Source organism: Furipterus horrens, unplaced genomic scaffold, assembly GCF_987537825.1.
Source record: "Furipterus horrens unplaced genomic scaffold, mFurHor1.1.pri manual_scaffold_5, whole genome shotgun sequence".
NCBI classification, from domain to species: domain Eukaryota; kingdom Metazoa; phylum Chordata; class Mammalia; order Chiroptera; family Furipteridae; genus Furipterus; species Furipterus horrens.
Genome location: NW_028327175.1, coordinates 14182485 through 14326663, shown reverse-complemented (window position 1 = coordinate 14326663; position 144179 = coordinate 14182485). Strand labels below are relative to the sequence as shown.

The 144179-nt window shown below is 39.0% G+C and overlaps 1 protein-coding gene across 1 annotated transcript; it reads left to right on the top strand.

Annotated features, from left to right (window-relative positions):
- The first annotated feature begins 83476 nt into the window (after window positions 1–83476).
- Window positions 83477–143020, top strand: CDH6 (cadherin 6). The gene is made up of 12 exons (XM_090276204.1): window positions 83477–83668; window positions 88823–89180; window positions 110987–111281; window positions 114265–114384; window positions 116325–116492; window positions 118660–118847; window positions 120726–120979; window positions 126924–127060; window positions 129563–129684; window positions 130920–131037; window positions 131170–131421; window positions 136993–143020. Exons 2-12 carry the CDS (start codon window positions 88953–88955, stop codon window positions 137481–137483), a joined length of 2373 nt encoding a protein of 790 aa, XP_090132330.1. The 5' UTR covers window positions 83477–83668; window positions 88823–88952; the 3' UTR covers window positions 137484–143020.
- Window positions 143021–144179: the final 1159 nt, after the last annotated feature.

Here is a 144179-nt window from a genome sequence, read left to right as displayed (position 1 = left end):
TTCCAAAAATGCAGTTTCAAATAAGTTTTTATAAAACTTAGATGAAGACTGGATATATTTGTAATTAAATGCACAAATAACAAATGAAACTACTATCTTTAAGCACACAATAGAACATTCATGCACTTATCCAAAACTCTCATGGACAAACAGTCACAGATAAAATATACCCCCCCCCAAAAAAATCAAGAGCATATAACATCGTACAATTTCTTTGTCTAATTTCATGTGTATCATCAGTGATTTAAAATGAGAAACCCTTTTAAGAAGAACCATCAATTTACTTCTGAACCACTATATCAGCTTATCAGATTTTCCCCTTTTCCAATGACATCTCAAAGGGCTGAGCTGACTGAGAAGAGGCAGGCTTTGTCGCTTCCTTCTCCTTTCACCTAAACAAAGATAGTAAACATTAAATGTAAAGATATTAAATATAAATATTAAAATGAGCATAAAATGAAATTAAAAGGGCTGAGTTGTGGCGATCAGACAGGGAACTGGAAGATTACAATGTGTATAAATGACTCATGGACATGGACAACGGGGAGGGATATGATTATGGGAGAAGGGATGGGCCGGGTGGAGGGGAGCAATGGGGGAAAAAATGGGACAACTGTAATTGAAAAACCAAAAAATAAAAGAAATTATATAAATAAATAAATAATAAAATTTTAAAAAAGGGCTGAGTTGTGGCGATCAGGCAGAGGACTGGAAGATTACAACCACCCAGTTCTGGGAGTGGTGGGAGCATTAGCAGACTAACTGGGTATTGTTGTAGCAGTAGACAATACCTATTCTTCAATCCCATCCCCTCATGGTCACTGTTTGGGGCCAATCACTCCAGGAAAACTACCCCAATGTTGTTGTTGGCAGCTGTCCGTCTCGAGAGACGATGGTGTAGCTTCTTAAGAGTCTATCTGTACCGCCGAGAATGGCTGTGCAGTCCGACTCGGGAGTGACACTGTATCTGTCTCCTCCCGTGTTGAATCGACATCTTGCAATGACACTGGAGTGTCCTCTCCAGTGAAGCTGAAGCTACAGAGCCTCGAGAGACGATGGTGTAGCTTCTTAAGAGTCTATCTGCACCGCCGAGAATGGCTGTGCAGTCCGACTCGGGAGTGACACGGTATCTGTCTCCTCCCGTGTTGAATCGACATCTTGCGATGACGCTGGAGTGTCCTCTCCAGTGAAGCTGAAGCTACAGAGCCTGGGCAGGATGATATGGAGGGTCTGCTGTTGCCCATGCAGCAGACCCCACCCCAATGTATTATATGACAAAATAAATCTGCCTTTTTCTTCATACACACACACAAAAAGATTATATTTTGAAAAACAGACAGGAGAGCGGCAGAAACCTTACCCTCATCTTCTATGACATGTACTTCCTCACACCCACATAATGCTACAGGCTTCTCGACTCACCAGTTGCAACTTGGGTCATATCTATATCTAAGAATAGAAAGTGTCACCAAAACCATTTTAAACTAATCTGATACCTTGAACCTTATTAAGTATATTGAGTTCAAGTCATCATACTTAAATATTTGGGTTTGTATCCAACTAACTGTTTGCTGGCTGTGTGACCTCGTATAAGTTATTTAATCTCTTGTAGGTACACATTCCTCATCTGTAATACGAGACGAATACTGACCTGAGAAAGTCGTTGTGGGGAATCAAACAGGTAGTCATAAAGTATTGACTGTAATTTCCAGTGCATAATAGGCATTTGATAGATGGTGTGATTGTTGACATTCAAAAATGGGAAGTTTCAAGCTTTCTGAAGATTTTATAGTCTTGTTTTTAAGTTAGAGGCAACTAGACTATAACTATAAGCTTTTAAAAACCAACAGCTCAGCAATTAGGAATCTTTATCCCATCCCCAGATTCTGGTTCTAGTACTTGAAGGTAAACACTTGTTTCTGAATCCATTCTGTTGAAGTTCAACTGCAGATTCTTGGTCAGGGTTCAACCTTTCTGAGTTTGCCTGCCCTGCCTAAAAACAGGAAGTCTATTAACATTTGCATTCTCTACTGAAGAGAACTGTAAAAATACACAAAGTAATGGTGATAACAAAGCCTTTTATCATCTAGAAAGGTTGCTATAACATAGGTGACTGCCAACAGACAGCAATATAGGTAGTGGATGTGTCCATTTCAATGGATGTGAGTAACTGGGTTCAAAGCTCCACTCCGCTACAGGCCAGCAGGGTGCCAGGCACTCTAATGGAACTCTCCTAAATCACCACTTACTGTTGAGTGTGATAAAGTGACAGTTGTTGAGAAAATCAAAAGAATATTAAACAAAAGCTTTTAATACATTGCCCAGCACATAGTAAGTGTTTAATAAATGCTAGCTACTCAAATTGCTTTTAAACATCAGTATGTAGTATTGACCTTTTTCAGTTACAAAACAATGAGTTCCCTTTCAACTTGGCAATTAGAAACTTCTTATTGTGCTGCTTTAGTTTCTGAAATTTTTCAAAATGTCCTTTAAATGTATTCATATGCATTTTTAAAATATCATGGCTTGTGATACCTTTCCAAAAGACTTGTCTTGATGATTCTTAATGGGCTTAGTGAAATCTACATGGCAATGTTCAAGGAGGTACATAATTATACTTATAAAGACTTGACTGGTCATAGAAATAGTAATAATCGTTTTCCCCAAATCCTCAGATTTTACAAAAAAGTACAAGTTCACATAACAGTTTAATACTAATTAATAAAAAGGCATTTTAAAATATTCAGTGTCTCAAGAAAAATCAGTTTTCCCTGCGGTTGTTCTTCAAGACCGTTATTCCATATTAGAAATGGGAAGAAAGTTTCAATAGAAAGCCCTAGCCTCTGTCCCCCTAGTGGCTAAAAACAAAATAACAACATAAAGAAAAGACCAGAATAATTACTGGAGTAGAAAACTATTTCAAAGCCTTCATTTTCAGACAAATAGACTAAGGTCAAGAGACAAGACATTGGTCAAGAATACACAACTTTTCAATAAGCCACCAGTGTATTAGAATATTTTTTTGATATTTTAAATATGATATCTGGAAAATTACCCCAAAATATACTTAACTAAGGTACTTTTAACAATTAATTTTCTTATCAATTAATATTCAACAGCTTTTTTTCAAGTTTTCACTTTTCTTCTAGGTGACATAATATGGTTTCCCAGGGGTGGCAAGAAGACTAGCTGTGACCAAAAATTTTACTTGTATCCTCTATGGAGGATTTCTTTCTGAGGAACATGACTGTCTGGCCCTGAGGGTCCAGCCATGAACAAAGATAGCTCTCCATGAAAACACCAGTAAGAGTCACATGTCTTTACAGATGGCCAAGGGCTCACAATGAATAACAAATAGAGGTCAGGAAGTAAGTTAAATACAGATTTTTCTCAACTTTGGGGTTCCTACAGAGAGGAAACGAATGGAAGTCAGCATGGGTTGAGTACAGACATGGCAGAAAACTAGATTTCCTTGATTTGAGAGGTAATTCACTTGGTTTTTCAGTAAGCTTTCTGTTGGCCCCAAAATTTAACCAAAGCGCTTAATGTTTTGTTGGGACCCAAATGCAGTAGAGAATTGAAACAATTATCTAGCTATCTTGAGGGAAATAATAAAAGAGATGGTAATATAACATCCAAAACACATTTATCTCAAAATCAGAAATTTTGGACTATGGCAGGTTTTGTTTTTTACATCACTGCATTGAGATTTCGCAGTAAATTTCATAAATCTGCAAGCCTCTATATAGTGACTAAGAGTACAGGAACTCACATCAAAGTGAATCTCAGCTTTGACTGATACCAAAATGTAACCTTGAAAAAATTAATTACTGTACCTCCCATTCCTCAGTTTCCTCATCTGTGAAAATAATAATAATAATAATAAATAATAATACCTAGCACATTGGTTGTCAGATGGATTGAATGAAATAATACATGTAAAGAACAAGTAATGGCACATTGTATACAGTCAGTAAATTGTGTATCATTTTCTGTGAGCCTCAGAGAAAACAAGGATAAACAGTAAATGAAAATAGCTTCAGACTGAGAAATGAAGAGACATGAACAGTCCAGTCTTGCCCTCTAATGAGATGTGTGACTTTAGAAGAAGCGTGTAACCTGTGTGACCTTTATTCCTCATTTACAAAAATAAGATAGTTGGATCAGAATTCAAGAATCTCAAGTTTGACAAAGATGTGAAAGATCATTCAATCCCAAATCTGATGCTTGAGTTCATTTATAACAAGTGTTTGTCTAGTCTGTGATTGAAGGCCTTCAAGGATGGGACTCTTCTCTATTCTTTTATCTTGAACAGCACTAATAGCTTGAAAATTCTTCCATATGTTGAGCTGAAATCTACCATCTGCATGTCATCAGATCTAAGAAGCCGATGGTAGTAAGTTACACCATTAGTTTATGTGTCACTAAGAAAGAGACACTGCCAATATAACATGACATGGTGCTTTCTTATCATGTCAAAAGTAAGAGGCATCAAAATTTCAGAGATGTTAAAATATAAAAATATGGGTGGCTCAGAATCAAAGAAACGCAATATCGTTCAGTGGCTTTACCAGCTGATAGTAATTGAAGCTTCTATCACATTAAAAGCAAGTCTGATTTTCTTCCATAGACAGTTCCTCAAGTATCTGAAGAGTGTTCGTGACCAACTTGAACCTTCTTTTTTCTAGTCTTATTGCCTTTAGTTCATAAGCATGATCTTATATCTATGAACAATCTCCAGTTTCTGTCTGCTGAATCCATTATAGTTTATCTGAATCTCTATTTATTTATACATATAAGCCCCAGCAATTTCTTAAGCACCAGGGGATGAAATGATGCCGCAACAGATAAATGCTTTACCTTCAATAATTCAATGGATGTGCAGTCTTGTAGATGAAAAAGAACATGTAAACAGTGCAGTCCAGCTGAAGTACTACCAGTATTTTACAAAGAGCAGTGGAAACACACAAGAAGGGGCAAAAAAAGAAAAGGGAATTTAAGTGCACTACCTAAAGAGAAGCAGAGGGCTCTAGGTGGGGTCTGGTTTCTTTTAAAGAGAACACTTATACCTATACAAAGAATAATCTTTTTCTTTCCTCTTTCTCGTCTTCCTCTTTATCTTCTTTCTGACAAAACTTGTGAAATTTTTATGCTCTTGCAATCTATGAAATCCCAAAATATCTTTGAACATATGCCATGATATTGTCTTTCCCATTCTAACCTGCCACTGTTGCCATCGAGTGCTTCTATAACTGGGAGAAGGTTTAGTGAAAGAAGGGACATAGTTTTCCCTCTGGCTGCAAGTGTAGGATTTTCTGTTTATTCTAGTCTCTTTCTGTTTACTACAGCTTAAATACAGACCTGTTATTTAAAAGAATATACTGATACATTGCATATCATCCCAATGTACTGTTTTTTCTAAACATGGACATGTCTCTTCATTGACATAGTACAGTCTACCAAACTTGAGTTGTACATGTCTAATCAGGCAGTTAGATTCCACCACAAAGCAGTAAATAAAATATAAAAAGAATTCTGCAAGAAAATGAAGTCCACTCTGCCTACCCTGAAATGTTCAGAGTACTAAAATGTCCTGTGTAGGTCAATAACATTTTGCTGCTGTGCATTTATCTCATTTTAAAATCTCCTGGCTATTGTAATCTACCTATAGTGATGAGTCAAGTATAATGATCAGGAGAGAATTGTCTTAATGCATCCTGGGATCCAACCCATTTTTAAATACAGTATTGGAAACTCTCCCAAGATTAGAGAACATGAAGTTTGTGTGGATTTATTTTAGCTTGTATTGAGATGTCTGTGGCTCTCACAAAATGGGAATTCCACAGAGATTTCCTATCTCCTTTGTTTCAGTTCAATAGTATCCAGAGTGGTTAAACCTCTTTTCTCCCTTAACCACTGGTGTGTGTGTGTGTGTGTGTGTGTGTGTGTGTGTGTGTGTGTGTGTGTGTGTGTGTGAAATTACATATGCACACACATAGGACAGAGGTGGGAAACAGGCCTGTGCTCTTCAATGGACTCTTTCCACTTGTGCACATCTATGATGATTAAGTAATAAGCATTGTAATGTCTGTACTTTTTCTACAGCAACACATTCAGCATAAGTTTTAGATGGAAGATTTGGACTGGCTGAATTAAAACCATCCATGACAAGATTCTCAATTAAACACGTGATTTTGAAAGTGAACTTTTTTCTTCTAATCAAGAATAATTGTTGATGATCATGAAAATGTTTTTATCAGATAATCATTGCATACAGATGTGTATTATTGAAAAGAAAGTCAGAGAACTTGCAATTATTTATTTATATGCATCCCCATTATAAGGATAAGATAGCCTCTTAATCATTTGAAGAGAGATTTAGTGGAAGTTGAAAAATCCCTCATCAAAATTAATATCCTTAGTAATGGTCTATGAAGATTTCTTTTCTTTTTTTTTTTTTTTAATTGAAACCTTGCAAGCTGAAATAGGAGAAAAGTACAAGTACTTTTTACTGAAGCATACAAAATAATGAAGTAGCCTAAAAACTGGTGAGATGCTTCTGCTCTACCAAATTACTACCCAAAATAACAGGGTATGGAGATCAGCATACTCTCTGAAATGTCTCCTCAGGTCACAAAGACACTCCCTAGCTGCCGCCCCTCATTTTGGTCCTAGGGGACCCAGCATGTAGGTAACCATGCTGCCTCCTCCTGTCCCCAGCCCCAGCTTCCGCCCCAGCTAACTAGTGCAGGGGTACACCTGACCGACTAAAGCTCCTTTCCAAGAAATTGGCAGTGTAGCAGAAAAAGAATGCCTCTGCCCCTTCTCCACTGACAAGCTCTGGAATTGTGGGAGATGCTATTCTGCCCTGTGAACTGAGGCACAGAGGAGGCAGGGATGAGAGAGACAAGACAGAAGCAGGAGCCCAGTCAGGAGAAGAAAGTAGCAGTGCAGGTAGAGTGTTGGTGGCTTCTGGGTGTCTGCTTCCAGGCCCTTCTGGAGGTCCTGCCGAATTCCCTGGTGGTTCATGAGAAGACCCTACATGATGATAGCCACTAGAACCCCGTACTTGTTTAACTCTCTCAGTTAGCTTCTGTCACTGGCCAGCATGTTTTGGGTGCCAAAGAATGACCTGAAACAGTACTTACATGACACCAGGTAACCTTGTAACGTTAGTAATGCTCAGTTCTTTATCTCCAAAATGAGGATAAAATAGTTCTGGATATTTACATCAGTTGTGTAAGCAAAAATAATTATTGTTACTAAAAATCCTCAAAAATCATGCAAAAGCACTTTTTTTACTATAAAACTTCAATCCTTAAAAAATGTTTACATAAGGCAAAACTTTTTTTTAAGTGCTGTCCTTTATGTAATTTAATGTTGCCACTCGAACTGTTCAGAAGCAAATTGTTTATCAATTCTTAGCAAAAGCTAGTTGTTTTAATCACCTTTGAGATATGGCTTAATGGGGCTTGAAGAATAGTATATTGCAAGCAAATAAGAGATTTCCGTTGTGAGATATTAACTTTTTCAACAGGTAGAACATCAACTTCACTATTATCCACTTTTACCAAAAATAAATCAGTCAATCTTACATATCTTTCTGTAAGAGTAGTCTTAAAGTGTGACATTTTATTGGCATACTTTATAATTATATAATTATACCTACATACGTGCACCCACCCCTGCATACAATTTACCAGTAACATCTCTGCCTCTTCCGTTTACCAGGTGTATGGTGGTGTACATGTTACTTAACCTACCCATCTCTTCATCAGTGTGTTCCCTCTGTCCTAGTGGGGGGAATCACAGCACTTGTTGAAAGAAGAATTAAATAAAATTATGAAAGTCCTTTGTAAGTAGTAAAGGACTGTACAAACATAAGGAGCTAGTGTTTCCAATTAAACATATAAGAAATTCATAATCTGAGGAATGGACTGTGGATAAAAAGCAGCTTTCTTCTGCCTACTCTGTCTCCATAAGAGTTTAAAGAGCTGCATGAAAAAATGATCAGCCTTTTTCATAAGTTGGTGACAATTCTTCATTAGGGGAAAATCTTTTCAGGAAAGAAACTCAAAAGTCTTTCCATCTTCCATGTGTGGAACATCTGCACTAAAACCATTCCATGCACACTTCTTTGAAGCGCTGACTGCCTAGAGGAAATACTTTGATTTGGGCTTTATTTAAATGCTTGAACTTCTATTGGAGAAACAAAAGATTTTCTAGCAAAAGCGCAGTTGGGAAGGAGACCAACCTCCAACCAATTTAACCACTCAGAAGCCAGAGTGGTTCAGAGCACCATGCAATGGCAATCTTGCAGAGAACTTACAACATACATGAACAGCTGGTTGGGGATGCTGCTGACCCCGGGTGCAATCACTGTGGTAATTAGATTTAATTTTCCTAATCCAACAGAGCCTGGCTCCGTCAAGTCTACATCTCCTATGCAGAAAACCATTACTCTCATTTAATAATCCTTTGACATGCTTAAGATTTTTGCAGCTGAGTTCCCTAATATTAGAAATGACTTTGATTTGTGACTGTAAATATAACTATTCGATCTTTGGAGGTTATCCTACTTCAGGAACTTTCCTGAAAGATCCTAAACCGGTTCAGTAGACCTTGAACATCATTATTCGCCCCATCTCTACAAGTCTTTTGTATCCTTGTATTAAGTCACTTAGAAAGATGGAATCAGCCATAAGTCATGGTGCGCCTGAAAGCTTTGGGTTTCACGTGTTTCTCCAAACCCCGGGAAGCATGGCTTCATGCTACAACATCCTGTGGTTACTCACTCTGAAAGAGTAACGAAGATCATAGGACTATGAAAAAACCTGGCTTCCTGTGAGCAGAAGGAAAGGCGCGTCTGAGCCTCTGTCTGCTTGCGTCTGGAGAGCGCCTGTTTACGTTGTAAAGAAAAGCCATCGTCCTGGTATCTCAGGAGACCGGGTTTGTTTTAGACGTGTGCATGTCCTGCGTGCTATAACACGACGCGGGCCAGCTGAGAGTGGAGGAGGTACTGTCCCTGGGAATGGCAACTGCGCCGTCGGTAAAAAAGAACAACAGACCCTTGCCTGCTGTTAGCACAGGGCGCATTTTGATAGTATAAAGGAGAGAGCGGTCACATAAGTTCCGAGTATGTCTTAAGCCCCCCCACTCCCACCCCCCCAAAAAAAGAACGAAAGAGAAAGGGAAGCCTGGACTAAGGGAGTGTTACAGGCAGCGAATTGCTCAGGACTTCAGACACAGGGAGTCATTCTGTCAAGGGGAGGGGGCGGGTGGGGGCAGGCACTGGGCCTCTCTAACAAAGTCCTCCTCTCTTTGCTCCCTCCCACTTCATTCACTTGCAAATCAGTGTGTGCCCACAAGAGCCAGCTCTCCGGAGTCCGTAACCTTCCCATCCCAAGAGCTGCAGTTGCAGCCGCTGCAGCGAGGACCGCAGAACCGGGGCGCGCAGCGGCGGCGGCAGAAGCAACCTGGGCGGGTCACAGGGTCTCCCCGGGCGCAGCAAGGCGAGCAAAGGTGGGTTCAGTCTCTGTCGGTAGCAGGGGTGGCTGTGCGTGGCTTTTCTGTTTTTTTTTTTTTTTTTTAATTCTATAGCTTTGATGGAAGCCAATCAGAGAGCCCTCTCCACCGGGTGGGTGCCGCGCGCCCGGAGTTGGGAGGGATGCTCAGCCTGCCAGCCCGGGTCGGGGCGGGCGCGCGGGTCGGGGAGCGCGGGCGGCGCTGCTGCAGCTGCCCAGGACGGGCGCTGCTTCCCGGGGAGCCTGAGCGCCGCTCCTCTGCCTTCTGGTAAGACCGATCCGCCTGGGGCTGGGTGGGGGCGCGTGTAACGGGCGCGGGGAAGAACGCGCTGCCTTTCTCTCTGCGGGCAGAGGCTTCCAGGGGGGCGCCGGGGTTTGCAAAGTTGGCTGGTCGATTACCAAGGGCGCTGGTGCGTGCAGGACCCGCGGAGCCGTTTGCGGCTTGATTTATTGCCACCTGCCCACATCGCAAGGGTCTATGCAGGACTGCTTTGGCTGAGTTACATTTCTTAGCTTTGGAGCAGGGCAGAAAACCAGGTAGCTTGAAAACTCCTGAATGCCTTCAATAAGGAAAACTTAAGCCAAAGAGATGATTTGGCCCAGAGAAGGAGCTAAAGAAAACGGTTAGCTCGCTCGCTCTTTCGGGGCAATGCCTGCCGGCTCGCTTAGGACCGAAATGCTTAGGTTGCAAGGAAAGTCCAACATTGGACTCCGAAAATGGAGCACACTGCCCAGGGATAAGTCATGTGGGAAACGCAGCTCGCTCGTGCTCTCACGGCTGGCCAGGCACAGATCTGGGGTAGAACGCCTCCCCGGACTGGCTGAAGAGAAGACCGAGTGCGCCTGGGGTTAGGTGTCCGACGCAGGAAAAGTGGAGCCCTCACTGTGTGTGTTAATCCAGAAATTTTTTTTAAAGCAGACGTTGCAACGGTGTGCACTGCAGCAGTTGCAGAGCTGGGATTACTTCTGTAGTTAGATATTCTTCTGCCAAGAGTTATCGGAGATTTTAAGATCCGAGATGCTGGCGAGGTCAGCGTGGTGCTGAGAAGTGTAGTCACTGCTGCAATAAAATGCATATTTTATGGGGAGTTATTTGCAGGTCTCCGTTAGTGCAAGGGGCTGTTCTCCTGAGTTAACTACTGAGAACGTTGAAGAACCAAGAAGTTTAATCCTCTGGAATAGCCACATATTTCTCTCTCTCTCCTCTCTCTCTCTCTCTTTCTCTCTCTCTCTCTCTCTCTCTCTCTCTCTCTCTGTCTCCACCCCCCTTTTGTAAAGACATTTTAATTAAGATATTCACATAAAGAGGTGTATCGGCCGTGTCTTGTCCAACCTTCACTTTCACTTACTGCAGCACGTAATGTGGGAAAGAAGAGGTTTTTCTGGCGAAAACGTTTCTGGAGTGGCTGCTGTGCGCATACAATGTATGGCTGCCCTGGAGGGGTGCACATGCCAAATACGTGCTTTCTGGGTGTTTATCATCCAGCAGGTGCACACTCCTCCCTGGGCTGGACAAGGAACAGAAGGAATGTATCTAGTTGATGCACAACTCTTCTGAGAATGAATAACATATATGCTCATTCAAATGGGGGGCAAGGATTGCTTATTTCCTTTCTTTTCTTGCGGATGCCTTTACCTGAAAAGGAAATCCTTTGGGATTGTACTCTGAGGGGGGAAAAAAATCTCTTTCAGTTTAGCTTGAGCACCATCCTTTGTGTGACAGCACTCGCGTGGTTCTATATCTGCGACTTTAGAGAGCAGGAAGACAGGTTGTGGGAAGGAAGGGGCTGTGATCAAGCAGATGTCTTTATTGTGTCATAAGGAGGAGGTGAAGTTTATGCCAGAGGCCAGATTTTCAATGCAGAGCTTCAAAACTTAAAAGAAACCCAGTCATTTACTGGAAAATACCATCACACAAGATTGTATCTCACCCACTTTTGGTCTTTGTCGTGTTCAACTTAAATAGGTATTGGGGGGAAATAAAAGGCAGATCTTTTTCCACCTGTTTTGATGGTTCACGGCATGCTTTGGAAGCAGAGGAAGTAACTGATTTCTTCAGAAAAAAAAGCTTGAGAGGCAGCAGCACATTTCTGAAGGAAAATGACAATGGTTTAGTTCTACTGTACTTGTCTACTATTATCTTTCCCTGCCATTATAAGTGACAGGCTGGTGTCTCTATAGGGACTCTTAGTCCCTTTACTCTCTGGCTTTTACATCAATTTATCGCAATTACATTTCTTAATGCTAACTCTGCAAAGATAATATATAGAAACAAAATCACTTTCTACCAAGTTGCCTAGTATCAGAAAACATGTACTTTATCTCTTCCACCCACCACTTCCATCAGCTTTGCAAGTAAAAACTTACTCCGAGGCACTCTTCCTTTGTACAAAAAAAAAAAAAAAAAAAAATCCATCTTGAAAAATACTGCTTTGAGATACATGAAACAGCTAAAATTTCTAGAAAGCACAACTACAGTTCCAGGACATCAAATGGCACTTCTTTCTTGCAACTGCATCAATGAGTTGGAACAACGAGTTCTGAATATCTAATTAGAGCTAATTGAGTGCTTGTCCCACATAGGGATAAAAGAGATGAAATATGACAAATATTCTGAATAAAACCATATCCCTTCCTAAGGAAGTGAACCTGAAACAAGTGCTCCCCCCTTCTGGCCCTGACTTGCTTTGCAGTCACGAATGCCAGTTAACTGAGGCAACTTCCTCTTGACGGACGGAAACTTTTTTTAGTTGGAAGGGACCTCTACTGGGTTTCTCCATGCGTTTCTCCCTGTACTTCAGTGGCACCATGAACTTTGTTATCTAAGGTAATAAGTACATAACAGCTTTTTCTTCACGGACATGTAAGTATTCTCCAAATACTGGCTTGACGTTTGAGCCAGGTGAAAACCATTATCATTGGTATCAATTGTGTAGTTCCTCTAATTTAAGGAACGCAGGAGTATCTGCACAGTTTTCTGGGTATCCAGACTTTTGGTAAGCTTTTGACGATTCCAAATAAAAGCAGTGGGCGATTAACAAGGAATTCACTACCATCCCTACGATTTTCTTTATTTCTGACTTTCCCATGACTGTACTTCCTTTATTTAAATTTACCCAATAACAATAATGGCATTATAGCTATAACTAAGCAAGTAGCACCTAAAAGACCCCCACCAAGTAAGAAATATTTTCAGAAAAAAAATTTCATTAACCTTTCAGAGATCCATGAGCACTCACAAGTTATACAGAACTAGAGGCTTCCGATTCAAAGACGTCCTCATTCAAATAAGCATATATTTAAAAGTGCAAAAGATGTTCAGATGCATATGTCACCCATATTCTGGGAGGTGTTTTTCTTTTATTTCTCTCTTTGATGTATCACAGCACATGTTAGGTAACCTACTTCTTAAAAAACTCTGAAACTTAAAGTCAGATAAGTTCTATGGGACTGAGTCAGCCTCTTCTGCTGACAGTCTGCAGGTTTCAAGCCCCAATTTAAAAATCTCTTCTAAAGTTTGAAATGTGTTCCAAATGAGATAACATCCACAGAAGCCAGCTGCCGTATGCTGCTTGCTTAATCACAGCAGCCCATTCTGTGGGGTCCATCGGAATGAGGGTCTTGCTTGTAAAAGTAACGAGCGGGGCCTCTGTCTGAATTGCCTTTTTTAATAGTGTTTCAGTCTCGCTGGTTGTCTACAGAGCTTACCTTATTTGCTTCACAAAAAGGTGAAAATGTAGATAATCAAACCTTCTCTGGTTTATTTTTTCTGAATAATGATTCTAAATGCAAAGAGTCAAGGACATCATGCTAATAGGGAAATTGCTGAAAAAAGTTACAACACACACAGAGCCCCCAATTGTCACACTGCTCCAACAGAATTAGAGGAGAAATATAGCAATACAAGACTTGAGTTGGTTTTATTCTCTTCACTCTTTTATTTCCTCTTTTCCCCCTTCATGGGGATTTTTATTCTATTCTGAAGACAGATGAGAGGTGGAGGCACCTTTCTGAATCTGAACAGTAATATTTTTGTTTGAGCTTTCCTCTTATGAAGATTAACTGGCCTACATTTTTTTAATTTTTTATTCCTAGGACTGCTCCCCTTCTTCAAAGCAGTCATATGGGAAACTTCAGGTTCTCCCTAATTAACTATAGAGCCAAATGTATAGTTTTCATAACCTCATCATTCACAAAGCGAGAAGATAAGGTAAGAGGGGAAGAGTACAAATAACCCTTCCAAAAGGTGGCGCGTCTTCATTTACTACAAAAGTAAATGGAGGAAAGCCCTTTAAGCCAAAATGGTTGGGGTCAGAGTGGGCCAGATATAGCCAGTACTCTAACTGTTCAAGACTGAACTACCCAAGAAATTTTAACTCTTCCAACAAAGAAAAGTTACTGAAGAATGAATGCTCTGAGCACACATGCATAAATGTAGAGCAGACACATATGAAGAGGGTACTATGTTCCTGTTCCCCATATATTATTAGAAATTATTTTACCCTGTTTTTATCTGTTTAATATCTTTACACTAACAGTGTTGGGTGCTCATTTCCTCTATTAATCAGGTCAACTTGCTGAGATTTATAAGAGGAAGAGTTTAACTAAAGCCAGAATGTTACTATTGAACTTGATGTGCAGTATACATGGGCGGCATGGGTCCCAAGTTTTTCCTGCAGTAAGCAATCCTCTCATGTAGAAGAGAACAAGTTATGAAGATGAGGAATGTAAGGCCAGACACCACAGATTATGATTTATCTTCATATTTTGTCACTGGAAAGAGCACTGTGATTTTCTCTTTCTACAACTTCCCAAACTGGTAGATCACCCAAAAGATGTTCAGGAGACCTAATAAGTTATAGGAATGAAAACCATCAAGAAAAACTTAAATTGAAGTGTCCAAATGGCAAAATGAAAAGAGATAAGGAGTTGAATTTTTACGTAAGAGGGCAACATAAGCATAGAAATAGGATCAAAACTGCCATTTTTGCCCAGGTTTCATTTTCTACTTTTTATAAATACTCTTGCTATTAAATACAACTTTATAAACATAATTACATTGCTAACATGTTTATAAACATTACACTTCTCTACCACAGAATGAAAATTTGAAAATTATCCTCAAAAGAAAATGGCCATCTAAAAGGAAATGACCCTTCATGGATCATAAAATAACCAGAAGAGTATGTTTTTTGAAAAAGTGATCTGAACTCTCATGAGAATCAAAGAAACAGATTTTATTAGTACTTTGAATAATATCAACTCCTTTTGTTCTATTATCCTTATTGTTCTGCAAGCTGAATGGATATACTTTGTCTTTTTAACACCTGCAATCCAAAGTCTACAACAGCAATATAGGCCAAATATGTCACCCATCTGAATCCTCTATGTAATATATTATAATGACAGACTGAACTAGCAAGACATCCAACTTCACCTGATAATAAAAAAATAGTGACCAGTGGGCTCAGAATTTTTATATATCCAAATAATTATGATTATAATTACAAAGCACATGCTAATAAATTAACCTTTACTGAGCTTTTCTACATGTCACACACTGTTCTAAATATTTTATGGGCATTCAATAGAATAATAATTACTCAGTAGGTCAAAGGAAAATGTTATACTTGTATCCTCTCTATAGAGCTCTTTTTATTTATTTATTTATTTATTTTGGTTTGAATTTCCAAGGAATTTCTGTTTGAGTCCAGCACGTAATGAATGTGCTCTTAACTAACACTTGTGATCTCTTAAAAGCAGAAGTGCGACTCTCTCTGAGAAATACAAAGCATCAGAGGGCATGGGAGTGATTGGATCATTTTGACCAGAGCAATGCAGATTTTAAGGCCGAGGAAATGTCTGTAGGTTATTCATTTTTGAAAACCCATTTAAAAGTATGCACTGGAGTTTGTAATTGTGGTAAAAAGGATTGTGTGGGCCATTTGTCTGAGCATAATAATGGTACTTTTATAAGAGAATAAATTATTTTCGCCTGCCTTCAGAGAGAGCCTCGTGCTGGAGGGGCTACTTCACGAAGGCAGCTGAGAGTGACAGCTATTCATTTCATTGACAAGGGGCATCCCAGCCTCACACCACTCTGACGTCATCTGTGCTCTCTCAATGCATCAGCATATTCACTGCGTATGTAGCTTTGGGGACTGGGTAGAGCTGAGTGAAATTGTGTTTATTTCCATCCTTACCTGATGGGTAAAAATAATTCTTTTCTTCTTTTAGAACCACAATTTTGTTATTTCATTACCATCATAGTTCAGTATTTGTTCTGAATTATTTCTTTACCAAGTAAAATTTCACCAAAAAAATAAAAGGAAGGAAGGAGGGAGTGGGGGGGGAGAGGGAAGGAGGAAGGGAGGGAGGGCAGACATCCTCTTAATACAATATTATATATGGTTGACATTGATGAGCCATTTTCATTAAACTCTATTCTTTCTATTACCACCATTCAAAAAGTCATATCATTAGCTCAAGGACAGTTAGAAAATTAGAAGTATAACCAGAGAACGTGAGACACAGGTAAGAGCTTGGAGATCATTTTACCCAGTTCCCGCCCTCTACATGTGAGAAAACTGATGACCAGAGAGAGGAAGTAACCTGTCCATGGATACATTTTGTTCTTTCATCTCTGTCTGTCTTTTCTATGACTTAGCTTCTAGTTATTGAGTGTTACTACTTTTTACCATCTCCACTTAATTCTGACATTAAAAATTAAAGAAGAAATTTAAATCTACAATATTGTTATTTGTAAATATGCTATGAAGGAGCACACATGGAAACTTATGGAGAAAGTAAAAATATAGGCTTCTTTAGGAATTTCATGTGTTCATACCATTTCGTAAAGCTCTTGTTGCAAAGAAGAATTGTAATCGTCCTTTGAAATTTTGACCAGTACTTGTGGACACATGATAAAATTTAGGTTTTTAGGTTTTTGTTTTATTGGTAATGACCTGATGACAGTTTTCAGTAAGCTTTATCTAAATCAGTGATTACCCAGGCTAGTCAAACTCATGTGTCCATCTTTGAAAAAACAAAACAGTTTACTGGTGAGTGGTCAGATATGAAAATGATGACAACCTATTCCATGTTTCACAAATCTCAATTTATTCCATTTAAAGACTCAAACAGTGTCCTTCCCACTTCTTTGGAGGTAAAATGTCAATTCTTTCAAGAAAGGGTATGGATTGACTATGTTGCTTTTTTCCTTAGCAAAATTGAAATCTGGCAAGCAACCCAATGTCAACCTCCCCTCTTAAAAACAAAACAAACAAACAAACAAAAAAACTGTCAACGTTCCATAACATCCAAAAGTCTGAGGACCACTGAGTTAGATAATGAGTCACTTAATGATGAAAAATTATTGGCCTGATTCTTCTCCTCCTTATTTGGATGAATAAAATGTAAAGGTTAATTGCGATGTTATAAAAACAGCCAAAAAGTCAAACTAAAGTCATTCAATCAAAAGATATCTTTAGATCTCCTAATTAAACCTTACAGATAGTACTACTACTATGTTTTTAATACTAATACGATTTTTGCCTACACTGACAGCTCCTGTAAGAATGTGCTTAGCCAACCTCAAGGCCAGAATGTGTCATAAAAAAAAAAAAACAACAAATTTGCCCACTTAGTTACATAGTGGATTATTCAGTAAAAATCAAAAAGTTTTAAATTTACATATATCTAATTTGATCAGTTAAAGAAAACTCAACTTAGCTTAGCCATATACATTGTAAAAGCAATGTTTGTATTTTTTCCTAAAAGTGATGTTTATGTAACTGTGGAAAAGTTTTTGAAGGCGTTGATTTGATATTAAGGTATGCATTTTAACTTCAAAAAGCAATTGCCTTCTAGCATATTGTATAGATTTCAGTCATAAAAAATTAGCTTATATTTTTAGCTACAAAGCTTAAACCTCCTTTGCAGGATTAAAAAATAGAGTTTCATTAATCTACTACCACCCATTTTATAAAATGTTTGGAACTACACAATTTCACATTCAAGTATAAAATTCTAAGCTCTTCTTAGCAACAGGTTTTAATTTAACACAGATCAAAACGATGTGGTCAGACTAACTAATCGCCAATGCAAAATGATAAAATCCACCCAGCCTGTTATATTACTGCTGAATCCTAAATTGAACCAAGACAAACTACTGTATCTCCCAGCAATTACTCTGAAATTAAACTACTTGTCTAAAAGTATCTAGCTGGGATTTTGTCAGTGTTTCATAAAGAATTAGTTCTATGAGGGAGGCCTTATAAAGATATCAGTGCCACAGTTTCCTTTTCTGACTCATATCTCCCTCTTTATCAAAAAATAGATGTTTGGTGCAGATCTTAATTAAGATAGCAGAATACAAGGGTCACTTACTGACTAGTGTCATCAAGAGGAGGTCATCCCAAAACTCCAGACCCAGAAAGTATCAGCTCTGCAATAATTTTTGCATTTAATGTATGTTCACCTGCAGGTGACATGTCAAATATGAGTCCCATATTTTAAATGTTTTTCTCATATATTTCCTTTTCTTTCTTAAGTTTCCCTTTAATTATCAGATGTCATGTTCCACAATATCTTTCCAAATAGTATCATGGTTTGTTTTTCTTAAAAATGCACCCCGCCCCTTGAATTTGAAAGTGTACGTACTTTGTGTTCTAAAGAAACAACGAAATTGAAGAGGTGACCACAATAAAGGAAAGGACACTGTAAAATATCTAGAGGTCATATGAATAACCACTTTCTGGAAGAGAATGCTAAATAGGGCAGTTAATGTATTTAAAATATGAGTGGAGAGCTACATAAGAGGAAAATGCTCTCAAGCAACTAAGTTTAATGTGATGCAGTGAAAGATTTTTATGTGGTGGACAAAGAGAGGAGGAATAATTGAAACCCTATGCTGGATTAATTGGGCACTGAAGAACCAGAAGTTCGCTTTGCACCCTGGGTGTTCTGAACATTAATAGGGCACATGTTTGCTTCCTAATTTGTCACTAAATTAAAATGAATTTTTATATGGCCTGTTTTTTTTTCTTTTTTCTCTGTATAACCATCTTTTCATCTTGGCTGGTTAGAGAAACCAATCCCAGGAAACGAGAGCCAAACTTCCCCTGCTTCGTAATTAGAAATATGCACTAGCATCCGTGAGGTTAAGAAGACTTTAAAGCAAGGAGTGAAATTTGGGCTTCATGTTAAACTCAACAATTCAAAGAAGCACCCGCAAAGCTCAAGCTGCTCAGAAGATGTGCTAGTCAAGTACTTCCCACTTCAGGTTTTACCTAATTGACAAATATTCCTAAAAATGGTGCAAAGAACTCTGGAGAGTTCCTTCTTTGATTTCCTGCACACAAAAAGCTTGGGTGACATTAGATGCCTTATGAAGTAGATAAATCCAGGTTGGGAAGAAAATGGATTAAAAGTACCACTTCTCCATCTCCAGGTCACAGTTTTAAGGTAAAGGCATCCCAGTGTAAGCACATAGTGAGGGCTCAATAAATGCTTCCTGGGTGAAACTCTCATACAAGCTGCCAATGATTCTCTTAAATAAATATTTTTCCAATGTATTTCTTTTTCTAGTTCATTCATACCAGTGAAAAAATATAATTTTTCTATCCCATGCTAATAACTTTTCATAATTCTGATGCCTTTAAAGGGAGCCAGTTTCAAAGGAAGCCTTATCAATGGTGTCCTGAGAGCTATAGAAACAAAGCACGTAAATACAGCTGCCCAGCTTTCAAAATCGGGCCTCCAAGACCTCTTTTTCCTCCAGGCAGACTTTTTATTAAACTTGGTATTAAACAATGTTGCCCAGAGCCTGATTAACAATTTATGCCTTCCCAAGCAGATTAGCAGAAGTCTGTCATTTTGATTTTCTAGTTCTTAATTTGTGTTTGGAAACAGGATGTGCTTCTGAGTTTACACTTTCAATATATCTTATTTTTCAGAATTCAATTATTGTTCTTTCTGAGGCTGTTTTCTCTTACAGTTTTAGTATCCATGTATGTTACTACATATTTTCTATGATAAATAAAGCAATCATTTTTTTGTTTTTTGCTAAGTGAGTTTTTCAACGTTCATTTCAATAATCCTATATTTCTTTTCAAGATATTTTAAATCTGTTACTTGAGCAAAAATAAGAAAGATTATCGGTAAAACTGAGTAGGATAATAATAAAAGCTAACACAGAGAACACTTTAGTCTTTCAGGCACTATTCTAAGTGTTTTACATGAACTTAATGTTTACAACAATGCTTTGAAGTAAATACTGTCAATCTTCCCACTTTTAAAGACAAAACTGGAGGCAGCACAGTTAAGCAACTTGCCCAAGGTCACACAGCTAATACTTGTCAGGGCTAAAATTAAACCTTGGCAGTCTTCACAGCCCAATCTCTTAACTATTAAACTCTTGTGTATTTATTATATATATATATATGTGTGTGTGTGTGTGTGTGTGTATGTGTATTCAAATAGATAATAGATTCAAATGTATGTCAAATCAATGGTATAGAAGATATATATACACAATATGTGTATTGTATATGTTTCTCAAGACTAAAAAAAATAATTAAACAGAAAACACTTTTTCTGTTTACACTTTTCTTTTCATTCCTTCATGAATTTATCTGTATTTTTACATAACAAGTTCAATCAATTAATGATAGCCCAAAGCCTCACAAAAGGCTTTCAGCTTTAGGTCTGACTCTTTGCTTTAATTTGAGTCAATCTTGCAATCACTTACTGTTGATCTCAAGGGGAACCTGGCAAGAGAGTCTGAAGGTTCAGATTCATCATTCATTAATTTATTCATTCTATAATATTTATTGAGGGCCTCCTGTGCCCAGTGCTGGGAAGACAACGGATGACAAGTCAAACATATACTTACAATTGGGGAAAAATAATTAGATTTTTTTTCTCATAAGTTATAGGAGATAAATGCCAAATAGACTAAAAATTTATGAGTACAAAATTAAACTGTGACTTTAGTCCACAATTAGATAAATATATGTTTACAATTTTTGGATAGTAATGGACTTTCTAAGCACAAAGCCAGAATTTGAAAACAAAGTGAAGGAAGTCAACATCATTAGAATGCCTGCTCTATTAATAGTGGGCCCATAGTACTAGCTTTGTATATAATAAATAGGACATTAAGAGTTGATTATACTTGGCCTTATCCCCATACTTACATTGCACAGGAATACAGAAATTAGCCTTTAACTTCAGGTTACATTGTGATATGTAGAGTGTCCATTCATTTTCAGGTTTGGCTTTTGATCTCCTGCCTCAGCTTAAAATAAAAATAAAATAAAATAAAAACACTATATCCATCTTCACTACCAAAAGTTTATTAAGAGTTTTAGCTTTGATGATATGCCCCAAAATATTTTCATAGTTTTTCTTTCACTAATTTCCCCCAATGAGTCTGCCATATAGCATACAGCTTTACATATACTGATCAGTAGAAATATATTTCAGCAAGAAACCTTTTCATACAAGAAGACTCGTTGAAACTTGGGGTTTAGACAGCAGGATTTCAATTCAATAACTATTTAATGAACACTTTTGTGCAAGGCATTGTTGTGTTGGGTACCATGGATACCACCATGCTTAGAAGTCATGTCGTTACAATATGTAGTTAGTATTAAATATGACTGTTAGGAACTGACATTTTAGAAATTTATTCAATGGATAAACAGAAATTCTATCAGGACTGAGTTTTTTAGTCATGAAATAGATTAGGATCTACTATTGCTAAACCTAGAGTTTAATGTGTTGACACTGAAACTTGGTACTAATATTCAGCTGTCCTGGTTGCTTCTCTCTGGTCTTCCAACTCATCTTCACCAGGCCAAATGTCATTGCATCTTCAGGAAAGAGGTCAAGAATTTGTTTCTCCGGGAAGCTTTCCCTGACCTCCACTAACCTGTCCTGCTCTTACCTTAGAGTTCTCACTGCACGAACCTGTGAGACTTTAATTAACTTCAATACAACTGTAAATACATCTTTCCAAAAGTTTAGGTCTCAGCTATCACACAGGATGCATCTAGAGAACTAGGCCTCTAGGGTAAGGCATAGCACTGTTTTTTGTTTGTTTGTTTGTTTTTAATCCTCACCTGAAGATATGTTTATTAATTTGAGAGAGAGAGAGGAAGAGAGAGGAAGGGAGGGAGGGAGAGACAGAGAGAAAAGCATTGATCTGAGAGACAAATATTGATTGGTTGCTTCCAATACACACCCAAACTAGTAATCAAACCCTCAGCCTAGGTGTGTGTCCTGACAAGGAATCAAACTTGCCACTTTTTGGTGTACAGAATGGTGCTCCAACCAAGGGCAAGACATAGCACTGCTTTTGACAACTGGGAAGGACCCATTAGATGCCTGTTAAAAGAACAAGTGGAGAGTTCCCATTTTAAAATTCTAGACTATATTTATATTCTTTTACCTTATTTACATTGGATCTTAATTTTCTTGTAATCTGATTTCCTTTGAACACATTGTGGAAATCCACTTAAGAAAGTTGGTGCCAGCCTTCTAGATGCCCGACCCAAGAGGTATACCCAACAGAAGGGTGCTATGCACCGATGACCTCGGTTACTTTGGCCAAACATCTGAAATAGGGTTACAGACCCTATAACTGGTGGGTCTCCTAATATAACACTTGAATTTTTTATTTGGGATTTTTTAAATCTAAAAGTTGACATTTCTTTGGTCACTCCACTCAACAGCATAGAATTATTTACAGTTTTTATTTATACATAAAGGTTGGAAACTGAAGTTGTATATTTTCTCTCTTTGGTGTAGACTAGTATGATAAACCTTGATTATCTTTTGGTTTATTATGTATCCTATAATTTATTATACACTTCTATGTACATGTTTTATGATCAAAATCATTTTCCCTTAAATTCCTACTCTGGAAGTGCTTCTTGAGGTTCTCTAGGGAGTCTAACACCAGATTCTGCATACCTTGTTATAACCTTGAACATGGCTGTAGAAAATAGACTGAATTAAATTTAACTGATTGTGTAGTCCTGTTTCATTCCTTAAGTGGCAGTCAATGAATGTAATAGGATGTTCACAAATATTGTTTGGCAATGAAATATGCAGTTCAACCCATCTCTGAGTATGCCAGCTGTTTTGTAAGGTTGTGAAATGAAGTGGAGATGTTTAAGTGACATTTTTTATACTTCCCCTATTTATGTGTTGTCCATCAGCCTGAAGTCAAAGGTACATAGAGAATTTTAACCTTACTGATCAATAGAAGTTAGCTTATTTTACATAAGCAGACTTCCTGGACTAAAATTGGTGTCATGGTACATTCTGGAAATGTTCCCTATTGCATCTCACCACTATGGGAAATTGTAACTTGCAAGGAAAAGGAGTAGAAACTATAATCTCAGAAATATTAGAAATGTGATTCCCAGCATTGTTTTTCTGCCTCTGCACCATTTTTTTGATTAACACTTTCAATCAGTAACATCTCTCATTAACCCAAGTAATCTAACTGTGTAGGAACCATCCTCTCCCGCACTTCACAGCCCCAACTTTAGAATAATAAGTAGAGAATTAAAGGACTTTCTGAAGTGGTTAAGCTAGTAGGGGTAAAGGAGAAGCCAATAAGTAAGCCTATTAACAGAGGAAAGGCAATCAGGAAAGCAAGCTATAGCAATTCATGGTCAACACCCTAAAGATCTGATTGCTTCTTACTCTTTCTCACTAAGTATTTTCAGCTTTTGTATTAAGATGCTTTGAGCTATGAGTAAGACAAAAATCCCATTTCCAACTAGGTTAAGGAATAAATAAAATTGTATTTTACAGAAAAGAAAACCAATAGAAAAACAGGCTCAAGTGACCCATTGTCATATCTCCAAAGCAGGTTCTTTTTGTCCAGCAATTGGAAGAACATCCGGGGCAAAGCTGAAATCTCTGAGAGTTCATTCATTACGTATATTACAGTATTCTCATTTGCCCTCCACCCTTGGGCTTGTGCTGGACCACTAGCTGACTGCCAGCCACGCTCCTGCAGCTTAGCATGGGAGCCCCACCCCCTGCTGTTCACTGTGCCCCCACTCACTGTGCCCACTCTCCCATGGGGGTTCCATCTCTTCTATATTATGCATAGACAAAGCCGGCTACTAGCCAAAATATGACATCAATGCTTATGGAACTGCGAGTGCACTGTGTGTGCGAATTTAACTTTTATCTCTAAGCAGCCCTCCCCTAGGCATCCGGGGTGAGGGAACCTGACACTCTATTGTCCTCACACCCACAAACGAGTGTGACAAAAACTCAGGCAGGGTCTTTCTGTTTCTCCATCATGCTACCTTTAGTGTCAACGTTGTTTAACCAGTGTTCCTCCTCAGTCTTTAGGATGGTTGCCAGTGGCATGTGGGGCTACAGACTTCCCTATTCTTGTCCAGCAGAACAGAGAGAATAAACTCGCTCACAATTATGGATGAGGGTAGTGCCTTTCAGTCTCCCTGAGCCAGCTCAGATCATGTGAACATTTTTAATACATCATTAATTGCTGAGAAATCCCGTATGCTCATTGGCTTTTTAGACTAAAAAGATTCATTCTTGAGGTCAGCTTCCCCTGATTTGTGTGTGTGTGTGTGTGTGTGTGTGTGTGTGTGTGTGTGTGTGTGTGTGTGTGTGTGTCTGTTTGGGGGAAGGAAGATACCTGGACAAAACAAAGATTCTATTAGGAAGAAAAGTGAAAAAGGGATGCTGGGCAGTCAACTAACACTGTCTCCCACAGTTTAGTCTCTTAGAGTCAATATTGCTCTAAATGAAAATCTAAGTATCATATAACTGAGAGATTCAAATGGGAATCAGTTTAATAAACGATGGCTTTAGAGGTAATAGATAACAAGACCAAAGCTCACCTATTCCATCGAGTGAGGGTTACCTGCACAATGGCAGCTAGAGCAATGCTGAACCATTTGAATGACCTTTGTTTCTATCTTTTATTTTACTCTGTGTGTGAAGTGGGTTTCTGGTGTGTTTGTTTTGGGAATAGACTGACTAGAAATACATCACTGTCCAAAAAGAAAACATTTTTTTTCATCCAGGGATTTGAGGCTTAACTAGCTGGAAGGAAAATATAATTTCATTTTGTTCTCACAGTCTCATTTAGAAAATAACCTTAAAAGATTCAAAGGACACTATGCCATGTGAGCACTTTCCTTGCTCTTGGGGCCTGGGCTTGGGCTTTAACTTATCTAGCATGTTCTGAAGTATTTCTTAAGCAACATTTTTGCCTTTAGCAATGTCCTAACTGCTGGAGCTTTAAGAAAGCTTGACGAAGTGTTGTTTAAAAATAGCATCACAAACGATTTTCTTTTCTTTTTATTACTAAAAATACCTCAAATTTTTCTTTAGGAACAGTTTTTTTTCTTTTAGATTTTATTTGAAAGGCAAATAAGCTGAAATGCAGATGTTTATCTAAATCCAAGTCAAAACAGTATGAGAAACAATTATAAAATTAAAAAATGAAAATCCGATAGAGTAGTGCCACTGTTATCTGGATAATTTTAGGCAAAGTGAGATCCTGGGGTGGCTTTTTTTACAAATGCATTTATGTGGATCTGAGGTATGCCACACAACAAGATGTGCCTGCAACATCCTGTAATAAAATCTAAAATCTTAACATTTTTGTCCTAATCTTATTTCTATTCCCTCAGAGCTGACCTTGCCACAGTATGAGTTCACCTTTCTGTAAATGTTTAACTATGACAAAAATGTCTTTTTTTGGCCTAGCAATTTAGGGGCAGAATTAAGAGGCCATGACCATAAAAGTTTCCTATTTAGTTAGATGACTTGGATGTGAATCTTTGAAGAAAGGGGTCATCTAGTATCATCGAGTTCTTACACTGTCCTACTTTTGCATGACAAAGGGAGTCCCCGGTTGACTGTGTAGGTACAATGACTTTCCAGTTGTACAGGTGACCCTCTTGGCCATTTCTCTGAGTGCAGTTTCCTCTTATACAATGAAGATAATTGTAGTTTCAACTTCATACAAGTGTTCTGAGGAATAACTAAGACAATGCTAAAAAGAACTTAAGAGCAGAGTGCTGAGAACATAAGAAGCACCCCCAAAATGTTAGGTGTTTCCATTGTTGCTACTGTTGTTACTGTTATTTCTTACAAATTCTAAATCAACTTGAGGGTCTTGGCTATTTTTAACATACTGCAAGCTTTTTTTTTTTTTAATTTTACTAATTGGAATGAAGTGGAGCGTTGTTTATGTCACAAATGTAAGGTGGCACTATGGGGAAATATGCCCATAATTCTACTCACTGAAACGTGTTTTGGCTGACACAGTGAATGTGGCAAATGTGGCTTAAATTCAGAATTTTCTCAGAGCCTCTTCAGCACTGTTTCCCAGAAGAATCTGCACCCCGAGCTGGTCTCCTCATTTGGGCTTGCAAAGGTGTGAACTAAATGCAGCCAAAACGAAGTAAAGATGGTAGATGCAAATTCTGTTTAGCACTCTGCTTTCGTGGACTGTGGATATTATTCTAAACTGTTTGCTAGCCTGCCCTTGTTCCTGGGCAGTGACTGGAGAGAAAAGCAACAGATCATATCTATTGCACCAGAAGCACATGACACTCACATGAGAATGTACATGCATGCACACACACACAGAACAGCTCCACTACCAAAAACACTTCTAATCAAATGGGAGAGATGAGTTTCCAGTTCAAAATGATGATAAGAAGGTCCTGAACTCACCCCCTCGAAAACCAAACCTACAGCTACATAGGGAACACCTCCCTCCAAAATAGTGTTGACACTACTCCAGATGTCTTCCTTTTCCCCCCGTTTGCCCACCTCCACCCAGCCCTTGCCCCCGTTTCCTCTGGTCATCACCACACTGTTGTCTGTGTCTACATGACATGCTTATATTTAATTGGCCAGAAATTACATTATTTTCAACATCATAAGTTTTGAGTACAATGTTTTAGCATTAACTTAATGTATAAGAAATACATAGATTTTTCGGTATTATTCTAAATAATGTCCAAGCAAAAAGTTTACAGTCCACCATGGTAGACCTTGGATGACTGATGTGCATATACTCTGCCATTCATATTGGTATAAGTTTAGCTGACATGCTTTTGCTCTAAGGCTCTGGTTCATCCCTAAATTTATCAGTTGGGGCACTTCTGTAGCCAGCATTAGATTTCCAAGAAATCCAGTCCAGGTAGCTGTGAACCATGCATAGACAAATTCCTTTGCACAGTTATTCCCCTAACATGAGTGGAGAAAACATCAGACCTGTATGTAGGTCCTCCTGGCAGGCTTCCAACTTTAAGGTCTCCTGAAAAGAGTATATTGATCAAAAATAGACTCCTAAGACACACAGAGTCAGATGAGTCCAGTTCTCTATTTCTCTAACTCTTTAGTACACTCAATTTACATTACTAAACACAAAATTTAACATCCTAATTTTCCACTTACAAACTCAGATTTAAGTGATTTTACATTTTTTCTCTAGAAACAACCAAAGGCTACATGTATATTTAAGTATTTGAGGAAATGTATCAGATACTGCTCATGCACATTTCAGATCTCCTTGACTTCACCTGTCTCTCATTCCAGCTATTGCTGTGACCACCAATCTGAACAGGTTCAGACCCACTTCTTGCAGGTGCAATCCGACAGTCAGTCCTGTGGCATACATGCCTTGTCTTCTGCTCTGGGGCATGTCTGTTGATGCCACAGAGTGAGAAATCACACAACCCTGTTCCATGCTAAACCATATACAGACCAGCTTGCACTTCTGGATTGTATATGGTGTAGCACTTCGGCAAATGGCAGGTGAGAGCCCATGGATAAATGTTTCTCCCTTTTTTCCCCAGGAGACAAGTCCTAAAATTTCATTTCTCAGGGTTTCTAGGGTGATCCCATGAAGTGGTGGCCAACTTGATAACACTTTCCTGGTTTGGTTCTCCTTCTTTGTGGCTTTGTTGCCCTGAAATACTGCTTTCAGTAAAAATACTCCCCAGTGGAGTATTTGCAGGTAAAAAAAAACCTTGGGGGAAATACGTTACAATTCTAGAAATCAAGGCTACTGGCTGGTTGAGCTGTTTTGCTAGCCCAACTCTGTGCCCACAGACATCTCCCCTTGCAATTCCCTACTCCTTTTCTTCCAATAGTCATTCATTCATTCATTCATATTCACACATTCATTTATTCATTATTTATTTTCAGCAAGTATGGATTGCTTGACTATTATGCACTAATTAAAGCAGATACAATGATGCACATAATTGCTGTTCCCTTCACTGAGAATTTTATATCGCCAAGCACATTCTCAAAAAGAAAATGATACTTCTAGGCAAGGTGGAGGCATAGACAGACACGCTGCATCTCCCTACACAACTAAGAAGGAATACAACTACCTCAAAACTAGAGACAACCAGAATTTCCAGAAAATCAAGCTGCATGGAAGTCCAACAAACAAAGATATAAAGAAGAAATACTCATCCAGACAGGTAGAAGGGGTGGAGCCGGGGCAGAGAGGACACGGTGTGGTGGCAGCGGTGGCAGCAGCAGCGGAAAACACAGTCACACCTTTTAAAAGTTGGGAGGGACACCTGGGGAGCGCTCCCAGCACCAGATCAAACCGCACAGCTCATGTTTCCAGCGCCAGGGAAAATAGAGCCTCATTGCTTCTGACTGTGCAAACCAGTGGGGGTTGGGACTGAGGAAGAAACTGCCAGTCTCTCAGCAGAGTCCGCTTGTTTAAAGGGCCCCCACGGTCCTAGAATGTCCGCAGACCCACCCACTCTGGGAACCACAACCAGGGCAACAGCTAGAGAAGCGCCAGTCCCATGCTGAAGTGGGAGAAGTGCCTGGAAAAGAGGCAAGTGCTGAGCAAGTGGAATTGTTCCCTCCTAGACCCCTCCCCACACACCGCGCCACAGCGTGGTGAAAAGGGGCACCCTGTACTGACGAATACCTAAGGCTCCACCCCTTAGAACAAAACAGGAGTGACAGCTTAGCTAAGGCACAGAGGCAAACAAACACAGGAGCCTGTCAAGATGAGGAGACAGGGAAGTATGGTCCAAAAGGGGGAACAGATCAAGGTTCCAGTGGGAGAACTAAGTGATGAGGAGATAGCCAACCTAATAGATGAGGAGATAGCCAGCCTAACAGATGCAGAGTTCAAAACACTGGTGATAAAGATGATCACAGGCTTGACAGATACACCTGAGTAAGGCAAACACATCAGGGAAGAAGTGAAGGCTATGCTAAGTGAAATGAAGGAAAACCACACAAAACCAATGGTGGAGGGAAGAAAACCAGGTTTCAGATCAATGATTTGGAACATAAGGAAGAAAAAAAACAGTCAACCAGTACAGAATGAGGAAACAAGAATTGAAAAAAACTGAGGAGAGGCTTAGGAACCTCTGGGACAACTATAAATGTGCCAACATCTGAGTCATAGGGGTGCCAGAAGGAGAAGAGGAAGAGCAAGAAATTGAAAGCTTATGTGCAAAAATAATGAAGGAAAACTTCCCAAGTCTGGCAAAGGAAATAGACATACAGTCCAGGAAGCACAGAGAGTCCCAAACAAGCTAGATCCAAAGAGGACCACACCAAGACACTTCATGATCAAAATGCCAAAGATTCAAGATAAAGAGAGACTCTTAAAAGCAGCAAGAGAAAAGCAGAGTTACCTACAAAGTCGTGCCTATAAGATTGTCAGCTGGTTTCTCAAAAGAAACTTTGCAGGCAAGAAGGGACTTGCAAGAAGTATTCAATGTAATGAAAAGCAAGGACCTACAACCAAGACTATTCAGCAAAGCTATCATCTAGAATGGAAGTGCTTCCTAGACAAGGTAAAGCTAAAGGAGTTCATTATCACCAAACCATTATTATATGAAATGTTAAAGGGACATATTTAAGAAAAAGAAGATCAAAACTATGAACGCTAAAATGACAACAAACTCACAACTATCAACAACTGAAACTAAAAAACAAAAACAAAATCCAACTAAGCAAACCAGAATAGGAACAGAATCATAGGTATGGGGATCATTTGGAGGGTTATTAGCTGGGAGAGGGGTAGGGGAGAAATGGGGATATGGTGCAGGGATTAAGAAGCATAATCGACTGGTACAAAACAGACAGAGGGAAGTTAAGAATAATATAGGAAAAGGTGAAGCCAAAGAATTTACATGCACGACCCATGGACATGAACTAAAGGGGTAGGATTGCTGGAGGGAAGGTGGGTATTGGGAAGAGGAGAGCAAAGGGGAAATAAATTGGGACTACTGTAACAACATAATCAATAAAATATATTTTTTTTTAAAAAGGAAATGGTAGGGGACACTTTGCGTGCATTTTCCTCAACTCCAAAAACACAGATGCAAACTGCTTTGTAGGCTGGATGACAGATGATGGGAAAAGACATTAGAACCCAAACAATGAAAGTACATTACGAAGGCGGCAACATGCCCGTTGGGAAATCTCACAAATGGTACGTGTCCCATACATTCAGAGGTGGGGCAGTGTGCATTTCGCCGCAAGGATGAGAGAGTTAAAATCAGAGCTACATCTCCAGACTATACACCAGGCAACCAGCCTCTGGTGTCTCCAGCCTGTGCCTAGCTCAGCCAGAAAACTGAGGTGCTGCTCAGCTCTTGGATGAAGGGCTCTGGAGAGGAGGTGGCAGGTTGGTGGGTAAAGGAAAACAGCAGACTGGGAAGTGAAAGGAGCCCAGCCTGCTCTCTAAGCTGCTGCTTAAACAGGTGTACACAGGCCATAATTGTATGTCTTTTTAACTGCCTCTAAAAGTCCTTTTTAAAAAGCCTTTACAGAAGTAGTTCCCTCTTTTCCTGCTGTACTGTCTGTCAGTTGGCAGATGCCTCCGGGAAAGGGGGCTCGTTCTAAAAACTCTTAAATAATGTTGGTTAAAAATTACTTTTAAAGCTCTCTGCTGCGTAGCACCTTGCCCTCTTCCTCTTGCCCTCCCCAGCGTGTTCCTTTTTCCCAGCTCTGTCTGATTTGCCAATTACTTCCCTCAGAAACCTCCCTTGTTCTCTGACACCTGTGCTGACATAACATCTTGTCCTGGCAGGCAACTGCCAATTCTCATTGGAAAATTATTGCTAAGCATTTCAGCACTGGCTCACAAGAATTCCCTCCTCTGCCCACTGGTACCATAGAAATTGCCATTGTTCCTTATAATTGTGAGTGCAAGCCGTCCTCTCTATAACTGTGTACCCTGCCCCCCATACCTGCACAAGTGGGGACAGCCTGTCTTCAAAGGACCATGGCCTACCTGACCATGTCTTGAGTACAAGAAAGGTGCATGGAAGGACTAACCAAAAAAAAAAAAAAAAAACTGGGCAGCAGGCTGGGAAAAAGCCAAATGCACTGGGCAGTGTTGGTGATTTTAGAAAGAGGTCACAGGGACATGTCAAACAACTTAAACCATTCTTGTTTTTGACTTTTTTCAGAATTAAATTCTTTGGGCCATTTTTATACATCCTACAGAAAACAAAATATCATCTGCGTATTTTTAAAAGACATTAATTAAGTTTAGCTCTGACACCCAAGAGTAATGGTCCCTGACCTCCAAATAGGGATGTCAGATGAGGCTAATGCTTGTTGCACAGTCAGATCCGTGTCACATATTGAATGTAGGTCAAAGGATGATTGCTCCCTGCAGAAAACAGAAATAACCTTTCAAAGACACCATTTCATATTAGCATAGGCCCATCTGCTCAGGATCAGAGGGAAATTGTGTTGTATCTAAAGGAAATCACATTGGGAGAAAAATCACATTTTGTAGCCAAAGAAAACAATGGAATTCATTTCTGTAAGCCTTTATTTACTGATTGCCGATAAATCTTGGCCTGAAATTAATGAAAAAATGTGAGCATGTCCTCGTAAAGTTGTGGACACTCATATGAACTGCCAATTTTGTATCATTTTCTGCTATGACTCTCCTCTTGCTACTTTCAAAATGCTTAGCTTCAAAAAGTTTGAAATTTTTATGGAGAAAGCATTACAATTCATGTTAACTCATTCATGAAATCCAGTAGAAATGGATCAAGTCACACATATGAATGATTAAATTTAATTGTTTTTTATCTAGTTGCTACCATTGAAATTATAGTCCTGCTGCTGAGGAGATAGCTAACCCAATTTAGGATAAATTGGCAAAAATGAGAACTGGAAACTCTTCTATTATAGCTCTCTCTGAATATTATCTTGAATGATGTCTATCATTAACTTTAATATATTTTAACTATAATAACAATAAAAGTACTCTAGTAAGCACCAATCAACTAGTGATGCTTTATATGATAGTTTACTTTTTATTGAAAATATTTAATGAATTATTAAATTCTTAAGTACAATATCACATAGAATTAGATACTATATGTATTGAGCTATAATAACTGTTGTGGGTATGAATATTATTCAATCCATGCCTCAATATACTGTAGTTCCTATACTGGATCCCTGAAATAATGTAAAACATTTAATTTTGTTAGTGAAAAAATAAATGCCTTTAAGAATGCAGTGAAAATAATGTTTAGGTAATGGAAAATATAAAACTAAATAGCTTGGGTCAGTCCCGTTCTACTATGTAAAATAATGCTGATTGAAGCACACTGATACTCTGAAGATGTAGCCATAGGATATAAGTACTAAAGTTAGGTCAACAACAGATGCTATGTATGGTGTGCAGAAGACTCATTCTTCATTCCAAAATAGTGATGTAAATATTCCCACGTCTAATGTAAAGAGCGCTGCCACATACACATCGATTCAGTGCGGTAGTTAAGTTTAGGAGTCAGAGCCTTATCTGACTCCTCGTGTAAATCACAGCCACTTTCTCCTAGTGCCCTCCCTCTGTAAATTATCGTGAAGTGAAATGAGAGACAGAGCCTTCACACAATCCTTGGCTCACAGTAGGTACTCAATCAATCTTGGCCATTTTAATTAGTATTATTATTTTTTTATTAATGATTTTTTTATTATTGATTATCGTATGCAAGTAAAAGTGTGACTCCTGAATCCTCAAAGTCTACCTCCCTCCCCTTCCCCCAACCCCCACACACACATGAGGAAATCCGCCAGCTCCTTTCATAAAGTCAGACTTAGAGCATCCAGCTGGACAGTAAGAAAGAAGCTCCACATGGGAACCAGGAAACGGATGACCTAAAACCTGTTCAACCTGACAATGACTGACTGCACAGTAAAACGTAGTTACAAAGCAGGAGGTAGGCTTCTTGAGTTTTTCAAAATCTGGGCCCTCCTATACCGGAAGAGTAAAGAGGCCTCACATGTTTACAAGTTCTCTCAGAGAGTCTACTCTGTTACTTATATCATTCATTTACACAAAATTCTGTACGTTTTTAGAAGTTACATCTGAAATTTTTTTTGAAACTTTGGGGTTTTTCAAAAAGAAAAAAATTAAGTGAGCCCATTCCTGAGCTTAGGAAGTTTATTTGCAATCGAATGTTAGTTTTGTTGATTCAGTCGCACAAAACCAGTACAGGAAGTCTCTTGGGGAAAAAAATATGTTGTCGCTCTAATACAGAAGTGAGCAAGCTATGGCTCAGGCCAAATCCAGCCACTGCCTGTTTTGTTACGGCCTGCTAGCTGAGAACGGTTTTCTCATTTTTAACTGGTTGGTAAAAATCGGGAAAAGAATAGCATTTTATAACAATTATATAAAATTTAAATTTCAGTGCCCATGAATGAATAAAGTTTTGTCAGAACGAATCATTCATGTGTTATCTGTGGCTGCTTTCACACTATAGCAGCAGAGTCGGATAGTTGTGGCAGCCACCACGTATGGCCTGCGAAGCCTAAAATCTTCACTGTCTGGCTCTCTACAGAAAAGTCTCCCAACGCCTGCTCTAATACAGTAAGTCCTGCTACAAAAAAAATTTATTTTAACTATACAAGCATATACAACTTAGCAACAGGCTTGATCCCAAAAATTCATTTGTAAGTAAGTTGTCTGTGAACACCAAAGAATAAGTGACATTTTGATTTCTAGGCTAACCCACAAATGCTAATTGACTTTTAATTTATTTTTAACTATAGTCCTAAGAGCCTACGTTATTAAGTTTGGAAATAGGTTGCCATGTTGCAGAGAAGAGGAAGAACAGACTTCCGTAACCTCTTCCTGATTACAGGCTGTAGCTAGATCCATACAGCCCTTCTGCTGGGCGCACTCATACGCTTAGAGTCCAGAGAGTCCTTCTGTTAAGTGTTTTATATTCCTCACACTACTTAGTCAAGGGCACTTAGGGGTGCACACTAGATACTTGTTCAGTGAGATTAGATCCATTTATTAAATGTTATGTATGTTAAATGGTCAAAATGTCCTCAATTTTCCCATATAGTGCCTGTCTCTTATTATTAGGTAATTTTCATAAATTTGTATCCTTTATTTTAAAAAATGGTCACTTTAAAAGAAGCCACTATAGTGGAAAAAAATGTCATTTTAACTTTAAAATCTAGACATTTCAATTTTTTAATTGAAAATCACAGAAATATATTTTACATTGCCACCTAACAGATACATTCATATATACTTATAGAAAAGTTTTGCTGAAAAACAAAAAAGAATCTTTGTACATGCAAAGCCATCCATGTCTACTATAGTCTATTCTGTTTAATTATTTTTAAATTCTTGTAAGACTTACTAAATTAGTTTCATCACCAACTAATTGTCACAATCCATAGTTTGAAAAATCTGGACCTACAGTATTTCAAAGTAAATACCCGAGTAGTCACAAGTGAACTGAGTGAATCAGTTTTTTCAGGACTTTTAACTGAGCACCTCCTAAGTACCTGGCCCAGATACCATACCAGACACTGGGGTGTTATGATCAGCAAGACACTCCATAATCTCAAATGGCTGAATGTTCAGGGGGGAGGGGAACAAGTAAAGGGTAAGTGTTGCCCGGGTTGAACACGGCTCGGCTTAGCCAGGGTGTACAGAGGCGACAGTATCAAGTTCCCAGCAGCAAGGAAAAACTATCTCATTCCCAGACCCGGCCTTGCCTTTATTTAGCTAATATTTTAATTAACTTTGGATTTAGGACCTGGCTTCCTGTTCTGCTATTTAGATAGATCTAATCACTCCCCTAAAAATTTAAACTAGTTTTTCAGAGTAAAAATACCTTTAAGATATATTTAGCTTAAATACAGTTATAAGTTGAGTGTAAGTATAGGTGATACTGAAATTAGGCACTCAGAAGTTTGCTTAGGTAGAGAAGGCATTTGTTTTTTCTATTGCCATTAAAGTTTTTAAGTTTAATTCATTTTTATTAATTATAAATTAAATTATTTATAATTATTATTATAATATACACTTGAAATTGCAGCGCATTTATATTCATGGCAATACTGACTTGAAGTATACTTGCAATATCTTTTTGTAACCATTGCTATTTTAAGCTTAATTATAATATATTATCCAATGATGCAATTAGACGTTTTATAAGCAAGCAGGGAAATACACACACAAAAAAGTACACAATACCCAATTGTTGTATTTAAAATTGTAGCTGTAGGAAAACTGTACCTGAAAGAGGTTTATCTCACACGTCTTAAAGATTTATAGTTAATTAAAGTAAAACACGGGTAGGTAATTCCAAATGCACTGGAATTTCATCCATTTAACAAAGAACCTATTTTATTGGTATAAATTGCAGATATGAGAAAGCACAGGGCTTTCTGGTTTTAAAGAAATTATACCTGCTTCCATTTATTTTGATAGAAAACTCCTACGTGTGTGCCTCCCACTCCTCCCATCGAACTCCAGGCTCCAGGCGGGAGGTGAGCACCGGCCCCCTTGGTGTGAGCCCCCCATTCCGTGCACCAGCGTCCAGTCATGCCTGCCTCCCGGGCCTACCCAGCATCCTCCTGCTTTTTCCCTTTTCCACTTGCAGAGCCTAAGTCCAAATCACTTTTCCTTTTGCTCAAACTCCCACAGAAACTGCCCAACGTGTCTCCCTGATTTCTCTCCCCTGTGCCTATGAAATCGAGCCTCTACGCCCTGAATTACCTGTGAAATTTAAACCAGAAGGTGCCTTGGATGCTGTTCCGAAAGTGTGAGCGGTTCCCTCTGCGCCCACTGTGCTCCTTTGTACCGCCCTTTTCCTGGTGCCCTGTGCTTCAGTCACGTTTAACTCCCCACCCCCACCCCAAATGTGATGCTTAATTTTACGTGTCAGCTTGGCTGGGCCACAGCGCCCACAGAGAGAGTCAGCTGTTCCTTTGGATGTTTCTATGGAGGCGATCTTTGAATGAGATTAATTTTTAAATTGGTGGGTCTTGAATAAAGCAGATTACGCCATAATGTGGGTGGGCCTCGTCCACTCAGCAGAAGGCCTTATGAGCAAAGCCTAACACTTCATCCTCCTCCTCCAGCCCCCAGCAGAAAGGAATTCGGCCAGCAAGTAATTTTTGAACTGGAACTGGGACCCTTTCCGAATTCCTCAGCCTACAAGTCTATCCCGTCCCATTTGGGATTCACCACGCCTCCACAATTGCATGAGCCAATTCCTTTATTTTATTCTAGATAGATAGGTAGGCAGAGTGAGTTAGGCAGGCAGTCATCCTGCTGGGTCTATTTCTCTGGAGAAGTGTGACTGATACACCAAACATACCAAACCTTTTCTCCCTCAGCACCTTCAACACTTATAACTCGAGAACATCCTTTCTCACTCGACCACCTTTGCTCTTGCTGCTCTCTGTCTCTGGATCTCTCTTCCCGGGATCAGCATATAACTTCCTCCTTCATATCATTCATGTCTCAGTTCAAAGTAGCTCACCCAAATAATCCCACACATCACCTCATTTCGTTCCCTTCGTCGTCCTGAAACGATCCTGACTCACTTCTTTGCTTGGTACTTTTTGTGTCCCCTGATTGATTCCAAGTTCCAGGAGGGAAGACACCTGCTGTATCTTCCTCCCTTTTAGGTCCCCGGCTCCTAGAACAATGCCTGGGACACAGTAAGCATTCAATAAGTATTTATTGAGCAAATGAATGAACAAATTAATAAAGTACTTTTGTTACTGTTCAAATTACTTCCCAAGCACTATTTATCAAGACTCAGAATCTGTTTAGTTCAGCAGGCCATTCTCTGCCTAAAATCCTTAGAAGGAAGTAGGAAGCCAGTCAAACAGCTCATGAAAAAGTTGCAGTTCCCATTAGTTACCACACACAATTGTAGTATATAAGCCTTAAATATGAAAACTGGATACATGCTGAAAAGATCCTAAGTCCATCTCTTCTTTATCCTATGGTTTAGTCTAGTACATTTGGTTAAATCAGAACAAGAACATTATTCCTATATTGTAAGTTTCCACAATAAAAAGCAGTTTGTTATATTTCCTATGGCAAATCATCCCTATTAGCACCAAAGGGTCTTCTGAGAGTATGGACTTAGTATTAAGGTTCTCCCTCCTAAGGAGTTTATTTTTTCTTTTATTGAATTAATGAGACAATATTGTCCATATTGCCAAAATCAAAGCAAAAACTGACATTTTTAATGTGAGAACTCAGGAAGCAGGATCAACTCCAACAGATATATTCAATCCATTTAAAAGTGTTTGAATATTTTAACTTCATAAACACATTCCATCACAATCCTTGGATCTCATATTATCTCATACTGTTAATGTAGTTGATAAAAGTAAGTGTGACCAAATTCTCTCTTCATTCATTTATTCTCTCATCTATTCATTCATTTCATTATGAAACATTGCTAATCATCAGGCACTGAACTAGATGATATGTATACTGCACATTGGTGAATAAAACAGACATAGCCCTTATCCTTGAGAAGGTTACAGTGCAATAGAGGAAGGAAAACAAGGTAAGCAAATAAATAACTTAATAGATATGTCGCTTAAAAACCGTAATATGTGCTAGCAAGTCGATGGCCCTGGATGGAAGGATAGGAAATAACCGGGGAACATGCACTCTGATAGGGAAGTCATGAAAGGTCTTCTTTGAAGCAGTGATCATTTACCCCTCCAACCTGAAAGGTGGAAAGGAGGCAGCCCAGAGAAAAACTGGGCATGGGAGATACAGGTGGGTGGAGGGTACCAGGAAGAGGCAGCATGAGAAAGGACTGAGGGGCAAACATGCTTGATCCGGTTGAAGAAGTGAACGGATCTTTTTTCAGGGGTCATCCTTAAAATCTTCGGGATGTTTTCTTCCCTTCCTGGATTTTTCTTAGCCTTTAGCTAACACCTTTTGCTGTCTGGCCTGAATTCTCATCCTGTCCTGGACACAGGGATATGAGGCGGAGACATTTAAATGGAAACCTTGTCATTTTTCATGCAAATTGAATCTCTTGAACAGAATTTGATTTAATAGGTGTTCTGGTTGTTCATTATGCAAACACAGCCTGGCTGCACATTGACAAAGTCCTTTGTCAACTGCAGCAACTCAGTTTGTCCCTAGTCACTCTTAGCTCTCTGGTCAAGCATTCCAGCTCACTGCTTGAACCCTTTAGAAAGTAAACACTTCTGAGAGGATGGATTGAATCAATAGTTCTTTTCCTTACATACCAAGAGTGTTGACTGTGTAAGCCAAAGTCAGAAACCTATTACTGGTCTTGCCACATATATTTAGGTTATCTGAAATCAACCTTAATTCTATTCTGAAAGAATCAATGCATAACTTATCCAAGTCATAGAATTAAATGGAAGCAGCCTTCCAATAAAGACTTTACATTTTTGAATATATTTTTATTGACCTTTATTAAACCTCGTATGAATCACACCTGAGAAATAGCAGTCATCTAAAATCTCTGGCTCAGGGAAGGAACTGGATAGAATCAGAAAACCCAGCTTAGCACAGTGATAAAATCTGACGATATACGCCATCTTGCAGTTGGTCTATTTTGTTCCACATTGGTTTATCTGTAAAATAGAATTAATGCCATCACATATGAAAAGTGTGAGTTAACAGCTTTCAGTGGGAACATTGTTTGCTTAAAGCATTGGGGGAGGTTGCTAAGGAAAGGCCGAGTGATGAGGTAGGAAAAGCTTGGGTTGTAGAACATTATACAACAAATTATTAAACTTGCAACTTGACCATTACTAGTTAAGAGTCCTCAAGACAGATAGTTCCTCAAATTCTTTAAACTTTAATTCTCTCAAGGATAAAAATAGAGGTCAAAAGTGCTAGATTTATTGTGTGGATTATATGAGAAATTATACTCAAAACCATTGGGGATGCTTGTTCTCAAGTAGTAAGAGTTCAGTATGTTAGTTTGCCTCTCTTTTTTTACTTATTAATATTTTCCATAAAACTATGAAACACCTTTCCCATTGTATTTTTAAAAATAGGTAAGACTTCCCAATTCCTTACAAAAGAAATAAATCTTAAAATGCCCCAATAACTTTTTTTTGTATAGAATATTTGCTACTTCTAGGGATGTTTTAATATTTGAAATACCATGATCCCTCACTTATCGCGGGTATTACGTTCTAGACAGCCGCCCCCCCCCCCCCGCGATAGGTGAAAATCCGCGAAGTAGGAACCTTACATTTATTTTAGTATTTACTGTACACTACTGCAAAATCCCACGACATAGCGAAAAATCTGTGATAAATAATTAAATATAATATTTTTTAAAATCCCGCTATACAGTGAGGCCACGATAAGTGAACCGCGATATAGAGCGGGACTGCTGTATATAGCTTTTAATATATGATATACAATGACCAAACCCTGAATCAAGTGAGCATCCTTTAAAACAATTTTTCCCTACTCTAAAGATATAATCCTGCTATCTTGTAAAAGTGACTCATGTAGCTATAAAAGTTAGCCCTGCACATAAATCAGAAGGAGGAAATTAGATATAAATATTTTGTCCTTTTTTCTGTTTGTTATACATATCAAAGTTTATGCATTTTGGCCTGAGAGAGTGCTACAAAAAGTTTTTTAATTAAAAATAATTTCCAAAAAAGTACATTAAATTTGGCTTAACATGAAAGTGTTTTCTTCCAATGACTCAGACATCAGTACAATAAGAATCATCTCTTGGGTGCCAAGTTCAATGCTAATCCTTTAGTATACTTTATCTTACTTAATCCTCTCAATATTTTGAAGGTACAAATATATAAATATTTTGATTCATTGTACAGATGAGAAAATTGAGACTCAAAGAAATTAAGAAACTTATTTAAGGTGGAACAATTAGTTAATGATAGTTTCATAACCAAAATTAAAGTCTATCTATAATAATTCCACATAGCCTGTATTCATTAATTGCACATGGCAAAATAAAATTAAGACAATTTAATATATATTTAGGTCATCTTCTGTTTTTAGTATTTTATGCATTATCCTGATTAATGCCATGATCATTAGATATTTGAGAGACTATATTATCTTTCAAAGTCCTCATTTTTTGAGATGGTGAAGTCCTTCTTCCTGCTGCAGCGCCTTCGTATTTCTCTCTCTCCCTCCCTTTCTCTCTCTCTCTCTGTCTCTCTCTCTCTCTGTCACACACACACACACACACACACACACACACACACACACTCACACCCTAGCTCTTTAGCAATTTCTTCATTCCCTCCATCTATACATTGTCTTTCACTACTTGAAAAAATCACCTCATTTTCTTTTTCTTTGCCAGTTGACTTTTCTGCAAGCTCATTAATACCATCTTTGTCTTGTGACTAACGGAGATTTGTTTCAAAGCCCTTTGAAAATGAAGCAGATTTTTAGACATAGTTTCATAGTGGAGATAAAAATTGCTCTTAAGGCTTCCTTGATATATTCTCAGCTCCCTTTCTTTAACTGCTTTGCTCTCATTGGTCTGACTTAGTATTTATTTCTCCTTGAAAAATTTGTTTTCCCCAAAATTAATTATTTTGCTGCTAATAAAATGAAGATTTCAGAAAAATGAAGTTTGTAACATTGTCCCTTTTTCTGGGAATCATACTTGTGCTCTCTAATGAGAAACTTAGGAGTTGAATAAATCTAGTACTTTGTTTAAATATTTTAATGAGATTCCTATTTTTTTCTTTTCTGTAATCATTTGTAAAATGTGCAGCTCCCAGTGATTTAATTCTTTTAAAAAAATTTATATGCAGTAGAATGATTTGTCTTTTGTTAACTTCCATTAACATCATATTTTGACTCTGGTGGTATATGTTGCACTTGGATTCCTCTGGGCATCTCTGGACAAAATGCATGTTTAGCTGTGTCCATCCTAATGATTACTAATGAATGAATAAGTAAAAAATAAAAATATAGATATTTGATGTCTTTTACTTAGAAGGCTCAAGTTTGAAATACCATAAAGAACTTAAAGATGTGTTTTCCCAAATAATAATTTTTAAAGCTATACTCTATTATTGACAAATGGAGCAGTGCTGTGTAGAGAAGGACCTATCAGTGATGATGATGATGATGATAATAATAGTAGTGGTAATAAATAATAATGAAAGAACAATTAACAACATGTACTAACTGCTCCTGTGGGCCCAACATAATAACATTATCTCACTTAATCTTCCCAAGGATCTATTAGACATGTATGATTATTAACCCCACTTCACAAATGGGAGAACTTAAATGTGCAAGGTTAAGACAATTATCTAAAGTCACGTGGATAGCTGGAGGTGGAATGAAACACCAAGTGTCCAGAGTCAAGCTTTTAACCCACTAGTGTTTTTAGTCTTTACAAATGTAACAAGTAATCTCACAACATTATATTTTAGTCTAGTCCTCTGTATGGTTTAGCTCATAATTTTAAGGCAGTGGTTCTCAATGGGGGTGGGGGTGGGGTGGGGTGGGGGTGTGATTTTGCCCCCAGGGAACATATAGCAATGTCTGGAGGCACTTTTGGCTATTACAAATGGGAGGTGTTACGGCATCTAATGGGTAGAAGCCAAGGATGCTGCTAAACATCCTACAATTCACAGGACAGCCTCCACAATAAAGAATCACCTGGCCCGAAAGTCAATAGTACTGAGGTCGTGAGACTTTGTTTTAAGGAGCAGCCCAGAGAATGACTTTCTGGTTCTCATGTCTTTATATGGTTTGATTTCTGTACTAACTATTCTGTTTTGAAGCATAAATGACTTTGGGTCTTGTGTTTATAAAAGAGACTGCATAAAATAAACACAGAACGGTTACATCACCCCTTAGAGTTGTGGAGGATGTAAGTACTGTATCTTTTGGACTTGCTGATATTATTATTGCTATAGACACAATATGAGAACCCATTCTAGACATATATTAAACCAACTATGTTACATGTTCAGATATTCACAGTACTGCATAGTAGGTTTGATTTTCTCCAGATTGTGTGTAAGGAATCTGAATAGTACAGATGTTAATAACTTTCCTGAATTTTCATAGCTCACAAATAGATGGACCAAGATGCACACCCCAAATACTGACTCTGTTCATCATACCCCAAATAGAATCAGTAAGAGAAATATCAAGTCCTCAGCTCTGCCCTAATCCTTTACTGTACTGAAGTACTTTCTTTCTCCAATACAGTCAAATACTTCTCAACTAGATATAATCAAGAAGCCCGTTGGATATGAGAGTTTGTGGGGAAAAAAATTGTTTCACAAGAGAAAAACATTCTGCTACCTCATAAACATGGTATAAAATATAATGTTTACATAAGATGCACTATGAGTGGTCATCTCTTCTAATCAGGCGCAGAGAGCTTGTGCAATTTAGCTGTGCTCACACAGCAAGTTAGGGGGAGTCTGGGACCAGAGTCCATGCCCCATCTTGTGGTCCCTTCATGCTCCGTGGCACGGCGTTCCTACCTCCTTGACCTGCTCTTCCCTTTAGGGTCGCTGATGGTAGGAAAGCTGTGGATTATCGTCTTTCGTGAAACGCTTTCACAAACAAGGGATGCAAACTCATTATCGTCTTTATTTTCAGAAACTGTTTAGAATGGCAAATGTGTTGTAGAAAGTTAGTCCTTTGAAGAAGAAAGACGAGAACATGGAAATCCCACAGTCCTCATTTTATTATGCAGTCAAATCACTCTGTAAAACTAATTAAGGAGTTTGCAGTATTTTGTGCTCCTCAGAATCAAATGTGAAGAAATATGATCTCACAACTTTCATGAGAAAGTGGTGAGCCTCTTCAAACCACATAATCCCAGAGCCTGAAAATTACTCCTCCCTGGAAACGGTACCCTTTCTCCTAAGTACAGCATATTACTTGTAGATACTTTTCCTTTCAACGAAGGCTCCTCAAACTTCAAAGCTCATGATTTCTATTTAGGTCATGTGCAAACTCAGAGAAGAAGTGGAGGTTTCTTCACACCCTGTCCCACTTCACCCCCTTCTTAAACCTCACCCCATTTCCCAAACCTCTCTCATGCTCTATATTCCCTGGTGAATGTGGAAGATAATCAATTGGGATTTGAAAATGAAATATTTGAACTTCTATATTAATAATTAATAAGCAACTTATTTTTGTTTGTTTGGTACCATATACCATATACAGTGATCTCTCACTTATCGTGGGTATTACCTTCTGGACGTCCCCGTGATAAGTGAAAATTCGCAAAGTAGGAACCTTACATTTATTTTAGTATTTACTGTGCAGTACCACAAAATCCCACAATATAGCAAAAAATCTGTGATAAATAATTAAATATAATATTTTTTAAAATCCTGCGATACAGTGGGGCCGCGATAAGTGAACCGCAATATAGAGAGGGACAACTGTATTGGTACAGAAGTACATGGATATAATTAATAAATAAATATACATATTAGCAGGTTACAAGCTTTACAATTTTTGAAGGTCACTGTTCTATACGTTCTGGAACAGAAAGATTTCCTGACTCTTTCCCAAGGCTCTGGAACATGTACCTGCCGCCCCTCCTTGGCGGTGAATCAGAGCCCCGCACCCCAGCTCCTTCACCTCCCACTAAACGTCACAGGCCAGGCTGCCTACAGAACTGACATCTCCAAGGCCTTCAACCCAAACTTAATTTTTCCAAACAGGCAAGTATAGTTCCCATCCCAGCCACAAGATGTCATTGTGCTTCTCGGACAACTCCTGCCTATCAACGGCCAGGCCTCCATAATTTGCCCACCTCCTGAGTTAAGGGGTTCCAGCTGAGCCACGCAACATCTGGACAAGAAAAGCTGGAGAGCCCCAGAAAAGATCCTATATAAGCTGCCTGTTGCTGCGTAATGAATTACCACAACATAGTGGCGCAAAACAATACAATTTTTTATATTTCAGATTCATAAGTCAGAAATCTCACTGGGCCAAAATCATTGTTCAGCAGGGCTGTGTTCCTTTGGAAGACTCTAGGGGAGGATTCATTTCCTTCTGCTTGTCCACTTCCAAAGGTCACCTGCGTTCCTGGGCTCATGACCCCTCACTCTGTCTTGAAAGCCAGCAGTGCAGCATCTTCAGATCTCTGTCTCTCTGACCTGTGCTCACCATCATATTGCCTTCTCTGACCCCCTCGCCTCCCTCTTACAAAGGTACTTGTGATTGCATTTAGACCCACTCAGATAATCTCCCCATCTCCAGATCCTTAACTTAATCACATCTGCAAATTCTCTCTGCCGTGTAAGGTAACAAATTCACCAGTTCTGGGGACTGGAACGTGGACATCTTTAGAGAACCATTGTTCTGTTCACCACACATTCCCTGTGCCAGACTCAGGAATTGAATGATCTGAAGGAGTTGCATTCACCTTGACTCCAAAGTTGGAGAAATGGAAAAAAAGTATGATGCCAGGGTTAGATACACCTACACTCCTATCCTAGGTTTGCCAATTGTAAAGCTGTATGATCTTAGGCATGTTATTAAATCACTTCGTGTTTCCTTACCTGCAACCTGGAGAAAATCATACCTTATATAGGACATAAAAATACAAAAGTACGTAGCATAAAGACAGATCTTCAGTAGGTGTTCAACTAAGGTTAGATCTCCCGTTCTGATACTACAGCTGCAATCTCGTGTAACTAGCAATTGTATGGCATTTCCAAGGTTACCAACTTGCCCTAACCATGCCATCTTTCTTCATCTCCACAACAACCTGAGAACTCCACCCCATACCCAAAAATTAAGTCTAGAGACAGGTAAAGTGACTTAACTCAGTGGTAACGGAAGAAGGGGCAAAGCAAGTGTTTTGACTCCAAATCCTGCATTTTTCTGTTCTACATAGCAGACCACTTGTTCTCCACTTCTGGCCACCCTTACTGGTTAGAAATGAAATTGTGAGCAAAGTAGATTGGTATATAGGAAATGAGGCATATTGCTCATTATAATCGTGACATTTGCAGAAAAGCAAAACAGATGAGGAATTGGAGGCTCAGGAAAATATTTGCTCTCGGGAGCTGGTAGGCACTTGTAACAAGTTGTTACGGCAGCTGGGCTCTTCTGACTGGGTGGCTTGTGCCAGTTTGGAAGCTTTTGTAGGTGTCTATTTGTTTTTGTTCTTCCCAGCTGGGATTATTGTTAAGCTGCGATGTGATTATGTGACGTAAGGTGCTTTGCTCTCCATTCTTCTGGTGGGTGATTAACAAGCCCTTGACTCGGATGCTGGTGTTGCTGGTGTGATGATTAGGATTGAGGAGCGTTATCTGTTACATAATTAAAGTCTACCTCCCATATCTTTTGAACGCTGTGTTTGGGTTTAATTGCCAGTGCTGTCTCTACCACCACTGTGTCATGTCTCCACAACGGAGTCAGGGTGACAATGATCCCACTCATTACAGAATACCCTAGCTGAAAACAATCTGCTTTTTCTCTTTTGCACAGAAAGCCCCGAAATCCCAATTTAGAAGCAGTATTAGTTAAGAAGCTTGGGGCCTGTGTTTTCCTCCAAGTACTCATTCAAGGTAATGTTTAGGGTCTACATTGCAAATTAAAATATCAGCTTAATATATACGGGGAGGAAGTCCTATATGTCCCTTTCATAGCTGCTCAAAAAAGACATAGAGAACACACAACAGGGGATAGATGTTATAGAAGCAGGCAGGGCACAAGCTTGTCTGGCAGCCATTACAAACGGAGAAAAGTCTCAAAAGCCTTGGCTTATTTCCACTCACTGCTGAAGAAACAGTCTCATGTGTTTGGATGAAATTTTTATGTTAACCATCATTCAAATACATTTCCAGTCTACTTTCAAAAGAGAATACAGAAGCATTGTGCTGCCTCAACCAACATATTGTCTTGTTTCATCTTTAAGAAATCAACAGAAGGTGTTTAAGACCTTGAGGTAATGTACTTAAGAAAAACAAGAGAATACATTTATAGCCAAAGCAAAAAAGAAACAACTGCTTCATGAAAAATGGAAATGATAAAGAAAATGATTTAAAAAACCATCTGCAGCATAATCGCCATCCTGTTCTCACGTAGCACAACAAACCCATTCAGTTTACTCTAAATCAAGATAACACTGAAGGGAAAATTGAGAGGCACACAGAAGTAGCTGAAAAATATCATGCACCATCCAAGTAAAAATATTCTGTTAATTAATAAACAATTGAAATGTAAGTGAAAAGATAGACATGAGTCTTTGTGCAAAATGCCTAAAGCCATGTTAAGAGCATCAAACTTTAAAATTTAATATCTGAGTATATAAAGAATATGCTGGAAGCATGATACGGTCTTTTCAATTTACTTTCACTCGTATGATTATATTTTAATTATAGTTTTCATTTGTTGAAAGTACGTTCTAATGCAACATTTTCCTTTTCTTTGGGGGGACAGTCTCCACTGTCTCATTTTCATCTTTAGATGACTCAGCCTATAGTGATGTAAGGGCCAAATGTTCAAACTCTGTTTTAGCAATTCAGTCATGATGCAATTAGAATTAAAGTATGTACATGAAATTGATGTTTTAAGCAAACCATCATATATCTGGATAGAGGTTTAGAAATAAGAAAAGTGGCCTGGAGTCCTCCAGAAATGCATCTTCATTGGGCTTTGAGAACTTCTCCCCCGTTCTATATCCTTAATGGATGGCTGTTCCTTTGGGCCAGAATTATACTTAAAGCCATCCCAGTTCACTCTGAAACTGCGTCTGTGCATCCTTTGTAGCTCAACTATTGACAGAGAGAGATGGGGTAGAGTGTCTAGTTGTAGACGCTTCCTTAAGAAGAAAAACATTCCTGGAGGAAGCAGTGGGTGTAAGCCTACCATAATTCTATTTCTTTTTAAGTCACCCTGACTTGTTTCTCTGTTCTCCGAGGATTCTTACATACCTCCCATCCTTGACCTCTATGGCAAAGGACTTTTTCACACTTCGCAACTTAGACGTGGCCATTTAACGTCTACCTCCGGCCTCACACTGCTTTGTTTCCAGCTCTCTCATTAGAAATGGTTAATTTGACTTCTTGTCTTAAGGCAAGGAGAAAATGAGTCTTAAACAGTATTAAGCTCCCATAAATATTTCACTTTATGCTAATTCTTGTGTTTCCAGCTGAGCTGCTTGAACTTCTCAGAAAAAGTGTTTCTGTTCCTCTCAATTAAATACATAACTGGAAAACAGTAAAATAATTATCATTTTTACTACCCGGCTCTTTTTTCCCAATTTAACTCTGGACATTTTAAAATTTCCTTCTACAATGTATGTAACCCAAGCCCCGTGTCATGGGCACCTGGTCCCAGGGCTGAACTGACTGAGAAGACCTGGGCTTTGGAGAAATCTTTGAGCTCCCTCATGTGGACACATGTTTAATGCACCTTTAACCTCTAGAAAACGTTTTGGGGGCACCTTCTATCCAGGACAGAAACATTTAATTGTCCCAATCAAGACACAAAAGAGTTTTCCTCTTTAAGCTTGAAACAGTCCAAAAATAAATGCAAGTTTAAACTAGTTTTCCAAGTAAATGAATATGAGTGGCCAGTGAAGAAATATCAAGTCAGGCTTTTTGACTATTGATTTTGCCTGTGAGAATGTCATTTTGAGTTAGTAATTACAATATATTCCACTCATTTGGGTAAAATGCTAGTTGTTGAGGAAATTATAAAAGAAACACTTATATAGCAATTATACTATGTGCCAGGCACTGTGCGAAGGGCTTTGCATATATTATTAGTTCATTTAATCCTCACAGCATTCCTTCAAAGTAGGTACTTTACTAATCCCCACTATATAGGTGAGGAAACTGAGGCACTAAGAGGTTAAATAAGCTTTCAAAGGTCACAGAGCGGGCCCTGAGCAGTGTGACTCAGTTGGTTGGGCACCATCTTGAAAAGCAAAAGGCCTCTGGCTCAACTCCCACTCAGGGCACATGCCTGCATCTCTGGTTCTGTCCCCGGTTGGAGCCCTTATGAGAGGCAGCCAATCGGTGTATCTCTTTCAAATCGATGTTTCTCTCCCTCTCTCTCTCCCTCGCTTACACTCTCTCTAAAAATAAAATAAGTAAAATCTTTTTTAAAAAATCATAGAGCTGGAATATGTAGGAGCCACTGTGCAAATCTAGGCAGCCCAAAGTCCACTATATCATGCTCTTAACATGCAATGAACAACTGAATATACACATACATCCATGTGCATACAAAGACATATATACATACATACTCACACGTACATACACCCACACACATTTTAATTACCATACTGCTTACTGTGTTTTTTTATTATTACTTACTGTTACTTGTTCCAGTTTCTGATATCTCACCTCTCACTTTACATTAGTTACGCTGGCCTTGCTCTGTTGAGACCATGGGAAGTTTGCTTCCTCCATGGCCAGGCACTGCTAGGAACTGCCACCGCTTTTTTCCATGAGCAGCTTGTCATGACCCCAGTTTCTTCACAGAGGGGTCCACTTTGACCTTACACAAAATAGCCACCCCTCACTCTCTGTAGCTCCATATCCATTTATTATGCCCATTTTGTCTGCATAGGCCTTCTATCTGCACACCTCACAGTCTGTCCCCCACATTGCAAACCCCACAGGGCAGGAGTTAAATTTTTAATTCTTATGATTTTAAATAAATGGAAAATAATGATGATAGTCAATATTTCAGTGTTCTTAATAAATATTTTGACAAAATATATTATAAAGTCTGGAAATTTATAAACCTCTAGCCTCGTAACTGTATTTAAGGGTACATTTTTATTCTTCATTAATACATTAGTCTTTTCTGACGTTGTATCAAAAATGTATGACATTAGATTTTTTAATACATGCAAATATTATGCTAAAGTAATACTAGAAGAGGAGATATGTAAATGTGAAGATTTCTATACACTGGGATAAAACTCAAAAATTCTCTCTTTTTGTATTTTTTAATGGATCATGCCATGATGTCAAAGTCTTATCACATATACTGAGTGTATGTGTGTCTGCTAATTAAGTCATCTTTCAAATTTAGCGAAGCTATCACAGATTAAAAACGTTTAAGTGTCCACAGAGTAATGACACCAAAAGAAAGTTACTAAGAGCTAAGAAGCTGTTTTTCTAGTGAAGGCCATTCAGAGTCCTATAAATCTAGAAGGGAGGGGGAGGATTGTGGGGGATTACATTCCAGTCCACCACTGGGTTCCCTGGCAACTTGGCATGTCACTGTAAGTCACAGAACATCAACATTCCTTCCTTTCTGCTTCTTCACTTTACTTCTCTGTGACAACCCTCCCCCACACCCTGCCCATGTAGTCAGAGTTTATAGAGAGAAACATGTCTCCTTTTCTAGGTTCCAAGGCTTCTTTCTTCGACCTCTATTATTATAATAATGATTAACCCGACTTGCGTGTGTATGTGTATATATATACACGTATACATCTACATATCTCTGTATATACAGGCACACATATATACACACATGCATAATGCATATACAGACACACATAGGTATATATAGATCTGCACACACTCATATATACTCTTTATGTATATTTATAACTATATATATTTAGAGTTATATATCCTTTTTAAGATTTTGAAGCTATGTAAGACTTATTTTCTAGCTCCATTAGAAAGTTAGAAAAATTCCACTCTTTCAGCCTATACACTATATCAGAGCCAACAACAACAAAAGAGTAATTTTGTGAGTTGAGTGCCTTCTCTGTACCCATATATTTGGAGGAAATATTGTCCTCTGATTTCATTTTAAAGTCGACAGATTTATTGCTGTCCGCCATTACAGGACATTTAGAGTTCTCCTCTATTTGATTTCTACTGTTCACTCTTTTCCTTCTGTCTCCAGCTTGCCGTAATGACAGTGAAAACTAACTGCTCATAAGACCTCTCTTCAAGCAGCTACTGGACTAAATAGGGAAAAATAAATTTTATGCATGACCGATTGCCTAAACCCCTCATCTTAGAGAAACAAGCTTCAAATGAGTAATTTATTTATAGCAATAAAACCAAATAAAGTTTTTTGTTTTCAAGAAACAAATGAAAGACAATCTCACTTCCAAACAGATATTGTTTTCTAATCCAAAATTGAAAGTCCAAGAACTGAATATATTATAACATATGCAAGAAACTATACTTTAGTCACACTCTAGAATATTAAGATAATTTTGTAATTTAAGTTTATTATAAAATACCTGTTTTATGGTCTTTGTATTCTTTTGAACAGAAGAAGGGAATCATGGACATTCTGGGACATTAATTTACCTTATTTGCATTAACTTATGACTATTGTTTATACTAACAGTATCGATATTTGCAGTTTTATTTGCTTTTAATTACAAAGAATTTATTCTTTTTTGCCATTTATGTTTTGAACTATAGAAAACATTTGTCAGGTTTTTTCATAAGGTGCAAATGTTTAAAAATATGTAACAATTTATTATGAAATATCTATTTCATTAATGGTTTAAGTAGCCATTTATACTTTGGCAAACAATTTTTCTTGTCTATATTCAGTTGGCTAACTGTAAGTAATTTTCTTTAATCACAGGAAAATTAATGGAAAAATCTGAAGACATCACTAAATAATGATAGTACCCCCATCAATTATCTTCATTGTACTTTATAGTTTACTAAGAACCGCCTCAATCAAGATGTCTTTCAGTGAGGCACCTTGCTCAACTTTGTTTCAGTTTCTTTGGTGATGATGCATTGAAGTATCATAATATGTTCCCCTAATTAAGAAATTATGTGAACACAATGTGAATAGAGGTGATGTGCAGCAGGAAAAAAGCCCATTTTCATCTGATCTATTTAAAATCAGGGGTACACAATTCTTTTCAGGCTCGGTATGTGGCAGGGTTCATTGCCACAAACATCTTCAAATCCCCTCCAACCTCTTTAGCTCGGCTTGCTGCTTTTAATCTATTGGGACACTTTGGGGAATACAGAGGTAGGCTCTGCTTAGAAGGGATCCCCTCCTTTCTCCCCTGTCTCCTAGTGTCCTCTGTCTGAACTTGAGTGTGCTAGCTATGGACCCCTTTTGATCAGAAGAATTTGAAAATCTGGCCCCTGTTGCTGGTATTCTGCATCAATATTCGTGGCCAATGTCTGAATGGAGAAGAGGGTCCCGATGCGCTGTTCCCTCCCGCCTTTCATCACAGTTAGCGCCTTATTCGGTGTGATTCCTGATGCTTGGGAGTACTGCAGAATCAGGCTGATAAGATTGTAAAGAGGAAAATCTACCTTATTTTGGAAGGAAATCCACCTAGATTTGTATGCTAAAGACTACATATCTGTTTAGCCATCTTATACTTTCAAACCTGCGGGAAAATAGCTGCAAGATGGCATGTTTAAGAATAAATTAACCCAGTTTGTTTATTTCAACCTTGCCTTGTTCCAGAGAAAATGTAAGGCAACTGAATAGGATAAGGCAAGCATAAGGAATAATTGTTAATATATAGTTAGCGATCGGAGTCATGTCTTTTGGAAAAGAATGAATCAGGTACAGGGTTTAGGGTCTCTGTTATCAGAAGGCAAAAAGGAGCGCTCCAGAGACTCTCAAGGACATTATATGACCTGAGCAAATGTGTGTCCCCAAAAGGATGGAGGTGTCAGCAGGTGGTGACAGCCACCTGATTTCCCACACTTGATCGGCACCCCAGAATATGTGGCATAAATTGTGGACAATGCTATCAATGAGCTATTCATTTATTGTCTCAAGAGGTCATAGGTCACACTGTTGACCTCAGGTTCCAGGGCAGGCTGGAGGCAGAAAGATTCCAGTCTCTTTTTCCCATGAGGATGTTTATTCCTCCCAAATAGTAATAAATTGGGCCTCTCTCCATATTTATTCTCCAACCCTGAACTCAGCATTTTTTGTATGTTAGCCCCTGGTCAACCTTATTCATATAATTAAAAATTGACTTTCCATTCTTGATACAGAGGTAAAAGAATGGGTTTGATTTTTTTTTTTTTTTTTTTTTTTTTTTTTGCTGATACTTCTCTATGTGTGAAATATGTTTCACAGTCACAATTCTTCTCTTCCAAGCAATGTTCTCCCTCATATTTTCTCTAGGAGACAAAGCAAAATAAGCAGCAAGTTTAAATTGACTTTCGAGTCGCAAGGTACTGAATCCATTTCTGACCTCATATTGCTCATTGTGCAAATGTGAGCAGCTTATGAACCTTCTCGGAAAGCGCTGAACCTCAGCCTCTTCAACAGCCATTAGGGTGGTAACACCCGCCCTGCAGGGTTGTTGCAATCGTTAAAAATCCCAAAGATTTTTAATCACCTCTCATGATGCCTGGTCACAAAGAAGATGCTCAATAGGCATTAAGTCTTTTCTTTTCCTTGGGTTCTTCCCCTCAGTGAAAACTTGAAGGGGGGGGGGAGTATAATCTGAAATTAGAACCATCTAAGTCTTTATTCAGATATGCCTGTATTTGATGTGTTAGTAAGTGATAAATTTATTCCCCCCCCCCATGGAGGCTTCATTACATAGGCATGATTGATTCATTCATCAGCTACTGGTGATTTTTTAAATTATCTTAAATTTTACATGTAAGGATTTTTCAGTCTGGGATATAACTGTCAGATGGTGGTAGCTGGCTTTAAATTAGTTGGGTTGTACTGTATATGGTAAGTGTTCTACAAAACAACCGACTGGGAAAATTATATTGCTATTGCAGAACCCTCTGACTGAAAACTGAAACGTGCCCACTGCAAAGCACTATTTCACAGAAAGGCCATGCGTAGGAGTGGCATTTGCCCCATCCCTGTCCCCACAGCCTCCTACCCCAAAGCTGTTCTACTTGCCCCCAACCTCAAAGCAAGTGCTCTTGATTCAGGTGTAGATAGGAAGAGGTCTTCCTAAATCCTTCCTCTCTCTCCCTTTTGTTTTCATCAACATAGATCAAAGCAATACCGTTAATTGTTTGTTTACTGGCAATAAGAAAGAAGATAGTGAAAGAATCACGTGTGTCTTAAAGAGAATAAAAACTAAGTTTTGAAGTGATAACAGACATAAAAGATTTGAATCTTTGAATACATCCACAAGTTCTCTGAAGGGCTGCATTGAAGGTTTCCATCTCCTCGTTGAACAGAGTTAACTCAGGCATAAATAATTCAAACAAAAAGATTTTTTATCTTATTTTACTTTTTAAAATTACTGTCGATTTCATAGTAGTGTTTCCAAGTATTTTCATTGCCTATATGCAATATTTTAGTTACAGTAAAGATACAAAAGGCGATAGAGCTGAGCTGGCAAACTAATCAGTCTTTCATAAAATCGTTTCAATGTAAAAACATTCTAATTGAGAGAACAGTGGAATGAACTTTTAGAACAGAGCCTAGTTGCAAGTTTGAACATACTTATATTGAATAATGTTTCTCTGGGGAAAAAGTGGAATTCAGTGCTGATATCTAAAGCAGCTTTACCTTCATTAGTATGACGTAATTCCTTAGAACAGTGCTGTCCACAAGAGATATAACAAGATCCACGTATGTCATTTTAAATTTTCTCATAGCCATATTGTCAAAAGTAAAAATAAACAGGATTAGTTTTAATAATATATTTTTTAACCTAATAAATCCAAAATATTATCATTTTAACATGCGATCAATATTTTTTAAATTACTAGTGACATATAACTTTTATTGTTGTTGTTGTTGTTTTTTTGGGGGGGGTGCCAAGTCTTCATATCTGGTGTGTATTCTACTCACATCTCCCTTTGCACTAGCAACATGTCAAATGCTCAACAGACACACGTAACTTACTGCATTGGGCAGCGCAGCTCTAGAAATCTTTGCCTCTTCTCTGTGCTATGTATCTACCAGTTTTTTCTTAACCTTGTTCTTAATTGCATTGTAGGATATTCAGAAGTTAAAAGTTAGTCTGAATATTGGGTCATACATTTATTTTTCTATGAATCTTTAGAGGGAAAATGACACACTTAAGTAGCCAAATGCCCAAATACAATTTTTACTGACGACTAGAAGGATGAGGCTGGTTCATACTTTAGAAAGTAATGGGGTGTAGCCCTGGCTGATGTGGCTCAGTGGATTGAGCACTGGCCTGGAAACCGATAGGTCGAAGGTTGCATTCACGGTCAGGACACATGCCTGGGCTGTGGGCCAGGTGCCCAGTTGGGGGCATGGGAGAAGCAACCGACTGATGTTTCTCTCGTACATCAATGTTTCTCTCCCTATCTTTTTCCATCCCTTCTCCTGTCTCTAAAAAGAATAAAAAATGAAAATAAAATAATAGGGTGCATTTCCACTTACGTCATCTTTTTCAATATATTGTGGATGTGTGGTTCTAGAAATCATAACTGTTCCTCTGCAGAGCATCACCATGACAGAGGCATATTTAAATCTGCTAAAGGTGGAAATTTGAAAAAATAGAATGAGAATCATAGAATTTTATAGGTTGAAAGGCCCCTAGAGGATATCATCACCAGCCCTTTTATTTTACAGTTGAATAAACCGAGGCCTAGAGAAGTGAGAAAACTTGCCAGTGTCTACAGAATTTATTAGGAACACAGAGAGATAAGAATTAGTTTCCTGACTCCCAAGTTCAGACTTATTTTATTTGATGAGTAATGAGAATTGATTTAGTTATTGGTCACACATTTTAGGTGATTACCACATCTATGTTACTCGTCGGCAGCCGTCCATCTCGAGAGACGATGGTGTAGCTTCTTAAGAGTCTATCTGCATCACCGAGAATGGCTGTGCAGTCCGACTCGGGAGTGACACGGTATCTGTCTCCTCCCGTGTTGAATCGACATCTTGCGATGACGCTGGAGTGTCCTCTCCAGTAAAGCTGAAGCTACAGAGCCTGGGCAGGGTGATATGGAGGGTCTGCTGTTGCCCATGCAGCAGACCCCCCCTCTCTTCGCAGCTGAAGGGTCCAAGGGAAAGACGGAGTCAATACAGCTTGGCTTCAGGTGCGCCTCAGGAGTTGCCGGTGTTGACTACAACGTCAAACCGCCTTAGGGACTCCGGCTCCGGATTTTCTGTCGGGGTTTACTCCCTTAGCCTTTCCCCTGAAGAGGTATGCCGCAAGGCAGCGGAGGTTTTTTGGAGTCAGAGTTTTCCTTCTCTGATGTGCCCTGACTGGAAGATCGAACCAGCGACACTTAGCTCGCAGGCCGACGCTCAATCCACTGAGCCAAACCAGCCAGGGTTACTAATCCATACTATTTCAGGAGAAGATAATTTCTCCATTTATATTCAGAATTTTTTAAAATAAAATTTAGCCCCTCAGAAATTATCAGTGTAAACATGTGAAATGGTAGGAAAGAGTATTCCCAGAATGATATGAAACAAATATTTATAAATGAATGGTTAATAAACTCATGTTCAGAAGCAACATGAATTTAGGGTCTGTCCTCAATATAACAAAACCTGTTCCTTGCAAATGCTACTCTTCTTATCCACGTGGGACATTTAAAGGTGGCGCACATGATGGAAGTGAAAGCCCTGGCAAGGTAAAGGCACGGTAATCACTTTAAAACTCCCTTGCACAAAAGTTATATATTAGAAGAGCCACAGAGGAAGCCATAGCTCTTCGGCGCTGGGATGAAACATGCACTCCTGTTTCACCAGCCTTCACTTTATCAAGGGACAGTCTGCCCTCCCCAGTCCAGGGTGAAAAAAGCACATAATTTTAACACAGACAATCCTTCAAATAGTCTTCTAGATAAAGGAAAAGAATTTCACTGTATTTCCCTTTTTAGTCACATCAATTCGTTACCTGTGAATTTTTCTGCAGAAGGGAAAATGAATTGGACCAGCAGGTCTCAAAGTATGGACCAATGAACACTCAGTCCTCTACAACAATCGGGGGGTAAAAAGAGTGTCTGTGGACTTAGAAGTCCGTGAAATTGTGGTCTCTCGAGCTCATGAGCTCACCTCACACATTAGCATAATAAAGACTCTGAGAAGTTCTGTGTTAAAGAAAGAACTCTTCCCTTTTGTTCAATCCAGATTTACGCAAGTTATTTGATCATAGAGATTTGTTTTCTTCTGCAGCATCTATAAACATCCCATGAAACTAGATTCCAATGGAACATGCTTTAAGAAGTGCTAACATTGTGTATTTCTTTCTTCAATTTTGGGGAAAGAGATAGAAGCAACTGCAGAGTGCCAGACCGGAAGGACAGTGAGGGAACATTTCCACCAACATCCATGCCTGTGGCCTCTTGACCTTCACTTAGAGACAAAGTGTGCACACAGCCAGGTCCTCTGGTCATTCTTGGAGCAGAAAGTGTGATGCTGAGTCAATGACACCTTCACCTTATAATCCTAAGAGCAGCAGCTCCATCAATGACTTCTCCCTCCCTCTCTCGTGAAAACCTTGTTCTTCTCAGACAGCCCACTAACTACCATGAAGAAGCACAGCAATTTTGCATTTTTTTTATCCATAAATATGAATTGGTTTCTCCCACAGTTAGAAAACACATGCTAAGATTCATTCTGTTTATTCTCTGTGGTCATGTTGTAACACAGAGTGAAAACAGAAGTGCGTGACTGCCGTGTCCCTTCAAGCTGTGTATAACAGAGTCAAACAGCTTTCTGTTTCATAAAACCATTTTCTTTTTCTTCAGCTGCTACATCCTTTCATGCTGCCTTGAATCTCTCTCACCCTATTAATCTTGGGAAAGTCCCATCATGTTGGGTCGCCTTGTGTGTTCCTAATCCCAGCTAGCCCTGCCCAATGGGAAGCTCCCGGGTCCCTTCCTCAGTCTCAGTCAGGCAGCAGCGCCAGGAAGTTGGACTGGAGACAGGCTATCTCCTTCCTAGATCCTCATCACGGAGGGCAGAGAGGAGAAAGCTGGACAAAGCAAGCGTCTCTTCTCTCGCTGGTCGTGGCGTCCCTTGGCCATCAACACTGTTTGATGCAGCCAGATAAAGCTCTCAGGTGTGAACCAAGGGTGAGTTTTTCAGGCATCCAGCAAGGGTCCTCCGATGCAGTTTGCTGGTGAGAGATCTGCTTCAGCTCAACCTCTTCCAGCCTCTGTATTTGGATCTCCTCATCCAGGTCTCTTGCTGTTGCGAGTCCTCTCATACAGAAAACATCCCTCTTGGATAGATTACAGACATACAGGTCTGTGACTGAGCTCTCTTCTGAAACATGCCTTTGACCCATGAGAAAGTCACACTTTTAAGGGGTTTGTAATATGTTGGGGTCATGCTAGCTGCTATAACAGACAAACCTGAAATTTTCGGTGGTTTAGCCCAATAGACATTTACTCCTCTTTAAAGTAAAGTCCAAAGTGGGTGTCCTTGGCCAAGTGATGGTGGCCTTCTGGCATCCCAACTCCTTCTGCCTTCTAGCTCTGCCCTCCTCTACAGCCCTGGGGTGCTCAGCGTTCAGCCTCTGTGAAAAGAGAGTGCCGAAGACTGCATGGGAGGTCTTTCTAGGCTAGCCTGGAGGTAGCCTGTCATGCCTCCCTCAAAGTCTGTTGACAGACCTTGGTCACATGTTCACATCTAGCTGCCAGGCAGGCTAGAAATCATAGTCTAAGCCATGTGCCTGGGAGGAAAAGGCAAATGTGTTTCAGGAAATACATTACAGTCTCTGCCATATATTCCACTCCCCCATTAACTTTTACCATCTTCCATGGCAGTTCTAGACATCACTCAAGAGGGTCCCTGGGCTCCTCTTAGCCCCTCTTATGAAGCAGCAAACTATTTCCCCTTTGATAATCAGAGTGAATCCCACAACACAGGGACATTTTTCCCCCTTTTGAGCCAGTGGCATGAGGAACCCAATAACCAGGAGACAGTGTCAACATTCAATTAAATGGACCCACTGTCATGTCCTCTAGTGGAGGCAGTTTTCATTTGAGTCATGAGACGTTTAAATCAGCAAAGCTCAAGTCTGCGGGACTGGGAAATGAAATATTTACAAGTGAAATTCAGGTGTAATAATGAGCGCTGCCATCCCACCCCAGGAATTGTGTTTGTGCAGAAACTGCACCGTTTGTTGACTCACCAGATCAGGGCTTCCCGTAGGACAGTGACCCAGTCTCACAGTGTGGTCTCCCAACTGTTGTCCTCACTGAGTTTTTACTGGGCCAAACCACTCTTTCTTTAAGTCCAGCGGCTTCAAGGAAATAGGGTGCACAGTAAAAATGAGAAATCCCATGGCCATGCACCCAGTGCTTTGCTTATTTTCTTTTCCCCTGTGAAAAAAGTTTCTTTTTCATAGCAATGTTGAGTGGCTTGCTGTGATAGCAGATATTGCCCTGTAGGTGCATGCATGGTAGTAGCAGCAGAATCACAGTGCTCAGGGAAAGCATATCTATATCCAGGAAGCAAGGGATCTGCTAGACTCGACCTGCAACCAAGTTGCTGCCCGGTCCTCCCTACAGAATGGTTCTAATTTCTCTGGATTTTTTAGACAGTGGACCACATCTACCTGATGCCCCAGGTCACTCTCTGCTTAAGCTGTGAGGCTTTGGAAAACGTCCCAGGCAAGCGAAGTTTCCCTGATCCTAATCCATGACTGAATTTTACTACCCCTATGGAGAAAATAACCACGGTTTGTATCCCCCTCGGGCCCACTGAGAGGTGGACTTGACCAAAATTCTGTATCCCCCTGTCCTTCCAGATACCTGCATTGTGAACAGTGCATCCAGTGGTGTTTGGGCCCCAGGATTTTCCTCAGCTCAGCCAGTGTCCATATGCCTACCCCAGCACAGCTACTGAGTATAGAGTTGGAGAATGATAAACCCAGGAACTGAATCCCTACATTGGCTCCCTGTTTCCTGGAATGTGAGCATTGTAAGAGCAAGAGTCGAGTGGAAGTTAATGACAATCCCTCTCTCTAACAATGCAAACCAAGAGCAGTACCATACTAGCGGACTCTCAGAGATATGACGCAGTCCAACGTGTGAGGAATTTGAGGTCTCTCTCTCCCCTTGCACACAGCAGCTCTGCTGAATGGCTACAAGTCCCTCGGGGAAGGCTGGGTTCAGAAAGGATCAGATCTCAAAGATTCCAAACCTCTTTGTCATTCACAGGGAGTAGGTCTAGGAATTGCCTCAAGTCTTAGAATTTGCTTAGTGGCTTAATCGCTCTATGGAGTGACTCTGCTTGCCAAATCTGGAGCTTTTCAGCTCTGCAGATCAAGGAGAATCATAGCAGATTATTTATTTCAGTCCTAGGATCTCTGTGATCCATTAGCCACCACCAAAGATTTCTGCAGCTCACCCTTCCTGGCCCACCACTCTGGCCAGGGTATCTGCTGTCACATCCAGCCCACCTTGCCTCTTGAGGTCACATGCTGCAGGTTACCTCTGCCACCCTGGCAGTCTCTAGTCACTACAGCAACTAAGAAGGCCATTTCAATGGCAGCACCAGCCCACAAAGAATAACTCTTTGGCACTTTGACACAAGCCTAACCTGTAATTGTGCTCCTCCCTACCTGGTGTAACACCCTTGGAATCCGTTCCGAAACACTTTCTTCAAAATCTTGCAGCTCTTTTCATGTGAGAGCCTTCTTCTCCTGGGTCTGATTTTGTAACTGGCCCCGTGGAGCCTGCTGAGGTCTCTGCTGGATAAAGGTCTAGGGACAGTGCAGGTTGTTGGTAAGGTGGGGACATGAGAATTAACATTCCCTTGCAAAGTAACTATCCCGATTTGGGATTACTAGGCAGTCTTCAAGCAAGACTGTACCAGACTCCACAGACAAAGGAGAGGCTGCTTTTTCCAGCCAGGGAGGCACAGGGAGAGACTGAGGTTTGGGGCTACTCGGGTCATCTGAATCTTCAGTGTCTCAGAAGACTTGGGCGAAAATAGCTCTTTCCATTTCTACTTGCAGCCCTATCCTCCATAGGACTGCCACCTGAATCCCTAAGCAGACAAACCCAAATGGCAGCATCGTACTGTGCTGAGAATCGTCTTTCCCATGTGATGGCTGAGGCTTCATTGTGGGTTCAAGCTTGTCTGCTTGACACTTTCCTCCCTGAGGACGATTTCTCTCCTCGGAGGCATCATGGCATCTCACATTCACAGACTCTGGGCAGGCTGACCCTGAGAGCCTGCCGGGCACATCTAGGCCCGCTGGAATCCCAGAAGCAAACACAGCTTAAACCTGGGCCCCTGCTGCACATCTTTCAAACAAGCCACTATCTCATCTACTCTGTTCGATATAATCAAAGGCATTGCATGAAAATGTGCAAAGGAAATGTTTGCTTCAGATTTCACTTACAGGGCTGGCCCCAAGCCTATATATATCACTTTTAAAGGAAAAGTTCATGATGTGAATTGGATGCAGTTTTAAAGTTCGTTTCTTTTTATGACAGTTTCAGACTGATTTTGTGCAGACTTGTTTTTTATGGTCAAATCAAACTAAGTGCTGGATTACCTGCCAGAGAAGTTAAATGCACAGCAGTGACTTAGTGTTGGCAACATGTTCTTTTTTTTTTTTTTTTTTTTTAATTTTAGTTATCGTGGAGATTTTGCTTATGTTTTCTAACTTAATTAAGCCAGATTTATGCCCAATTTATAAAAGGCATGAAGGTCAACCTCGCTAGATGCAGGCGATCAGAGTGAGGACTTTGAGATGAGATCACTGAAGGGCTCTGTCCTGGCTAAGTGCCCATCCTCCTTCGTAAGAGACGGGCTGCTGGCTTCCAGTCCTAATCAAGGGAGACTTTGATATTAAGGGAACATCCATGGGACCACCCAGAATTATGAGACGGTTCCCTGCTGTTGGGAGAGAGAGAAGGGGACTAGTTCCTGACTCCCACCAGAGGGAGAGAGAGCAGGCAATGAAATGAGGTCTGAGAGAGGGGCTGCCTACGAGTGAGGTGACAGAGTCAGGGGCGTTCCTCCTCGCTGGGATGGGCCGGAGTTTGTCAGGATATGGATGTGTGAGTGTTTGCTGAGGACACGTGTGGGCCAACTGGGGAAGAAATGGCACCTTGAGCTCAATAGGACAGGGCTGCTTGGAGGGGCAAGGTGACCTCAGAGGGAAGCATCTCAATGTCTGGGGCTACGGAAGGAGGCCCCTTAGGCCACCCAGAAAAGAACCGCATATGCCTCGGGTAAGGGAACTAGAGGTAGGGAAACTTTGAGAAGCCCATCAAAATGCCCCAGGAGAACAAAGTCCATCTTAGTCGTATGCCCGAACCCCCCAGAAACATCAGCTTGAACCATGTGACAGACCAAGACAGAATAACAAACTATCCCACTACCTAGCCCTTCTCCCTATTAGAAACCTTACGTTGATGGAAGCAGGAAGTAAAGCTAATGAATTGGGAGCTAGGGGCCGGGAGAGAGGGAGCAGAAGAACCATAGCCCGTTCAAGCAGGAGGCAAGGTCAAGCTGAGGAGGGGGATTTTCACTGAGTCAGCTTGGCTTGGACCACTGCCCTGTGGGAATGACACCGTCTAACCGCTGCATTGAGACAGCAGTCCGTCCATGAACTCAGAGAGGCCAGACAGGGCATGGGCCTCAGGAACAAGTAGATATTACTTCCACTGAAGGAAATGTCACCAGACGGTGGGAGAAAAATGTACATTTTGAGATTTATCCTTTCTCCAGTTATAATTATAAATGAACTTTGTCCTTATTCTTCCTCTCTTTCCCTCTCTGCCTTTTCCTTCCTCTCCCCCACCTACCTGATGGCCCTTTGTCTAGAATGAAATATTAACAAGCACCATCCTACCTCCGTGACTTCCTCAGCCTGTGTGTCCCTGCTCACGGAATTAGAAGGGCTAATGGTGAGCAGGGGACCCTATGGGGATTTATTTTTTAAGTTGAGTAGTTGTTTAACCTATCACAGTGACAGAAGGTGGAGACTGATACAAACAATTGTTTTTATTATTTATATAATGGCTGGATGATCTATTCATTTATTTAACAATGATTTACTATCATCTTGGATTTTTACTTGCAAGAAGAGTTTCTAAGCCGAAGCAAAGCACCCAGGCCACCCAAAGCATTTCTTTAATCTCCCTCCTCAATGTGCGAAGGTACCCACAAGCTTCCCAGGACTGATAGGATGAGAGTCAAACTCTACTGAGCATATGCCATAATTTCTAGAACAACCCTCCTGAATCTAAGGGTATCTTAATATTCTTCTAATGGGCTACAAAATAAGAATGTGGAAGGAGCAACACAGGGTGGCATACGTGTTACTATTTAACGTCTTATTTTTCACTAGGGAATAGAAATGTGTTCTCTCTGTTCCCTACCCAATGCATCCCGTTTCTCAGCCAAATCAGCTAAAAATGTAAAATAAATAAACTAATTTAGCCTCTACAGGAGGAAAAAAAATTTTTTTAATGGGGAGGATAATGCAAAATCCACCTGCTTATGTTTTATTTTGGAGAGATGGGGTGGTCACTGAGAGAGAGCCTGGCCTATCACCTGTACAGAGGAACAAAGAAACAGAGTTTACAGAAGTCTGAGTTGTCTGGTCTTTCTCCAGTGAGCCCCAGGCTGGTTGTTATGCCCAGTGGGTGCCAGAGGCTCCAGTGTGAGGGTCACACTGGAACATCTGGTTTACAAGAAGGTTTGAGGGGCAAAAATGATTTTGGCAATAAAACAATTCAGATTTATTATTCAGTAGGATGCAAAATATGTGTGACTATTTAAAATAAAATTGAAGACTTCAATAATTTCACATATTGGGTCCTTTACTCAGGATAACGCTGCAGAGAAGTTTGAATATCAGGTAGTCATAGTATCTGTAAAGCCATTATGGAAAAGAAAAGTCACCAACTTGTCAGACTTCCACCAGAAAGAAAAAAGATATAATGAGGATAGCTACTATCTATCTCCTTATTCTGTATACCCTGTCATTCCTTCTTCCCTGAGACCCGAATATGATCATCCTCAATTAAAGATGAAAAGGCTAAAACTTTAAAAGGTTATGTAACATGCCCAAAGTCACACAAGCATATAAAACTTTCAACCTATATCTGGCTGACTCCAAAGCCCATTCTCTTAGCCAAAATGTTCCACCTACTTCCATCTAGAGGCACATTGGTTTCCCATCCCCACACTGGCTGGAGAAGATCACCTTGGACACAAAAACATCCCGGGATGCTGTGGCAGGTGGCTTGATGTCTCAGTGTGCAAATGCTATAACCATCTCTTATCAAACAGATAAAGCGCCAGCGCCCGTTCTCTGTGGTTACAAGCAGTGGGAACTGCCGTGCATGCAAACAGAAATCTGTGGAGCTATGAGAAGTGGCCATGCATTCTATTTTTAAAAACTTTTCGTGAAAACAAGTATTTTTCAGTTGGTGGGAGCATTTCAAGATATGGAAAGTTTCAAAGCACTTATAGAATTTATGACCCAAGTTTCATGACGACCCCTATCTTGTTCTCAGGAGTTTTTCAGAGTTTGAGTATGGCCGATGCTAATTTCTTCAGCAAAATTAAGGACACTGTAAAAGGGGTCTGCACCCTGTGCAGGTATAACCGGAGCAGACAGGCATAACCAGGGAAGGAGCTGTGAGGGTTCCTGCTAAAATCCTATTCTAGAGATTTTTCCAGATGGTTCAGTGTGGTTTAGTTTTTCAAAAACTAGAAGTCTATCATACATAAACAAAGGTGGCTAGCCAACATAAGGAAACTGTTTTAAAAGTTTATATTAATTATATATGTTATATTTCTCCTTTTAAGCAATTACACAACTCATTTTGGTCTAGGAGGCTTTCTTCCTAATGATATTAAAAGAAGAAAAAGATGTATTGGCATGAATACGGTATTATTTAACTGCTCAAATTAAAAGCAGACCTCAAAGCAGCCTTTCAAAGCAAGTATTTGAAATAACTTTTCCGTGAACTAAAGCTGGTTAATGACTTGAGAGAAAAAAAACACCTCTCTGTCCTTTTTCAACTCATATCCAACTACCCTAGTCCAAGGTACTCCCTGTTCATCATACATATTTTATTTTCTTCCAACTTACAAGGCCCCTTAATTTTAAAAAGAATCCCATGCTAAAGTACTTACTCAACACGATGAAAGTTATCTGCTTGTGTAATTTCTATTTCATGACAGCCTTGCTTTTTATAGTTCTTTTCATCTCTTTACTTTAAGGGCTTGTTTTAGACTATAATTATTCTTGAGACTCCGGGTTAACAGAACCATTAAATCTTATATGGGTGGATGATAAATTGGAGGCTAACAAGTTGTACTGATCTTTTTCTCAAAGTCCTTCTTGTTTGAACACAATCACCATAAAAGCAACATGAAGAAATAACCTGCCTTCCAGAAAGCAAAACATGTACACACGATTATACTGCCCCCCAAAATCTAGACAGTATGAAGGATTGTGAATTGTCTCTTGAAAATAATTCATTTCTCTTAGCCTCAGTGATTTGAAAAAAATTTTAAAGTTAGGTGTGTCATAGTTACAAATTTCACATTTGGTGGCTTTAAGGATTTCAAAAAGATCTTAGCCTTTTCCTCCATCTTTCCAATGGAAAAGCATTAATTTGGTGTTCCCTTAAAATAAAGGTAACATGGAATACAAATGATTTTTTTTCTATAACTAAAAATCCTGAAGTAAGATTCTTTTCATTTCCATTTTCAGAAATGACAATTCAGAACTTTATCCAAAATTCCAGAGCCAGCAAAATAAAGATTGTACCCAATTCCCTCTTTTTCCATGTAGCTGAGTCTGCATTTTATAGATATTTCAGTCCATACCCTTTCAAAAAAAATTTCTGGGAAACAAAAAAACTGTATTTGGTGCTGTTAATGCTGATCCTTTGCATTTTAATTAATGGTTGCCCATGACCTGGAGCACCAAGTATTGCACTTCTGGCATTATTTGCAGTTGGCTGAGATTCAATTAATTGAAAAATTTTGCTGTTGCTAAAGAAAATGTGAAGTGGAGTATTTATAACCATGGAACCTGATTTTTATTTACAGTCATCTGAAAGAAATTCTACATTAGTGACAAAGCCACAGCATCTTCTAAAGTCAGGATGTCAGAAACACTTGAGTCTCAAAGGTGCTTATAAGGTGTATATATATATATATTTTTTTTCTTCATATAGAAAAAAATGCTAATTTTACAGAAGTCTTCTGTATGGTGGAAAAAATGAAGTTACATTAAAATCCATTAATCAAAGATGGCAGTGTAGGCAGACATGGCTCACCTCTTCACAGAACCACATCAAAATTACAGCTAAAATATAGGACAACCATCACTCATAACCATCAGAGTTGATGGTTGAGTTGAATGGAAGTCTGATAACTACAGAATTAAAGAAACCACACCTATCAAGACTGGTAGGAGGGTTGCAAATGCTCACCACGTGTGGTGGGTAAAAATTGGGGCGGGGTATCTCAGGATCGAGAAGTCCCAGCCCAAAAACAGTCCCCCGAGCCCAGGGTTCCAACACCAGGAAGATAAGTCCCCACAACTTCTGGCTGCAAAAACCAGCAAGGATTGAATCAGTGAAAGAAACTGCTGGATCTCCAAGCAGTTCCTCTTAAAAAACTAACACACGGGCTCACCTACTCAGAATCACTCCCTCTGAGCTCCAGCACTGGGGTAGCAGTTTGAAAGGCACCAGTGGCATAAGGGGAGAAACTGAAGTGTCTGGCATCACGGCAAACAGAGGCCATTGTCCATTTTTAAACCCTCCACCCACAGAGCCGGCAAGCTGGTACCATAGCTGAGACTCCATCAATCTGGCTAACACTGTTTGACCTACCTTGGAGAGCCCAAGAGACTCTTCCCCACCAAATTTAACAGGCCCACCCAAGCTGCTTTTCCATATGAATGGCTGGTCTTGGCTCCTGCTTCACAACTTCCTAACTACTCTCAAACAAGCAACAGCTGTCCTCAGTGAGCCCCAGGCCCAGTACTAACAGCAGCCAGCCTAGATTTACCGTTTGGCTTTACCTGGGAATCTCCAAGCCCAGCACAAGCCCAGCCATCTCAGATTGCAGCATAAAGAATCCAGCCAGAAACAAAGGATACACTAATTGAAATAAAAAACAATTTATAGGAAACATGAGTAGAGTGGGTGAAAGCGAGAATCAAATCAATGATTTGGAGCATAAAGAAGCAAAAAACAACCAATCAGGACAACAAGAAGAAAAAAGAATCCAAAAAAAATGAGGATAATATAAGCAGCCTCTAAGACCATTACAAGAAGTCCAACATTTATATCATAAGGGTGCCAGAGGAGAAGAGAAAAGACAAGAAATTGGAAATCTATTAGAAAAAATAATGAAAGAAAGCTTCCCTAATTTGTTGAAGGAAATAGACATGCAAGTCCAGGAAACACAGAGAGTCCCAAACAAGATGGATGCAAAGAGGACCACTCCAAGAAACATCATAATTAAAATGCTGAAGATTAAAGATAAAAAGAGAACCTTAAAAGCAGCAAGAGAAAAGAAGTTAGAAAAGAACTCTCCCTAACATGAGAGTTCCCACAAGACTGTCAGCTGATTTCTCAAAAGAAACTTTGCAGGCTAGAAGGGATTTGCAAGAAGTATTTAAAGTCATGAAAAGCAGGGACATACAGCCAAGATTGCTCTACCCAGCAATAATTTAGAATCAAAGGGCAGATAAAGAGCTTCCCAGACAAGAAAAAACTAAAGCAGTTCATCACCACCAAACCGTTATTATATGAAATGTTAAAGGGACTTATTTAAGAAAAAGAAGATCAAAATTACTATGAACAATAAAATGGCAAAAAAATACATATCTATCAACAATTGAATCTAAAAAACAAACTAAACAAACAAGAAGAACAGAGACAGAATCATGGATACGGAGAGTGCTTTGATGGTTGCCTGATGGGGGAATGGGTGAAGAGCTCAGGAGATTAAGAAGTACAAGTAGGTAGTTACAGAATAGCCATGGGGATGTAAAGTACAGTATAGGAAATGGAGTAGCCAAAGAACCATGACTCAAGGACATGGACATGAACAATGGTAGGGGGTTGCCTGAGGGAGTGGGAGGTGCTGGGTAGAGGATGACAAAAAGGAAAATATTGGGACAACTGTAATCACATAATCAATAAAATATAACTTTTTTAAAAATCCATTAATCAATTGCTAATCAAATAATAATTCCTAATTCTCTAAATGGAACTATAACTGTGTTTGACAGTAGTTTATAGGTCTCAGTTATATTTTGGCTTAGTTTTAATATCCAGAGAAACTCATTTCATAATTGGTAGGTGTGCAAATATACTGGCACTTCAGTTTCTTATTTTATTAGGAAAAATACATTAGGAGATTCTATTTCCCCTGCCAGCTGAAATTACAAAGCAAGTCCATGGCATGCTGAAGTATCAAACATGCCTTTTTCTGGGTATAATATTTTCTTCTTTAAAGAAAAATAATATATAGAAGAAAAGAGGTTTTCTGTTTCTTGTTTTTCAAGTAGGCTTCCTTTGATTATATTTTGACCTAATGTTTTTTATTAGTATTAACTGACCCAAAGACTACTGATTGTTATCAGTGCTATTTGTGCACTGCATAAGATCAGCTATTGGTAAGTAATGATACCAAAAGCAATAGTGGCTAATATTTATTGCCTGTTTATGTGATAATGTGGGTATGTGTTTTACATCAAGTGTCATATTTAATTTTTATAACAAACCAGTGGGGGCTTACTTAACTCAACTGTCTCAATTGGCCTGGCCAGGCCCATCTGTGGAATTTCAACTGGGACACCCAACGGAGGCCTACTCCTAAGTCATTGTCATTTCCCAGACTTGCACAGATTGTAGCTCCATAGAGGATTTGAGAAATTTGGCAACCGGTTTCAGCAATATAGGAACAAACTGCAACAGGAATAATAGAGAATAATTTTCTTAATAATGGCAGTGATCAATGATAAAATATGTGCAATTTTCTGTCTCCAACGGATGGCAAAATTATTTTGGATTCTTTTTCTTCTGATTTTTTTTTTTCAGACAGTTACTGAAACAAGGCAAATCCCAAAAAGATTTATTTCATTTTGTTTTTCTAGCAGATTATCAACTGCTTTCCACTAGCAATCTTTCCTAACACAGGCAATTACAGTTTACATTAACAGATGGGGGAAATGGAGATTCTAAAAAGACAGATAAAATCGAAAAGTTAGCAGCATATTAAAATTAGAACTAAAAACTCAGTATCATCAAAGTTCTTGATTTTGTACACATTATGCTCTTTCCATCAAAAAATATTCTTTAAATAATCAAAAACCCCTATACTGGCCTATTGAAGAAGTTGCATCTGAACATTCTGATTTTCTAACGTGGAGTAGATGAATAGATGAAAAGTACTTGGTTCAATGACTGTAGTACGTAAAGTAACAACGCACAGTTATTTTGAAAAACGACTTCCAGTGGGCACAACCTTGCTACTGGCTATCCTTGTGTTCCGGCGCCCCGTTGTTTATAATTACACATGTGAACTGTGATGGCGCAGTCGCTAAATTAGAAATTGCACTTCTTTGACAACTGCAGTAAAACTTGACAGAAGACGAATGTGATTTTTTTGTTTCCCTTCTTCTTCTTTCACATATTTAAACGTGTATTAATTAACTTGTTCTGGCAAGTGTTTTGTAAACATTGAACAAGGGCATTTCTTTAGTGGTATAATTATAATTCCCTTTTAAAATGTTTTTCATGATATTTTATGCGCAATTGGACCCGAGTAAACAGAGGTTCTAATTAAAGTTTTTAAATGAAGGCAATCAAAATTGATAAAACATCCAGGAACCCATTCAAGCACATTGTGTTCCTCTCTGCTGTGAGTTTGATTTGGTGGTCAGTTAACATTAGCCCGAATTAGCTTCGGTGTCCCCATCTTCACGGGCCCCCTTCTGCTTCAGTCTCAGGGAACAAAACTTTCCATGTTACTGTACTCCTCCAAGTTGTTATATAACATTTACTCCGTTGCATTTATTCTAAATTATTATACCAGGATATTATAAGCAGCATCTAATTTAGGGCATGAATTCTCTGCAAATAAAGTGTTACATAGAACATATGGAATGAATGAAGCTGTCCAAATAGCAAGTGGGGCTTTGTTTTTTTGTTTGTTTGTTTGTTTTTTTCACATCATAACTTGGTGTAAAGGGTTACTTACACCTGTGTAAATAGTGCTCTACTTTTGGGTGAGAATAGCCATTGTAGCTTTCAGTGTTAACCGATCAATGTCCAACTGGATCATTATCCCTTCTGCCATATTTCCGTATATGTGTGCGTGTGCGTGTGTGTGTAGTGTGAAAGGTGAAGAGAGATAGAAGGGAGTTCATTTTGTCTGTAACACATCGATTGACTGAAGTGAAAAATATTTTAAGGGAAGCTTCAAACTCCCCATCTTTAAATTATTCATACTTTTTTCCTTTTAGTGAGACTGTAAACAATTCTAAAAAGCAAAGCTTTAAATACAAGAATTCTTAGTAATTAATAAGTGATCTACTGCCTGTCAGGATCATTGATATCTCTAATGATCTTTTTAAATTAATGGGGATTAAAACAGATTCCTCCCGATCACTTTCTTCAGACCTTTATGTTCTGTATCCTAGCTGGCCAGAGGTGGGAACAGAAACTCATTCCCTGTGGCTCCCAACTGTAGAATTGAAGCCTGTTCTCCTGAGGTAGCAACCACTTCTGCTTTTGTAAAAGTAAAAGCAAAATAAAACGTAACCTCAACTCCAGGGGAGTCTGCCCAATGCTGGGGCTTACTTAGCAATCACACTGGGCTCTCAGTATAAGCTGCCTTTCCAGCCTGGCATTTTTTATTTTAGTAATAAAGGCGATGTTTGGGTTTCCATCTAATGCTCCTTTGTTTTATTTCTTAATTTCTCTGGTGCTTGGAAGAGAAAGAGGAGTGCTGTTTATCAGGTGACTCCACTGAGACCCAAACCTTCAAGGAAACTGAAGCCCACAGTACCAAGTCGCCTGCCAACGTCTCAAGACTAATAAGTATTTATGCTGGGTTGCAAGTGGGCGAACTGGCTCTGTGCTTCTAACCACAGAGCAGTTCTGTCCCCGGGGCTCAGCACACCAGTCCTGACTTCACACGTGAGAAACGAAAGCCCAGGCACGTGGAGCAGCCTGCCCGCGAGAACACGGGAAGTGAGGGACAGAAAGTCAGACCTCAACGCCAGCTCTTCTAAATGCCACCATAGCAACTTCAGTTGTCGCTTGGCTTGCATTTATTCTACATTTCCATGCCTTCTCAAAGCAAACATTCAAAGGGACTGGACCTTTTCTTAATGATGCAGGGCCATCATTATAAATATTCATGTGCTGGATTTCCTCCAGTGCTGTGCAGTATTGATATGTCCACTCTACAGTCATTAGTCATATCATCATCAATCCGCGTGTTTAATCAGTCTTACATTCAGTCGCTCATGCATTCGTCCACACACTCACTTATTTTACAAATGTTTATCTGGTGTCACTATGTGCAGGCACGGTCCTTGGCATAGAAACATAGCACGTCGCCACTCTCCGGGGCCAGCCCCAACTCGGTCCATTCTGTCCTCGGTTCCTCCGCCCCCTCCCACTAATGTCAGCACTCCAGCCTCCAGCACTCCTTACCTCATCCTTCTAATTTGCTGAGGATTTAGAAACCTGATGATAAATCTGTTCAAATTTTGTCTGAAATGAGAGTAAATAAAACCTAGATGCTGCTTCCATGAGCAAAATACAAATGAGGTAGTGAATGTCTTGGTTAAAAAGGAGCCTCTAGATGAGCTGGATTTTATCCAAGTTCTGCCAGCCTCTAGCTGTACATCCGTGAGCATAGCACGCAGTCCCTCTAAGCCTGCGTGTCTCATCTCTGAAGTGGAGCTTTAGAAGGATGATCTGCATCTCAAAGGGTTGTTGTTTGAGATTTCCATGCTTATGGAGCATTTAGTCCATCCCCTGGCCCAGAGCAAACGTCTGTTTGCTATTCTTATTTTGCTTTTATGCTTTCTGATGACTATTTTTAGCTCTCAGAGACCTGTATTGTTGTTATATTTTTAGGGAGTTGTGAGGACTCAATTCTAAGGTCACAGCTATATTGAGCGCTTATCATGGGCAACAGCCTGGCCTGTGACTCCTCAGAGTGGGTTCAGAGGGAGAGCTCTGGAGTCTGATGTCAGCGCTAGCATCTGGCTTCATCGCATACTCATTGCATGACCTTGGACAAGTTACTCTACCTCTCTAAGCTTTAGTTTCTCATCCGCAGAAATTTTAAGAATAGTATCCACCTCCCAGGACTGTCATGAGAATTCGGGGAAAACATGCTTGTGATGTGCTTAGCACAGTGCTAGCACGTAGTAAGTTCAGGGATGGAACATAGCAAATTTAACTGGTATTATTATTTATGAGTTAGACTTCATGTCATTGATAAGAAGCGTAAACACAGCTCTACTCCCCCTAAGACTTTACACAAGCATGGGCCTTTAAAAATCATCTGTGATGTGCCAAGTTCCATAATGACTTAATGGTAAATCTAGCCATGTGATTCATTTTGCAATTTAATAAAGTTTAATCTATTTGAACTCATACTCACTAAGGTACCCCTGTCTCCTGCTGTCCCATAGCCCCCAACCAGTACTTGCAGGCTGCCCTTTCATCCACCGGTTGGAGGAAGAATAAACTCATAGAAACCATTCACACTAACTTGCAAGTGGGTTTTAACATCTTGCAGGCTTGTTCAAGCTTCTTTGCCTTAAATGGCTGTGCGTCCAAAAGAATTAACAGAGCTGCCAGAGGGCCTCACTTACAAGCAGAGAGTAACAGGAAACCAAGTCGTTCATACATTTCTGCAACTTAGACATACTGTTTGCTACAGAAATGTTTAAAATTCATGCCATGAATAGCTAATTAAAGGCATAAAATGCTTTCTCTCCTCTTTTGGCCTCATGAGCACATCTTTTGGGAAAAGACAGCATCCACAAGCCCGAAGGCCCTCAGGAGCCAGACAGTGTGGATAAAGGAATGAAGGAAGCGGGTTTAAGAAAACTACAGTGAGAGTGAGGTGGCAAATGGCAACTAATGGCAACTAAAGAGGGGGCAGCGGGGGGGGGGGGGTCGGGGGGGCAGCGAGATCAGTAGGGAAGGGCTCCTTCCACTCCAGAAACAAAAATGTCTCCAGATCTTCTGAGTTAATCCAGAAATGGTCATGTATTGATTTTGCAAAATTAGCGACTGATTTCAGTTTTTAATCTCCGAGGCAAAACAGGAAACACACAAGAGGCAGACTGGCCTTAGGATGGCCACTGTGTATCCTCTCCTAAGACGTTTTCTGACAGGTTAGGTGGTTGTGGTCAACTTACCAGCTAACACCTCACATGAATCTATTCATTTTAACCTCCTAGCCAACCTCTGAGGTAGGTACTATCAGTATCATCCCATTTTATAGATAGAGAAATTGAAGCATACATTGGTCCCCTACTTGCTCAGTCAGGGTTGGTCGGGATTGAGCTTCTAACCCTGGCCCACGAGGGCCAGAGTCTGTTCTTAACCATATATTGATACCTCGTGTCCTGATAAAAGAGTTTAGACTTTTCCCCTCATGTGGAAAAAGAATTTTGTCTATATCCTCTGATTCAGGTTTTGGGATTTTTGTCCCAAGCGAGTATTTCAAATCAACAAATATTCCTTGAGCTTCAACTACATATAAAACACCACTTTATGTGCTGTAACACATTTGACTTTATCTTCATTAATGCAATGTGTGGAATATGATTTTAGAACGAGGGTAATACTGTTGAATAGCTTCATTTGGAAATACATCAGTTTGCAAACAGATTCACAAATTATCCACAAATATAAACATTTACAAAAAAAGAAAATCAGGCATCACTTGATGGCTGTTGCCATAATGATTCATTGGCACCAGAGAAAAGCGACGTGATGAGAGATGCCAAAGCTGTTTGACACATTTCAGTGGAGTTCATTACACACACGGAACGGAACCAATTTTACTCAACAGTGACTTTGACATTTACAGAAAAAATGAAATGGAGGCTTAGAAATGAAGACTTCATGTGAAATCTCTACCAAAAATTGTAAATTAATTCTATCCTTATGTCACCGCTTCTAGAAGATCAGCCATGTTCTGTAGACTTATTTTTACCTACACCAGGTGGCAACCTATTCAAAACAAACTTTCTTAGGGGATCAAAAAATTGATCTTGAACTAACTTATTTGACTGTAAAATTCTTCTTTCATAAGAACTTATACAATATTAAAAGTTTACTTGTGGTAGACATGTCCTTTTGGCGTCACTCTAATTCATCCTGACATCACAGTTCTGTTTCTTTAATTGGCTAGGTTTTAATGGAGTAAATCCCGCCCTCACCCCATTGCTCCCAAAGATAATGTGGGACTAGAGAGATTTCAGGCTCAGAGATGGAATACAACAGGGTCAAAAGAAATGTTAAATAGTTGTAAATAACAAGCTGTTTGTACATCATTAATGAGATAACATGAGGGGAAAAAAATACCAAAACTTAATGTGGGACTTACAAGAAATATGCTAAAAGCATTGTTAATGGATTATGCCAGTGGGTTAGGATGACTTATGCATAGACAATGTTTTCAGAAATGTTTTCTGCGAGGTGGGCGGCATCATGCAAAATGCTATGCTATAGTATTTACATACAGTATTATTTATTTGAAGAAATAATTTCATAACAGATTTTAAAACATCCTCTATAGTAAATGGTTAAAGTATATTAATAATGTTGCTTTATTGAATGTTTACTGCTCTGTCAATGCCAAAGTTAAGGCTCTGTATACCAAAGAATGAATGTGCTTGGTTTAATTTTTAAGCCCAGATAACATTATAGTAATATTCCACTGATTAGAATGAATCAAAAACATTAGAACAAATGCATGCTGTCTGAATTCTACAACTTTAAAAGTAATTATAGCTTTTAATTTTAATATTTATTTTTTGTTTGTAAATGATATAATAGAATCAGTGTCTCAAAACCATATAATATCACTAGAGAAGCAATTCAATCAATAGAGAAGTTTTTAATTAGCATATTAATTATTTACAAATAAAAGGTGATTCCAAAGTACTTTAGGTAAATTGAAGATATTCTAGTTTGTCTTCTCATTTTATTTAGCTTTATGAAATATTTTTGCATTATTTTCCAAAAATCTAGGGAAAAGGATTTTATCAAAGAAAAACTTCAACCCAGCTTCTGCATTAATTATAACATATCCTAAATGTTTAGCACCTGAATTAATTAGTTCGAGGCTCCTCTTAAATGGAGTGCATTAAATAAAAATTGGATTTGATTATATACTCTTTTTTAATATTAAAGTAATTTTATTTCTGGACAATATGTATTGTGTAATAAACACTGTAGAAGGAATAAATCTGGGAAAAATTTGGTAGAGATTTGTTATTTATGTTTTCAGAAATACTCTAATTTAGTAAGATCAAGCTGAATGAGGTGAATCCAAGACAGTGTTCTTGAGAAAATATACATTAGTAGAAATTAATCTCCCCACCATTTTATTTATGTAGAATATGAGATTAACAATTTAGATAAATGTTATACTCTTTTCAGGGGTGATGTAAGTGAATGTGTTTCATAATAACAGTAGTAATAATAATAGATATTATTACTAAACATTTTTAAAACAATTATTGAGTGCTTTTTTTTGGTGTTAGGAACTTCATTAAGGCTATTTATAGTCCTCATCCTCACCACACCCTGTTAGGGTAAGTACTGTTATAATTATCACCATTTCACAGATGAAAAACTGAGGCTCAAAAAATTTAGGCGATTTGCTCCAAGTTGGATTGAAGGAACTGGAACAAGAACCCAAACTGCTCTTACTTTGCTTGAAGCCCATACTTGTAACCATTTCGTACACTGCCTCCAACATAAGAAGATTCTGGTAAGAGATGGTTATGGGACATGGAGATGAATGAATGTATTTAATACAAAAAAAAGAGAAAAAAATATTTTAATAGCTAGATGGAGTATAAAGAAAATAACGACCAAAAAAAAAAAAAACCAAGTAAGAGGCTACATAAATGATCATTAAAAAGGACTCTGCCTTCTTAACAGCTTTGATAAATTGGAAACTGTTTTTAGACATTTCTTCAATGACATCAACCTGAGTTAATAACCAATGATAGTTCCTAAACAATCCAGTTGCATTTTCATTTTTGGCTCTAGACTGGACTTCAAGAAGGCAAATGCTTTTCTTTTTAATTGTTGACACTATTACAGATGTCCCCCCATTTTCACCCCATTTTCTCCCTTCTACCTACAGCCCCCTGGCCTTCACCACATCGTTGTCTGTGTCCACGGGCTATGTACGTATGCATATGTGTACTTTGGCTTATCTCCCCCAGTCCTCCAACCCGCTCCCCTCTGAAATCTATCAGTCTGTTTCATGTGTCTGTGCTTCTGGTTTATTTTGTTTGTCATTTACTTTGTTCTTTAGATTGTACATATGAGTAAGATCATATGGTGTTTGTCTTTCTCTCATTGAGTTATTCAGCTTAGCATAATATTCTCCAGGTCCATACATGCTGTCACAAATGGTAGGAGTTCCTTTTTTTATATAGCCATAGAGAATTCCAGTGTGTAAATGTGCCACAGCTTTTTTTATTCACTTATCTACTGATGGGCACTGGGGCTGTTTCCAGACCTTGGTTATTGTAAATAATGCTGCTATGGACATAGAGGTGCATATATTATTTTTTTATTAGTGTTTTGGGGATTCTTAGGATATAAGAGGGGAAATTAAAAATGGAACTTACTTATTAAAAATTTGTGTAATTATTCTTACATGTTTAAAATTTAGTCACCTTTAAAGTACACTCTATTTGATGCAATACACCTGTAGAGACATTTTCCACTGCTCAAAACAGTTTTTGAACTCCTTGATTTTGATGCCTTTTAGTGCTTCTGCCATTTTTTTGTTTCACCTCTTCCATATTGGCAACTCATTTCCCTTTGAGGACTTTTTTCATCAGGGAAAACAAAAAAGAAGTCACTTGGGGCAAAATTGGCTGAATAGGGAGAGTCGGGCACAGGGATCATGCTGTTTTGTTGGTCAAAAACTGCTTAATGCTCAGCATGGTGTGAGTCAGCAGGTATGCTAGTAAATCACCCATCATGAAATGGGCAAAAGTGTTGAAAGAGTCTCCAAAATAAATTCACTGAAGGCAAACACAGCCTCTCACAACAACACCAGCTGGTACACTGTTACAGATGGGTTCCTAGAACACTCACCTAACAGGGGAAGCTTGTACTACAAGAAGCCCACTCTCCAGAAGATAATACTGGTTATGGGGGGGTCCCCCCTCGTATTCCCAGAAGTGGCATCTCTGAGTCAAAAGGCAGTTCCATGTTACTTTTTTGAGGTATCTCCATACTGGCTACCACTGTGGCTGCACCAGTCTACATTCCCAACAGTGCACTAGGGTTCCTTTTTCTACACATTCTCACCAGCACTTGTTGTTGATCCATCATTGGTAGCCAATCTGGCAGGTGTGAAGTGTGATATCTCATTGTGGTTTTTAGTTTGCATGTCTTTGATAACGAGTGATGTTGAGCATTTTTTTAGGAGCCTAGGCTGAGCTGCTTTGGCTCACTAAAAAATCAGAATAAAGGGGTCCTGGGACAAGCTGCTGCTGCTGCCCATTGCTCCCTGGTTGCAATCCTCATGGAGGCCCTTAGGGTTTAGGAGATTCGTGCCTCTGAAGGGGGTGGGGGAGAAAAATGAATGTGTGCTCCTGGGAGGGAGAGAGTGGGTGATGTTAAGCATTTTTTATATGTTTATTGGCCATCTGTGTATCCTCTTTGGAGAAGTGTCTATTTGGTTCTTTGCCCATTTTTTAATTGGATTATTTGTCTTTCTGGTGTAAGTAGTATAAGTTCTTCATACAGTTTGGAAATTAACCCCTTATCAGCTGTATCATTGGCAAATATATTCTCCCATATAGCAGGTTCCTTTTTCATCTTGATGGTGGTCTCTTTAGCTATGCAGAAGCTTTTTAATTTGATGTAGTGCCATTTGTTTATTTTTTCCTTTATTTCCCTAGCTCAAGGAGACATATCAGCAAAGAGGTGTCTGAAATTTTACTGCCTATATTTTCTTCTAGGATTTCATGGTTTTGAGACTTACATTTAAGTTTTTTATCCATTTTGAGTTTATCCTTGTGTATGGTATAAGTTGGTGGTCTAGTTTCATTTTTTGCATGTACCTTTCCAATTTTCTCAACACCATTTATTAAAGAGACTGTCTTTACTCCATCGTGTGCTCTTAGCTCCCTGTCAAATATTAATTGACAATAAAGATGTGGGTTGATTTCTGGGCTCTATGGTCTGTTCAATTGGTCTACATGCCTATTCTTATGACAGAATCAGGCTGTTTTAATTACAATGGCTTTGAAGTATAGTTTGATATCAGGTATTGTGATACCTCCAACTTTGTTCTTCTTTCTCAGGATTGCTGAGGCTATTTGGGGTCTTTTTTGTTTACATATAAATTTTTGGAATATTTGTTCTAGATCTATGAAATATGTCATTGGGATTTAATAGGAATTGTGTTGACTCTATAGATTGCTTTGGGTAGTATGGGCATTTTAATGATGTTAATACTTCCAATCCATGAACACAGTATATCCTTCCACTTATTTTATCTTCCTCAATTTCTTCAATGTTTATAGTTTTTGGAGTACAGGTTTTTTATCCCCTTGGTTAAATTTATTCCTAGGTACCTTATATTTTTTTGTTGCAATAGCACATGGAATTGTTTTCTTAGTTGTTGTTTCTGATAGTTTATTTAAATACCACCAATTTCTGAATATTAATTTTGTATCCTGCTACTTTGCCAAATTCGTTTATTAGATCTAGGAGGTTTTTGGTGGAATCTTTAGGGTTTTATATATATAGTGTCATGTCATCTACAAATAATGGCAGTTTTACTTCCTCCTTTCTAATTTCGATGCCTTTTACTTTTTCTTCTTGTCTAATTTCCATGACTAGGACTTCCAGTACTATGTTGAATAAGAGTGGTGAAAGTGGACACCCCTGTCTTGATCTGGATTGCAAGGGAAATGTTTTTAGTTTTTTTGCCCATTAACTATAATGTTGGCTGTAGGTTTTCATATATAGCCTTTATTATGTTGACGTATGATCCTTCTATTCCCACTTTGTTGAGAGTTTTTATCATAAATAGGTGCGGTATTTTATCAAATGTTTTTTCTGCATCTATTGATATGATCATGCGATTTTTATGTTTCATTTTATGTAATAGATTACATTTATTGATTTGCAAATATTATACCAATCTTGCATCCCTGGGATAAATCCCATTGATCATGGTGTGTGATCTTTTAAATGTATTGCTGGATCCAGTTTGCTAATATTTTGTTGAAGATTTTAACATCTCTGTTTATCAGGGACATGGCCTACAATTTATTTTTTCTTTTTATGTCTTTACCTAGTTTTAAAATTAGGATTATGTTGACCTCATAAGAAGAGCTTAAAAGTCTTTTCTCCTCTTGAATTTTTTGGAATAGTTTGAGGAGTATAGGTATTAGTTTTTCTTTGAATGTTTGGTAAAATTCACCTGTGAAGCCAACTGTCCCAGAACTTTTGTTTGCTGGGAGGTTTTTTTTATATATATATATTGTTTTAATTTCATTGGTTGTTATCAGTCTTTTCAGGTTTTGTGATTCTTTTTTGTTTGAGTTTTGGAAGGTTCTGTGTTTCTAGGAATTTGTCCCAGGTTGTCCAATGTTTTGGGCATATAGTTGTTTATAGTATTTTCTTGCAATCTTCTATATTTCTGTGATATCAGCTGTACTTCTCTCTTTTGTTTCTGATTTCATTTATTTCATTCCTCTGTTTTTTTCTTGATAAGTCTGGTTAAAGATTCATCAATCTTGTTTTTTCTTTTCAAAGTACCAGGTCTTGGTTTCATATACCTTTTCTATTGCTTTATTTTAGTCTCTATGTCATTTATTTCCACTCTGATGTTGATTATTTCCTTCCTTCCACTTACTCTGGGCTTTGTTTGTTGTTTTTCTAGTTCTTTAAGGTATAGGGTTGGATTGTTTATTTGAGATTTTTCTTACTTTTTAAGGTAGGTCTGATATGCTATAAATTTCTCTCTCGGGACTTCTTTTGCTGTGTCCCATAGATTTTGGGGTTGTTGTGTGTTCATTTTCATTTGTTTTCAGGTAATTTTTTATTTCTTCCTTGATCTCATTGGTAACCCATTCATTGTTTCATCACATGCTATTTAACCTACATGTGTTTGAATGGTTTTGAGTTTTATTTTTGTAGTTGATTTCCAGTTTCATGCCATTGTGATCCTCAAAGATGCTTGATATGACTTTAATCTTTTTGAATTTGTTAAGACTTATTTTATGTCCTAACATGTAGTCTGTCTTTGAGAATGTTCTATGTGTGCTTGAGAAGAATATATATTCTGCTGCTTTGGGATGGAATGTTCTGTAAATATCAATTAAACCAATGTGATCTAGTATGTTGTTTAAGGTCACTGTTTCCTTGTTGAGTTTTTGTCTGGATAATCTATCCATTGCTGGCAGTGGGGTGTTAAAATCCCCTACTATGATTGCATTGCTGTTAATCTCTCCCTTAAAGTCCACCAAGATTTTCTTTATATATGAGTATTTAGGTGCTCCTATATTGGGGGCATATACGTGTACAAGGCTTATATCCTCCTGTTGTATTGATCCCTTCAGTATTATGTAGTGACCTTCTTTGTCTCTTATTATAGCCATTGTTTTGAAGTCTATTTTGTCAGTTATAAGTATTGCTTCCCAAGCTATTTTTCCATTTCCATTTGCATAGACTATTTTTTCTTCCGTTTACTTTAAGCCTATGTGAATCTTTTGTTCTGAGGTGGGTCTCTTGTAGACAGCTTATATTGTATGTGGGTCATGTTTTCTTATCCATTTAGTTAGACTATGTCTTTGATTGAAGTACTTAATCCATTTACATTTAAGGTTATTATTGAAAGGTACTTACTTATTGCCATTTTTTTCTTTATGCCTATGTCCCTCTCTCTCTGCTTCTTCTTCTTCTTAAAGCAGATCTTTTAACGTTTCTTGCAATACTGGTTTGGTGATAGTGAACCCCTACAGCCTCTATTTTTTATTTATTTTTGTCTAGGAAACTCTTTATTTCACCTTCAATTTTAAATGACAGCATTTCAAGATAGAGTAGTCTTGGTTTCAGGTTCTTACTTTTCATTACTTTGAATACATCATGCCAATACCTTCTAGCCTGAAGTGTTTCTCTTGAGAAATCAACTACCACTTTTCCAGAAACTCCCTTGTAAGTAATTCACTATATCTCTCTTGCTGGCTTTAAGAGTCATTCTTTGTCTTTAAACCTTGACATTTTAATTATGATGTCCTTGGTATGGGTCTCTTTGAATTCATCTTGATTGAGACTCTCTGTGCTTCCTGAACATCTGTGATGTTTCCTTTCACCAGATTAGGGAAATTTTCTGCCATTATTTCTTCAAACAGGTTCTCTATCCTCTGCTCACATTCCTTTCCTGCTGGTATGCCTGTGATGCAAATGTTACATTTCATGTTGTCCCAAAGTTCCCTTAAACTATCTTTATTCTTTTTCTTTTTGCTCCCCTGAAGGAGAATTTGTGTGTTTTTTTCTATCTCTTCTTCCAATCTCTGATGCAATCCTCTGCTTCATCTAGCCACTTTTTATTCCTTTCGGTATATATTTTTTAAGTATATTTTATTGATTATGTTGTTACAGCTGTCCAATTTTTTTCCCTTTGCTCCCCTCTGCCCAGTAACCCCTCCTCACCAGCAACTCCACCCCCCCTTAGTTCACGTCCATGGCTTGTGCATATAAGTTCTTTGGCTTCACCCTTTCCTATATTATTCTTAACTTTCCCCCATCTATTTTGTACCAGCCAATTATGCTTCTTAATCCTGCACCATTTTCCCACTTCTCTCCCTTCCTCCCTCTCTGCTGATAACCCTCCAAATGATCCCATAACTATGATTCTGTTCCTATTCTGGTTTGCTTAGTTGGATTTTGTTTTTATTTTCTAGAATCTGTTGTTGATAGTTGTGATTTTGTTGTCATTTTACTGTTCATAGTTTTGATCTTCTTTTTCTTAAATAAGTCCCTTTAACATTTTATATAATAATGGCATGGTAATGATGAAGTCCTTTAGCTTTGCCTTGTCTAGGAAGCACTTTATCTGCCCTCCCATTCTAAATTATAGCTTTGCTGGATAAAGTAATCTTGGTGATAGGTTCTTGCTTTTCATCACATTGAATACTTCTTGCCTATCCCTTCTTGTCTACAAAGTTTCTTTTAAGAAATCAGTTGATAGTCGTATAGAGACCCCTTTGTAGGTAACTCTCTGCTTTTCTCTTGTTGCTTTTAAGATTTTGTCTTTGTTTCTAACCTTCGACATTTTAATTATGGTGTGTCTGGCTGTGGTCCTTTTTGGATCTAGCGTGTTTGGAACTCTCTGTGCTTCCTAGACTTGTACATCTATTTCCTTCACCAAATTTGGGAAGTTTTCCTTTATTATTTTTTCAGATAAGCTTTCAATTTCTTGCTCTTCCTCTTCACCTTCTAGCACCCCTATGATTCAGATGTTGTTACATTTAAAGTTGTCCCAGAGGTTCCTAAGCCTCTCTTCACTTTTTAAAATTCTTGTTTCCTCATTCTGTATTGGTTGACCGTTTTTTTTTTCTTCCTTACGTTCCAATTCATCGATTTGAACCCCAGTTTCCTTCCCTTCACCATTAGTTTTGTGTGGATTTTCCTTCATTTCACTTAGCACAGCCTTCTCTTCTTCCCTTATGTGTTTGCCATACTTAAGCATATCTGTCAAGACTGTGAGCAACTTTATCACAAGTGTTTTGAATTCTACATTTGTTAGGTTGGCTAGCTCCTCCTCTGTTAGGTTGGTTATCTCCTTGTCGCTTAGTTCTCCCACTGGAACCTTGATCCATTCCCTCTTTTGGACCATACTTCTCTGTTTTCTCATCTTGACAGGCTCCTGTGTTTGTTTGCCTCTGTGTCTTAGGTAGAGCTGTCACACCTGTTACATTGTAAGGTATGGAGTCTTAGGTATTCATTAGTACAGAGCAACCTGTTTCACCACATTGTGGCGCTGTATGGGGGGGGTTTGAGAGGGAATAGTGCCACCTACTCAGCATTCATCCCTTTTCCAGGCACTTCTCCAGTTTTCCATATGGGACTGGCACCTCTCCAGCTGTTGCCATGGCCATTGTTCCCAATGGGTGGGTTTGTGGTCATTCTAGGACTATGGGGGCCTTTAAAACAAACAGGCTCTTCTGAGAGGTGAGCAGTTTCTTCCTCCACCCCCACCCCTGCTGGTTTGCACAGTTAGAAGCAATGAGGCTTTATTTTCCTTGGCACTGGGACCATGAGCTGCATGGTCTGGTCTGAGGCTGGGAACACTCCCCAGGTGTCTGCCCCTAATTTTTAAAACATGTGACTGTGCTTTCCACCAGCCTTCCACTGCTGCTGCCACTTCTACCACTACACTGCATCCTCTCCACCCTGGCTCCGCCCCTTCTACCTATCTGGATGAGTATTTCTTCTTTATATCTTTGTTTGCTGGACTTCCATGCAGCTTGATATTCTGGAACTTCTGGTTGTCTCTAATTTTGAGATAGTTGTATTCCTTCTTAGTTGTGGAGATGCAGTGTGTCTGTCTAGGCCTCCATCTTGGCCAGAAGTCCCCTTTCAGTGTATTCTTAATTTCAGATATGCTATTCTTTATTTCCAACTGGTCCTTTTTCATAGTTTCTTTGTCTTTTGTCATGCTGTTGTACAAGAGTTCTTACTAAGTTCTTTGAGCACCCTTATAACCATTACTTTCAACTCTACATCTGATAATTTGCTTGCTTCTATTTCATTTAGCTCTTTTTCTGGAGTTTTCTTCTGTTTTTTCATTTGGGGCCTGTTTATTTGTCTCCTTATTTTGGCTGTCTCTTTGTGGTTGTTTCTATGTATTAGATAAATCTATGACTTCCAGTCTTTGTAGGGTGTAGTAATTATCCTGTGGAACCCAGTGGCACAGTCTCCTTGACCTTCTGAGCTGGGTGCTCTAGGAATATCCCTTGTTTGGGTTTTGTGGGCCCTCCTACGGTAATTGAGTCTTGATTGCTGTTGGCCCATTCATGCATGGGATCGACCCACAGGCTAGATGATGGTGAGATCACTGCATGCAAGCTGCTGTGTTGGTGCTGACCCAAAACAGGAAAAAGAAAGGGGAAAAAAAAGAAAATATACATATAATAAGAAATAATGGTACATAAAAAACATAAATAAATACGTAAATATAAAAATAAAATAGAACATAAAAAATTGAAATTAAAATTGAAAAATAAGAAACCAGAAAGGGAAAAAAATGAAAAATCAAATTAGAAAGAATAAGAAAAGAAAAATAGAAAAAAGAAAATAAAAAAGAAGAAAATTAAAATATATAGAAAAGCAAGAAGCAAAAAATATTTTAAAGCACAAAATTAAAAATTTTTTGAATCAGAAGAATGGAATTTCCCTCTGCAGAGTTTGGTGCCTGCTGCAATTTCCCTTTGGATATACTGTCTTTGAAGTTCGTCGGATCCTGCTCTGTTGTTGTCTGGTGCTGACTTCTTGGCGTATTGGTTCTGGGCCCCTAGGAAGGACTCAGGCTCAGGCTAATGGATCTCCGGTGAAAGGGAGGTGCTGTTCAGGCTTCAGAGGAGGTGTTGAGTGTGTCCCTGCCTCGGAGCCACTGAGTCTCCTGGATTTTGCCCTGACTGCAACAAGATAGAATCCCTAGTATTCAGGTGGGTGGAGCCTGCAGAGCCCACAGTTTGGTTCTTCTGGAAGCCAGGAGCCTGTTTCTATCAATCTCCCATGGGATGATAACACCAGTCAGGTTCATGGGAAAGTGGATAGAATAACTTTTCCTCACAGCCAGTCACTAAGCTCCCCTGAGCATGCACAGACTATTACCCAACCCTGACTTCTCTGGTGGGGCAGGAGAAATTCCTAAGGGTAAGGTAATTGTCTGCCTCAAGGCTAACACCAGAGGGAAGGGATTGGTCTGACCAGAAAAGTTGTTTCCTGCTGGTATAGGAGAGTAACTCAGCACCAGATCCCATCCCTGGTGGCTGTCTCCCCACATCTCTCCCCAAAGTCACAAGCCTCAAGCCCTCCTCAGGCTACTCCACCAGAGCCAGGGGAGGTGGCTGCAAATGCAATTTGTACGTTGTCCCTTTAAGAGGGTGCCTACACTTCTAGTGGACTCTACCTCTCCTTGTCTGACAGAAACACTCTGCTTTTTACCCATGGTATGTGGGCATCACTTCCTGGCTCTGGTGCTCTGCGCTGGGGAGCCTGTGCTGGGGTTTTGGTCCCATGCCTCTCAGGGGGAGCCTCCCACAGCTGAAATGGTGTCCTTGGGAGCAGAGCCAGCCCCTTTCACTTCCCATCTTTCCTACCATTCTCAAGGTGGCTCCCTTTATAGCTCCTTGGTTATAATCTCCTCTTCAGCCACTCTTCAGTTGCTAATTCAGAGTAATTTTCCCCCACATTAGTTGAATTTCCAGTTTGGTGAACACAAAATCCACCTATTCCACTGCCATCTTGAAAACTCAGACTATATACTCTTGTGAAGTTGGAATTCCATATGCTTATTAACTGCCAGGCAAACAAATTCTGAAAGTGTGCAATTATCAATGCTACATGAGCCTTGCCTGCTACCCATACATATCCGATTACTCTCTACAGATCACCAAAAAAGGCTTCAGCAAAGATTTAAACTATTTTCTGGATTAACCGCCTTCACATATCAAATTTTAGAAAATACAAACAATCGTCTATAAGAAATTGAAAGTTATTAAAAAATAGCTTCCAGCAAAAAGAAAATTAAAAGGTAGAGATATGATCTATTAAGTAATATTTTAGCCTGATGCTATCGTCATTAGACTGTCATTAGGCAATTTGAGTTTTATTTATTTTTATAGAGTTTTTGATATTTCTAACTGATTTGCTTTCAATGCAATGAGGGGGTAGGGGCAAAAAGGTACAATATCTACTTTGTTTTGCATCCTTTCTCCTTCTACTAGCTAATCCTTTAGTTCTTTCCTGATCGAATAGCCATGCCTGATATTTTAAAATTAGGTGTCCATACATGCCCTTACATCCCTGTCCTTGTGATTTACTTCTCGATATCTTTAAAATGAGCTAGCCCTTTAAAAAAAAATAAAATAAAATAAAATAAAATGAGCTAGCCCATCTGATTACTACTTGTCATGATGCTCTACTGTATTCTGACTGCTCAAAAGCCAGCAGCTTTCCCCTATTTCTCAAAGTTGTCTTTCTAATTTTGAACTTATGGTCATTCAGCACATGAAGCATCCTGGTTTTCTTTTCATCTGAGGTCACACCTGCAGTATGCTTTTTTTCTTTTTTATTCCATGTTTTTAGATTAAGTAAAACCTAAAATATGTATCTCATTTATTTTAATTCTATCAAATTCTTACCCGATATAACATTAGAATATGTCAGACTATTAATTACAAGAACTGTTTGTCCAGTACCATTTTATGAGGACAAAATTACAGAGTTGAAGCTTGCTCTAAATAAAGATGGTTTTTAATATCTTAACACAGCAAAACAGAAAGGGAACAAAAATACAGAAGAGTGTGTAAATGAGTCCGTCCTCCAGTGAACCTTCCATTTTGTCTGTATTCTTCTTCATGTGGGCAGTGGGCGGAAAGCTTCTGCCTTCTCTGTTTTCACACTGTTCCTGTGAAATCCTCAACTGAAGTCTACACAAAGAAAACATTATTAGCAAATGGGCTAATTCTAATTTTTAAAGTGCTTCCATTTCTTAGGGTTTTTTATTTATATATTTTTCATACAATTTATCCCCCTTAGACCCTCTTCCACTGCCCCTACCCCCTCCCCCATGCTGCAATGACCACACTGTTGCTCATGTCCTTGAGTCCTTTTTCTTTTTCGCTCAATCCTTCCACCCCCAGAGCTGTCAGCCTGCTCTCCATCGATGACTCTGTCTCTGTTTTGCTTGTTAGTTCAGTTTGTTCATTAGATTCCACATATGAGTGAAATCATATGGTATTTGTCTTTCTCTGACTGGCTTATTTCACTTAGGATAATGTTCTCCAGGTTCATTTATGCTGTCACAAAAGAATTTAACTTGCTTGGAAATGCTTCTTGGAAAAAAAAATAAAAACTGCTTAAGCAAATGGGAGACCTATGCTATCTTTTATAGACTTGCATTCTGATAGAGATGGGTTCTGTACATGCAATGCAAATAATAGTAATGATAACAATAGTAGTAATAATAATAATAGCTAACACTTATTAATACCTTACTAAGTGCTTTGCATACAATGGCTTATATAATCCTTATAAAACCCTATGAGGTAGCTATTGTATTTAATTACTTCCACTTATAGAAGAAAGTAAGGTACAGTAAGATTAAGCAACTTTCCCAAGTTCACAGAAACTCAGGGCCAGAGCAAGGATTTAAACCCAGGAAGCCTAGATCCAGCACTGGTAATCTTAACCACTGTGTAATCCTGCCTATTAAGAAGAATTAAATGAGAATTGCAAAGTTATATTTCAACAGTTTAAAATCTGTTGGGTATTTTTTAACAATAGAATTTCACAGAGGAAATATATCCCACTAAAAAGCTAACAACAAATACGGATGGACCATGCTAGTTTTGGAAATTTTGAATGTGGAGTCTTTAACATAGACACACACTGCCAAGTTGATACAAAAAGAGATCGGACATAGCAAAACTATATGTCCTAATGTACTTAGAATTAGAAACTGCTAAAATCTGCATCACTTTAAAATCTCATTACCAACTAAGAAAAGAAATTATTAAATACTTGACATTTTGGTATCTGTGATATTAAAAAGAACTAATATTTAATATTTAAGTGGCAACAGCTTGTAGAGTTTGCACACAACACCCACAAGGATAGATTTTTCTTTAAAATGGCCTTTAGAAGTCTGCCCACTAAAGAGCTGACACCTTGCACTCTGCGTCCCTCCTTCCCGCCTGCCCCGTGGGGTGCACAGGGTCTGGCGACAGCAGACGGGTAATTCTTCGCTGCAGGATTTGTCCATGCAAATAATGGAGAAAGAGGGAAGTGTTTAAAAACGTAATTTCCACCAACTCAACCTCACTGTAATAATCTCTACTGCTAAAAATGAATAGCTGTCTTTGGAGGGCTTTTCTCCATATGCTCTCTCAGTACCCTTTATATACCATCCATGAGAAGAGAGAAGACTCATCACCTAATTGAGCATCAGTCGTTCCACACCTGTACCAAGGCCACGTAATGACAAGAATACTGTTCCCTGGCATTTTTCCAGCATGACTAATTGTCACCGTACTAATTTGCTCACCTGTGGAATCTTCAGCTTCCCCAGCCAACTGTCAAGAAGATGCATAATAATGGAATAAAGGTTTTAAAGTGCTGAACACTATGAAATCTTTCACTTATATTCCAACAGAAAGCTTTCACTAAGCCATGTGTTAGGAAGCTGTAATTACTCATTGCTGAGGGGGGAGGAAAAATCTGGTTACATATACATTTACCTGGTAAAATAAGAAGAGACAGTGAACAAATCTTTTCTGACAGAGAAAAAAAACTACTGATCAGATTACCTAAAATGTTTGTTTCTCTGCATTTATTTAGGATGTATGTGCCAGTTGCATTGCTATGATGTTCTGTATTACAAAGCACTTCAATTTTTTTGTTAGCATTATCAAAGAAAATATTTTTCCTATATCAGATAGTGAGGTAAAAGAGTGATTTGTTAGATTTCTTTTTTTAACTTGTGGAAAAGTTTAGGATGGAGATATAGGCAGGTATTACTTTAATTATGTAAAATAGTAAACCACTTTGTGGCATCTTTGCCAAACAGTGTGGCACAAGGATTTTTTGAAATGCTAGGTTGTATTCTTAAGAAATAAGATTTGTCATGGAAAATGATTACCCACAAGTATAACAGCTGACTTTCTGAAATCTTGCACTGTGAAATTAAGATATCTTTGATGCACCTATGAAAATTCCATAGAAATTGTCTGACTAATTTTAATGTATATGCTTGGTTGCTTAGGACATAAGTAAAATTTAGACATAACAGCCTAGGATTTCCTAAACGTTGTTGAATAGAATAGTTCATTTAATTGTCATATTTTATTATATTCGAAGTCTTTCCTTAGCTCAGTAACCTATCCTGTGGTGTAAATTAGGTCATATGAGGAAAACAAGTTTCCTGGTAAAGTTGGGGAAACACTGAATTAAATATAAGCTTGTCATTATCATGACAGAATTTTACTTTAGAAACGTCGATATGCTAATATGCATCCTGAAGAGACGGTGTATGGTCTTTTCAACCTTACTTGACCCAGACTGTTCTATCAGCTCGTCTCCAAAGCCAAGAGTCTGCAGAACAGGCTCTGCCTTGACTTATGTCTACACATCACAGACATTCGACACATTCTAATGAAATTTAATATTATCCACTCTCAGCTGAATTGAAACTGTCTTTGATAAGCTTTGCCTTCAACTTGTTCATGGGGATCAATATGCAAACAGAATCAGAAACACAAACTCATTTCTCCTCACCAGACCTCAGCCCACGTACCCAGGGGTAAAAGGGGAGTGAAATAACCCACCCCTGCCTGTTCACCTACAGCAATGTTATTACTTAAAATAGGATTGTTAAGTTATAGAAAAGGAGGAAGGAAAACAGCAGCTTCCTCTTCAGTCCATGCCATCTAGTTAGCATATCTAAAAAATTGTTTTCCTCATTTTAAAATTGATAGCCAACTTATTTTTGTTGTTTTGCTCTTCAAATTCCTGCCCTCTTTTGCCAGAGCTTATTTGCTCTAACACTGAATTTTAAGCATCTCTAAAAATGCTTGATATGTTATTATTCTTTCCAGATACGCTCTGAGAGCCAAGCAAAGAGCATTAAGGAAGAAGGGAGGAATGCAGTTGAATACAGGGCAGTGAAGACAAGGCACTTCAAGGAGAGAAGTCCCCGCTGCCCAGAGCCCGGACCGTGGCATCAGAATGAGAACTTACCGGTACTTCTTGTTACTCTTTTGGGTTGCTCAGCCCAACCCAACTTTCTCAACTCTGTTGTCTAAGAGGACTAGTGGTTTCCCGGCAAAGAAAAGGGCCCTGGAGCTCTCCGGAAACAGCAAGAATGAGCTGAACCGTTCAAAGAGGAGCTGGATGTGGAATCAGTTCTTTCTCCTGGAGGAATATACGGGACCCGGTTATCAGTATGTGGGCAAGGTAGGACTCCATTGGGCGCTTTGCCATTCTGGTTTTAAAAGCCTGAAGAAGTTACTTCTCATAAGTAGACGGGGAGGATGTCAACTATTCCCCAGTACAGTAAGAATTGTTGCTTATCTGGGAAGACCTTTTTTTCCCCCACTTGAGTAGTTTCAGGCAGAAGACTGTAGCAAGAAGCTGAGAAATGTTAGCCCTGTAACAAAGAAAGAGAAATGCTTCAGCTAAAAAGGAAACGCCCACAACCTTCCACACAGGATTATCATAAATCCTTTAATTTTTACTTTAGCTTGGAAAATAGGGTCCAGCTTATTTTATGAAGTAAGATGTGTTAAAAATAGGAACAGCGTGATCGAGCGCTAAGAAAAAGAAGGTTCCTTTTTCTCGTTCTGAAAGCAAACATTCTGAGCTTTAGTCCTTTGGCCAGGTTCAAAGTAGCTGCTTCTTAACTCTGGTACCTACAGTGCCTGCTGTTCTCAAGCGAATGGACCCTTTGTCCCCAAAACCCACCACTGCCTTACATTGGTTGTCGGTGCTGCGGCTGTGTTCTGTCTTGTCCCAGGTAATTAGCAAGAGCCGGGCATTTCAAAAGCTTGTGATTTAACTGTGGCAAGGTTCACAAAAGAGACAAATGGTTATGGAGAGGTGCTATTTCCAACTGTCATCTGACCGTTTTATTGACTCCAGGAAGTGGTGTGAGGAGGCCTCGCTGATGATGGCCTGTAGCGATTACTGCAGCTGAGTCAGGGAAACAGCTCGGTTATATTGTCATCGTGAGTTTCACTGGCATTTTATCATCTGCTGCAGTCTCGTGGCAGAATACATGCATACTGTAAAGATGTAAAAAAAAAAAAAAAAAAAAAAAACAGGTATGCAGGGTTGAACTGCGTAGGTTCTGTGTTTCATAATATGGTATTGATAAACAAAATGGTCGTCACAGGTCCTTCACATGAACAAAGTGGCAATGAACACAACTGAGATGACAAAGTGTCTTTGTTTATGATGGCCACTGTGATTTTAAACATCAATGGTAGGGCAGGCAAACTGCATAAATTTCGCAGATTCGAAGGGCTCCACGGTCACACTTCAGTCTGTCATCAGATATCCGTGAATAACCATGTGCAAATAGTCTCTCTGAGTATTTCCCACTGTAAATGAAGGAAAGCCATCCGTGGCTGGGGCTGAGGTAACCAGGCACTGTTCCAGTGAAGTGAGTTATTGATACGGAATAAGTAGATGAGGAAGTATTCAGTGAAGGGGTGAACATCAACACAGAACCCCCAGGGCCTAGCTTTGTATTTGCTGTGAAATTCACAGGCCGTGTGACTGCTAAAGAAAGTCCACGTATTTGCACTTCCCTCCATTTCCTTGGTGAAATTTGAATAGCAACGCATTAACAGGGTAATGGTTGTAAAAAAAAAAAAATGATAATAATCCTATAATCTTTAAAGCACTTTCTAGTATACAAATAACATTACTGTCATAGAAGTTTTTTCAAGTGCTTTGTCTAAATAATCGAGCTCCCTCTTTTTCTTTTCTGCTTCTACTTCCCAAATTGTGATGTCATTCTATATCAAAAATACCACGTATTTTTAAAGAGAGGCAGGATATTTCAGGACGGTAGAAGCAGCAGTAACTGAACTGCATGGGAATCGGCTTTATTGTGTGAGGTAATATGGCCACGGGAGAGGTTGTGAGCTGTGGACCCAAGCGGATCTGAGGCTGCCTCTCAGGGCTGCTGAGCACCAGTTGTGGGGCCAGGGGCTGGTTATTAACCTTTCCAGGCTGTAACGCACGCAGCAATGCCTGCCGTGTGGAGTGGCCGTGTAGTTTAAGTGAGATGAGAACTAGTGGCTGGCCCATAGTAGGTACATAAAAAAGTTGCTGTTCTTGGTGAAAAATCCACTGTACACACTCTATGAAGTGGCACGTTGATTTTTATATCATCGCAAAAGTAAAATAAGGTAACTAATGGATCTCTCAGTGGGCGGAAAACAGAGGAGAAAGGCAAAAACCCCTTCACAATCACGGCTTCAATCTGATTAGTTGGATTTGGATATTTTATTGGCAGCCTGATAAATTTCCCCGCCTCACCTTCATCTGCCCTCCCCCACCTCCCTGAAGTTATACACCTGAGAGAGTTGTAGCTGGAGAAAAAGTCAAGAACAGTCACTGAGTTGTCATAGCTGCCAGTTCGCTACATCAGGTGTGTGTAACCAGTATTCTCGCACTGTTGACAGGGCATTTTCCCAAATCTGTCTTTGGAGTTATATTTTATCAATAGACAAAAGGATTAGGCTATGATATGTTTTTTACCACAATTAGAAACAGACAAAAATAAATACAATTTTTAAAAAAAGGGGAAAAAAAGGTTTGGGTTCCTCAAGTGGGAACAGGTTGGTCCGCTTTTAATAGATTTGGGATAAAACAGACCCCTGATGAGATCATGCAGATCTAGAGGGTCAGGCCATAGCAGAGGCCCCGAAGCTTGCTTCGTTCACAATGCCCTTGGTGTCTCAGTGATTTTTTTCAGTGTCCTTAGGTCAAAAGAAATTGTTAGGTCCAAACAATTTAATAAGCATTTATGTTCTAAAAAGATAAATGTTTGACAAAAATATATATCAGTTAACAGAATTAAAAAATTTTTATTCTTAAATAACCACGGTTACTCATGGAAGGTGTGTGCCTACTGGGGACTGCAGAACTTCTCAGGCTGGTCGCTGCCCCCATTTCCTTTCCCACGTAGATTTTTGCACCGTAGCTGCCTTCCGCCACAAGTGCTGGGGGGAGCCCAGCTTCATAAATAGGTAACATTATCAAAGGGCATGTAGCACCACCTACTGTTGAAACTGTGAACTACCCTAAGGATAGCTCACAAGGTGCCCGACAGAGCTCAAGTGTTGCATTATTTCCCTGGGAATTTTTAACTATTTCCAGTGACCACAGTGAATTCCTTGCTGCACCCCAGGGTACCTCAGTGAACCCTCTGGGAACCATTAGACTATAGTCAGATTGCCATACAAATGTGTACAAAGGCTAATCGAACCTTAGCCTTACTAAATAATAGCTACTTAGAGCCTCTTTTTGAGGCCTGAAACTGAAAAGATTAATCTGTACATTAACAGATAGAAGCGCTGAGGAAAAATAATGCAGTTGCGCAAAAAAAATGCTTAAAGTAGAAGAAAAAAGCTTTTGCGTTGCGAACACCTGTTTATATTTGTATTTGAGTTCCTTGGTTCCAGTTCTTCTGGGCTAAGTCAGTAGAAATGACAGTGATGATTGTGGAGTGGGGAAGGTGGGCGACTCAGTGTGGGAGCGAACGGCTATCGAGTGTCCAAAGAGAACAAAGGTCGAGTCACATGAGCACCCAAGAAGCAGCAGAAGACGGAGACTGGAGGCTGGATGACAATAGCGTGAATAGATGAAATCATACTTAAAACTGGAAGCGCGATGCCGGGGCAGTGAGACCTTCCTCCTCTTCCAGTCTCAATGATCATCGGCATTGCACTGCGCCCCTGGCCAGTCAGATCCACTCAGAAACATGGATGCTGCAGGGTTAGGGAGCGGTGACCTTCCTGGGAATAGCTGAAATACTGACAGCCCCAAACTCTGATGTATGAGAACATTTCAACACCTTGACTCATCTAAAACGCTGGGGGCAGGTAGGGATAACAGGGTCTTTAGAAGTGGCCCTGTATTGCGTAAGAGCCCGTGAGCTCAATATATAGGTGTAGATACAGATACAGATAAAAATATTTATTTTCCAAAATACCTGAAGATCTCGGGGCAACTTTTGGCTGTTTTAGCATGAGCGGCATCTGTGTCACCTGGGAGCTTATTAGATGTGCAGAATCGTGGGCCCCACCTGCGAAGCTGCATTTCCTCAAGATCCCAGGTGGACTGTAGGCACATTAAAATTGGAGAAGTGCTCCTTTAAAAAATATCTTGCCTGGGTGTCCCGTCCCCAGAGGTTCTGATCTAGTTAGTTTTTAATTAAGTATTTATGATTCCAATATGTGGCAAAATTTGAGAACCGCTGCCCTAAGAGACCATTATTGGCAATAATTGTAACAAAATGTGGCAAGTTCAGTGATAGAAGTATTGTGGAAATGGAAAGGAGAGGGCCGGCTGGGCATGGGGTACCACAGAGCTTCCTGAAGGAGGTGATGAGGTTATAGGACGGCTTCAGGGTGTTAACTCTCACACAAGGGACACAAGGGACACAAGGGCTTCTGAAGGCGAGAAGCCAGGAGGTTCAGAGATTTCGAGACAGAGCAGTAAGAATAGTGGAAGTGTCCCCAGTGCCAGCACAGAAAGCAGGAAGAGGTGCGTACTTTTCGTCCAGGGTTAAAGGGAAGACTATATGATTTTATACAAAATCTACTTAGGTTATCTTTGGCTTACAGAAAAATAAGAAGAAAGCATCATATATTTTTCAGAAATCACCATGCCCTTTCACCAGCTTTTTAAAAAGTAGCAATTCCTTGATGATGAATTGGTATATTACTTAAGATTAAGTTCAATAAGAAAGAAGAACAAGCCCTGGCTGCTGTGGTTCAGTGGATTGAGCATCGGCCTGCGAGCCAAGTGTCGCTGGTTTGATTCCCAGTCAGGGCACATGACTAGGTTGCACGTCAGGTCCTCAGTTGGGGGCGCAAGTGAGAGGCAACCACACAGTGATGTTTCTCTCCCTCTCTTTCTCCTTTCCCCTCTCTCTAAAAATAAATAAATAAACAAATCATTTTAAAAAAAAGAAAAAGAAAGAACATAGGTAGTTATTGATTAATTTCCAAAGCACAGGTATTTATTAATACAAAGATAAATATATTTTAAAACCTCAGAACTATGCACAATTTTAGGCAAATGATTGGCATATTATCATTAAACAGACCCTAGCAAAGCTTAATTTCCTGTCATCTCCACTTTAACCTTCACGATGTTCTTGGTCTTCTCCTTCCACACAAGGTATCCATACCACTAATCTCCATTAGAAGCATTCAAGATGCTTCTATTTTTAGTAGCATACCAGGAGATCCATTTTTATGGAATTCGATAAGCTTGTATATTTTCATAGATATTTTCTCATGGAAGTTGGTGATGGTTTTCTTTGGTGAAGCTTTCCCCAAAATTGATACACTGTGCTTTCTTAAATATCATGAAAGTGTGGGTTCTATTTGAAACGGTAATGTACAAGTCTTCTTATTATGCCTTTTTCTTGAGTTTTTGAAATTAACATTTATCGAATTCAACAAAGCCACTGTTCTTAGGATAATTAGACAGTAATGTTTTAATGGCCCATAAAAATAAAAGTGGTCAGCTAAATACACCTTTAAGACTAGAGATGAACAATTATTTATGCCTATAATTACATGATCCAACATCAGTAAACATAAAGCAATATTTTATACATTCTGAAAGACCATTTAAAAGATGCTGTAATTAAAATATTCCTTTACTATAATCCTTTTTTTATTTTTCTGAAAACAGCATAAACTTAAGAGTAGAAACCTCCTGGTGCTAATTCGATGGGTGATTCAGAGACTCATTTAACCCCCGTCACTTCAAACTACAGCACCAGCGGATGACAGCATCGTCACAGCTAACACTTAACCACGCGTGACTCTCTTGCGGACTCTCTGCCAAGTGCCTCGGGTGTATTATCTCATTGGACCCTCACAGCAACCTTAAGGCCCACATGTTACTTATATCCCTGTTTTATAGATGAGTCAACTAAAGGCTCAGAGCAGTCAGGTATTTTAACCCGAAGTGTTGTACTGCCAGGGCTGGGCAACTGGCCTTGGCTGGCCTCATCACTGTTCACTTATATCCGCTTCACACACACCTACTGCTTTGCAGAGCCAGTGCGAGGCACACATGAAAAAACAGAAACAAAACATGCTTTGATGTTCCATGATTGAAGTCAGCTTGACATCACAAGTACCTGCTGAGAACCTGCTGTGTGGAACCCAAGAGTAAAGAGAAAAAGCATTTTTTAAGACTACTTTTAAAGATCTACAAAAATATGTCCGCATGAATATGTAGTGCCTTCCTTTTATTTTTTCTCTTGAATTTAATTTCCAGAATGCATCGGTGATAACTCAAAATAGTGACATGTGAGTGTTTTAAAAATTAGATATGCACTTGGTGGTCTTTTGGGTCATGATGAAAAAATGTCTTTTCTTTTTATTTCTCTCGATAACCTTCTGTAAAGTTCTTTTCTGGTTCAATGACCTGCAATAATCTTTTCTCCCTGAGTCAGGACAAGTGCCTTGGGCACATCTTTCTTCTTCATCATTTAAATGTAATGCTCAGCCATTTAACATTTATATATTTCAACTGTTGGTCTATTTTAGAGAATGTGTATTCACTTGCTTGTTGAATGTGCTTTTAAAAAATGTCTCAAGAAGTAAGTTCCCAGCTGCCAGTATTGGCAGTAGTCCTCATTTTGTTTCCACTATCAGCCACTTAATTTCACTTCCTTAATGACAAAAACTTCAATTTGCTATCTGATGCTAAGAAAATGTCCCACTTAACAGCAATTCTCCAAGTCTTAAACGTCCCTCTCTGCACAGTTGCTCATGTAAAGAGCCAAACAGAATATCTGACCTTGATTGTAAACCCAAAGGCAACTTTCAGCTGCCTGGGCCACAAGAGTCAAGTCTAGAAAGCCAACGAGGAGCCAAGCCAGAATGCTCCAATTGCTGAGTCATTATGCTCGTGGAATCATACATCCTCCTGCTTGTAATTCAATTTGTTCAACACAACGGAGGGATGAAGGTGAATAAAAGACAGTGAAGTGTTCAGACTCTTTTTGTTCCCACTGCGCTATTTTACCCCCATGTGTGACAAATCAGAGTGAGAGGTTGTTAGGAAGTTATAGAGACTACATACTCGTTATAACAAATCCCGCAGAATCTAGCCCATGGACATCGTTATTTCTTTACTGAGTGCCTTGAATTGTTTGTGCTATTATTAAACCATGCAATGTTTGATTTGCACCAGAGTTCTTTATTTGTTGTTGGATTACAGGCCTACCAACCCTGGCTGGTTTGGCTCAGTGGATTGAGCGTCGGCCTGCGAGCTAAGTGTCGCTGGTTCAATCTTCCAGTCAGGGCACATCAGAGAAGGAAAACTCTGACTCCAAAAAACCTCCGCTGCCTTGCGGCATACCTCTTCAGGGGAAAGGCTAAAGGAGTAAACCCCGACAGAAAATCCGGAGCCGGAGTCCCTAAGGCGGTTTGACGTTGTAGTCAACACCGGCAACTCCTGCGGCGCACCTGAAGCCAAGCTGTATTGACTCCGTCTTTCCCTTGGACCCTTCAGCTGCGAAGAGAGGGGGGGTCTGCTGCATGGGCAACAGCAGACCCTCCATATCACCCTGCCCAGGCTCTGTAGCTTCAGCTTCACTGGAGAGGACACTCCAGCGTCATCGCAAGATGTCGATTCAACACGGGAGGAGACAGATACCGTGTCACTCCCGAGTCGGACTGCACAGCCATTCTCGGCGGTGCAGATAGACTCTTAAGAAGCTACACCATCGTCTCTCGAGACGGACGGCTGCCGACAGGCCCACCATAGATGGAAATGTAAATATGCAGAATGTCAATATCTAGTTTATACTTCTTTTAAAATCAAAATCTTTAATTATTATTTTGACTGAATTTTATTTCAAAAATTGGATAAAAATCCCTGGTAATAGGTTCTTAAACCACAATCTTTTTCATTTCCATTTATATGAATGACAGCATTAGAACATTATCTTAACTATGACAAGGCAAGTATATATTGTGACCAGAATTATAAATTTCACTGTTAGAGGGCAGAACCACTCTAGTCAAAATTAAACATCTGCCTAATGCTCTACCTCCTTTTACCAAAAATAAACAGGTTTTTGATAGGGGTCCTGCCTTTCGTAACCTCCATCAAATTTAGTGATTATATTTATGTCTTAACGTATCATTGGGAAGCCAAGAAAGCATCTTTTTTTGTGTAGACATATACTGTTGCTGGCAAACACCACCTTCCTGTAAGCTCTCATGAAGTCAGTGACTGAGAGGACAATGTAGTATCCTAATGAGCTTGCTAAGTGTATCAGTACTCTTTCCAAACCTATCCCTAGGGAATTGAAGAAGGGGCTGAAAGAAAGTACAGAATTCCCCAGAAGAGAATAAGAGACATTTTTTCTTGGACCCATCATTGATAAAAAAAGTAAAAGTAAAAGTATTCTCAAAGGTCAATGCGAGACATCAAATTTGAAATTACGTGACCTGGAATAAAAAGAAAAACAGCATGCCCAAATATTTCACTGAAAAAAAATATTTATAGCTTCTTCCAGTTTTCCATTCACAGGGAATGCATGTATACAAGAAAAGAGAGACTTTTAAAAGATTAAAATGTATACATGTGTGAAATATATGAATAAGTATTTTCGGTGAATTGGTGTATTTCAGAAGACCTGAGGGCAGTAATAAAGGCATAACAAAAAGCTTGAAATATCACTCTGGATGTGGGATTTAATGCTGACTAGAGGGAACAGAGATTGGAGTTAAGAAGGCAGTTGAAGTTATCTCAGCTACGGCATTTTCAAATAGATTTGGAGAGAAAATGCTTTTCATTCATTCGACAATTATTCGCCAGAGAGTGTAAAGTTAATAGCATAGGCAGCCTGCCTCCGTTGATCCCCGGCTACACTGTGACTACCTGAGACCTTAACCTCGCTCTGCCCTCCATTTCTTCAGCTGCTAAATGAGGGGAGTAATAGTTTTTGAGGTGAGAATTAACTAAGCTAATACACAGCAAGGGCTTAGAACAGGGCCTGGCGTATCATACTCACTACTAGTATGTCACTAAGACCAGTAGAAGGCAGGAAGCTGCCCTGCTACCAAGTGCACCTTTAAAGAGCAGAAAAGGTGAAGACAAGGAAGAACCAAAGGTGCCCACATCATCCAACTAATGTTCTGCCTCCTTCGGGAAGGTCAAGTATTATGAGTCAGAAGATGGTGTCAAATCAGCTAAGGCATCTGCAAATGTGATTAATAAACCACAATTCAGAAGTCTAAGCATATATAAAAATATGAAGTTTTCTTTATTATCCCAAGCAAACAGAAAATAAATGCACAGTACCATCATGTTATCTGATGATCTTAGTAACTTTTCTAAGTCCTCCTATTAAGGCTATTTATCATTTATTTTACTTTAAAGCATCAATTTGCACCACAATTTGGAGTTTATATTATTTAATGGCAGTGCAATGTTAATAGCTTGGTTAGGTATTATTTTCTTAAAAAGTTTAAGGCATCTGGCAATTCAAAAATTACTATAGTATTGATACTTCAGATATACTAATATTTTAAGTTGGAATTATAATAATTAAGTTGGAATAATATCACACATATTATTAAGTCGAAGTTTCATTATGGGAAAACTACTCTTCATTTAATTGTTTAATTACCCTGAATGCTTCACCTTTTAGAACAAAATAATGAATTTCTTGTTTAAGGTTGAATTTTGACCTTCAGTAATTTAGTAGCGTTTTTTATTGGATCCCAGCACTGTTTTTTGATTCATACTTTAAATATTAAGTTTATACTTTCGAACACTTATATCTTTGTAAACTCTGCAAGATCTTAGACTACGCATCTAACTCACCTTTGTATCCTTCAAGGTGGCTAGCACAGATTTTGCAAATTGAAAACAGCCAAATATTACTTAACTAAGCTGCAGTGAGTGACCCCCAAAAATGAAAATCTGCTGTTCTATCTCAAAACTGCCCCACCTCCCAGTTTATTGATGTGAATGGTTTGCTATGGATATCACTGATGGTGATTTGTGTCATTGATAACTGAAAATCTAGTCTTTGAAGTTCAAAGATATCTTCGATAGTACACATATAAACCAAGTTTATTATGGAAGTCTCTCCATGGAAACTACCTCCGAAATTTTCACATCAAAGTGACACACATATTTATGATACAATAGGAGAAAATGCAAGCTTCCGTAGTGCGAACCAGAGGAACTGCAGACAGACAACACAGTTGTACGAGTATGTACATGAACTAACAAGAAAGATAAAATATATAGCAAATAATATTATATCATAAAAGTTGGTTCCTTTAAGACTTTTACAAATGAAAATCAGGCATTATTTAGGGTCTCAATAGCAGTAGGTTTGAAATAAAATGAGAGAAAGCCAGAGTTAACCAATAGAAAACAAATTTCTTTTTCTTAAAGTTCTGAAGAAGGTACATAGTGCAATTAAGTCAGTAAAAGAGAAATCATTTAAGACCTGAGGATGATGATTGTAGTGATTCACAAAAAAAAAAAAAAAAAAAACAACTATAACAACAAATGTGATGATAATACAGGGAGAGAACAATTCTATATAGTGACTATTTTTTTACCAACTATATATTCTTCTAATCGACATATTTTTAGTTCTCATGGGAAAAATAATCATCTCTGGAGAATAACCTCATCTTAATTCTTTCTACTATTTATAAGAACAATTCAGAAGAGAAACATGAAAAAGGAGATGCAAAGAAAATTCTGCTTTAAAATAGTTACGCAAAACTATAGCATGCTTTCATTTTTTTTCTTTTCCATAAATTGGGAAGCATAGACTCCGGTTCATCTATAGCCTGGAGCTTCTTTTTTTTTCCCAGTGAGAGTAAATACCCTCCAGGAAGAGATCGTCCCCTTTTGAAATCAAGTAAAGCATTTTTTTCCCCATTTCTCTAAGTTTGAGGTTATTTACAAATAAAAGTTTTTTAAAAATTAAAAAATAGAAATTAAGTAAGGTAGAATGGATTACAAGAAATTTCTTTCTTATTTGTGTCTTGAGTGTTCTACCCATCCTCCTAACTATGTGTTTTATGTGAAAAGAATAAAATGCGGGAGCTATTTAGTCTATGTTAAAGCTATCATCTTGGTGATTACCAGTCCACCTGCCTCTTAAAGGGAAATATAGTTTTAAAATAAAAGCAAGAAAATTAGATGACTGGGGCAAACTCAAGTGGCAGTACTTCATTCAGTTTTATCTCCTTTTCAACAATGTCCATATCACTTCCTAGGTTTTAAACTGATAATGCGGCGTTATCTTCATGTGAAGCAGACCATCAGGCAACTTCTAACAAAGGGCAGGGTCTGGGATGGCAAAGGGACAGAACAGAAAACACAGCACAAGGAAAATCATCCCCTGGCAGGTGATGAGGCAGCACAGATTGTTTTCAGCGTTTCATGGCAGAAAACTTGTCATGCAAAAAAGAGCACTGATAATATTTTCATACTTTTTATCTGTCATGGCAGTTAGGAAGCGCCCCCACATGTATGGGAGCTCCTCCAGTGATTTGCATAAGCGTTCCTCCTCCTGAGGAGACAGCTGTCCCAAGGGGTTGAGGGAGCCACTGCCAGCAAAATGCCAAAGCTGGGGCTGGAGTCCAGCTTTTCCGGTGTGGTTAGGCCTGGTGCTCTTCCTTTCTCCCACATTATGAAGCTATTCAAGTAGCAGAGAGTATTTCAGACATGGTGGGCAAATGAAGTAATAATGTAAATGCTGAAGAGGGGGAGCACTCAAGTTCATGGCAGTAACGTCACTGTGAGACACATACCCAGTGTAGCCATTGGGATCATACACATTTCTCTTCACTGATTGTTTCACAGTTAGTTCCCTTAAAGCGAAAAACAAATTTAAAAAATATATACAGTTGTTCCAGTCATTTAAGAATGTATAAGCTCATTTCCAAGCAAGAAAAACTAATAAATAGCTCATAATCTCTCTCCTAGAATTGCTCACCATTATTTTCCTGACTGTATAAGTAGGTTACAGAATTCAATTTAATCATCATTTACTGAGCACATACGAGATGCTTGAGAGGTATGAATTTGAAAAAGAAATAGTCTCTCTCTCGAGTAAACTATTTGTTTTATAAAGATATGGCTTTAACTCTCCAAATCCTAAGTAAGAGTCAACATAAAATCATTATATCCAATATCATTTTTACCTTTGAAGAAAAACACATTTTGGGCAAAGTCCATTAGCTAGTGAGAAATATTATTTTCTAAATTTCTGCTGTTTGATATATCATATCTCAAATGTCTGCATTTATCTGTTAATATTTTCTCTCAAAGTGTAGTGTCAGAGGGAGAGAGAGGGGGCAGGAGGAGTCTGCATGCGTGTGTGTGTCCTTAGATTTGTCAATCGCTGAAAAGATTACACTATAAGGCAAAAAAGCAGCAGGATTAAAACTGGTGCTTTGCAATGCCTTTCTAAATCAAGTTTTGACTGGCTCTCAACTTGATTTACCACTGGCATTTTGAAAATGAAAATGTGAGGCTAAGCAAAGCTGAGACTAATGTCTCAGTCTGTTGAAGACCTTCGACTTCTACAGCCAAGCACAAGGCAGTAAACAATGCCCTTTGGGGGAACTAATTTCATGCAGTGAATAAACCAAAAGGCATTTGTTTAATTGATAAATCCCAAATGAACCATAACATCTATTACAGTTTGTATCATTTGTGCCAATAGAATTTATAAATAACTGAGCCTGGAGCCTAATATAATAAATACAGTGAATCCAGACACTTTTGTAATCGGGCAGAAAGTGGCGTTTGGCAGTATGTGCTCATGTAACCAAACATAGACTTTGGAGTTGGGCAGATCTGGAGTTGTCATGACACTTAGCTGATGAGACACAGGAAGCACTTATGTCCCCCAGGATTGGTTTTCTTCCCACTTTCACTGGGGTTCTTGAAGGACCACATATGGTTTCAGTTCACCTTGAATTCCAAAGATGAGGAACTACTGTATTAGTTTTCTATTTCTGCTGTAACAAGTCACATAAACTTAGTGGCTTAAAACAGTACTAATTTACGATCTTGCAATTCTGGAAGTCAAAAGTCTAAAACAGGTTTCACTGGGCTACACCAAGGGGCCTGCAGCATGTCCTTCTGGACATTCTAGGGAACATCCCTTTCTGTGCCCTTTTGAGCTTCCAAAGGCTGCCCGCACCCCTTGGTTCGTGGTTCCTTCCTCCATCTTCACAGCCAGCTGTGTGTCATGTGCAACGCAATCTCTCAGCCTCATTGCACATTTCCTTCTCCAACTCCCTACCTGTTTCTCTTACAAGGACCCTGGTGATTATGTCCAGGATGACCTCCTGACCTCTAAGTCTTTATCTTAATCACAGCTGTAAAGTCTTTTTTGCTATGTAAGGTAACATAGTCCCTGGTTCTGGGAAGCAGTACGTGGATATCATTGGGAGAGTTATTATTCTGCTGACCACAACTACTATAGCAGTAAAGATTCGTTCATTTAATTGTTACTTTGATACTTTTGAAATTAAATTCAAAGTATTGAGTGTAAAAGAGAAACGTCAAGGAAATTAATAAATTTCTCCTGAGTTTAAATTGAAATTTTTTTCACTTTCAGCACTTTGTCAAAAAGTCTCCTTCGCATAACACAAGGTCTTTCTCAGTGGTTATTAAATCCAACAAAAGATAAAAGATTGAATTGAGTGGGTCATGCATTATCTCTGCAAGTTCAGAGCCCTTTATGTTATTGTTTGAATGGATTTTAAAAGTTGCAAGGTACACAATGAGGAAAGAGGTGGGAGGAGTAAACATGGTAGATAGATAGATAGAGAATTTCATCCGTGGTTCTCAGTGGACCTTTGTCCCAGCGGAGGACACCTGACAACCTATGGAGGCATTTTTAGTTGTCAAAACTTTAAAGGTGCTACAGGTTTCTAGTGAGTAAGGGCCAAGGATGCTGATAAATAGGACAGGTACCAGTACAAAATTGTATCCAGCCCAAAATGTCAATGGTGCAGAGGTTAGAAAACCCTTAATTAGATCTCTGTAACTCAGCTCTTAAAATACTCTTTGGTACAAAGTAAGCTTTTAATGACTCTTCATAAAACAATGTAAAGATCCAGAAAAAATATTTGTTGTGGTTAACAGACTAGACTGTGATGTCAGACTGCCTGAGCTCAAACTCTGCTCCTGTTGGTTGTACAATACTGAGAAGTTACTTAACTTTTATCTTGCCTCAGTTTCCTCATCAGGTAACAGAGGATGAAAAGAGATTCATGATGAGTATAAAATTATATAATCTATGTGATAAATTCAGTATATTTTTCTAGCCCATGGTATGGGCTTAATAAATGCCTGCTATTATTATTTTTCCAAATCCCAGCCAGACCTGTTAACAAATGATGAATAATATAATAGAACACTTTAACAATAAAATACATCCATTGTTATAAAATCCACTAGATTATTCATGTTATAGAGAAGAAAATATTTTTTTCAGGCCACTATAAGAGGCAACATGGTATAAACAGAAAGAAAACAGAGGATATGGAGATAGCCCAATCCTAGGTTTTTCCAAAGAAAAAGAGATTTTCCAGATTCTCTCAGAGCCCATTTAATGTATCAAAAGCTGGGCCTAGCCAACTAGAATAAAACTGGCTAATGTCACTTATACATATCACCACCAAAAATTACCATTGCCGGGCTTAGGGCTGCAGGCCGCGCTTCCACCGCAGCTCTCTGCTCAGGTTTTATAGCGGGAGTCGGCAGCTCCTCCCCCCAAAACTCATGTGGTGGGGTATTCCTGAAGCCATGGGAGGGATTTCACTCATCTGGCTATTAAATACATAGACACACACGCTCCTGTGCGTACCGGAAGTCATTTTTACTGCCCCAAGACTGCATTTAAGGTCCTTGAAAGGAACCAGGGAACAGGTGCAGGATTGTGGGTAAAGGTGAAAGCGGAGTAGTTTTTCCCTTTTCCCTTTGGGACGACTGTGTGCGGGAGAAATCCTTTTTAGGTTCCAGGAGTCTCCAAAGCTTCTCCAGGGCAACAAAGGTCCGATAGATGGTACCTACCAAGGGCAAAGCATCCCTGTAGGTCCCACCACATGCCAAAGGCAGTGAAGGAGTCACAGCCAGACATCAGGGCCTCTGTGATGGCTATGGGGGTGGCAGGATAGACTAATCACCTTGAACCTTAAAGAGTTGAGATCATGATTCCAGCTGCCAAAACCACAGATGCCACAGAGGAAAGTAATGGACAACAGATATTTTCCAGAGACCAGCAGGCCCAAGAGCAAGACAAGGACTACCCTTGGTTCCAAAAGCCTTCAGATTTCCCTCTGGTTCAGGCCATATGGCTCTCTCTTTTTCCTACACCCAGAGGTCATCTTGGACTGAATCAGGAGCAAGGGAAGAAATATGAAACCAGAAAGACTAGGATTTATTTAAAAGAGTTATCTAATGAGACTGTGTTATTGAATCAGGCAGACTTTATTGGATTGCGCTATATTATTGACTCGATATTCAACCTAATATAGAGTTCCTAATATTTAATGGGATTAGAACTTGAAGGATAAGCTATTTAAAAAAAATAAGGAAGCTTCATCTTCCCTTGCACATCGGAGAGCAGTGTGAGAAAATACGGGACCCTGCCACTCCAGGGAAAGAGTGTTTCTATTTTAGCTGACATTATTGCTTTTGTTACCGCAGGCACCTACTCAAGGTTCCCTCTGATTTCCTCCCACGCTGAGCATTGAAACCATGCCATGCACTCGCACTGGTTGCTAGGCCATTCTTTTCCCATTAGAAAATCTAAACGTTTCCAAGAAGTCTTCCTAAATCATCGAAGACCTAGCATTCCCTGATTCTACCTTGTCCAGCTTACAAGTCCCTCCTGTGCTGTTCTCCATCTTTTCATTCACCTTTTTATTCCTAATACTTAACAAAGGTACTCAATTGTCTAATTTCTGCTTTTATTCTGTATTTTTCACATATGAGTATTTACAAGCCTACATTACAAGTTTGTAGAAGACAAGTACTGTTTTTTTATTCATGGCCTTACGTAGCTCTTCAGGCCAATTAAGTGTTTTTAACTGGTCTCAGTTGACAGAGTGAAGCATTTTCCATTCATTAGCCATTACTTTCTGCAATAAGATGATACTTGAAATATGGTTCAGTAAAATCTTGCAACTTCTTCACCCTTAACAGGTGACTTCTGTACCAGCACCTAGAGTAATTATAATGGTCAGTATACTCAGTGTACTTATAATTTCTTTGCTCTTTTCAGCAAATACAAGTAACATTATTGTATTGAGGTTTAATTAGTTATTTTAAAATTTTTGAGATCTGAGACAGTAACTGGTATTTCTCCCTCAGATTGCTAAGACTAGACCATGTGCTTGATTTTGGGTAATAATTACTAAATTATCTGACAACTTCAGGAACATATAGTCTTGATACATAGGATTATCCAAAAATCAAGTGAGAAAGGGAATGGAGGACCCAATTATCAACTTTATTGATAATTGATATTTTATCCAATTTTATTTTTATAGCATTTATTCATTAATTCTTTATAATCATTAATTATTGAGGATCTATAATGTGCCAGCATGTTAGATGCTGAGAATACAGAAGTGAACTAGACAGGTTTGGTGCCTTCCTTTGTGAAGCTTGCAATCAATGTTTGCTGATTGAAACATAAAAAGAGTTGTGAAACAAGTCATTTAAAAAAAAAAAGAATTCATTGATGGCTAAGTGGAGAATAAATTAAGAGTGCATCGCTGGAAAATCTAACTTAAAGTAGCGGTTTAGGGAAGTCTTTCCTGAGGAGTTAAAGATTACGCAGACCTGCTGTATGAAGTTGGATTAACCAGATGAAGGTGGTCAAAGGGACTTTATGCCAAGGGGGCCACATGCACGAAGCCCTCGCTACAAAAGAGATGAAAGTACCTTCAAGAAATGGCAGTAAGTAGAATCTGCTAGGCCAAAGGGCATCAAGGAGAGAATGGTGGCTGACGACACTAAAGAGAGACCGTGACTGCAGTGGAATTTAGGTGCCATGTTTAGGAGTGGGGATCAGGGCTTTATTCCGAGTGACGAGGAAACCGTGAAGGATTTAATTAGAAGAGAATGCCATCTTTAGAGTGTTGTTACTGTGATGGTCGGTGTCATGGCTTAGTTAGTCTTGCTACAGAAAGGAAAGGAAATTGAAAGGGGGCAGAAATGTGTGTGTTTGGAGAGCCTCAGTTCCACAGATGAATGAGAAATGGCTACGGCCTGCACCAAGGTGGCACCAGTGGAGACGGACACAGGTAAGTGAGTCACGACAGAGATAAGGGTAGAATCAACAGGAGTTCACGGCCTAATGAATGTGGTGATGGAGGCAGGGGAAGGGTCTAGGATGACTCTGATGGCCTTTACAGGGATGGTGCATATAACAGGGGAGCAGGTTTTGGAGAGAAGGTAGTGAGGTCAGTTGGGAAGTACTGAGAGTAAGATGTTGAAGACATTTGCCTGGGAATCAGCTGTATCCTGGACTCTGGATCTCAAGAAAATGGCCTGCCCTGAAGTTGTGTATAGATTTTGGCATCAATGGCACATAGATAATCATAGAACACATGAAAATAGGTAAATGATCTCATATGGGGAGAGTATGTGAAGCCGCAATTTGTCCTAACGTGATTGTAGATTCATTTCCCTAACTTAAAATAATACTCAAGGTATTTAATACAAAGGTATTCTCCTTCTCTCTCCCCTTCTCTCTCTCCCTCTCTTCTCCACTCCCCCTCTCTGCTGTAACTCCAGTTTGTCCACCTTAATCCCAGTCAAATAACATATTTTCACCACAGCTTTCCTCTGATGGTCCTGTGACATGTCAGGTTGGAAACCATTTCATTTATTAAAGGGCCACATTATTCTTGCATCACGCTCTACAAGCATATTAACCACAACCCATTTTTTTTTTTTTTTTTTAATTTCAGTCAAAAAAAAAATCACCTAATTCCTTCCCTAAGCCCCCTTCAGGCTGTTGTAGGTACTTCTCTGTGAGTGCCTGGTAGGGAAGCTTTTGTGTAGATTCTGTCTTCTGTCTAAACATAGACTTAGAAGATTCCGTTTGGTTACTGACTCATAGTGACCCAGTGACAAATCAGAGAAGGAATGGAGCAGGAATACTGGGTTTCATAAGCCACTAAAAATCTGTACAATTAGTGTTTCTTCTACCTTTGAATTGGAGTCAAAGTCAAGTTGAAAGTGGGCACAAGTAGCAGGTAAGAAGATGCTGGCCATGTTCACAACCCAGATCCCTGTATTTATTTGTCATGGTGCTGCACTTGAAAAATAATACTAATAAATCAGCAGGAAAGCAAGCGAAGACCAAGAGCTCCTTCTGAAGCAACATGCCTTAGGTACAGTAGTGAACATCCTGCCAGCATCAGATGAGATGTGACTTTCTGAGGGAAGCGGGCAGTTTTTACTTGATGGTGAATCATTAAAAGTGAACCAGATGATTAAACTTAATGGAACATCCACATTAAACTGAAATTAGTAAAAACATGCCCCCGGCAGCCTACAACCTTCTATTTGTTGTTTAACTTCTCCCTTTTACAGTGGCCATGATGAACGACATCACAAAAGAAAACAACCAATTAAAATCTAAGTGCTCAATAAACCCCTAATGTCTGCTTGTCACCACCCCTTTCGCTAGCACTGATGGCTTCTGTCTCCTCTTCTCCCCAAGAGGAGAGAAAAGTACTAGCCCAGCGGGTGTTCAATGGAAGGGGAGGAAAGTGGAGGAGGAACTCCATGAAAGTTTCTGGAGGTTTCTGCCCTCCATCAGACACAGACCCTGCACTTGGAGGGGAGTGAGGTTAAATTGTGTTATTATCATACAATGCCTGAGGCGAGAGATGCATTTCCCCACTAGTTTTCAAATATTGATAAATCAGAATTGGGATCGGCAGAGCAATTCCTGTTTACCCTCTTAGTTGTCCTTCCATACTGTGTCGGGTGTTTGTTCTGTAAGTCATTGAAATGGTCTCTCCTGACAGCTAAAAATAAGTTTCTGATTACTTTTACCTGAATAAATCCTGTGAGCAGATGTGGCATTCACCTACTAAGTGTGTAACAATTACATATTGAGAGAGATGAGAGAATGGGCCAAGGGCAGCCTGCAATCCAGTGGAACGCAGAATATAATAAATCACATGGAAAAAACGACAGTTGCCACCCGGTAGAAAAATACTGGCTTTTGATAACAGATTTCACCTTAGAGATACCGTGTGTTTGCAAAATTGGGTTTTCAAAGGCCTCACAGCAGAGTTCCCAAAGTCAAAATGAGAACAAAAACACGCTTATTGTGAACTTAGTTAATAATGGTAACAATTTCTTAAGTTAGGAAGGAGCTTTGCAGTATATAAAACACATAGGTGCTTTTATCACATGTTGACGTGGCGATTAATGCAGTGTTTCTATATAGGCTCTAATTAGATCTTCACAACAGCTCTTATTATCCTCGTTTTACTGATAAGAAAGCTGGCACAGGGAGGTGAATTGAGTCTGCTGCAACCCTCTATTTGGTGAGGAAAACGAATGAGCAAGACCTATATTGGGGCTGCAGCTGCAGGGTAACCGGGGCTACCCCGTGGCCAGGATCCAATGGGCAGAGAGGTTGCTTTCGTGACTCATGAGTTAATGACATAGCATTTTAAGAGCTCTCTTCAATCATTACAACTTGACGGTGGAGAGTTAAACTTTCCCCCGCGGCTCTTTCTGTGTGATCACGGTTTCAATGTGCTCAGAGCACATCACATTTCACCAATCGTGGATCGCCCTTGTTTTACATTTCTTGGTGTGTCTGTCTCACTTCTAAGCAATTTCCTCTGCGTTTGCATTTATCTTCCATTATTTCTGTCAAATTGCTTTCAAGGCTACTAAGGCTACTAATTGTAGTATCAAATTTGTGAATCAAATTCTCTTCCCCAAACCCTGCTATGAACCAGCATTGGCCGCGCAGCATTGCACACAATTTCCCATCTCTAAAACCCAGATGGCGCACCGAATAGTCTCCAAGGCCTCTTCTTGCTTTCACATTGTACACTTGGGACACGTCCATATGAGCGTGCGATCTGGGAGACACTCTAAACTGGAACTTCAGTCTTCTGGACTCTGTGATGATGGATTTGATTAGCTTCTGTTTCCCAGACTGAGTTTTGTTTTGTTTTGTTTTGTTTTTTGTGGAAAACTGTTATGGCAAATATCATAAATACGGATCACATCCAAAGAGGATTCTTTTCATAAGAGAGTTCAGGAAAGCTAAAGTAAATAAAGTCAAGTACAATCTTGGACTGTAGGCATTCACAGTCTTTCATATGTTATGGGCATTGGATGACTCCAAGAAAGAGGCAGAATATGAAGTATTTCCCAAACTTCTTGGACCATGGAACCACTTTGCATCAGCATTTTGTATAAGTGATATTCCATGTGACACACTTTTAGAAAAGCAGGGTTACATTATTTTTACAAATCCCTTTATGGCCCTGGAACTCTAATTTCAAATGCGTGTCTAGACGCTACTCTGAGTGTGCCACACAGCATTAATCAGGAGGCCACAAACTGTGTTTTCCTCTTGCTATTGTGGCCATAGCCTTTGTAACGTGGCCAACTTCTATTTAGACAAAGTTGAAATAGGGTAAAGATTAGCAGCCTTCCCACTGAAAGTACTTGCTGTATGCAGCTGATATTTATAAGTGGGGGTTGAAAATAATTCTCCTTGATTGAAAGGGGTGAAGGGATTAGTTAAAGAATGTCTAAGAAGGACCCATGGACATGGACATAGTGTTGGGACTGACTATGGAAGTGGGGGGCGGGCTGGGTTGAGGGGGGCAAAGGGGAAAAATTTGGTACAACTATAATAGCATAAACAGTAAATCATTAATACAAAAATAAAAGAAACAAAATATAAATAAAATTTTTTGAAAATTTGTAAGCGGGTTAGATTGAAAAACCTATGAGATACTGGAGACCTATAAGATGCTGCCTAAACCTCTGCTGAAGTGGGAAAAGGGGAACACAGGAAGTAACAGGAAGTCAACACTTTGGAAATAATCTTTGGGGTGGGTAACATGGGCTCCTTTCCAAGTTACAGTCCTCCTCTTCCACTGCAACGTTATCTTCACATTCATGTAATTAATCCTTTGCCCGCACCCATCACACTGGCTGTTGATCTTATTACCTTCAGGAGCAGGAGGCCCACTAGTTCCTAAAGCAGACTATTCCATTTTAGGCTGGCTCTATGTTTTAGAAGGTCCTTTCCCACGTTCAACTAAAATCTAATTGATAAATATTCTTATTTCAAGTGACCTTGTACATTATCTAGTCAGGGGGATTTCAAGGCAAAGTCCATAGCAGCGCTTAAGATGTTTTTTAAATGCTTCGAGTTGAATTTCGTTCACTGATTCACAGATAACTACATAAGTTTCATATCTATGTAGAAAATTGATTATAATCTCCATCATATTAGGCTCAACGAGATTTATTAGCTCCCCTGAATTCAGTATAGAGGCAGAATGTACTCAGGTCTGTCTGATTTAAAAACCAAAATCCTTTTCTCAATAACATATTGCTTCTCTAGTGTGCCTGTGTACATAAAGTGAGGAGGAGAGTATATTAGTTGAATCTAAAAGCTGTAGTGAAAATAGCTTCATTCCAGCCAATCCCATATGACCTTGGGCATCTTGTGATTGCTCTGGCTTTTAGTTTTCCATTCTTCAAAATAAGGATTATTAAATTTTCTCCAAGCTCTGTTCCAATTCTGGAAAGTTCTATGATTATAAGGAAATGTGTTCGTTAATGAATGGTATATTAAAATTTAAGTAATAGTGAAAGAAAAAACTGCATCCCTTAGAAAGGATTGAATGAAAACACTCATAGTAAAGATAAACAGTTAAGGACCACCTGTTTGACTTTTACTTTCTTTAATTTTTTTTCTACACTAGTTACATTCAGACATGGATAGAGGAGATGGATCACTTAAATATATCCTTTCAGGAGATGGAGCAGGCGATCTCTTCATTATCAATGAAAACACAGGGGATATCCAGGCCACCAGGCGGCTGGACAGGGAAAAAAAACCTGTTTACTCCCTTCGAGCTCAAGCTGTCAACAGAAGGACAGGGATACCTGTGGAGCCCGAGTCTGAATTTATCATCAAGATCCATGACATCAATGACAATGAACCGATATTCACCAAGGAGGTTTACACGGCCACTGTTCCCGAAATGTCTGACGTCGGTGAGTGAGATGTGATTTCAACCATACCCGGTTTCTCCTCTCGTACATCAACTAAATAAAGGCCCTGAGTGAAATGTACCGAGTTGAATAAATATAGATGCTACATTCTAAAACTATCATATTTCAATCTGTATGTCCTCTGGGTAAGTACCCCCGTGTTTCCTAATGTCATTCTAGTCTCATTTTATTATTGTTTTTAAGAAAACTCTATTTCCTCTAAAGGTGAGGGTATGGGAAGCGGCAGCGTGAGAGTAGGGAAAAGAAAGAGAGACCATCTCACCTACTTTTCTCCCATTCTAAGCTCCCGTTCTGTTTCTTGGGCTGGGAAACAACGGCCTTCTCTCCTTCTCTTAGCCCGTATTGGCCTTAGGCTTCAAGTAAGAGTCTCCCCAGGAAAACGAAAGCCTGGCTTTACAGTCCAGACTCAAGAGTCATGACTGCTGCTTTAAGTGACTATATTTAGAGAAGAGAGATTCAAAGAAAACTGTTTTTTAATCCATAAAAAATATGCAGAGGATATCTAGGGGGTAGAGCCTTCACTAATTGGTGGAAAATAAGAGACTTTCATGACATTAATATGGTAACTTAATATTTTGTGTGCAGTTCTCCTAATTTTAAAGTTAGTATGTGTGCATTTAATTTGTTTAGACTGGGAGAAGGTAAACAGAATTTCAGCTAAGAAAAAGAAACCTACTGACATCACTCTTAGCCCTATTAACACACGTCATGGGTGACAATGACAAATATTAAACTACTCATGTAAAGGTTATTTTAATTTTCACTCAGTGTCAAATTCAAAACGGCTAAATTACATAATAAACATGTTTCTGTAATTCTGAGTCATACATCAGAGCTGTTTCAGTTCACAGTTCCAAGACTTTGAAAATATGTAATCTATGGAAATGATTGTAAAACATCTAAATTCTCCTCAGGAAGTCGTTGCTCATCTCATTACTTGAAGCCACTTTGTTTTGTTTAAAAAATCACAGATCATCACCAGGCGAAGAGGAGGATTAGAATTCTTTTAAGAGGAAGATTTGTTAGAAATAATATTTTTCCACTAGGTGGTAAAAGACAGGAAGAATTAACAACGGATAGTCTTGTCATCAGCGCCACCCAGGGCAACAATAAGCAGATGCGCAAGGTGCCACCGTACACCAAGAGGGGTGCCATTGACTTCTGAAGCCATTATAGAATTAAATCTGTAATGCAGATGTTTGGGGGCAGCTGACAGAAACATGTTTTGAGAAAGGGAAGGTTTTTTCTAAATTGCACGCAGGCACAGTCATATTGACATTCACTACTATCATAAGTTAATATGTCATTATTCTGATACAGAGAGGCATCTTAAAGAAATTACATAAAGAAACAACAGAGTGGTACAAATGAACTTTGGTGTCAAACAGACCTGAGTTTGAAGTTTTCTCTACTCATAAGCAGCACTGTGGCATTTGGTCAATGACTTGATTTCTCTGATCCTCCAGTTTTATATCTATAAAAAATAAATAACGAATGTCAACTTTAAGCTCTTTCATGAAGACAAAAGAAGAAACCAAGTGCAGAGCCCCCGATACAATATCGAGTAACTCCCAGGTGCTTAAAACATCCAGGCAGTTATATTCTAAAAGCTATTAAATGGTGTATTGATGTCAAATAAGAACACGTTTGTTGACTTCTACTAGCTCTCACTCTAAAATCACACGATATTCTCATTGTCCCAACTCCCTCACTAAATTAAAAGGATGCATGCTCTAGCTCATGCACCAACATGCCACATCCAGAGCATGCAACCTTAACACAGCACAATATATTGATATTTGTTCAATAAATGTATTCTAGTATTCCCTAAACATAACTTCCCTGCCCTGCTCATGGACAGGAGAACCTTGGCAGTATACTTACTATTTATTGAATCAGGATACCAAAGTCAGTCATAAAATGGTCTTAATCAGAGAATCTTACCCTTTTTGGAAGTCACAGACCCCTTTGAGAATCAGATAAGAATCTATGGAACTTCTCTGCAGTGAAATATACATGCAAACATATACATAAAAATTTGCATGGAATTTTATGGGAGTTCAGGATACTTCAAAGATTATTAGGTGACTGAGGTCCCTGAAATAAGAATGCTGATATAAAACATCATATTTTTCTTTGTACATTTAATTACAATCATGTTTTGGTATTATGGGTTCCAGTTGTGTATCCTCTGCTCTTTCAATTAATTCTTTATTTAATCTAAAACAACCTCTTTTAAGGTGCAAGGCCTTTCAATCTTTTAGAATTATCAGGTAGAGTGACAACTTAGGATCCTTTTATTTGCCAGTAACAGAAAATGCAATTCAAACTAGTTGAAACAATAGAAGTCTTGTCGGTCACATTACCAAAGTCCAGAAATGAAATGGGCTTTAGACATGGTTTGATTGGGATTCAGCTATTTCTCCTTAACTCTTTGTCCTGGTCTGCTTTGTTCTCAGGCTGCCATCTCCAAGGTCACCAGATACGCTGCTGTATTTGCAGGCCCCTCTGCACATTACAGTCCAGGAGAAAGAGCACCTATGACACAAAATCTCCAGCAAAATCATGAGTGGCCCCCTCATTGGACAACCCCTAAACTAACCCCTCTGGACAAACTAGTGCAAGATTCGGATTGACTTGGGCCTGGATAACTTAAAAGCAGCAGCATACCAAGAATCCAGTCAAATCCCACCCTTAGAGATGGACTGAAATCAGTTCTACCCTACATTATGATCATCCCCATGCTTCCTTATAACCTAATCCTTACAGTATTTATAAATGGTGTCCACATTCCTTCAGAGTGAGAAAGCCAAGGCTGTTTAACCTAGCATACTGTTGAAGTTCCCCACACCCATGCCATGATAGTTTCCTACAAAAGTAAGATCATGTTTTCTCTTTATGTGTGCATAGCTAGGATCTGTAATGGGCCCTTAATATATTTTCAATTCATGTTCTGTCATTACAGGCACATTTGTTGTCCAAGTCAATGCAACCGATGCTGATGATCCAACGTACGGGAACAGCGCTAAAGTTGTCTATAGCATCCTGCAGGGGCAGCCCTACTTTTCAGTTGAATCAGAAACAGGTTGGAATTCCTTTTCGATCTTCTTACACTGTGTAATTGGCATGCTCAGCTGAGCTAGCATATTTTTTAATAAAAGCAATCAATGTGATTGAATTTTTTAGATTTGTCTGCTAGACACCAGTGTTATATTTATAAACATAACATCCAAATCATTTTAATCAAGAAACTTGACAGTGGATCTTTTACCCACTATTTTTATATATGATATATTCAGAAGAAAAAAAAACACACACACACATTGCTTTATTTTTTTCTTCCAATTTGGGATGAAGCTAAAAGACCAATCCCTTCTGATAGCCATTTCGGCTGCTGACAACTATTCCAATTCTTCTTTTTCTATTCATTTGCAGTTTTCTACTATTCTCTGAAGCTAGCTGTAGCCATATGACTTCTCGGGGCCAATGAAATGTGGCAGTGATGGGAGTTAGTCCCAAGTGGAGCTTTTAGACCTGCTGTACAATCCATCACATCCCCTTCCACATGTCGCAGTGGTCCTGGGGGGAGCCAGTGCTGAGATGCCTCTCCCGCCCAGAAATCTGAGAGATTTACTGAGTATAGTTTCTGCTGGCCTGCTCAGATTATGTGCAAACTTTAGTTGCGTTAAGCCACCAAGATTTTGCATTGTTCCTCGTCACCCATTGTTTACGCTGTCCAGACTGAAACAGTCCTAATAAAGTGAATTGCCTGAATGGAGTTCTTTTTTCCACATCTCACTTTCGTGCACTTTCCCCACAAAGTAGCATACTCTCTTGTGATGGATTATTTTAGCAAATATCATTTGAAATGTCTAGTAAATGCTATACTTATTTTTGTTATCATAATAGGAGTCGAGTTCCTTTTAAACATTTTTCAAGCACCCATTATTAGCAGAAACCAAACCTTCTTAAGTGACTCTGTGCAGTTGGAAAGCGATGTGCTAAAAGGACAATAAGCTTGAAAAGAAGAAAAAAGTATGCTGAGTTTACAAACAATGAGGATGAAAAAATTAGAATTATTCAACTTAAAGAACAGAAGGCAAAGATATTTAAATAGAGAAAGACTGTTATTTGGAGAATAAAACACAGCTACACTTCCACTAACGCGAGGACTATTGGAGTAAAGCTGACATGTTGTCAGATATTCAAGTTAAATTTTTTTTTAATTACTTTCAGCTTCATAGTAGTTCAGCACTGGAATGTGCTGCCACATTATAAGCCTTCTCCAGGGATTTTTGAAAGAATGTTGTTAATTTAAGCATGAAGCCTACCGAAAGATTAGGCAGACTTTCAGAAGTTCATCCAAGTCATTATTTTATAACTACCTAACAACAGAGGTAAACCTCACCTAACTTAAGCCTGTGGGTCACTGCTGGGACCAGTTGAACTAATGTTCACATTAGCTTTAGGAAAACTTAAATTCTCTTGGGTCATACAAGATGATGATTATGAAAGAACTGGTGCTGGGTTTTTTTTTTTAAACCATAGCTTTGTGGTTTAGAAAATCCTCAGAACATTCATTACGGTGGGCATATTTGCTGAGCAATTAGCCAGGTCAGTAAAGTGAAACTTGAGTCAGTTCATAATGGCTTTCATACCAATTTCCTCAGAATATACCTAAATCTATCAAGCAGCTCCAGTAGTATACCACTCTACTACATGCCAAGTTATAGTTTTCCGTGTCATCTTATAGCACTTAATATTTATACTGCTTAACAGTCTCTGCTGTTGCAGGAGTTGACTTATTGTCCTCATATTGTAGGTGTTTCTTTTTAATCTTTCTCCCTATGTGGTTTTAACTTCCTTCATTATAAAGGTTACCTATAATCATGTTTATGTCAGCCATGACATCTGCGTAGTGTTCTGCATATGGTGGGTGACAATCCATGTGTGCTTGCATAAATAAATGATTCCACAAAATATTTTTTATATATTCATTTCCACTTCTGAATTTCATATCCATAGGTATCATCAAGACAGCTTTGATCAACATGGATCGAGAAAACAGGGAGCAGTACCAAGTGGTGATTCAAGCCAAGGACATGGGCGGCCAGATGGGGGGATTATCCGGGACCACCACAGTGAACATCACACTGACGGACGTCAATGACAATCCTCCCCGGTTTTCCCAGAGTAGGAACATTTCATTGACGACTTTCTTCGGTGCACTTTTGTAAAACTTTAAACTGAAGAATGATATTTATTTTTTATTTTTGTTATTAATTGTCAAAATTCATGAACTTAGTAATAACTGGCACTTTGATTAAGAATGAGTTGACAACGCTTCCACTCAGTAGATGTGAACGTTTGTGTTCCTGAATTGGTAATTAGCTGAGCGATTTCTGATATGGCTGTCATTGTAAAAGCAACATCATTGTTTTATTTTTCCTTATTAAAAAGAAAACCATGGACATAAATTTGCTTGCGCAGAACATATGTATACAAGCAGGCTGCTATTTGTTAGGAAGAATTTGGTTTTATATTTTGTGAATTTAATCAACCATGTAATCTCTTCTAAATCCTCACGAAGCTTTGTAAGAGGAGGATTTATCATTTTACTGTTTCTAAAAATATATTTGTGCAAATCACTATGTACTTAATCTATTTGTACTCATAAATAGTTTTCTACATTACGGTTAATTGAGATCCTGAAAGCCATCTCCAAAATCATTAACTCTCGTGATTATATAGGAAGGAAGAAGAACAAAACAACATTCATAAATGCCCACTTTGTGTCAAGCAGTGCACTAGCCCCTTTCACGAAGAGTACCTCAGGTGGGCACTGGTTTTAATGTCATTTTGCTTCCAGGGACAAAATTCCTTTCTGACCATGGCCCTCCTAAGAAAATTACCTGAGTCCTGTCTTCCAGGAGAAAATAGCTGCCAGTTACTAAAAAGAAAACCCACTGACTCAATCATGGCATTTTTTTAAAGCCAGTCAGGTAATTTGGGCTTCTTTTATAATGAAGATACACATGGATCAACAGGAAATAGTTCTATTCTTTCTTTTTTTCAACTAATTAATCACTGTTAACTAAATGCAAAAACAGAATAGCTAACTAATTTCTGATTTAATAGGTATGACAAAGGTTTTAGGAACCCTTAAAGATCCCCCAGAGGCCTAAACTAAAAATATCAGGATTACCACCAATACTTAACCCCAAAACCTCCTTTTCCATATGGAACATAAAAGGACTGAGGACACCTAGATTCCACAGGTCACTTACCTCACTGTGCTCTCTCCTTGGATAGCCTGAGATCATTAGTGGGTAATGTAATGTACCAAGGCCATGGAGGGGAGAATAAAGAAAGGGGTAGGATGCACCCCAAATGGGAGTTGAATACACCAGATAAAAACTTGGCCAGTTATCATTTTACCAAGGATGAGCCCAATACTTTGTGAATTAATACTATTGAAGGACAATATTCTAGTGGTGTCATAGTCTAAATTTTTTCCAAACAATTTTCATGAATGGTTGGCAAAATGTATTGGATGAGGGAAGAATAAGTTTGTTTTACTTCCTTTTTTTTTTTTCTTTTGGCCCTTAGTACATGCTGGCCTAGCAGATCTAAATTGAAACTCACATGTAGTTCCCTGAAACGAATATTGCAACATGAGGACATGAGCAAAGTGTCTATGAAATATAGAATTTTTAATTAAGAGTATAAATTCAAGAATGGGAAAAACCTATGAACAGAAAAAACAGGATAATAAAGCTTAAAATAAAACACAATCAAAAGAAAAAATGGAAGAGCTTTATCTCTCAATAAATTTATCTACATTCCTAACTGTGACTAGACCAGCTCCATGTTTGAGCAAATGACTGCTAGGATACATTCTCTAAATTGCTGTAATTTATTTTCACCTTCAGTTATTATTAGCAATGACAGAAATAACTTTTAAAATAATACCTAGTAATTGGCTTAAAGTCACAGTTCAGGTTAAATTCTTTTCCATTCTTTCAGCTAGATTACATTAGCAGAAGGCTTTGAAACCTGCCCCCTCCTCTAACAGTTCAGTCTTTCTCACAATCACACCATAAACTTGGAAGCCTATTTACAGGACAAGAAAAGTGTTCACCCTTTGCAAACAGTATAAAATAAAAGAAATATTCTTAACAGTCATGAAAGTAAAGATGTAAGGAGAACAGGGATAGGGCAGCATTTATTATTTTAAAGAAAGCACAAATCTGCCTGCATCCATGGTGATGTCTGAAAGAAGTGCTAGAAAATGGGTTTTGTTTATCTTATGATAGAGTGTCCTTAGTCCGTGGTTTTTTATCTTTCTGGTGATTAATAGGTACATACCAGTTTAACACCCCTGAATCTTCTCCACCGGGTACGCCAATTGGCAGCATCAAAGCCAGCGATGCCGACGTCGGAGAAAATGCTGCAATTCGGTACAGCATCACAGAGGGAGAGGGGCTGGACATGTTCGATGTCATCACTGACCAGGAAACCCAAGAAGGGATTATAACTGTCAAAAAGGTAATGCCGTTGGTTAAATGCCATACAAAGGAACACCATTATGCTCCTCCGCTCCCCAGGTCCCTGGGGGAAATTATGTCTCATACGAGCGTCCCTCTAGATTCTCGTTTACTAATTCGTTTTTCAAAACATCAAGTCTAATTCCACTGAGATCTCTTTGGTTGATTTTTAGGGGCCCTCAACAGTCTCATGAATTCATTAATTCCATACTTTCAATGCATTTTTATTAAAGACCTCCTAAGTAAATAACTAATATAAGCAAATGATATACATAAGGTATATAAAATAAATAATATAAGTTAAATGGAAAAGCAGTGCCGGACACTGTTCTAGATGCTAGAGGTTTGATGGTTGATTCAATAGGATGGTCTCTGCTCTCCTAGAACTTCTAATGTAGGAAAAAAAGAGACAAAGAAGCAAATAAACAAATGCGTAACTACGAATTCTGACACATGCTTTGAAGAAAAAGAGTAATACACGCAGTGATAACAATGACCTTAATTAGAGAGACAATGTAAAGACTACAAAATAAATTAATAAAAATTTCCTATGAGACGATATAAAGACCACAAAAATAAATTAACACAAATTTCCTACACGCTCTTTAGCTACTTTGTGGAACACAATAATAAATGTTTTATATTCTGAATCCCTATTGTCCCCTAGGCACTTATTCACCATTTATCACACACAGAAGTGTGGCCAACATTAAACACCAATAAACTGTTTGCTTCAAAGCTACAAATAGTATTAATTTTCATTATTTTTTTATTGATTTTACATTTATCAATATTTTCTCTCTTCTTTAGCACAGTTATATTTGCTGGAATATATAAGTATAGAAAAATGTAAATAGCAAGACAATGTTTCCTTCTTAAGTTTTGAATTACAGGTCTTAATAACTGGAAACACAATAAAACATGTTTAAGTGACACTCAGACCAATGTTTTACACTATAACGTAATTAGGAAGCCCATTAGTGTGCATTAACCTTTTTAATTTTTCTGGGGCCTTATCAGATTCAAGCTGAAATTTTGCCAAGCCGACTAAATCACATTCACTAACGTCTTGATTAATTGTGTTTCTAGTGAGCCTTGTCATATTATTATCTAAAACTAAAAGTCAGCAATAAGCATTTGCGTTCACTATGTCTCCAGAAGCAAAGATACTTTTCTTAAAGACCTCTGACAACAATGATCATTACTTTCTTTGGCAAGTAATTAGCCCAATGCCCTTATCAAGATAACACTTGGAATATTTTATCACCTCTTGCAAAAAAAAAAGAAAAACACCATTTTTAATTTATTTCATCTGAATGAGGAATAAGGAATGGTGGTTCTCAATTCTGGCTGCACATGAGAATCACTCAGGGAGGTGTTTAAAAGTGTAGATTCTTATTCTCCCTCCCCCGGACATTTTGGTTTAATGATCCAGTGTGGGGCTCAGATACTGGGAAATTTTAAATACTCATTTGGTGTCCAGTTAAAGCCCGATGTGACTGCATCAGACCCAGAATAATTACCACATATTTGCCAACTTGCCCCTGGTGTGGCTCCCTCTAGCCACGTGGAAGAATTTATTTTCAAGGGTGTTTAACGTATTCCTGCTTCCAGGTCCCCTTTCCTGACCATCACACCCGGCACCCCTGCACCCACTTTCAAGGCAACAGCGGGCACAGTTTCAACCCATGCCTTCATCAGGACTGTGTGCCATCTGAACTCCTACGCCTCTACCCAACATCGCACTGTGGAGCGATGTCTCTAAGCAATACAGTCCTCTTCATTTATCAGTGCTTTGCACTAAAAATAGTTTATGTCTTGACTTCCTGTGTCTTGGGTGCTTTAAATATGTCACTTCTCCCTTCCTCTCCCCTCTAAGCTTTTGGACTTTGAGAAGAAGAAAGTGTACACCCTCAAAGTGGAGGCCTCCAACCCTCATGTGGAGCCCCGCTTTCTCCACCTGGGGCCATTCAAAGACTCAGCCACGGTGAGAATCATGGTGGAAGATGTAGATGAGCCCCCCGTCTTCAGCAAACTGGCCTATGTCCTGCAAATAAGAGAAGATGCTCAGATAAACACAACAGTAGGCTCAGTCACAGCCCAAGACCCGGATGCTGCCAGGAATCCTATCAAGTAAGCAAGCACACTTCTGCGGCACGTCTCTTTCATAAAAGTTTCAGGTGATATATATGCAAATATCTGTCTGCAAGTTGAAAAAGATGAATCCTTTTTATCCAATTCGACAATACTGTCTTCCTGAAAAACTACTCTAAACAGCACCTTTTGTTTTAATTTGGAAGTGTTCATTTTATTCTTCAATCTTGTTTTCTTTTTTTAATCATTGTTTATTGTTATTCTATTACACTTGTCCCAAGTTTTCCCCCTTTGCCCTCCACCCATCCCACTCCCACTCCTGCAGTCAATTCCCACACTGTTGTCCATGTTCGTGGGTCATTCACACATGTTTTCTGTCTAGTCCCTTCCCTTTCTTCCCACCATTATCCTCCTCCCCACTTCCCCTCTGGTCACTTTCAGTCTGTTCCCCATATCAATGCCTGTGGTTCTATTTTGCTCATTAGTTTATTTTGTTCATTAAATTCCTCTTATAGGTAAGATCATATGGTATTTGTCTTTCACCAATTGGCTTATTTCACTTAGCATAATACTCTCCAGTTCCATCCATGCTGTTGCAAAAGGTAGGAGTTCCTTCTTTGTTTCTGCTGCATAGTGTTCCATTGTGTAAATGTACCACAGTTTTCTGATCCACTCATTTACTGATGGGCACTTTAGGCTGTTTCCAGCACTTGGTTATTGTAAAAATAGTGCCACTATGAACACAGGGGTTCATAAATCATTTTGAATTGGTGATTCAGGATCCCTAGGGTACATTCCCAGCAGCAGAATCACTGAATCATAAGGCAGTTCCATTTTTAGTTTTTTAAGGAAATTATATACTGTTTTCCACAGTGACTGCACAAGTCTGCATTCCCACCAACAGTGCACTAAGTTTCCCTTTTCTCTGCATCCTCGCCGGCACTTGTTTGTTGATTCATTAATGATGGCCATTCTTATGGGAGTGAGGTGGTATCTCATTGTGGTTTTAATTTGCATCTCTATGATGGCTACTGAGGTTGAGTATCTTTTCATATGCCTATGGGCCCTCTGTATGTCCTCCTTGGCCTTTTATGTATTTGCTCAACTTAAATATTATTTAAGCAGCAGCATAAACTTTAAAAACATTGAGTGAGACAAGGTAATGCCCCTAAATGGCCCAGGTTTTTGTTTTTGATTTTTAAGGTTGTAAATTTGTTCGAGAGTGGTGTGGAGAAAGCATGTGAGCGTCTGTTTTTCAAGTGTGGAAGACCTAGCATGTAACACTGAGAGGCAGAATTATGCTCCATTTGGATGCGTAATTTCTTTCTTTTGCAGATGTGGATAAAACTGAGACCCGTTTCATGATACATGTCTGTGAAATCCTGGGGAAGTTAATAGAGCTGAATCCAATTTATACTATGTAAGCAAGCTCTATTTTCCCTGTACCTTCCTCACACCTTAGCTGTAAATCATGTTGCAAGAAAAGCCTCATTGCTCTTTGAGACTCAGGTGCCCCAGCCTTCTATCTAGACCTTACCAGGAAAGCAGGAAGGTAAACCAGCCCCCAGCCTTTAGCGTGGAGCATCGTTGCCTAGATGAGAAAAGTGCTAACCCAGAATATCATAGCATAATTGATTCCCCACAAAGCAAGCGAGCAGGCTGAGAAGCTAGAGGAACTCCCCCTAGTGAGTCCACAAATATATTCTAATCAGGGCACCTGCCCCATGCCAGGCATGTTTGAGGCACTGGGGAAACAGAGAACAATACCAGGTCCCAGTCTCATGGAGCTTACATTCTAACTGGAGCAGGTAGAAATAAGCAGCCTATGAATATCATAATATGTCAGGTAAAAATAAACTGTGAGCAGTAAAATAAGACAATAAGGCAGCAACAGGTCTATGGGGAACTATGTTAGGTAGTGCGGTCAGGCTTCACCTTGGTAGGAAGTAATTTGAGTAAATATTTGAGTGAAATGAAGGGATGAACCATGCTGATATCCGGGGGAAGAACATTCCAAGAAGAGGGAAAAGCAAAGGTAAAGTCTGATTGCTTGGCATGCAGAAGGGGTAATATGGAGGCATTTGGAGGTAGAAGAACATGACGGAGGCAGGGTTGGGGGAGGGGTAAGGTATGAAGCCACAGGAAGGTTTGGTGGCCGGTGATGGTGGCAGTCCTACTGGGGTTTTAGGTCCTGGTAAAGACTGGACTTTATTCCAATCGAAGCAGGAAGCCACTGGAGAGCTCTGAGTAGAAGCGTTACCTAACCCCAACTCCTCTTGAAAAGGATCACCCTGGCTGTGCACTGAAGAACGTTGCTGCCGATGAGGCCCTGAGGTTCCAAGGCTGTCATTTTCTGACTTTTTAGTCATTGAGCTCTTTGTTCAAATGAACCCTCGGGCAAGTCCCCCATCTAAAACACAAAGACAGCCCTGCCTTACATTCTGAGAGTAATTGGAAATCCTTGGGAAAACAGACTCTGTTTTTTATCACTCAGTTGGAATATCTAGACTCCTTGAATTGGACTATGGTCAACCCAAAGTAGCCATATGAGAGCTCCATGCATCAGATGTTTCTCCACATGCATCAGTATCATTAATAAGGAAAATGAATGATGGCCTTCACTTGTGTAACACAAATAATATTAAGTGCTTTTATAACTGTTCTCTCATTTGGAGTTTATTCTAAATGCACAAGGAAAAAAATCTTAGCAAGTCAATGTCAAGACCAATGTAAAAGTGTTAGTGCTGGAAGTTTACAAATACAAGCATCTGGTTATCTCTTTGATTGGTCAAGATGTTTTTAATTGAAAGAGATAATATCTTCTGGATAGGGTGTATTTTTATGTCTATTTTGCTTTTTATACCAAATATCATTTTTACCCACTACATTATATTATGTTTTGTCAAAGTAACTAGTTTGTCACACTGGGTTGGCTGACAGATAATTATGAAAGTTTTTTCTGCCAGCCCAATTTGGATTTGTGAATGAATATAGATTTAAGGATAGAAATACATGTAGATATATTGGTATATAAGTATATACTTCAGTGATTCCTTTTATAGGATAAAATTGATTCCTATACTAGGAAGGTACATCCATACATAGTTTTTGGTTATTCAAGGCATACATGTTGAATAACTAGGTGCTAGACAATATGTTAGGTACACAATTAATGCTAGAGAATTCTTCCCCCAAACATTGATATATCATTACACAGGCACAAACCTTTAATTCTTCAATAATATAAAATAATTTCTATCCAATAACTATCACAAATGACCTTTGACTTCCATGAAATGGTCTCATGAAACATCACTATGAATACATATTATAAAAAAGTTACATGCAAACACACTTCCTTCCTAACCCACAAATCTTCCTGACTTGAAGATGCATTAGAAGACCAATTATTGAATCACAGAATACAATAAAGTTTTAGAAAGAAAAAAAAGAGCCACCTAGCAGAATGATCTGTTACAATCATAGTGGGATTGATTACTTTGTTCCTTATCAGTTATGATTACAATTAATGTGACTGGAGAGTAAATGGCCTGGATATAAATTGGAAATACTTTGAAAAGAAAAACAACAAATAAGTAAGGCTTGTGTGTAAGCACCTTTCCTAAACAATATAGACACTTTAGGTTTTCTATTAATTTTTAAATCTCCCACTAAAGAAAAAATATATGCATTTTGGTATTTATTTTTAAAGAAAAAATAATCATTTTTTCTTTAAAGTCAAAAGCTGCCTTCAACTAAAAGTTTCTCACCCCATTTCCCCCTTTATTTAGAGGCTTGATGGGAAAACACAATTACTTGTAAAACTTAAAACTATAACAAGAAGAAAAGAAACAAAGAACAAGAGAAGATTGCTGCTGTATATAATTTTAACAGCTTGTAAAGGCAGTGAGCAACATGTCTTTTTTCATAAGGAAAAAATATATTTGTAGGTCATTGTTAGATTTCTTACAAAGTTATGACTATTGAAATCTTCTTTTTGGTTATTAATTATATGCTATAGATATTTATCATTCTCAGATTAAAAATGAAGAAAGGTGATCCATCAAGTTCAATGCTGTTGCCTAAGTTCTTAATAAATGTTGATTCATGACATAAATGGAAAAAAACAATAGCTGTTTCATCTGTTTCAATCCCTTTGATAATAAAACATTAGGTTTATATAACTTAAAACAAAAATTCTAACCCAACTTGATATACATCCATTATGATCTTCATTCATTCTCTTTAAAATCTGGCTTTTATAGCCTACGGTAATAGGCTATCTGTTTTATTTTGACTCCTGCTAAATGACAAAAATAGATTTTATTAAGATATAATAGATTGTTTATTATAATTCACTAGTTATATTTTAAAACAAAATAATTAAAGAGAATATTGGACATTATACACTCTTGCAAGTTAGTAAAAAGGGTTTATTTTTCTTAGAGCATTCATAATAATTTTATATATGTATGACTAATTAGGTCATTTACTTAAATTGTATTTCTACTGAGCTGACATTTTTAAATCACCTACCATGATATAAATTTTGAAAACCCAACTGAAATGGGCAGTTTTTATTCCTAATGACCTTAACATATCAACTTCCTTCTGAGTTTTCTCTTTAACATTCCCTGCATAAAACACAGTGTACACATATGCCCCCTTACACAGCTATTCCAAAAACTAGCAATCAATTTATAAAGAAGATAACAGTTCTCCAAATCTGCTAGTCTTGCACCAGTTTCAGTGTGGAAGACTCTGTCCTTCTTTGGTTTCTAAGAGACCACACTCTCCTTAAATATTTATCAGGTCCCTCCTCTGTGCTGTGCACTGTTCTGGTTCTTGTGCACCTCTGATGTCCTGTTCATCCTTTAAGTGATTCTGTCCTCAGTATTTTTGTCCCTTCCTTGGACACTCTCTTGCTAGACAGTTGAATGGGAAATCTAGGTTGTCAGTCCAGATCTTCATCTTGAGCTTCAGGCTAGATACCTTTTTCCAGACGTTTGCTTGGTCTTTAAGCCCTAATATATCAAAACTAGAACTTACGATCTTCCCCAAATCCTGTTCTTCACAAACACCTGTGAGTTTGTGTGAGCACTACCCCACCAATCTCCTTGATTCAACTAGAGATCTTTGTTAAATGTGATTTAGGTTGGGACACTCTCCTGCTTGAAATTCCCCGGTGGAGTCAGATTCCTCTTAGAGTAAATCCCAGCTCCCTCCCACAACCAGCCCGTCCTTCTAGGGTCCAGACTGTGGATGTCCTCCGAAGCTCATCTCCTATCCCCATCTTTTGCCTCACTAGCCTCAGCCACGCTAGCCATCTTTTGCTTCTTTCAACATAACACCTTTCAAAATAAATTATTAAACCTAATAGCAAATAATCCTTAGAACTTATATGCACAACTCATGGACATGAACTAAGAGGGGTGGGATTGCTGGAGGGAAGGAAAGTACTGGGAAGAGGGAAGCAAAGGGGAAAAAAAATGGGACTACTGTAACAACATAATCAATAAAATATACGTAAAATAAATAAATAAAATGCAGAAGGGTAACTATCATACCATGGGATATGAAAGCTAGAATACAATGTACATAAAACTACAGAAAAAAATCATAATAATCCTACTTATTCACACAAATACGCACACATACCTACCCATTAAAGTTTTGAGGTTCTAAACACTTGAGTTAAATTATAACAATCACTATACCTACTTGGTCCAAATTACCATACATACACAAAAATTTCAATGGTGATACTCAAAATCATGCAATTTGTCTAGTGGTTTTACTATTAAGAGCTCAGCTGTCAACAACTAATTTCTCAGACTATTTTGCTTAATTTTAAGTGACAGATACTCCTATATATATGTTACAGGTAGAAAAAGTTTCCTATAACATATTCTTGGAATAATTTTAGGATGTGAGAATAGCAAATACACAGAAAACCTTTTTAAATTCTGCTCTGCCATTTCAGGTATTCTGTTGATCGACACACAGATATGGACAGAATATTCAACATTAATTCTGGAAACGGTTCCATCTTTACATCAAAACTTCTTGACCGGGAAACATTACTGTGGCACAACATTACAGTGATAGCAACAGAGATCAGTAAGTCATCCCCATACCACTGCGCTCCCCGATGGACAGAGGGAGTGTCCCAGCAAGGGTGGGTGAAGCATACCTAAAACTCATCACCATGTATTGAAGACCCCGCTCAATACACATTGAGGGAAAAGAGCCCTGTAATGATTTGCAGTGTGGTCTTTCTAGACATATGCTGGTTCATTCACAAACGAGAGGCCACTGTGGAAGTTCAGCAGTTTAGAAACAACAAAATGGGAAGACATCTGTGTCAACTGGGGTTTAATTAGTACAGGCTGGATTTGACTCCAGAAGCTTACAAATCTGATTACAGAACAGAAGCAGCTGGGGAAGAAAATGGGCGCGTGTTAGACATTGTGTGTGTGGGTAGAAGGATCACATATTTTCTAAAATGTAGGGATTGTTTAGAAATATTTTGGATATTCACCCTGTGGTTTTCTATAGAATTGCTATTCCAAAATTGTAACAGAATTAAGAGATATAAATTTTAACTTTTCCATGGTACACCAAAATGAGCAACACAAACCACCAAGTAATCGATAAAATGTTTAGTATGAATTTTATGTCAGACCCCGTGAAATTTAAGGCGGAGAAAAATAGTGCCAAAGAAATGCTTCAAATAAAATGAATATACACAGTGAAAATCGTGCCATGTAAACACAGGGTATAGAACCAAGTGCATGAAAGAAAAATGATCTTTAAAAAGTTATTTAAATGTTTAAAAATAGGCTTCTAAATTATGGCACATTTTTTGTTGTTTTTTTATTTTAAAAGTACAAAAATTTTATTTTAAAATGTTTAGCTCAGTTGGGTATCTACTGTGAAACATTCCATATCAAATGGTGTATTACAGGAGTATTCTGTGTCAATATAACGCACGCGATTGGAGTGGCTGAAAGACATGGGATAGAATAATAAATAACCAGCATGGACAAAACAAGGCATTGCTTTTTGATAGCAATGAGAACTTCTCATCAGAGATTTGTTACACAGGCATTTGCTTTTCAGAAGTCATGAGGAGGCCCTAATGTGGATACCAATGATAGCGCATACTCAAAGCTGTGACATTATAAAATCATTTCCCACCAAAAAGTACCATTTTCTATAACATCAGGAATTTTTTTTACTAACTATATTTCATATGTATTTTTAAGCTTTGTGTCTAAGATTTTCAGTTTTTAAGATTTAAAGTCTCTGTGATATATATGACATCACTAGTGATGACGACCTTTTAAGACTGCACCTTCAGCAGCTCCAACTTTGGAAGAATCGTGTGAGCAAATTTTCAGATGCAAAGGAGCTTAAGAATCGCCCTTCTTAACTACCTTTGCTGTATCAGAAACCTGGAGCTTAAATCCAGGTCCCTCCCACTCCACAGCCTGTGCGCTTGCCATTTCCTCTATCTGGAGAGCCAGAAATAGTCGTGCGGTTTAATCTTTTCTTCGTTCGTGGCTGTGCAAATGGCATCTCATCAGAGAAGCCATCCCTGGTCATTGCTTTCAAAGTAGCACGTCCATCTCTCTCCAAGTTCTTTGCCCTGTTTAATTTTTCCATAGCATTTACCATCTGACACATTATATATTTATGTGTTTACAGTTTGCTGCCCACACCAGAAGAGAGCTCCCGGAAGCAGAATCTTTGTTGTGTTCCCCATGTGTTCCAGCACCCCAAATAGTGGCTGGCACAACAAGTTAGATATTAGCTGCTCACTAAATGTGTATCAAGTAAATGAACAAATTGACATAGGAGCAGAGTGAATGTAGAAAGCTGAGGTGAGAGACTCCAGCTCCTAATTCTTAGACCAAGAATCTCTCTGTCACATTACCCTGAAGATTGTCACAGAAAACAACCCAAGTGCTTTGTTGATCTCAGGTCCTCAAACATTGACTCTGCTTTATCTTTATCCTAGACGAACAGCCTGAGTGTTGGAGTCAGACAGACCCAAATTTGAATCAAGGCTCTGCTCCTTACTATCACTGGACAAATTACCTGACTTCTCTGTGCTTCAGTTTCCTCACCTGTACAGTGGAGGCAATGATCTTAGAAGTTTGCAAGGATTAAATAAGATAATGTAGCCAAGTGCTTAGCACAATATCTAGCTTTTATTCAGCACTCCAACTAAAGAAACTGAGACCAATAACAATCATTCGTCCCCACCAGCCCTTCTTCCTTTGTCCACATTTTCTACACCTGCCTCCTTCCTCGGCTTCCTTTAAAATTTGGCTCTAGAGTGCCTTCGCAGAACAGCTTCTCTTTATACTCTGGTGTTTATTATACAGTTGCGTTACATCCACACATGCAGCTGTGTTGTCTCAGTCTTTCCATCGGGTGTACCTAATGGACCACCAGTACCAAACAATCTAATTCTACTCTTCTGTGACTACATTTGTACTCACAGCAGCCTTGGGGAATCTGTGCATGAGTGAGAAAGGAGTGTGTGACTGTTGTCTAAAGGCGATTGGTGACCAACAAATAAATGTCTGTTCCATTTGTTCTGGCATGTTGCAGATAATCCAAAGCAGAGCAGCCGAGTACCTCTATATATTAGGGTTCTGGACGTCAATGACAACGCCCCAGAATTTGCTGAATTCTATGAAACTTTTGTCTGTGAAAAAGCAAAAGCAGATCAGGTGAGTTTCATGAGAAAGTAAATTAATTTAGTCAGATTAATTTAGATCTGTAATAATTAAGATGATAAACACAGCTAAGGGCCAGTTTTGAATTATCTAGGAAGTGAATGTTAACAAAATTAATACTATAAATAAGAACCAGGATGAATATTTAACTTGCATACGAGAACAGTTTTTAAGAAGTGGAAGTTCATCAGTCTCAAAGCCTGATGCCAATTCTAAATCAGTCTTAAGTTTTCATTAAAATAGATTAGTCACAGCTCTACTGGAAAAATCTTTATTGTAAGCAGATAGTTTAAATTACCACATATAATGGAAAGTAATAACTAGAACATATTTTACAAATGCCTATAATCCATAGTTCCACTTACTTGCATGCCCATCTGTACAACTAAAACGAATTCATGAGTGTTTTACACGTGTCCCCATCTAAAACAGGTCTCTTCTGCCCGTGATATAAAAATGATGTTACAGTTTGTGAAAATGGAAGTACACTTTTAAAAATATATGTTAAAGTGGGAAGCTGAAGTTATGTGTTGTATATGCAAATTTCATTTTTAGCTTTCTTGCAAATTGATGGCTTGGTATATGACCAGATTGCATTTCTAGCCAGGCCGGCCACCAATTGCCTCCATTTCCTTAAGCTGCAGTGATCATAGATCACTGTGATGTTTTATAGCTTTGTAGCACTCTAGGACTGTGTTTTTCAATTCGGGTGACTTTTGTGCCCCAGGGGACACTTGGCAATGTCTGGGACATTTTTGATTGTCACAAGGAAGAGGGTGCTACTGGTATCTAGTGGGAGGAGGCCAGGCTTGCTGCCAAACATCCTACAGGACAGCCAGACAACAAAGAGTTGCCCCCTGCTCTGTTTCCAACCCATCAGTTCTTTGCAGAGTGGATTCATTGTAAGTTTTTTAGAGGTTATCATTAAAAATTTTTTATTTATTTATTTTTAGAGAGCAGAAGCGAGAAAGAGAGGGCAAAACATCCATTAGTTGTTCCACTTATTTATGTATTTATTGGTTGATTCTTGTATGTGCCCTGAGTCGTGATGGAGCCTGCAACCTTGGTGTATCGGGAAGACACTCTAATACTGAGCTACCCGGCCATGGCAAGGCTATCGTTTTTTCAATTAAAATGAGAAATCGTTTAGTCAAGCAGTTCACTGCCAAACTGTAAGAAACATATTATGTTATCAATACTTTATGACATCTGTGTGGCTTGGATTTTAGTTGGTTCAGACCCTCCGAGCTATTGACAAGGATGACCCTTACAGCGGGCACCAGTTCTCCTTCTCCCTGGCCCCGGAAGCAGCCAGCGGCTCAAACTTTACCATTCAAGACAACAAAGGTAAATGAGCCCAAGTGACCTTCTCTGTCTATGTATTTATACCCGCATCTCTATCCATCTGTTCCTCTCACAATGGCTCCAGTACCTGGCGCATTATCCACACGCATTCACCACTTTGCTTTCCGGTTCCAGACAACACAGCGGGAATCTTCACTCGGAAAAACGGCTACAGTAGACACGAGATGAGCACCTATCTCCTGCCTGTGGTCATTTCAGACAACGACTACCCAGTCCAAAGCAGCACGGGGACAGTGACTGTCCGGGTCTGTGCATGTGACCACCACGGGAACATGCAATCCTGCCACGCGGAGGCCCTCGTCCACCCCACGGGACTGAGCACGGGGGCTCTCGTGGCCATCCTTCTTTGCATCGTGACCCTACTAGGTAAACTGCTTCTCCCTGCCTCCTATCTCCCCACGCTGAGGGTCACACACTGCCACTGTGACACTCTGGATTTATCTGCCTCCCCCATTAAGGCATACAGCCCGATCTAGGTGAATAGAGTTATATGCTGAGAATCTGTGTTGTTCAACCATGAACTAGTTCTTGCTTGAATGTGGCTTTGGAGAATGAGCAGATGTGAATCTTGCCCGTGTTTTTACCTACCTCGGGAACCACTGCACCAAAAGAATCTCTTGCCTATTAGACTGGGAATGAGTCTCTGGGGGATATAAGGGCAACAAAAATAGGCCCTTCTCATTCCATCTGTTGGTTAATATTTAACCTAACAGGCGTTGTTAAATTTTAAACAGTGAAAGTCATCCTGCATGGAGTATCTGATGAAGGCCCTTTCCATGAAGGTAAAGTTTAAAAATCAGTGTGGTGATGGCAAAAGAGAAGGGGGGAAGGGAGCAGAGTGGGGGCCAGCAAAAGGGGGTGAAGGTAATGGAGACATCTGTAATAGTGTCTACAGTAAAACTTTTTTAAAAACCTGAAACTGAAAAATAATTGGGAGATATTTAATTTTGTAGTGAAATGCCTATATTATAGATATTGTACTTTTTAAACTTGTCGTTAAGTATTTGACATACAGCTAACATTGCTCTTTAGTCACAACTGATATGTTAATAAATGTTATAGAGAGAAAAAAATCAATGGGAAACTGGAAAGAAGAATGCAATGACTTTTGCTCCCTCACACAGAAAAATAAAAAGCAATTAAGTTTTCTCTAATCCAGCAAACTTAAACCCATTTAAATGACCACCTTCCTAGCATTGCCCTATACTTGCCATACATAATGTCTATTATTTCTCAGACTTTCCATAATAAAGAACTTCTGTGGCCAAGGAAATAAATCTGGGACCTAAAAGATATAAATGTAATAAAAGCAAAAATCGAGGTCAAACGATGATTCAAATGAAATTTTTTACCCCCAAGCAACAAACTAAACACACAATTTGAGCTCAAAATGCTCAAAGACCCTTGACTGTTGTGAACTAAGAAATCAAATGTTAGCTAATGCAGCCCTTCCAAAAATACAAGTAGTATTTGTATAGCTTGCCTACACGATGGGAAAAGAAAAGTAAGAAGTTATAGTTAACCTGGATTACAGGGTGGGGAGGACTCTTTTTTTAAAAAAAAGTGACAGTCTAGTGACTTTGAGGAGAGTAAGAGAATGAAGAAGCCTAGGGCTCTCTGCTCAAGAGCTTCACATTCCAGCTCAACTTTGCTTTGAAACTCAGCTACAGAACTGTGATTCTCTTTGCCATCTAATCTTTGGGGAAAGTATTTTAAGATATGAGGATAAATAAAAACTGACAGTATGAAAAGACAAATTGGTGCTTCTGTTGGTGAGTCTGTAAAAATTGTGTGGGAGGAGAAGGATGTAAATATATATATATTTTAAGGTTATTTTTATAAGGGCTGGATGGACAGGGTTGTACTCAGGTGGAATTCCATTGACTCTCATCTCCTTGAGGTGGTTCTTCCTTACTTCACCATCCACCCATTTCCTCCTCCCCCATTTCTTCCTCCTAGCCAGCTCCCCTTACCCTCACTTTCCACCCCTTCCATCCAGGAATTCATTATCTGCTCATTACTCCTAATTTGCCTCAGGGCTTCCCACCTCTTGTCTAATCTCTTTAGAATTCTCTACCTAATTTTTAAAGAAAAAGAGAAAAATAAGATTTAACCTTTAACTAGGCTCACAACATGAGCTATGCACTGAGCAAGATGCTTTACAAATGTTTTTCTCACTTATTCCCCAGCACCATCCGCTGCATATTTATCAGCATCGTAAATATGAAAACTGAGGCTCCAAGATGTGCACTCATGTAGCCAAGTCGCACTACTAACAGGTGACAGAACCAAGTTCCAAACTCAGGTCTTCTCTCCCAGAGCCTTGGGGCTTCCACGCTGTACCCTCTTTTTTGTGTGTGAGCTTATGGAATGCAGGGCAACTTCCAGGCTGGAAAAGCCAGAACTAAAGAGGAGACAGTTGAAGAAAGTGGAAGAAAGCCTGAGAGTTTGTAAGAGACAGAAACCACATTTATATAGGAAGAAATCTGCAGTCAAGAAAGTGGATCAGGTGGCATCTGTTGTTTTACTTCCAAAAATAAAACGAAGCAAAACAACCACTACATCTCAGTACCTCTATGGTGCTTGTAGAGTCTGCAAAACATTCACATAAATTAACTCATGCCTGACAACCACAGTGGGCATCATGTTTACTGCTTCTCTTTTCAGAGAGGAAACCCGACTTGGAAAGGTCAAATCCTTTATGTAAACCTGATCTCAAATGGCTTGCTACTTTCTACTTTTATGATGGGATTTGAGCAAAATTTATCCAAGGGTCTCCTCCTCTGAAATAATTTTACTGCTGTCCCCTGGCCCCAAGGGAGTCGGGAAAGGGTACAGAGCAGAGACTGGGAAGGGCACCTCCTCAGTGAATTCCTTCTCAGAACCTTTTTGTTCCCTGTGCTTAGGTCTCACGTTTCAGTGTATAGAAGTTATCTTCAGAAAACTCTCCCTTCTAGACAGCTATGCTATCAAGAAATTTAGTTCAGATATGCATTGGGCCAATAAGGAAAGATACAAGCAGTGAGTAAAAACCTTTGAATGACTGAATGTGCCCTCTCTCTGCCACACAACTGCACTTTTGGTGGCACATAGGACTAAAATGATAGATACAGGTAACTTAAGCTGGGAGAGAATTAGGAAGCGATAAACGCCTGCCTTAAATAATGGAACAAACCCACGTCCATCAGAGTTTAATTCGTTGAGAGTGAGTGAGCTTGATTCTGTTCTCTAATCCCAAAGGCTGTCCTTAAAACCTTTTGTTTTGCAAATTCATGTCACTAATCACATGGCAAAGCAGTATAGAAAGGATTATTGTGAGCCTCGCTCTGCCCAAAGGCCTGCAAGGCCCACTCACCCAGATCCCAGAGTCAAGTGAAGGCACAGAAGCACCCAAAACCCCACCTGCAGTGGCCCTTCCCTGTGCCCTCCTCTCCTGGCTCCCTCTGGCCCAGCCTCAGGGTCTCCTGGCTGATCCTCAAATGCTCCTGGCACAACTCCCTCTCTAGGGCCTTCTAGCTCTGTCCCCTTCACCAGAGAGCTCCTTGGATGACTCCTCATGCCTTAGCTCAAACGTGACTTTCTCAACAATGCAATCTATCCCCCCCCCAAAAAAAAACATACACAGCCTCTTAAACATGCACAGAAGCGCTCCCATACTCCTGACTCTGCTCTACTTATCACCTTCTAATAACTTTCTTTTTTTTTAAATGTTTTTTATTGATTATATTGTTACAACAGTTCCAATTTTCTCCCCCTTGTTCCCCTCCACCCAGCACCCCCCTCCCCCAGCAATCCCCCCCAAGTCCATACCCCTGGTTCGTAAAAATTAACTATCCCCCCCCCTCTCAAATATTAGGACCCTTTGTAATCTTGTAAAGGACAATGGGCGAAGGTCTCAAGCTCCTCTAGCTGCTTCAAGCTGGACATGGTCATCGTCCTACCTACCCTTGGGTCCAGAAAACCCTAATAAGAGTGGGGGTGTGGAGGGGAGGGTGGCCTTCCCACATGGGGAAGGATCGTGCAGACTCCAGGTCAGTTGGCTGTCTCCGGTCAACGGCGTGCTTGGTTTAACAGGCTGGTGTCCTTGTTGTGTTTCAGTCATTCCTCCCCGAGTTTGTTCCTCCTGGATTGTCTCCTTAACAGGACTGTCTCCTACTCCGCGGCCATCTTGGTCGACAGTCCTAATAACTTTCTTGTTTATTATACACATAGTTTATTTTCTGTCTCCATCTTCCACTACCATCTGCCCATCTTATTAGGTCTTGGTCAACTTTTTAATTGATAGTGCCTAAAACTGAACCTGGCACAGAGTAGGCACTACATAAGTATTGATTGAACGAATGAATGAGTGAATGAATACCCTGAGTGGATGCAACAAATGAAGCATCAGGATACTCTCTGGCAGCCAAAGAGAATGTATACCATAACACAACCGCACATTTGAAAAAGGCAAATTGTATATCCTTGAAAAATGGTCTATAATCCAAACATGTATCAAAGCATGGTAGAGTATGAGCTTTTTAATCTGCTAAAAAGAATTTCAGTTGCTTGTACATGTGATATCTCTAAACCTCAATTTCCTCTATGTAAAATGGAGTTATAATAATGTTACCTATTTTGAAGGGCTATTATGATAATTAAATGAGATCAGTATGTAAAGCTCTTAGCCCAGTACTTGACACATAAAACTCTCTCAGTGGATAACCAATACTATCAACATCTAAAATGTTAGTATATAGACACAAGGGTATGCATGTATCCATTATTATATAGGTAGATATACATATCCACCAAAAGCCACAATTTTGTAACTCTTATTGCAATAACTCAATTTTTGTGGCTCATAAGAAAAATGTGACCACGTTATGGATGAGAGACTAAAGAGACATTACCAGTACTTCCTGTAATAAACTCCCTCGGACACACCCAGCTTAACAATGCATTTTGTGGCCTGGGTAGCTCTTTTTTCTCTAAGCTGTTGCTATGTTTTTATTTTCCCACCTATATGTCCATTTGTTGGTGTGTCTCTCTCTACAGGTAGCCAGCTGTGTTCTCGCCAGCCAGCTGTGAAGAAGTATCAGGAGCTGTTTAAAGACAATTCTCGCTTTGTCTCTAATTTGAGTTAGGAGGAAAAATCAAAAGAATGAACATCCAAGCAACAAACTTACAGAACATGAACCTCTGAAAGATTGTTTTCTCTTTTTAGTCCCCACTACATGTGTGTGTTTTGTTTAGCTCAAACAGAAATAATCTGTCATGTGTCTTATTACCTGGAACCCTTCGAAGGGGCTGATCTTGAAGTCCAAAATGGCTTTCTGAATTGTATCCGGGTCTCTTTGGGTATTATCTGTAATATTCTCTCCTATTTGGGAAAAATATGCAAATATTCACATCTCGGCGTTGGGTTTTAAACTAATTTTACACTTTCCTCGGGAAAACAAAAAAAAAGGCCTAGTGCAAAACTTATTTTAGATGTGGAGTTATGCAAACCTCCAGCACATTTGGAAGGTGCCAGGCTTGTGCTTTTAAGCAGTTTGAGAGCGTCTCAGGTGCTCAGCATAATTTGCGCTCTTATTGCCGTACTCACGCTCTGGCTGAGCTTTTTTTTATTTATTTTTTATTAGTATTTTATCTTTTCCCTTACCTTGAAACGAGTTTGCTCTTTCAAAGCAAAAAGGAAGCACTGACAAAAGATGACAATGTTTTTATCCTCGACTTAAATTGCTACCTTCTTTCAAATATTTACCCCCATTTCTTTTGGGTCCTGGTTTGATCATGCATGAAGGCAACTAACTGCATCCTTAGAGAAATAAAAGTTGAGTCTGCACTTTCCTCGAGGACTTTAGAACTTGCAGTTGGAGCCCCCGTGTTTCTTCCCGGCGTTAATTGGGTGGCAAATTAACTTCCCTTTCCTTTCTGTCTTGTTTCTGCCTCCAGTGACAGTGGTGTTGTTCGCGGCTCTGAGGCGGCAGCGGAAAAAAGAGCCTTTGATCATTTCCAAGGAGGACATCAGAGACAATATTGTCAGTTACAACGACGAAGGTGGTGGCGAGGAGGACACCCAGGCCTTTGATATCGGCACCCTGAGGAATCCTGAAGCCATAGAGGACAGCAAATTACGCAGGGATATTGTGCCCGAAGCCCTTTTTCTACCCCGACGGACTCCAGCAGCCCGAGATAACACCGACGTCCGAGATTTCATTAACCAAAGGCTAAAGGAAAATGACACGGACCCCACGGCCCCGCCCTACGACTCCTTGGCCACCTACGCCTACGAGGGCACTGGCTCGGTGGCGGATTCCCTGAGCTCGCTGGAGTCGGTGACCACGGATGGCGACCAAGACTATGATTACCTTAGTGACTGGGGTCCTCGGTTCAAAAAGCTCGCAGCTATGTACGGAGCCGTGGACAGTGACAAGGACTCCTAATATGTTGCCTTTTTCATTTTACAAGATGACACTGAACTCTGTGAAGTGGCTCTTTCTTTCTATTTATCCACTGCTCCGTGAAGGGTTCTCTGTCCTGCCCGTTCCAAAAGTCCATGGCTGCAGTCGTGTGGATCCAATGTTAGAGACTTTTTTCTAGTACACTTTTATGAGCTCCCAAGAGGCAAATGTTTATTTTTTAGTGCATCCAGTTAACCATGTCAGCCCAACAGGCACATGCTGGAGGGAAGGACAGAGAGGAGTAACATTTCCCCTTGTTCTCTTAGGGCAAGTTGGAGCATGCTCAGTAGCCCTGGCCCGGCCTTTGTATGACAGTCCACTGACTCAGGTCAGCGACAGCTCCGACGCCACCTTTCACGTGCTAATGGGATGAGGGATTGTTCCTTAAAGATCAGATCTAGTTGTAGTAAGAGAAATGAGGGAGGAACAACTGCGAAGTTGTTCCTGGTATAGCAGCTCACAAGGAGACAATGAACTGTATAGGAGTGTGTATTTCTGTCACAAAGGTTTTAAAATGACATTTGCCCATCCTGTTTGTTCTTCAAGAACTTTTTCTGGCACCAATGACTATTCAAAGCATGGAATCCACCAATGTTTTAAGATTCTCGTTCCTCTGTAGGGATAGGATCAAATTAAATAGCAACATGCAAAAACAACCAAAAATAATAATAATTAATAAGACCTCATTCCTTACCACTAACTCATAATTTGTTATTTATGAGACACACAGAAGTTTGCCCTTGTACCATGTAAAGGAAAAGGGAAAATCGCTAATAATGTTAACAAAGGAAATATTTAGCATATTTTAAAGTTTGGGACACCAAATATACCACAAATCACTTGAAATTATTTCAACTGCCAGTAGATTAATTACAAATAAGTCTAACTGTTTAAAAGTTCTTGAAGGAATTTTTCTGAGATAAATTTTAACTCCTTGTCTGTAGTTGTCGTCAGTATTATTCTAATATATACTTAAAAGTAGCAGTGTGAAGTACAATAATTCATATCCTTCAGATACTTCTTACTAAATTAAGTTGCATTAGTAAAGGCAGAATAAATAAAACTTAAATCCCACTCTCAGAGTTTAATGGGGTGGTAAGAGCCAGCCACACTTGAACCTGATACCCTGTCCTTCACATACAGAAACACCTATGTATTTATATAACGTGATAGACATAGATGGACGCTGAAATCATGGTGAAAACCTACATACAACAGGCTTGGAAGATACTTACAAAGGCAAAAGTTGGATTCCCTACAATAAGAGTGTTTAAGATTGTAATTTAAATGATAGTTGACTTTCAAAAGCATTAGGTTTTTTCATTGGTTTTAACTTCGTTTCCATGGCAACCCTGCTAACTTTGTCTTTCAACTAATGATAAATGGCCACAAACTATAACAGAAAAGTAATGTATAATCCATCCAATCTATTATTTCTCTAATTATGCAATTAGCATCGTAGTTATTATCCAGAAAACCCAACTGAACTGAACTAGTCCTTTGGCAGGCTCAAATAATTTATTTCATATGGCTGTTCTAATTATTTTTACCATCAGAATCTTCATGTGCAGTCATCAGAAATTTCCAAAGTACTGTAATGAAAATATCCTTATTTTGAAAACTTAAAAAAAAAAAACAGGCTCTGTATATACATACTTAAGAATATGCTGACTTCAATTGTTAGTCTTAGAGATTTATTTTCAATTAATGTTAATTCTCTGCAGATAATCTTAGTGTCATATCCATTCAGGGATAATGTCATATTGGCACATGATTTCTATTTGAAAACACACTGACATCTAGTTATGTTTTAAATAAGCATATCAGCCAGGAACTAAAGAGGACCCCTTTAAAATAAGAGAAATGTAGTGTTTTGGATTACCCATTTAGAGTGAAAAAATTTTACAACCATATTATTCCTTATATTTCCTGAATGTTTCCCTATTTTGTAAAGTACTTCTCTGTATACTAACATCTATTCTGTGCTTGGGTTATTTCCTGCTTTTATCGTTTTCTTTGGCTAGTTCTTCACACACACACACACACACACACACACACACACACGGGAATGCAGGCAAACAAAATACTACAGGAGGGCTGTACTGTAATGAATCAATACATATCATAGTCACGGGTAAGTACTGAACAAAGATAGCTTAGTAAAGTTAATTAATAAGAAGTAGTTATGTCTAGCAATAGAACAGCACCTTAATCACATGACTTCGTGTAACATTAAAGAGTTCTCTATCTTTGTGTTTCATGTCATGTAACAAATTGAATCAAGAAAGTCTTATAAAAAGAAAGCTATAATCAGAAGTCTTTCTTTTGAACTTTTGGCGTTAATTGGAATGTCTGACGGTTGACACCAGCAACGTCCAATATTTAAGGGTAAGGGTTATTTTCTCTTCATAAGTGAAAGTAAGTAGTTCTGTAGTGGAATATTTGAGATATAATTGGCAGGACACTTTATCCCATCCTGAAAATGATACAATGTACCAAGTACAGGTTAGTATGATTTAATATTGAAATAATTGTTTAATCTCTTACCACAAAACCTGATGATGAAGTCAATCTCTAAGAAATGGAATAATTTGAAACTAGAGCTGAATATTTAGCAGTAGAGTCTTGTGAATATCAAAGTAGAGTAATATTTTCCTATAATTAAGACTCTTTGACACCACGGAAACAATAAGAGTCACAATTCCATTTTGCCTGGATCTAAGTTCCTTCCCACCAAGATATCAGATCAAGGACCAGGGTCAACACAAATGATCATTTTTTTTTTTTAATATTGGTTTTCAGCTCACTTTTCACATTGTGTCTGTCCTGATATTCTATGTTAGCGATAAGAAATATGGAAAGTGAGAAGAGATGAAATTTTAATATTTGTTTTAGTCACTAAGAAACTAAAATTAAGAAATATTAGCAGATTGCTCTTATGGGTTGTTTCAAGAACTTTGAGGCCTTTCTGAGTTTTGTTTTTTTTTCCCCCTCTACTCAAAGAGGAGAATTTCTTTAAATCACAAAAATGTCCACTGGAGTAAGCTGAAATTGTAAAAACATTTAGCCATTTTGCATAAATGGCCACTTTCTGCTGAAAGGCCTAGAAACTATTTGTCCCCAAATAAAAAACTAAATTGAATGGGGAAGAAGAACAGATGGCCCAGTGGAACCATAGGAGAGGGGATATGGGCAGAGTAAACATGTTCCTTTGTTTTTACAGAGCCTTACTTAGCGTTAAGGTTTAGGTGCATAAAGGGAGGTTCAAATACAAATTGACTCCATTTTCAGATACAAACTGACTCCATTCTCTAGTCAATTTTAACTCAGCATAAAAAAATGTGTGGTTGAGTTTTCATTTTCAGTTCCCAAAAAGCTGTGCGACAAGTTCTTAAAAGTTGAATCTTTATCTTAGAAGCATCCACATTTTATGGATCCAAATTAATTTTATAATGTTTCCATTATTTTCCTTGTCAAGTACATACATTTTGGATATCCTAATATGAACAATTTCTTATATCAAGTGTTTGCCTTGAAACGCATATTTTATTGGAGATAATAATGTATAAACCATGATTAGGCATTCCTCAATTCTGCATACTTGAGGACAAAAAGACTGTGCAGTTGAAAGGAAAGAACAGAGTTGGATCCTGAGAACAAACTAAATATTTAAATCAGCTACAGCTAAGTGTATTTCTCCCAGGAAATTCACCTCTAAATTAATTATTGTTTTCTAGTCACAAATTTTGAAGTAGTGCACTTACTTTGGAAGAACACTCTAAAAAGTCATGATCCCCACTATTCTGAAAGTTCCCCTGGAATGGATCGTTTTAGTGTAATTTTGTTTTTTCTCTTCTTATCTAAATGAAATCTTTTGAATTGTGACAGGGGACTGAAAATCTAAGCAGTCTACTGTGTTTACATGAACACTACAAGTCAGCCTTTTTTATCAGATTGTAAGACTGGAAAGATTAAGACTTGGTGCGTGGATCTTCAGCAAGACGAACATTTCCTAAGTCTGACAAGCAGCTTTCTTTTCCAGAGAATACTGAACTCCTATATGGTCTCCTTAGAAGTTCAGCACTATTACAGTTGCAGCATTTTTAATCTCCCCCTGGCATCTTTATGGAATAATTTTCTAAAGGGATAATTCTCTACTAAAATATACCAGACCCCGGCCATATTTAATGTGCAGAGCAAAACCCTCTTAGAAAAGAAATACATTGACTCATACACTTGTTAAAAGTTAATAAAGAAATAGCTCATTTTTAAAGCCACAAGTTTATGGTCTCTGCATCGTCAATTTAATTTAAGCATTGCTGAGACCATCTTTAATCTACTCCCCATTTTATAATATCTTATTTATGATGCATTTTCATTTTTTAATTTGGGGGGAACATTAGCCCGACAGAACCAGCAGATGAAAGTGCCAAAAGGAGGTCATATGGAAACAGAGCCTATTACCCACTGTATTTCAGACAGGACCGAGGCACTTAGCTGAGGAGACACTGGGTTATTAGATTAATTTCAAAAGAGCTTTTACAAGTTACTTAATTCTATTTTTTTTTTTTTTTTGAAACCCATGGACCACAAACTCAAATTTCTCCTCAAATGGGGTTAATTTGATAAATGAGGCATGGGCCCAGCATTGTGGAAAAAAAGCATTCTGCTATAATGAGATCTTGGTCTTTCTTGTGAGACTATGCTATTCATGTAAATATGTCTAGGGGCACCTTCTATAAGCTTTTCGTTTTCTATGATCTATTAGTTTAGTGTTTGTTAAGGAATCAAATGTATAGAATTACGAGGCATCCAGGGAGAATGCTGGGCAGCAAACGTAACACTGGTCTGCTTGGGAGAAACCTAGAACGCTTCAAATCCATTGTACTGTTTTGTTTGTGATTATTTTCATTGCTTTGAAAGTAAACTGCATAAGAATAGGCCTTATAATAAATGCTACCTGCGTCTTCAGAAGTATCAAGCTAAGGCAATTTGGCATTCTCCGACTGTGATTTGTGATTTTCAACCCAGAAAATCAAAGCATTCGGGTATTGATTGTTTTTAATTAAAAATGCTCCCAAGTACAAATTGAAGCTGATGCCGCCCTGGAAGATTTACTGGCTAGAGCGCTCAGTGCATTTCGTTTTTCTCAAGGTCACTGCGTCTTCAGCAAGAACACCTGGTGGAAACCATCACTGCTCAGCTTTCATCAACATTTCTAGTTGGGGAGATTGTCAGGCTTTCCAGGCTACCCGGGAAAGTTTCCTATATTAGAAGGGAGGGATGGAGACAATTCGCTTCCGGCTCCATGTGGCTGGGCCTTTTGTTGTAGTCCAATGGCAAATCCACGCTCCTTGAAATGGCTTCTTTTATTTTCCCTTTGTTTTCTTAGACGTATAAATTTGAAAAGAATGCAATTTAAAAAGTGATTTCTCACAAAGAGTAAATATGCCTTTTGCAAATCAATTTTTGTAACAAGTTATTTATATGATATTACTTAATAAACTGTTTTTTTCTAACTTGTTCTTTTCCAGTTCTCTCAAACTATTGTTTGTAATCAGAGTTTTGAAAACGTACATGTGGATGCACACTTTTATCTTCCAGAACCTGTTGTTTTAGCCTCCCAGAGAGCTAACTCAAGCCAACTCGTTATATAATAATTAGCTTATAAAACTGTAGTTTCCTCCAGCCAGAAATACATATAGTGTCGGCATTGTCATGCACGCTCTGGTTGGGGAACACCAAGAATTCTGCTATTATTTATTAAATCACTGTACTGAGAAGAAAGCTGTTATCCTCACGATAACTGCATTAGATTAAAAGAAAAGACAGTTCTATATATTTGTCCATCTCAAATTTCCATCCTTTACTTCACTCCCATAAAAACAACCATCTGTGGACCTCTGATTTAAAAAAGAAAAAGGAAAAACAAGAACCAGAGCATAGGAAAATAATTAAGTCCTTCCAGCATTCTAGACTATGAGTAAATAAAATGTTGTTAGTATACCCAGAGCTATAATATTTTACACACTTGTTCTTTTTTAAGCTGTCTCATAATTTTTTAACTGAGAGAATCCATAGCTTTGCAAAGGAGATTTTCATTTATTCATTCATTTGTTTGATACATCATAGGTGCTCCGCTGTGTGCTGTAGAATATTGGACGGTAAGCCAGATACCTTTATTTTCCCTGTTTCCAGAAGCTTATGGTCCAGGAGCAAGGGCTGCCATAGGTATTGTAAGTACATAATTGTAGTGCCCACCAGAAGGTGGCACAGAGGTGTCTTCAGAGAGGCACAGATCAAAGTGTTCCTGGAAAGGAGAACTTGTTTCTGCCGCCGTGGAGGTGGTGTGTGGGAGGTTTCGGAATTAGTAGGACTGAGATAAAAGAAGATAAGAAATCAAAAAGAATGCCTGGGGAAGGGCAGAAAAGAGGGGAATGTTTAAGCAAGGGCATTGATCTCAGCCGAGGTCCCTGAAGGGGCCTCAGCCTGGAACCCGCATGGAGCACCAGAGCACAGAGGACCACCCATGCCAGAGCAGCTGCCTGTTGACATCGACCTGTGTTTACTTTTGTTGTTTGGTATTTGGTTTAAAGTTCACTTGGTCAGGTACAGAAATCCATGGAAAGGAATGATGCCATGAGAAATACACTCTTTGAAGGATAAGTACATTGAACG

Coding starts and splice junctions, on each gene's coding strand:
- CDH6 (XM_090276204.1), top strand. CDS start 88,953: ATGAGAACTTACCGGTACTTCTTGTTACTCTTTTGGGTTGCTCAGCCC. Junction 89,181..110,986: donor GTTATCAGTATGTGGGCAAG/GTAGGACTCCAT, acceptor TTTCTACACTAG/TTACATTCAGACATGGATAG. Junction 116,493..118,659: donor TCCTCCCCGGTTTTCCCAGA/GTAGGAACATTT, acceptor GGTGATTAATAG/GTACATACCAGTTTAACACC.